Consider the following 129,011-nt stretch of genomic DNA (forward strand, 5'->3'; position numbering starts at 1 on the left):
TCCATCTTCACTTTCCACAATTCCAAATTGCTTTCGGAAAGTCCCTCGATATCCGACTTAGAACCCATGGTGCTCACTTCAAATTGTTCCAATTGCCCCACGGTGGGCGCCAATTGTTGTGAATTCGTCTTAAAATCACACCAATGAATAACTTGATGTGTGGAGCAATAGAACAGCAACCAATAATTAAGCGGAATAAGCAATAATAATAATAACCGATAAAAGATAAATGAGAAGAAAGAACACAATATTTGTTTACCCAGTTCGGTCCAATAATGACCTAGTCTGGGGGAGAGAGCAGCCCCTCCGTTCCACTATATCAAACGAGTAACTTTACAAAGAGTTCCAATTGAGTTACAAGAATTAATCCTAATTCTACCCAAATCCCGAATCTCTTCCCGTGGCCAAGAGACTCAATTTGATAAGTGTTTCCCAAGGTGTACCACAAAGATAGTTCTCCCACCCTAGAGTTATACCAAGAGAAAACTTTATTTCCTCTCTAAAACCCTAGCCCTTGTGTGGTGGCAAACCATAATCCTTGCCTCTACATTGTTGCTCCCTTTTTCTCTCAATTTTTCTATGAATAAAGCACTCCCTATTTATAGAAAAATAATATGCCAAAAAATTAGTAACAAATCTGTTTTAAAATAAAACAAATCCAAGTCAAAGTATCTTCCAAGAAAATATATTTTTTTCCCAAAAAATCTTCAAAACATCAAAGATGCAAAAAGATTCAACAAAGATTTTTCTGACTTCTTGTAACTGAGATTTCAAGGCATATCCAACATCTCCTATATAGAGCTTCATTTGGATGAACATTTACATATATACAGCAAAAAAAAACTTAAAACTTAAGAAGAAACACAAACAACAAAAAACAAAACTACTAATGTTTGCATTGCAGGTAACCAATATTACGCCTGATCTAGGTCCCGTGGTTCCGAAATTGTAGGTTGAGTAACAGTTGAATCAGTTGAATGTGTTGGAAGGAAGAGATTATGGATGCAGTTGAAAAAACAAAATGAAGTAACGAGTAAAAGGAATATGTTGAAGATATACCAATTCCATAGTTGTGGGAGGAGAATCCACAAAAGTGTCTCACATCCAACAACACCAGAAATGTGGAATATGATTCTAGTACTTGGCAAACTATAGTCAGCCATAGTTGCAACTGCATGGCAAAAAAGAGATGTCAAAAACAGGAAAAATGTTGGAGATGATTGTTGGAAAGGGTTGGTGTTTAAACCTTGATACTTAATTCCAATTGAACCTAACTCCAAGCTCATCAGAATTGTATATGCTTTATGTATACCCATTGTTTGTTGTGTTACACAATGTCTCAAAAATACTTTTGCAGTATATATAGGGATGGAAAGGTGCTTGGGATCTGGATGTGGGATCCGGATCACCTAATAGGCATTCTCGGCCATAAATTTATGATCGGACGGCTCACATTAATTCACTTTCATTTAATATTATTTTAACACAGTGTTTGATCTCATTCACTTGTTTTTTATCAGACGGCCTCAAACAGTTACTGCATTGACGCAATAGGTGGACCAGGTTGCTTTTCCCACAGTTTCCCACTATTTTTCAATCACAGCCATGCAATAATTTCAGATCGAACGATTCAGATTAAATATACAGTTAAATGATTTTATCCATTGATTCAGATCGGAGGGTTCTCACCGCAGTAGCAAATCCATTTCCGTAAAGGTGCAGGCTTGCCATGGCCTGTCCTCCAATTTTCATATTTATTTAATATCTATGTTAAATTAATACTAGGCAAGTTAAGTTAGATGATGAAAACCTTTTCTTGATAAAAAAGATGATGAAACCATTCCTCCAATTACACTAAAAATATTACATCAACGCCCTCAAAAGTGAGCCTCCAGTAAGTTTCCTCGTAGGACATATAAAAGACATGACGTTTTTGGGGCCAAAATACTTGTAAGCATAGATAACTGTGCTTTTTTTATAAGTATAGTAAAAGATGAAAACAATAAAATAAACACAATATCTAATCCTAATTAATACAATAAAAGATGTTATTCAAACACAAATATCAAACAAATATACAACATTTATATACTTTTTATTTTTTTTAATATTTTTTGTATGTTTTGAATTGCGTGCTGTGAGAGAAGAGAGAGAATGTATCATATTTTTGTCTACAAATTTATGTTGATATATCATTCCTCTTAATACAAATACTAAAGTAAAGAATTGTTAAGCATATGCACATGAGAATGAGTTCATCACCTGTTTGCTAATTTTTTAATGTTTGTGATCAACAAGAGAGTCATATGTGGTGCAGAAATAGTTCCAATCTAACAACCATCCAAATCAACACAGCACACAAGATTACAAATAAGAACAAGAAGATAAAAAAAAAAAAATACTCATTGTGTCAAATAATTGATTATCCTAAAATCTTAAGGTGTTAGGATAGAGTCATATCAATGGTTTTATATTATTTCTAACACGCTCCCTCATGCAAGATAATACATAGGTCCACCTACCATATGCTTAAATTCCACTTTTTAATTAAAAAGTGAGGGGAGCGGGGATCAAACTCTAGACCAGTTAGTTATAAAGGCTCTGATACCATGTCAAATAACCATTATCCCAAAACCTTAAGGTGTTATGATAGAGTTATGTTTGCTTCATGGTGATCAAAATTTCTCTTCTCATACCTTGTTTCGTCGATCCAAACGGTCAAAAGGAAGATCCAATTGTTGCACACTTTTGCCCTCCAAAATTTGGCCAAATCCAACAGATCTACAATCGCTATTTTACTATACCCATTGAGTAAAACGAGTTTTCTTTTCTCACTTTAATGAATGTTCTCCTCACCAAAATTCACTTTCATTACAACCCTAGTTTGACAAATTTCTACTTATGTGAGAAAAAGAATTGCAATAGCTAAATGATGATGTGTCATATCGGTCAGCCATAAGCGTTGCGTTTGAGGGTGTAATCCCCCAAGAAGTGTTAGAATGGCAGTTTCTGCGTCTTGCGAAGTACTAAATAAAGGACTACTCGAATCGGGGTTTTGAGCATAAAGATTCCACTGACCTGTAAAAAGTGGACCTAATCCTTGAGGGTGTGGCAATACACTTAAGAAATTATTCCATCGAACAGTTTCTCCTCTGGATCCTGGAATAGCAAGTAAGACATAATGAACTGACATATTTGAATCTTTCTTCACATATATTAGTGAGACATAATATATATGCTCATTGGGTCCGTCACCGGATGCTATTTATCATGTTCACTATATTCTATTATATCCTATTTTAATATATTTAAATAAACGAACATTATGCCGCTTCATTATATTCAATCTCATTTCATCATATATCATCAATTTAAATATAGCCTTATAGAGTTTTGTTGGATACTTATATCATGTACACAAAATTAATTCAAAATTTAAATTTATTTTAAAATAATTAATGTAAAAAACTAATATGTCATTAAATGATTGAAAGTTATTCCAGAGTCACCAAAATGAATAAAGAACTGCATACATGATGTGCATACGCAACTCATACAGGGTACTTTAATGTCTTTGTTTTATTAGGATGATGATGCAATAAAAGTACCTCTCTTGGTAATTTCTCTTTCTAAAGCTTCACAAATACAATCAGAACCTTATTTTTGAGCTTATGCAAATAGCTGATATAATTTTTATGTATTATTATAAGTTTGTCAAGGTAGTTTATGATAAAATATCTAATAAAAAATTTAATTTTTACTAGTGTGAACTTATAAAATAGCATAAAATCTAATTTATATTGCATAAGCTGTTTGCATAAACTCAAAAATAAGCTAATCCAAGAGCTGTCACTTTTTTTTACAAGCTTTGGAAGAAAAAGAAACATGATTGTTGAATTTCTGAAGTGAATTATATTTTATTGTCAAGTTTAAATCATTTTGATTCCATGAGAAAATAAAAGATCTTATGGTTTTGATTTAACACTGTTACTACGTGGAAATAGTAATTGTTGTTGGCTTGTCCAATTAAAAAAAAAAAAGCCAAAATTGAATAATGTTTTAAAATGTCAAATTTGCACTGCATAAATATTAACCGTTGGATCACAAATCTACTACGAATTTCAACTAATTAATGTAAAAAAGCAATTTGTTATAAAATCTCTCTCTTTTGCCGGAAGGGTAACTTTGGCGCAATCTTCTCTAACTAACATTCCTGGTTATGTGCTTCAATCAAGTAGAATCCCTGTCTCAGTTTGTGTCGAGGCAGAAAAAATTTGCCGAGATTTTATTTGGGGCTCTACAACAGATCATAGGAAAACTCATCTGATATCGTGGGAACAAATTTGTCGTCCTAAGGAGGAGGGGGGATTAGGTTTCAAGAATCTTCAATGGTTGAATTCGGCTTATATGATGAAATTGGCTTGGCAACTAATTACATGTCCAGACAAACTTTGGGTTAAGGTGATGCGTGCTAAATATTCTTGTGGTAACCTTATAATTCCTACGGTGAACAATAGATCCAATTCTACTTCTACTTGGAAAGCTATTGTTAATGTGTGGGAGGATGTCAGTAGCAACATAACTTGGTGTATTCAGAATGGTCACCATGTTCGTTTTTGGAAAGATGCTTGGATCCGGGATTGTGGCTTACTAAATCTTGCATCTAATGGTATCCCTGTTGGTCAAATGGAATTTGTTGTCTCTCATTATGCTGTGGATGGCAAATGGAATTGGGAAGTGCTCAATCAAATTCTCCCTCAAGAAATTTGTGAGAAACTTACGGTAATCAAGCCTCCATCTAATGGGAAATCAGATTTTCCTTGTTGGAACCTTACTACAGATGGTAATTTTTCTCTCAAATCAGCATACTCTCTCATGCATGGCAAGCATCATTGTTTTCCAACAAACCGAGAAATATTTCAACATATTTGGTCTTGGCAAGGCCCGAATAGGTATAAATCGTTCTTATGGAAAATAGCCCATGATAAAATTTTAACGAACGATGAAAGGTATCATAGAGGTATGACTAGAGACAACCTTTGTCCTAGATGTGGTGACTACCCTGAAACAATTATGCATGTATTAAGAGACTGTGAAGAAGCAAAAATATTCTGGAATGATCTCATATCCCAGGACGTTTGGAGCAAATTCTTTAGTCTTGGACTCTATCAATGGCTCAATTGGAACATCACAACTCCTAGTATTGGTACGACTCATGAGAATTGGGAAACTTTCTTTGGAGTTGCTGTTTATGAGCTTTGGAAAGATAGAAATAATCTGGTGTTTAATAGGAAGTCCTTGATTGGTAATCAACTTCTTCGAATGGTAACCAACCAAGTTAATTTCATTATATCAACCTCTAATTCTAATGTGGCGGATCAACCTCACCAATCGCGGCAAAGTATTAATGTTTCTTGGATACCTCCACCACAAGATCACTATAAGGTTAATATTGATGGCTCTCATAAAAAGTCTACAGGGATTTCTACATGTGGAGGCCTGATTAGAGATTCGCATGGCAAATTCATTCGTGGATTCTATAGTAGACTTGGATCTTGCTCAGCTGTGTGGGCAGAACTATGGGCCCTTCGTATTGGAATAAATATGTCAAGCCAGTTGAATATCAGAAACGTCAGTTTTGAAATGGATTCTTTGGCCGTGGTTAATATGGTTAATTCAGGCTCAACTCCAAATGCCTTCCTCCAACCTCTTCTACAAGAGGTAATCTCTCTTCTCCACCGCCCTGGATGGAGAACTTCAGTTCATCATGTGTATCGCGAGGCTAATCGATATGCTGACCTGTTAGCAAACCTCGGACACTCTTCTTTAGATTTTAATTGCAATTTTTTTGAGGTTTCTCCTTTTGCTTTGAAACTCGTTCTAGAAGATGATGTAAGAGGGGTTAGTTTACCTCGTTTAGTAGTTTAATTCCTTTTATTATCAAAAAAAAAAAAAACAACAACATGAAGGTGGTGGAGTTTATTTGGTGATGTTCCCTTCACCATGCACACCAGCAGCAACGGTAGTCACAATTTCCATTTCCATTTAATAACCTCGGCCGGAGCAATTCTCTCAAGTTTTATCCATTTAATTTAAGTTGTATTTGTTACCTGGATTGAGGCTTGAGGGTTGTGGTCAATTGGTTAGAGGAATGAAATGAAATCAGCTGAGTTGGCTTGGTGTTAATGTTACGGTAGTGATGAGACTCGGATGATTTACGGTCAAAAACATATGATCATATAGTTAAGAGATCTCGGTTGTTAGATTAAGATTGGAAGGTTCATATTCTAACTTCACCAATAAGATTTTAAAATACAACTTAAAATATGTTTCCTTCGAAGTTTCATCAAACGATCGAGATATCTGCAGTTGTGTGATAGTAGAGAAACCATCCTTGTGTGCTTTCATCTAAGATGAAGGGTTGGCTCTAATACCATAAGACAGGAGTAAAGAGAAATTATTTCTTTACTTTTTATTCATATAATCCAATTGTGCATATGTAAGCCACATAGAGAAATGCAAAGTAAGCAAATAATAGACAATTCCTATAATTGACTACAATTGTCGATATAGGGTTTGTAAGACTTTCCTTTTGTTGTTTCATGATTCTCTCATCTCTGGTTGCATATTTTATGGATCTAAACTCCAAATTTTGGATTTGTTATTGTTTTTTTTATTTGGAAAATGTTAAACAGAGACACTCTTTAAACACTTTAATTGGTAAGTTTTTGTGAATTGTGTATGGAAATATGTGAAGTCAACACATTGAAAATTGAAATATTTTACTTTTTGAATAAACTATTTCTCTAAATATAATGCTTAAAGAGTGTTCCCGGGACACTCATTAGCAATACCCTATTTATTTTATGTCTAACCGATTCAAACGCCCAACAACCCGCTTAAACCGCAAATCCGAACCCCTAAAAACCGTTTTTCATTTTTGACTTTACAGTTTAGACAAGGGGACAACTTTACCCCGAACCCGCCCACTGTCCACCACTAAGGCGGTGTCAGTACCAGGTTCTTACGGAGCATGTCCTTACTCATTACTCAATACTAATAACAATTAAACTTTCAAGTTAACCACCGGGACCTATAACCAATTTTCTTCTCTTCCCTTCCCCCTTCAATTCAATCTCTATTTTCTTTGTAAACTTTTCTTTGTAATCTTTTGTTCAATTACTTGAACAATGATATCAAGTCAAGGCAGGTCAACTTAGAGGGAACTGGCACTGGCGAAAAGGGTAAAGGAAGAAGATTACATTGATGAATTTCCCGATGATGTAAAATATTCCGACTTGATGGAAAATGATAGAAATAAGAAGCCAAAGTATGAATATGATGATAATTCAAACTGTAGTCTTGATCCTCATTGGGTGGAAGAAAAGGTTGATATAGTTGTAGCCACAATGTCGAGACATGACCAATCAAATCCATTCAGGCGTCTAAGTATTGTGGCAGCAAAGCCTCCATTTTTCTTCTTTGGAAATGTTTCAAACATAGCATATGAGTCAGACAAAAATGAGCCAGTTTCTTTACGGTATTGAACTTGAATTTGTGAATACTGAGTTCTTTTCGGCCTTGAATAGAATAGAAGGTTATATACACAATCTTCCTACAGAAAACAGGTTCCACATTCTTCCATAGCCACCTCTGACTATCGAGGATGCAATACCGCGGTCAAAGAAATGGTGGCCGCCTTTGGATTCAAGGAAGCAGTTGAACTGTAACTACTGTGAAACTAGTGGAATAACTCAACTTTGTGATAGACTAGGAAGGGTTCTCGCTGACTCTGGAGGAGTACTCACATCTCAACAGCAGAAAGACATACTTCGGTATTGTCGCGGTTTGAATCTTGTGTGGACTGGTAAATACAAACTGGGTCCAATAGAACCTGAACACTTGGAGCATATCTTAGGCTATCCTTTAAATCACACTTAATCTGCTGAATGCGATTTGACAGAAATACTTCAATTGCTAAAATACTGCTTCCAGCCAGATACATTAGGTTATCATCTTTTAGTCTTGAAGTCAATTTTCCTAATGGATTGACACTGTTGTCAACTTTTAGTGGAATTGGTGGGGCAGAAGTTGCCCTTCACTGCCTTGGCATTAAATTAAAATAAAAGTTCTTGTCTCAGTTGAGACTTCTGCAACTAAGAGGAAGATTCTCGAGAAGTGGTGGCACAGTTCTGGATAAACCGGGAGTTTGGTTCAGATTTAGACATTCAAACGCTGACTAGTAAAAAGTTTGAGAATCTAATCAGTAAACTTGGTGTTTTCCACCTGGTCATTTATCAGAATCCATGCTCTCAGCGGATTGCCAGGCCTCAGGGAATCAGAAGTGTCTCGGCTATAGAATTTCCAGTGTTTTGTGAATCTGTTCGTGTTTTGAAATGCGTAAGAGCTCTATGCGAAAGGAGGTGAGGCAAGTTGCTGTAAAATATGCGACTGCACATGAAATTTTCAGTGCAGGGAATTTGTAAGTGTCGTCTTTTTATTTTTCTTCACAAACAAACGTATGGTATCGTAAGAATTATATAGTGCAACACAGTAAGATTAAGAGTGAAAGTAAGATTTTTATTTGTTTTTAATGAGTTAAACTTAGTTTTTTCTTAAGCGAGGTTCCAATGAAAGTCAATTATCTGTAGAGTGACATGCAAGGTAAAATATTTCAAGGAAAATTACTACAAGTTGCCCACTAAAAAATAGAATAGTAGAACTTCTGATGATAAAGATTAAAGTCAACATTATAGCAATGTAACTTCTGATGGCTTAAATACTAAACATGGCCAAGCTTTTGCTTATCTCAATCTAATCACTGAAGCAGTTATATATATATATATATATATATATATATATATATATATATATATATATATATATATATATATATATATATTTGATTATATAGTGAACCAAGCTCTTTGCACAGAACAAAACATCTTCAAACTACCAATTATTTTCGGTTCATAACGGTAACCTAAACTATAGAAAATAATATCTTGAAAATACTATGCTATAAGACTAACTACAAAACCCATATGATGAATACAATCATAGCAAAAATTACAATTAACCACAATGCCTATACTTCATTCTCTCCATCTTGTGTTCTTCTTTTCTAAGCAATTAATCCCAAAATTAGATCCAAACTTTCATTGATCTCAGCTAGTAGTTCACCCGTGTTTTCCATTTCTTCCTATAATATTTAATTTAAATGAAAGATATTTAACAGAATGACATTAACGAAAATCAAAATAAATTTATTAATTTTATTAAAAACATACCAATAGTTTTTGCCAAGTTTTAAATTGCGGTCGCGGATGCGGTTGCGGTTGCAGTTGTTGCGAATGCGGTCATTGTGGTTACTGCACGCGCAATGTGGTTGTTGCGGCGTGAAATCATTTTGAAATTTCACAAGCTATATAAAATCAAACTACTATGTAACTACACTATTTATCCAAACAAAGAATTTTACAATTGATGGAATTTCAACACTTTATCCAAACACTGGAATTTAAAAATTCAAGGGAATTCAATTGAATCAATTGAATTGCCTAGTATTTAAAATCCCTTGAATTTCTAGAATCCCTCATCCAAACACACTCTAAAATCCCTTGCCTAGTGTTTGGATGGGGGAATTTTTTGAGGTAAATTAATGTTTTGAGGGAATTCAAATGATTTGAGGTGAATTCCATTGTTTGGATGAAAATTTGAAGAATTTTCAAAATGATGGAAATTTATGAAGTATTTTGTTCAAGTTAAATTTAGAGAATTTCAAAATGACACCTAAAACCAAAGAATTTGAAATTCCTTCTTCTCTATAAACTTTTAAAAATTACTAATTGATCGTAAAACCTAAAATTAGCCGAAAAACCTAAAATCGACGATAAACGCTAAATCGGCCGAAAATCTAAAAAATCGGCAGAAAAAACCTAAAATCGGTCAAAAGCCCAAAAATCGACTATAAACCCTAAAATCGGCAGAAAAACCTAAAATCGGCTAAAATTCCAAAAATCGACAATAAACCCTAAAATCGGCTGAAAAACCAAAAAATCGGCCGAAAAACCAAAAATCGACAGAAAACCCAAAAAATCGGCCGAAAACCTAAAATCGGCCAAAATCCAAAAAATCGACTATAAACCCTAAAATCGGCCAAAATTCCAAAAATTGACTATAAACCCTAAAATTGGCTGAAAAAACAAAAAATCGGCCGAAAACCCAAAAAATCGGCCGAAAACCTAAAATCGGCCGAAAACCTAAAATCGGCCAAAATCCAAAAAATCGACTATAAAACCTAAAATTGGCCGGCAACCCGAAAAATCGGCAGAAAAACCTAAAATCGGCAAAAATCCAAAAAATCGACCGTAAAACCTAAAATCGGCCGGCAACCCGAAAAATTGGCGGAAAAACCTAAAATCGGCAAAAAATCCAAAAATCAACTATAAACCCTAAAATCGGCGGAGAACCCCAAAAATTGGCCGAAAAACCAAAAATCGACCGAAAACCCAAAATCAGACAACATCCAAAAAATCATCCGAAGAATCTAAAATCGTCTCTAAACCCAAAAAACTCGGCCGAAAACCTAAAATCGACCCAAAATCCTGCAATCGACTATATCCAAACACTGGAATTTGAACACTTTATCCAAACACTGGAATTTGAAAATCAAGGGAATTCAATTGAATCAATTGAATTGCCTAGTATTTAAAATTCCTTGAATTTCTAGAATCCCTCATCCAAACACACTCTTATTGTACATTGTTTAATGCCTTGAAAACCAAGTTTGAACAAATAGAGCACAGACCTGCCATATCAGACTTAAACCCAAACCCATAATACCTTTCTTTAATCCTAAGGTCTTTTAAAAGCTACCGTATGTACCACTCTACCTATACATACATAGTTAGACACCTCCCTGCATCACTCTCACTCTCTTCTTTTCAATCTCACTCTCCTCTCTCTTTTTCTTTCTCTATCCCTTTCTCTATCTATTTCATATCTCACAAACAAGTATGAGTCTTAAAACTAAGAAATTTGAATCATCTTCTTCTTCTTCATCTGTTGGCAAAAAGAGAGCACTTTCTGATCTATACATGGGATGATTAATGTTTAGAAGTTGAAGATAGAAAAATTTAATTTTCCTCAAGAAAATATAGATAGGCAGTTAGATCTTAGGATATTTGACAACGAAGGTCCAGGTTTAATTGATGCCGTCGATTATCAAGTCTTGGAAGGTAATATTTTAAATTTTAATGTTTGTTGTTAATGAATAATATTTTTTTCTAAACAATTTTATTAATTTATTTTATTTGTAATGTGTAGTTAATGATCTCATAATACACGTGAAAGAGTTGCCCAAAGATACAAAGTTTCTATTTATCATAGATGCTTGTTTTGGAGCCAATTTCATGAAGTTGTTTAGTGAAAATGTTGTTATGATGCTTTCTTCAAAAGAAACAGAAGAATCCAAGGGTAGCATTTGGTATGGTTCGCATTCTACCAATGCTTTTTTGCACTGTGCTGTGAGAGATTCTGAGACAACATTACAAAGTTATTAGAGCTTATTAAGATTAAATTAAGAAATTTGGGTATTGATCAAACACCACGTGGGTTATGTAACAATGAGTAAGAAATTTTGGTTTTTCGGCCAATTTTTGGGGTTTTCCGCTGATTTTAGGGTTTATAATTGATTTTTGGATTTTTTGCCGATTTTAGGTTTTTCTGCCAATTTTTCGGGTTGCCGGCCGATTTTAGGTTTTACAGTCGATTTTTTGGATTTTTGCCGATTTTAGGTTTTTCTGCCAATTTTTCGGGTTGCTGGCCGATTTTAGGTTTTAATTTTATAGTCGATTTTCTGGATTTTGGCCGATTTTAGGTTTTTGGCCGATTTTTTGGGTTTTCGGTCGATTTTTTGTTTTTCGGCCAATTTTTTGGGTTTTCAGCCGATTTTAGGGTTTATAGTCAATTTTTGGAATTTTGGCCGATTTTAGGGTTTATAGTCGATTTTTTGGATTTTGGCCGATTTTAGGTTTTCGGCAAGAGTTGTTTCAGGTAGTGTGAGTCATCGTCCTTTGGGTCTTTGTGTGGGTCTTCATGATTGTCCTTTGGGTCTTGGTGATCACTAATTTGCACATTCCATCCTTCAGCTATGATATTATTTTGATGTTCCTTAGGCTGAGGAAGTTTTTCAAAATTACGCGATGAAACAATCCAATTTCAATTAAAAAAAAACAATAAAATAAATTATTATATTATACATATTCAACTAGTATGTTGTTAGTAATTTACCTGAAATAAGCTCATTTCTATCATTGTCGAGGCAACATCCATTTCTTCTTCATCTTTAGCCATTTCTCTGCAATGTAGAGTTTCATGGTGAATAAAGTATAGTTTCTTGGTGCTTTAACGAGAATAACAGAACATGAAATGAATAGAAACGGAGAATATATAATATAACTCCCACTCTTTTTTTAGTGGTTTTTTTTTAGATTGATTGAAATCGGGTTGGCCAGCACCAATCGGGTCGGCCCAAATATTTTCCATTTAGCTCGTGCATCATTTAAAACTTTAAATTTTTCTGCAGTTATGTTTAATAAATTATATGAATCTCTCTTACAAAAGTTTAATTTTTTTAAACAAGAGATTAATAGAAACGGAGAATATATAATATAACTCCAGCTCTTTTTTTAGTGGTTTTTTTTTAGATTGATTGAAATCGGGTTGGCCAGCACTAATCGGGTCGGCCCAAATATTTTTCATTCAGCTCGTGCATCATTTAAAACTTTAAATTTTTCTGCAGTTATGTTTAATACATTATATGAATCTCTCTTACAAAAGTTTAATTTTTTTAAACAAGAGATTAATTATTATATTATACATATTCAACTAGTATGTTGTTAGTAATTTACCTGAAATAAGCTCATTTCTATCATCGCCGAGGCAACATCCATTTCTTCTTCATCTTTAGCCATTTCTCTGCAATGTAGAGTTTCTTTGCGCTTTAACGAGAATAACAGACACTGAACATGAAATGAATAGAAAAACGGAGAATATATAATATAACTCCCGCTCTTTTTTTAGTGTTTTTTTTTTTAGATTGATTGAAATCGGGTTGGCCAGCACTAATCGGGTCGACCCAAATATTTTTCATTCAGCTCGTGCATCATTTAAAACTTTAAATTTTTCTGCAGTTATGTTTAATACATTATATGAAACTCTCTTACAAAAGTTTAATTTTTTTAAACAAGAGATTAATTATTATATTATACATATTCAACTAGTATGTTGGTAGTAATTTACCTGAAATAAGCTCATTTCTATCATCGCCGAGGCAACATCCATTTCTTCTTCATCTTTAGCCATTTCTCTGCAATGTAGAGTTTCTTGGCGCTTTAACGAGAATAACAGACACTGAACATGAAATGAATAGAAACGGAGAATATATAATATAACTCCCGCTCTTTTTTTAGTGGTTTTTTTTTTTAGATTGATTGAAATCGGGTTGGCCAGCACTAATCGGGTCGGCCCAAATATTTTTCATTCAGCTCGTGCATCATTTAAAACTTTAAATTTTTCTGCAGTTATGTTTAATACATTATATGAATCTCTCTTACAAAAGTTTAATTTTTGAAAACTAAGAGATTAATAGAAACGGAGAATATATAATATAACTCCCGCTCTTTTTTTAGTGGTTTTTTTTAGATTGATTGAAATCGGGTAGGCCAGCACTAATCGGGTCGGCCCAAATATTTTTCATTTAGCTCGTGCATCATTTAAAACTTTAAATTTTTCTGCAATTATGTTTAATACATTATATGAATCTCTCTTACAAAAGTTTAATTTTTTTAAAGAAGAGATTAATTATTATATTAAACATATTCAACTAGTATGTTGTTAGTAATTTACCAGAAATAAGCTCATTTCTATCATCGCCGAGGCAACATCCATTTCTTCTTCATCTTTAGCCATTTCTCTGCAATGTAGAGTTTCTTGGTGAATAAGGTATAGTTTCTTGGCGCTTTAACGAGAATAACAGACACTGAACATGAAATGAATAGAAACGGAGAATATATAATATAACTCCCGCTCTTTTTTTAGTGGTTTTTTTTTAGATTGATTGAAATCGGGTTGGCCAGCACTAATCGGGTCGGCCCAAATATTTTTCATTCAGCTCGTGCATCATTTAAAACTTTAAATTTTTCTGCAGTTATGTTTAATACATTATATGAATCTCTCTTACAAAAGTTTAATTTTTTTAAACAAGAGATTAATTATTATATTATACATATTCAACTAGTATGTTGTTAGTAATTTACCTGAAATAAGCTCATTTCTATCATCGTCAAGGCAACATCCATTTCTTCTTCATCTTTAGCCATTTCTCTGCAATGTAGAGTTTCTTGGCGCTTTAACGAGAATAACAGACATTGAACATGAAATGAATAGAAACGGAGAATATATAATATAACTCCCGCTCTTTTTTTAGTGGTTTTTTTTTAGATTGATTGAAATCGGGTTGGCCCAAATATTTCATTCAGCTCGTGCATCATTTAAAACTTTAAATTTTTCTGCAGTTATGTTTAATACATTATATGAATCTCTCTTACAAAAGTTTTATGAATTTTCACAAGTCATGAAGGATTGCAAGGATGAAGAAATTGTTCCAAGAGATGTCAAAGCAAGAGCCATAGAATTGGTTGAGGGCCATAAACATTTAACCTTGGGAATCAACAAGATGCCAAAGAAATATCAAATCACCATTCATCGAAAACGACTACAAGAAGCAGCAGCGTTTATCAGTCAAGTAAAAGTAGTGTTTAAAGATAACAATGAAAAATATTTTGAGTTTATACAAGTCATGATGGATTTCAAGAATAAAAAAACTGATACATTAGGTGTCTTTGAAATGGTGATTAAGGTGTTTAAAGGACATACCGATTTACTTTTGGAATTCAACAGTTTCATGCCAGCAGGATCTCTATTATCAAAACAAGCTTCCTTAGTTCCATTGTATCATGATCATAAACAAGTTCATCAATTAGTGATAAAAGATGCATTTCTCAATAAAGTCAAACTTGTGTTTCAAGATAACATGGAAATATATTTCAAGTTTTTACAAGTCATCAATGATCATAAGGCTCAAGGAATTGACATAAGAGGTGTAGTGGCAATAGTGAAAGAGCTGTTTAAAGGGCATAAAAATTTAATTTTGGGATTCAATGCCTTCTTGCCAAAGGAATATAAAATCAAACTTATTACATTTAAGCTTCATGGTCATAATAAGACTGGTTAGTAGTTTATGATTATTTAGTTTACTTCTTCATATGTTGATAATTTCTGCAGTTATTTACTATATGTTTGTTATCTACTCATTTTGCATGATATTGTCAGATAGATAATTATGTTTCAGAAATATATTTGATAATCATTGTCATTGTTATACTAGTAATAGACCCGTGCTATCGCACGGGTCGTAACGTTACGCGTATATTTTTTTAAGTTATACTTTGCTAAGTCAACTTTCAAAAAGTAATCAAAGTACATATTCATTAATAAATGAAGTAATATGATTAATTTAGTATATATGATTATTTGTCTCATGTATGATTTATTTAGTATATATATATATGATTATTATTTTGAGATTGTTATGAGTTCCATGAATCAGTAACATAATTTGTCTTATGTATGATTTATTTAGTACACATGATTATTATTTTGAGATTATTATGAGTTCCATAAATCAGTAGCATAATTTGTCTCATATATATGATGTATTTAATATATATGATTATTATTTTGAGATTGTCACGAGTTATATGAATTAGTAGCATAATTTATCTCATGCATGATTTATTTAGTATATATGATAGTTATTTTGAGATTGTTATGAATTTTATGAATGAGTAGTATAATTTGTCTCATGTATGATTTATTTAATATATATGATTGTTATTTTGAGATCGTTATGAGTTCTATGAATGAGTAGTATAATTTGTCTATGAATGAGTAGTATAATTTGTCTTGTGTATGATTTATTTAATATATATTATATCTATTTTGAAATTGTTATGAGTTCTATGAATCAGTAGTATAATTTGTCCCATGTAAGTTTTATTTAGTATATATGAAAATTATTTTGAGATTGTTATGAGTTCTACAAATGAGTGACATAATTTGTCTCATGTATGATTTTTTAGTATATATGATATTTTGAGATTGTTATGAGTTTTATGAATCAGTAGTATTATTTGTCCCATGTATGATTTTTTTAGTATATATAATAGTTATTTTGAGATTCTTATGAGTTTTATGAATCAGTAGCATAATTTGTCGTATATAATGGTTAATTTATTTTTTTTATGAACAACAACTTGTTCCTCGAATCATTTAAAATTTTCATGAGCAACAATTTGTTCCCCGTATATAATAGTTAATTAAAAATTTCATCAACAATAATATGTTCTTTGTATATAATAGTTAATAATTTTTTTTATCAACAACAACTTGTTGCCCGTATATTATAGTTAATTTAAGTTTTTCATCAGTAAATATCTTGTTCCCCTTTAATAGTTAATATACATTTTTCATCACCAACAATTTGTTCCCCGTATAAATTAGTATAGTATACTTTATATTGTGGTACGAAGGAAGTAATATCTAAAAAATTAGTATAATTAATTTTTTTTTGAGAAAAAAAAATAACTTGTTTTTATTAATTTTATTATTAAAAAATTATACTTTTGAAAGAGACTGAAAAAATTTGGTGTTAGAATTTGAATTTCACCATTTCATGAGAATGAAAAATATTAAAATTTGAAAGAGTCTTATGAGTTAGTTTAAGGCGTAGCAGCTGGAAAGTAGGGAAGTAGCAGGTAGTGAGAAGTTTTGCTTCCAACTTTGTCTAAAGTACTCCCTCCGGTCCTTATTATAAGGAACACTTTGAAAAAATCACACAGACCAATGAAGCACATTTAACATAGTTATTTTCATTTAATACTCTTATAAATTTTAATTTATTCCATGTATACCCTTATTTAATTACTCTTTATTCAACTAACTTACTTATTTTTAAATTCTCTCTCATAATAAATAAGGGCATAAGTGAAATTGAACATTTAAAACATTTGAAAATTGGTCAAAGTTTCTTATAAAAAGGACCAAATTTTTTGCCCTAAGTGTTCCTTATAAAAAGGACCAGAGGGAGTAGTCAGCTGCATTTAATGCATATCCCATAGGTGTAGTACTTAAAAGTCTATGACATAGCTATTAGAGTATGAGTGGTCTTTATTGTTAAGTTCCATTTTCCAAAGCTATATTATTTACTTTATTTATTTACTTATCTTTTTATAATTAATTTTAATTATAGTAGTATTTACTTTATTTACTTATATCGCACGAATCGTAACATTACGCCGATATTTTAGAAGCTACACTTTGCTATTTAAAACTGGAAAAAATGCTTTTTGAAGTTAAATTTATTCGATCTATATTACTATAAATCAACAACATGAATTGAGTATCTATACCTATATATAATGAGAATACAAAAAAATTGGTGTGTACTTTTCATAAAACCAACAATACATGTGTTTTTTTTTCTAGCACCAATAATCTTTTATTAACAAATTCACCATAACATAAGACATATTTTTTTTCTTTTTTTTAGCAGCAAAAATATTTTATTAACAAATTCATCATAACATAAGACATGTATTTTTTTACATAAAATTACATAATTGAAAATATGGATCACACTGACTTACTGCTAGTATATGATAGTTATTTTGAAATTATCATTTCTATGAATAAGTAACATAATTTGTTCCAAGTATGATTTATTTAATATATATGATAGTTTTTTTTGAAATTTTTGCGAGTTTTATGAATCAGTGACATAATTTGTCCCATGTATCATTTATTTAGTATATGTGGTAGATATTTTGGATTTGTCGTCAATTTTATGACGCAGTAGTATAATTTATCCCATATATGAATTGTTTAATATATATGATAATTATTTTGAAATTTTTGCCGATTCTATGAATAAGTAGCATTATTTGTCCCAAGTATGATTTATTTAGTACATGTGATAGTTATTTTGAAAATGTTGTCAATTCTATGTATAAATGTCATAATTTGTTTTATATATGATTTATTTAATATATATGATAGTTTTTTTTTGAAATTGTTGTGAGTTTTATGAATCAGTGACATAATTTGTCTCATGTATCCTTTATTTAATATATGTGGTAGATATTTTGGAATTGTTGTCAATTATATGACGCAGTAGTATAATCCTTATAGTGATACTTACTTTTTTAAACTGCAGCCTAATATTTTATCTCTCTAGTCTCGCCTCCTTACATGTTTGTTATTGTTATTCTTCTTATTATTTTTCTTCTTCTTTCAAATCTAACACTCTAGATCTGGATTTATAAAAAAAAATAAAAAAATCTCATATCTGGGCAAGCCATTTCTATCTTTTTGTTGTTGCACCTTTGCATCGAATCGACCCAGCTGCCACTAAATCACAAAGCATAGATTAAAAGAAATAACGAACAATAGTATAATTAAATATTTTGGAATTGATGTCAATTCTATGAAGCAGTAGTATAATTTTTCCCATGTATGACTTGTTTAATATATATATATATATATATATATATATATATATATATATGGGGTTTTCTAACTTAGACCCTAGTTAGGTCTAAGTTAGCAAGGTGCACCTTTTGAGTTGGACCAAAATACTCATTCTTTTAATTTTTGAAAGAATAGAGCAACAGGGGCATTTCTGTAATTTTACATAAAAAAAAAAATAATGACACGCGCCCCCACCTTCTTAAAAATTAATAGACGTGGATCCAGTGTCGCGCGCGTACGGAAGGACCATGGTTACAGACCGTTGATTTCCATCAGACAGCCAAGATGTGATCTCATTAAGGCTGTCTGATTGATCAGACAGCCCAGATCATCCTACCATCTTGTCTGCGCCACACTAGATTATAAGCTGGAGAGAGAAAATTTTACTTTTGAAAAAGGCAGCCACGTGTCAGCATATGAATGGGTCTGCGTGATTTTTTCCATTTTATGCTTTAAACTCGATTATTTCGTCGTAAATTAATTTTTTATTTTTTAATTTTTATACCAAAATTCATAATTTTTTTTTCTCTACAAATAGAGACTTGGTTTGTTTGATTTGGACACCGAAAAAAAAACGCAATTTTTCACTACTTTAAACTCGATTATTTCGTCGTAAATTAATTTTTTATTTTTTATTTTTTATACCAAAATTCATAATTTTTTTTTCTCTACAAATAGAGATTTGGTTCGTTCGATTTGGACACCGAAAAAAAAAAACGCAATTTTTCACTACCTTAAATGAGATAAAACGATAATTAAAAACTAATGTTTGCTTCTGAAACCATTTATCTGGTACAATGGTTTCAGAGAGTTGTAATCTGAAACCATTTTGCTGGTAGAATGGTTTCAGTAAGTTGATTATTAGTTATTTGCTTCTGAAACCATTTAGCTTGTAGAATGGTTGCACATAGTTGTATTCTGAAACCATTTTACTGGTAGAATGGTTTCAGTGAGTAATTTATTAATTGTGTTTGCTTCTGAAACCATTTATCTGGTACAATGGTTTCAGAGAGTTGTAATCTGAAACCATTTTGCTGGTAGAATGGTTTCAGTAAGTTGATTATTAGTTATTTGCTTCTGAAACCATTTAGCTTGTAGAATGGTTGCACATAGTTGTATTCTGAAACCATTTTACTGGTAGAATGGTTTCAGTGAGTAATTTATTAATTGTGTTTGCTTCTGAAACCATTTATCTGGTACAATGGTTTCAGAGAGTTGTAATCTGAAACCATTTTGCTGGTAGAATGGTTTCAGTAAGTTGATTATTAGTTATTTGCTTCTGAAACCATTTAGCTTGTAGAATGGTTGCACATAGTTGTACTCTGAAACCATTTTACTGGTAGAATGGTTTCAGTGAGTAATTTATTAATTGTGTTTGCTTCTGAAACCATTTATCTGGTACAATGGTTTCAGAGAGTTGTAATCTGAAACCATTTTCCTGGTAGGATGGTTTCAGTAAGTTGATTATTAGTTATTTGATGAGATTAAGGTAGTGAAAAATTGGGTTTTTTTTTTCTGTGTCCAAATCAAACGAACCAAGTCTCTATTTGTAGAGAAAAAAAAATTATGAATTTTGGTATAAAAAATAAAAAATAAAAAATTAATTTACGACGAAATAATCGAGTTTAAAGTAGTGAAAAATCGCGTTTTTTTTTCGGTGTCCAAATCAAACGAACCAAGTCTCTATTTGTAGAGAAAAAAAAATTATGAATTTTGGTATAAAAATTAAAAAATAAAAAATTAATTTACGACGAAATAATCGAGTTTAAAGTATTAAATGAAAAAAAATTAACGCAGCCAATGAAAGAGTGACACGTGGCCTGCCTTTTTAAAAAGGCTTCTCTCTCCGCGATTGGGCTTCAGCCACTCGCGCCTGTCGGCGCGTGTGGTACACGCGCTTTGGTTTTGGCAAATAACAGCGTGACACGTGTCCTGGGGGGGGGAAAAAGAAGTGGGGGCGCGCGTACTGTTGCATAAAATTACAGAAATGCCCCTGTTGCTCTATTCTTCCAAAAAATTAAAAAATGTGTATTTTTGTCCAACTCAAAAGGTGCACCTTGCTAATTTAGACCCAACTGGGTCTAAATTAGCAGCCCCCTATATATATATAGGGGTTTTCTAACTTAGACCCTAGTTAGGTCTAAGTTAGCAAGGTGCACCTTTTCAATTGGACCAAAATACCATTCTTTTAATTTTTGAAAGAATAGAGCAACAGGGGCATTTCTGTAATTTTACATAAAAAAAAATAATGACACGCGCCCCCACCTTCTTAAAAATTAATAGACGTGGATCCAGTGTCGCGCGCGTACGGAAGGACCATGGTTACAGACCGTTGATTTCCATCAGACAGCCAAGATGTGATCTCATTAAGGCTGTCTGATTGATCAGACAGCCCAGATCATCCTACCATCCTGTCTGCGCCACACTAGATTATAAGCTGGAGAGAGAAAATTTTACTTTTGAAAAAGGCAGCCACGTGTCAGCATATGACTGGGTCTGCCTGATTTTTTCCATTTTATGCTTTAAACTCGATTATTTCGTCGTAAATTAATTTTTTATTTTTTAATTTTTATACCAAAATTCATAATTTTTTTTTCTCTACAAATAGAGACTTGGTTTGTTTGATTTGGACACCGAAAAAAAAAACGCAATTTTTCACTACTTTAAACTCGATTATTTCGTCGTAAATTAATTTTTTTTTTTTTATTTTTTATACCAAAATTCATAATTTTTTTTTTCCTACAAATAGAGATTTGGTTCGTTCGATTTGGACACCGAAAAAAAAAACGCAATTTTTCACTACCTTAATCTCATTTTATTGTTTACTAAATACGTTACGTGTGTGTTCTAAACTCAACCAACCCACTGAAACCATTATACCAGGAAAATAGTAGATAATATTCTGGAACTTTTGGTATATTTTATGAAATTTTTGGAGACCTGAAACTATTTTTAGTTAATTAAATGAGATAAAACGATAATTAAAAACTAATGTTTGCTTCTGAAACGATTTATCTGGTACAATGGTTTCAGAGAGTTGTAATCTGAAACCATTTTGTTGGTAGAATGGTTTCAGTAAGTTGATTATTAGTTATTTGCTTCTGAAACCATTTAGCTTGTAGAATGGTTGCACATAGTTGTATTCTGAAACCATTTTACTGGTAGAATGGTTTCAGTGAGTAATTTATTAATTGTGTTTGCTTCTGAAACCATTTATCTGGTACAATGGTTTCAGAGAGTTGTAATCTGAAACCATTTTGCTGGTAGAATGGTTTCAGTAAGTAGATTATTAGTTATTTGCTTCTGAAACCATTTACCTTGTAGAATGGTTGCACATAGTTGTATTCTGAAACCATTTTACTGGTAGAATGGTTTCAGTGAGTAATTATTTAATTGTGTTTGCTTCTGAAACCATTTATCTGGTAGAATGGTTTCAGAGAGTTGTAAACTGAAACCATTTTGCTGGTAAAATGGTTTCAGTAAGTTGATTATTAGTTATTTGATGAGATTAAGGTAGTGAAAAATTGAGTTTTTTGTTTCTGTGTCCAAATCAAACGAACCAAGTCTCTATTTGAAGAGAAAAAAAAATTATGAATTTTGGTATAAAAAATAAAAAATAAAAAATTAATTTACGACGAAATAATCGAGTTTAAAGTAGTGAAAAATTGTGTTTTTTTTTCGGTGTCCAAATCAAACAAACCAAGTCTCTATTTGTAGAGAAAAAAAAATTATGAATTTTGGTATAAAAATTAAAAAATAAAAAATTAATTTACGACGAAATAATCGAGTTTAAAGTATAAAATGGAAAAAAATAGGCGAGCCACCAGGAAGTGACACGTGTCCCATGCAATGCAAAAAAATTTCTCACTCCCCCCGCGCGTGTGTTGCACGCGCCTGTTTTTTGTGGCTTACAGCTTGCCACGTGTCCTGGGGGTGGGAAAAGAAATGGGGTGCGTGTGAAATAGAGGAAAATTACAGAAGTGCCCCTTTTGCTTTATTGTTTCAAAAATTAAAAAAATGGATATTTTTGTCCAACTCAAAAGGTGCACCTTGCTAATTTAGACCCAACTGGGTCTAAATTAGCAGCCCCCATATATATATATATATATATGATAATTATTTTGAAATTTTTGTCAGTTCTATGAATAAGTAGCATTATTTGTCCCATGTATGATTTATTTAGTATATGTGATAGTTATTTTGAAATTGTTAGTTCTATGAAGAAGCATAATATGTCCGATGTAAGAAAGATATTTTAAAAATAGTCTTGTGATGGCCAAAATTAATCGAACAATCATAAAATTTTAGGGATCAAAACTGCTTTCAAGTTTTTTTTATTAATAAACCCTTTTTTTTTTTGCCAAACCCACTATTTAATGGAAATATTTTTTCATTTTAAGAAAAAAAAAATTAATTGAATTTAATTATATTTAATTATAATTTCAAGTCTTACAAACAAAATTATAGTTTCAAGTCCACACACATAACAAAAAATTAGGCTTATTTGGTGGTGGAATACGTAAACCACCCACCACTCTATGAAATCATTTTCTCTCTCTCCAAGAAATCATCTTACTTTTTTATTTTTTATAATGATAATAACAATTAAAACTTTTCCCAATCTTTTATTACAAATAAAAAAAAAATCATTCTTCTCTTGTGGTAGACCAATGAGGAATCTATTTTTTTCACTTTTAACTTCAAACACCCATTTAATAATTTTCCTTCTCTCTCTTAACAAACATTTCTTTGAGAAACTCTCTTCCTCTCCAACAAACCCTAGCCGCCGCCAACTTCCACCATTGCTCCGGCACTTCATGCTCCTTTTAGACAATACGCATATTTGAACTTCTCAAGTTATCTTCCTTCCACCGATTTTTTTTTTCTGATATATTTCTCCAACCGTCCACCTTTTCGTCTAGATCTCCACCACCATAGATAACCTTCAAAAAAATCATCATCATAAAAAGACTCTCATCGATATTCTCTACAAAACCCACAAAGTAAAAATCAAGATCGGACTACTTTTACCGGTGACCACCGTGCCGGAAATTGCATCCACCGTGCCGGAAAATGAAATCCTTCTATTTTGTAAATATCTTGTGAATACATGGTTGGTATAACCTTCATATATTTTTCACCAAATTCTCTCTTCTCCTTCATCAAACCCTAGCCGCCGCAACAACAAAATGGCAAGGAGATCTGTACGACATGAAAAATCTAAATCAGAGCAATTAAAAGAAAGAATCACATTTGGTTTGGATCTACGAAAATTCATTTGTTTGATATGTTTCTATTTGTAGATCAACAGAAGGTAGGTATGTATATGTTTATATTTTCTGGATCTAAAAAATAAACTGATAAAAGAATTCATTTTTTTCCTCTCTATTTATCATATTTTTGACACAAATAGAATTTTTTTTTTGGATCTGTGTATCAACACATTTTTTTTCGTTTTTGGATTTGTATGTATTATTTTTTGGATCTGATTGTATTTTTGTTGTTCTTTTCATGAAGAAGATGAAGTAGTAATTGTAATATTTTTTTCGTTTTTGGGTTTGTTTGTTTTTTTTTTTGGATCTGATTGTATTTTTGTTGTTTTATTCATGAAGAAAATGAAGTAAACAATTTTCTTTTACTACTGTTAGTATGATTGTCATGTTTGTTCTCATTTTTTTTCTTCTTTCGGTTGATTTCATTTTTTTCTGTTTCATCTATTGATTTGCTTTTTCATTTGACCTCCAAAATAGTGTAGTTGAAATTAAGAAAAAATAGATTAAAAGTTGATCTTATGAATATGAAAAGTATTTGTAATTATTTATAGATTAATACAATTATTTTGATGAAAAAGTAACATTATAAAAATGATGATTTTTCCATGTTTAGTATGAATATGTTTTCTTTTTATTTTATGTTTAAATCTGTTTTTTTTTATTTAGATAAGATTATATTTTGGATTTTTTGTTTTATTTTTATGAATGAGACCAATTTTTTAGTCTACCTAAAAAAAAATTGTTCTTTGTTTTATTTTGTAAAACATCACATTTATTTAGAATAAATGTAGAGACTATTTTTATGTGTTGAGAAAACATAGAACAAAGATTTTAACATAGAATAAAAATATGAAAAAATGAAGTTCAAAAAAGAATCGGAAGATAACAAAAATGAGTTTGATTTTCATACCTTCATACGTGAGTTTCATCTTCATATACTTATTCGGCTGTGATGAAGTTCAAGAAAAAAAATCATAAATCTTCATATACTTATTCGGCTGTGATGAAGTTCAAGAAAAAAAAATCATAAACTTGATATGATAGATAAAAAAAGAAGAATGAAGAAAAGTGAGTTTCATCTATATACCCGCGTTGTTGTTGTTGTTGTTGTTGTTGTTGGTGGTAGAGATGAGTAATTCTTGTTGTTGGATAGAGATGAATGTCTTATACTTTTTCTGCAAAACACAAAAAAATGGATATTAGTAAAATGGAGGATATCACAAAATATGAATAAGCAAAAGGAGGAGAGTGAAGAGTTAAATGTAGAAGAAAGAATAATGAGAAAGAAGTGGTATATCATCTTGTTTGATTTGAATTTTGAATTTCAAAGTTTGCCCCCAATTTTGACAGCTATTGACAACCTATATCATAAAGTATGTTGTCATAAAGTTGTACTATTTTTCAATTGATAAGTAACTAAAACAATTGATATGAAACTATGGCTCATCTTGGGCTCAACAAAAAGTGATTTTTCATCTCTTAATACACTCAAACTGGCTCAATTAGTGAGCCATATGGCTTGGTTACTTTTCATTCTGGTTCAGTTACAAATTTTTTTGACGGCAAATACCCTTAATTTGGACAGGTGTCAGATTCTTAAGTAAGGGCAATTTTGATTTTACCATTGTCATTAGTTTTCTTATATTGTAATAGATGATACAAAGGGAAAAGAGTGAAGAAGGTAGCAGAGAACGGTGAACTTCCTTGGGATGTCCTTGATATAATTTCGAAAACTCTAGATATCGATGACCACTTCGAATTTGCTTGTGTGTGCAAGAATTGGAGGGCATTTCATAAAATGTATTGGAGATCGGCATTCGAAGAACCACTAGTTGTTCATAAGTCTTCCTATGTTAATAAATCTTATTCCTTTACCAGCATATCTAACCAAAAAGATTATCAATCAAATATGATCAATTATTACTGGCACTTTGCTTATTCTGGATCTTCTAGTGGATATTTGATCATGACAGGGAACAATAATTCATTTATGCTAATCAATCCATTTACTAGAAGAAAGAAGGTAATCAATACCTCAACCTTTAAAGTAAAATTTTCTTATTTTGCCTACCATGTCTTACTTGCTTTTCGAAAAGGTTCCGATGAGGAATTTGTTTTACTGGCTTTATGTAAAAGTTCCAACAGTTTGCATGTCTATCAATCTCGAAATGTTGATTGGGTTACTTGTTCTGAAATGGGATATCCATGGACGACGATTGTTGACTTCGTTGTTTTGCATAACACTATATATGTTGTCACCGACAAAGGCAACATAGGGGTACTCAATTTAAATTCTGTAAATATAGAATTTATAGAAATGCAGAGTAGTATTCTCAGTTTAACTTCTTCGTCACGCCTAAGGTTGGTTAGTTGTGATGGACAACTTTTTGTGGTTCATACTAAACCCAAAGTAGTGTTTAATGTGTACAAGGTTGACTTCTCAACTATGAATTATGTCGAATTGGAAAATTTAGGTGACATTGCATTATTTTATGCTCCTGGCGGAAACTACTACGCATTAAGTAACCCAAACATATGGGGTTATGAAAGGAACTCAGTGTATTCCATCGATCATTCAACTCGAAAATGCACGGTGTATTTAGGGGATGATCACAAACTGCCAGAATACACTTATTATGATAATAGACTTCAAGCTCCTCCTCCTCCTAATGAAAGACCCTCCTTGTTGGACTGGTATTTTAGAGATCTACACTACGAGGTAGACTATGATCTCTAGTTTGTATGGTTTATTATGATCTTTGTGTTTGGATCTTCTTCCTTGCATTTCCTTTTTATTTGTCAATAATTGGAAAAGACTAAAAAACTTGTCGTTTATAATGTTAGTTCGATTGATTTTTATGAGGAACAATTTGTTGTGGATTTTGTGTGTTTATATATGCGCAATATATTTTCATGCCCTTTTGTCATACATAACATAATAACTCTACTTTGAACAAAGACAAATCATTAGTGCAAAAGGGGCTGAATTGCAATTACATTAAATAGATGACTAAGATTAAAAAAAACTACACATGTTTTAATAAAAAAAAAATAAAGTGATGTCATTTAGACCATTCTCATTCTTACAAGTAGGATGGGCAACTCAGTCCAATTTCTCAAAATGGGTAGATAAGAATTTGCCCTATTTATTAGGTTTAGTACGTTCTATTCTATCCTATTTTAATATTATTCAAATATAGAATTTATGGCTGAGTCCGCCCCTGCTGTCAAACAAATGTAGCATCTGCATCATATTGTAAACTAGCAATTTAGTTTAAAATTTCTATAGGGTTTAAACTTTAACGGTATAACCAATTGCTTCATAGTTTAATTATCTTAATTCTTTGAATAAATAATGTCATTCATGGTATAATTAAATATAATGCTATACTTGTTTAGACACTGGTTTATTAAGAAATTTTATATGACAAAAATGTTGGTCTTTCACCATGCACACCAGCAGCAACAGTAGTCACAATTTGCATTTCCATTTAATAACCTCGGCCGGAACGATTTTCTCAAGTTTTATCCATTTAATTTAAGTTGTATTTGTTACCTGGATTGAGGCTTGAGGGTTGTGGTCAATTGGTTAGAGGAATGAAATGAAATCAGCTGAGTTGGCTTGGTGTTAATGTTACGGTAGCGAGGAGACTCGGATGATTTCAGTAAACAACGTATGATCATATAGTTAAGAGATCTTGGTTGTTAGATTAAGATTAGAAGGTTCATATTCTAACTTCACCAATAAGATTTTAAAATACAACTTAAAATATGATTCCTTCGAAGTTTCATCAAACGATCGAGATATCTGCAGTTGTGTGATAGTAGAGAAACCATCCTTGTGTGCTTTCATCTAAGATGAAGGGTTGGCTCTAATACCATAAGATAGGAGTAAAGAGAAATTATTTCTTTACTTTTTATTCATATAATCCAAAATTGTGCATATGTAAGCCACATAGAGAAATGCAAAGTAAGCAAATAATAGACAATTCCTATAATTGACTACAATCTCTTAAATTGTAAGACACAATCATATATCACAATATTCCGTATTCCCTGTATATTCTAAGCACAACAATTCATTGATATAGTAATGGAATATGGCTGTGGCCTATGAACAAAATGTATTTATGCTACTACAACAAATGCACTAGATGAACCTGTAAAGTGATTAATCGATCCAAATAAGCCCTTTGCAGCGCCAAAGTGACTTATTCTGTACACACCATGAGTAACACCCTGTGGTATCCTCCATTCTATGGTTGCTTTACTCATAGGACTGAGTTTAAAACGCCTTGACCACTTAAACCGCAGACAGAAATCATCATCATCATAAGCAGGAACCCAAGTATCTTTTCCTTGGAGAAATTCCACCAGTGCAAAGGTGCCTTCAGTCATAAGGTCATTTCGAGGGCACGCAGACCAGAACGAAGCTGACACAATGTCACCACTCTTAAAGGCGGAGTTCTGAGGTACGTCAGAGTAAACATCGCCAAAATTTACTCCAAAAGGAGTTCCATCCACCACAACTGGTGGTAGCAAGCTTACTTGCTTATTGAGGAGATTAGGGGGTAGTGGGCCAGGTTTTACCGGTTGGCCGCTGATGAGAGCTTTTGCAAGCTTCTTAAACTCTTGAATGTATGCACTCAGTGTGTGTGGGCCGTATAGTGTAGAACCACCCTGAAAACAGGAAAATTGAAGTCGGAAAGAAAGTTACATAGAATAAATGCAGCAGAAATAGTAGCTCCAATGTTTATGTCTGGTACAACTGACCTCATATCTTTGCACATAGTATTCTTCATATGTAGTCGCGTACTGTGAATAAGCATTGCTCAATGATGTTATAACAATATGAACGTTTTCAAAATCTTTGTGACTGCTTAGTATCGTCTTCACTGCATCACGTAGTCGCCTTCCAGCCATTGTTGAGATTTCTGTCAGAATTCAAACAGTTACAAACACAAATGGATCACCAAAATAAATACATGGAACAAAATATGTCGTTTTACGAATACATACACAACACAACCATCAATTTACAAGGAAAATAACACTAACTATAAAATATATATGGAAAGAAGAAGAAAAAAAAGACAGCGACATTTTAAGAAAGACATTTAGAATGCTTTTAGTCTTAAAATATTTACATATTTTATATGTACAATATAAAAAGGAAGGAATATAATAATTAAGGTCCACTCAGGCTCTGAGCTGAACCAAGTAGCAGCATAACCTGGTCCATCATAATATTACGATTTTAAATTTAGTTTATTAAGCTAAAAAGACAAGGTTGCTGCCTTGTGACGTCGAGGTCACGAGTTCAAATCCTGTAAAAAGCCTCTCCGATTGCTGTGGCAAAACTACACTTATCAATGAATAGTTTTAATTCCTTAACCCACTTATGACAATCGTTAGGACATAGGAGAACCCTTGCAGTTTTTGTCATGGTTGATACAACAGTAGAAGATGTGAAGGATAGAGGTTCTAAAAGCAAATATATTACAGCAAATAAGAGATTAGGAGATGATCTGGTACCTCCTGGAATACAAAGTATAACAAACTGCCCAACTCGAAGGATCTGAATTGGAAGTATTGAAGGCTACAAAATTAACATGAATGAAGCAACCTTTAGAAATGTAAAAGATGTCGTTAATATTTATATTAGCATTGACTATATCTGCATGACTGAAAACAGATGCAGTAAAACTTCTACATGGAATTGCGGTTCGCAAAGAACATGATTAGGAGGAAAGTTAGAACACATTAGATCAATATCATGTGATTAAATAATAATAATAGATCAAAATTTAGAGAAGAAAACCTCAGTAACCTAGGGGCAATAAAATCATAACTTAGAGTAACTTACTGCCCACTCATATGGTACATTCATTTCACCAGTATCAAGCAAAATTGGCTTTGGGTGCTGACAATCTATTTGTTTCCTGGTTATTGTCTTAACTAGGTTGCGGACTAGCTTCCAGAAAGGATTTCCCTGGTGTACAATCAGAACAAATAATAAGCATAAACCATAACATATTTAGACTTTATTTGGACAAACAACTTAATTAAGCACTTATTACGTAAGTGTTTGACTCTTTGTGTATAAGTTATTTCTATAACAAGATAAAATAATGTTAAACTGTTTTCATAAGTTATCTTAGATAGTTTATAGAAGTAAGCTGAAAATAGCTTATGGACATGTCATAAGATGTTTTGATAAGCTCTCCTAATCAGTCTCACAAGTGGTTATGCAAGTAGATCAACTCAAATAAGTCAATCCAAATAAGCTCTTAAGACTACGAGTGATAAAAGATAATAGGCAAGCATATCGTATAAAACGTGGATTACCTTATTATCCCCTTGCTTAAAATCAAAAGATCCAGGTCCATCTGTTGTTCCGGCAGCAGATGCAAAACCCATTGCAGCAGGGCATGTCTTTACAACCTTGTCGGCTCCTTGATCAGAAATAGTTACCTCAAGTTTGGATAAATCTATATAGGTATGTCGAAAATCAACCTCCCCTTTAATCTCTTCATCTGCTGCATTGAAAAGATCCACTGCTTTTTTAAATTGTCTTTCCCCTATAATGCGAGTACTTTCAAATTCATCTGGATAACTGTTACACAAGTTATTGGACGCAGATTAGTAATTTCATAGGATTTTGCAACGTTTCCATGCACTTGTGGAACGGAAAACAATAAGATGCTAATAATTACCCAGGTCCTTGGCTATAGCATAATTCATTCCTCCCTCCACATGTACTGTGATTGAAGTGACAAGGTAATCCAGTGTCTAAACAAAAAGCTCCAAGAACATTTGGACTGACATCTCCAGAATTTGGTTGACAAAATGCAGCTACAAATCTAGGCTTGTCAACATTCCTAGGAGCACCTCTCACCCGTTTGGTAACACTTGAAGTTTTGGTTGTTGGTCGACCAGGAGGAGACTGGAAAGAGACAGCAAGTTCCAGTAATTCATGATCTGCATCAATGTATTTGTTATGAGAATATAAATACGATTAATTTGTTATTTTCAGATTTCCTCTCATACTAGTCACCTAGTTACAATAATTAATACAAAGCAAGGCATCATTAATTAATGTTTCTTTGTTGTTTTTTTTTTGACATCATTCATTAATGTTTAATCAGACTACTCAGTCAGTTATTTGGATTGACCTATTTGAGTTTATCTACTAGTATAAACACTTGTAAGATTGTTTGTGAGTTTATAAAAACAACTTATGACATTCCATAAGCTGTTTTCAACTTATTTCAACAACTCTCCAGGATAGCTTATGAAAATACTTACATGAAAACAGTTTGACTTTATTTTATCTTTTGTTATAAAAATGGTTTATACATAGGCACTTATATGGTACACTCTTATGTTATAATATAAACACTTAATTAAGTTGTTTATCCAATCATGTCCTTACTCTTGTATGCAGACGTAGTCAACTCGATATTAGGACTTTCAAGAGGAAAATATCGGTAATATTTGCATTGAATTTTCCTAACATTCATATACTGGGAAGGTGCAGTCCAGCCCATATTATCGAAGCACAAAAAAACATGCAATTTGCAAACGGACAGACATACCAAATGCAGCCAAGAGATATTGACCGATTTAATGATCAAAATACCACAATAGAAGTTTTTTTACATGATTTGAGGTGTGATTTAGGACACAGACAAATGCTGATCAAAATATGGATATGGCAAGCATCAAATTCTTCCTGTTTTCCAACTTCCAGATAAGAAAGGGAAAAAAGTCATGATCAGTAAAAACGAACAAAATAAAGTAGACTTGATTACTTACATTATATAATGTCCTTTTCTTCTTCAACCAAAATATTGAACAGAATGTTATATCTAATTTATATTCATTCATGGCTGGTTCATCTGCAAAACCATTTTAGGACACAGTTTTTACCGAATCAACTGCAGCAGCATCAAGGGTTTTAAAATGTGTGCACGTTCAAAATGACAGGTCTACCTAGAACTTAGAACAATAAATTTTGATGCTATTCAAGAAAGATATTATTTTATCTCTAAAATACGTATTGGAAAAGAAGCTAATGATTTCATCAATGGTTGCATTATACAGCAAAGTGTAAGTAACATACGATTATCACGAAGTCCGGGAATTATATTTGAGATTCTTTGGGGCGAGCCATCGTTTCCGAGTATATCAGAATCCATTCTTCCAGAATCTTTTCTCTCAAACCAATCTTCCATAAACCGTGAAGCCGCGCCTTTATTATCCCCACTGATTAACGAGTTTTTATGACCCATTGAAGTCGCGTGAGTAGCAAACCAATTGAAGCTTCCAACAGGTCCCCATTCATCATCGACAAACTTTAAAAGAGTCATTTCTTTATCAACATCATACTTGTACTTGCTTCTCTCTGAAGCAGGATTATTGAGATAAGCACTAGGACTGCGATTCACACCTGCGTCTAAGAGCTCTCCTGCAAGTTGAATAAAACATTCAAATGAATCAATAAATTATGACCATTTATGGAAACTGGGGAAAACCAAAGAAGTAATAGTTTTATATAATGATTTAGTATAAAAACAAAACAAGCGCAGAAATAGAGATTAATATTGAACTTTAACCAATCCCAACTAAACTTCTTGATGGAAAAAGTTCAATTGACCATAAATGCCGATTTAAGTTCTAGTGCATTTTGGTTCTATAACTTAAAAAGTGATAACTTCTGTTAATATTTGTCCGAAGATTAGATAGAATGATTAAAACATAGACTTTAGAGTTTAGAAAGTTTATGAATCACATTGCTAAGTTTATATTTTGAGGATCAAAGTGCACATGACATGTAGTTGGAGGGCGTAAGTTGGAATTTCCTCTAAATGAAACAAAATGCAAATGAGAGAACAACATGCACTATTGATTCGTATTCAGAATATTCAGAAAATGGTTCACAATAATAAAATCCCAAGGTGTATTTCTTTTTTAAAAACATTATAGTTGAACAACAGCCAACTTGTGCATTTGCAAGCAATCACTATGACAATACCATAAATGTGGTACTAGTCCAATCCCTTAATTCTAATAATAGAAAAAGAAACAAATATACACCTAATAATTACAAATTCACAGCTAATAATGCCATAAATGTGGTACTAGTCCAATCCCTTAATCATTTGGATTATAACCAGAGTCCAACACACTCTTCATTACTCAATGCACCTCACATCACATGTAATTCAATCCTCCTTTAGAATATCATTTATGCTTTGTATTATGTCCTTGCTCTTTTTTATGTGACTGAATTGATAATAACTATGGTCTACTACCAACAAAAGAAAGGCAGCCTATAGTACTTGTGCTTTACATCCTCATCTCTATAATAGTAATAACAACAAAGACAAAAACAACAACAATAAAAAAGAACTTAATGCAGACATCACATGTACTTAACCCCAAAAATGTAAAACCAACATTGATTGGCATAGTATGCATCATTTTCTGTCACTATGCAATAGTTTGCAAAACTCTGTCATTATAACTAAAGTGGCATATAAGCTACGTATGTTGGTTTGCATTTCTGCAACTGTGTACATTATTACAAAGGCTTAAGGTGGAAAGGAAGAAAAAAGAATGCTATTATTTTCTCCTTACCTTTATCAACAAATATTGATCCTGGACGGAGATTTTCATGAGCTTGAACAACGCTTTTCTCAATGCCATCAACGATTACATCAAAGGACTGACGCACAAATCCATACGATGTTATAATATACACAAAATATTGAAGATAACCCCCAGGACCAGAATGAGTGTGAGTTGCACTAATAACTACATTATTTTCGGTATATAGATCACCATATCTGTCAAACAAACAAAACGAAATCAGTTACAACTAGCAGAAATCAAAACAAAACTACCCACGTGATCAAGCAACCGCAATTTTTTTAACCAATGATAGTAACTCTACCTTGCTTTCAGCCTCTCAATTACTTTAATTGTCACAATTTGTGAAGCCATACAAGCATCAAGGTTCACAAACACAACCCTATTACCCTTCGACGCTGCAACAATAAAAGCACGAGATCGTAACCTGAAGTGAATACCAGATGCAAGCTGTTCTGTTTTAGCATACCCCATCAAATTAACATCAGCAGCAGGACCAGTAATATCATAGCTTCCAAGACCAACCAAGTAATCCGAACCGCAATACACAACATTAACATCACTCTTCAGTAGCAAAAAAAGTAATAAAACAGTCCAAATTCTCATTTTTCCACATACCCTCCAAACATTCAAATCACAAAAAGTATGAAACTCCATCACAAGCACTCCAAGTTTTCAAACCAAATAAAAACCACCAATTTTTCAATCTCAGCAAGTTCTTCTCATTTTCCTACACTAAACAAACCAACAACAACAAAATTAACCACAAGTGAAATCTAAGAACTATATATGCTATATGCATGATGAGAACTACATATTACAGTTACACAATGAATAAATCGCATAAAAAAACAATATTTAAGAATTAATAATGAATAAAAAGGGGAAAAGATTAGTTTTTTTGGGTACCCAGATAAGAAAAGTTGAGAAATTTACATGAAAATGAAGATGGGGTGGTGTTGAAGTGGAAGAAATGATGGAGTGGGTTTGAAGAGAAAAAGAGAGAGAGAGGATCCAATCTGAAAATGGGGGGTGAGAGTAGAGAAAAAGAGTTGGTGGAGAAGAAGTAGAGAAGCAATGGGAATTGCAAAGTGGGAAGAGCGTGCGTGAGATTTTGAAGCTTCCCAATTTGTTAGTGGTGTTGTCATTGCTCTTTGTTCCTCTCGTCAACTCAACCAAGATAAACAATTTAATAATTAGGGATGGGAAAAAAAAACTCAAACCCGAGATACCCACCCGATTTGACTGGGTTTGGATTTGGGTTCGGGTGACACCCGATAATATGGGTGTGGGTTTGGTATCAGTCAAACCCATACCCAAAACTCATACACCCACCCAAAATATTTTATAGGCTTAAATGCAGTTTTACCCCCCCTATTTTGAAAAATGCGGAATTTTACCCCCCCTATTTTAAAATGCGGAATTTTACCCCCCCTATTTTATAATTTGTTGGATTTTGCCCCCCACCAAAATTTTGCACAAAATCTGCTTCTGAGCCTCAAGTTCAAAGCTACGCACAGAACTCAATTTGGATCAATAATTCACCAAACTGGTACCGAAATGACCGCAATCGAGTTAGTTTTCCACAGAATCAAACTCCACTAAATTTGGAGTTACAGAGAGAGATTAATTACTGTTTTAGTGAAGGTCTGTTCAAATTAATTATTGTATGAAACTACTACTGGTATTCTCGTCATTCCTCTCACCCTGTAGCTCATTTTTTAATACTATTTACATGTATGGAAATCTAACGAAATTACCCTTGTTGGCATTTCAATTTCGTCGAATTTGGAGTTACGATGTGTTCGGTAGACGATGTTGAATTTGAAGATCACAAGTAGATTTCTGCATAATTAATAATTGGACAGACCTTCACTAAAACGGTAATTAATCTCTCTCTATAACTCCAAATTTAGTGGGGTTTGATTCTGTGGAAAGCTAACTCGATTACGGTCATTTCGGTAGCCATTTGGTGAATTATGGATCCAAATTGAGTTGTATGCGAAGCTTTGAAGTTGTGACTCGAAAGCAGATTTTTTGCAGAATTTTGGGGACATACCTTCACTAAAACGGTAATTAATCTCTCTTTGTAACTCCAAATTCAGTGGGGTTTGATTATACGGTCATTTCGGTAGCCGTTTGGTGAATTATGGATCCAAATTGAGTTGTATGCGAAGCTTTGAAGTTGTGACTCGAAAGCAAATTTTTTGCAGAATTTTGGGGGACATACCTTCACTAAAACGGTAATTAATCTTTCTTTGTAACTCCAAATTCAGTGGGGTTTGATTATGTGGAAAGATAACTCGATTACGGTCATTTCGGTATCCTTTTGGTAAATTATTGATCAAAATTGAGTTGTGTACGAAGCTTTAAAGTTGTGACTCGAAAGCAGAATTTTAGAGGGGGCAAAATCCAACAAATTATAAAACAGGGGGGGTAAAAGTCCGCGTTTTAAAACAGGGGGGTAAAATTACGATTTAATCAAAACAGGGGGGGCAAAACTGCATTTAAGCCTATTTTATAATTACTTAATTACCCCCATAATCTCCCTCAATTTCCTTTGAATACCTTAAATTTTAGTTATAATTTAATTTCTTGAAAGTCTATGTTGTAATTTCTTGAAAGTCTATGTTTGAATTTCCTTGGAAGACCTTAATTTTAGTTGTAATTTAATTCAAAGTCTATGTTGGAATTTAATTTCTTAAATTTGCAAATTATTTTCAAATGTGTTGCGGGTTTGAGTTTGGGTGAAAAAAAACCCGAACCCAATGGGTGTTGGCGTGAGTGTTGTTTTGCCACCCGAACAGCCTTTGAGTTTGGGTTTGGGTTTGGGTGATGATTTCGGGTGTAGGTTTGGTAAGTGTCAAACCCGCACTCATGGGCGCCCGTTGTCATCCCTATTAATAATATCATCTTATCTTTTTTATTTTATTTTATTTTTACTGTCAAAGTTTTCACTCATATTTAGCGCGACTAATTTTCATCCGAAACTTGTAGGTATTTTAGGGACTTGGATTCACTGTTGTCGTAAGCTCTAACAGTTTTGCCGCAGTTGTAAATCTCAGTCATCCATTTGTGTGATTCAACGGTTTTGATTAAATAATCTAGGTTTAAATAATTTTATACGGTATTAGATCTCGACCATTCATTTTTAATCGGATTGTCTAAATTAGTTACTGTGTTGAGACAATAATTGTATTATATCTGATCCCATATTTTACCATTGTAATCAAAATTTTCTTCATATGTAAAATTTAAAAGTCTAATTTAAATTTTTCTATCACTTCAATCCATTCATTATTGTTTAATTTAATAAACAAAGAAAATTATCTCTACAAAATAAATAATGGAGTATCACAAAACTAAACCCCACTAAAACATATACTATTATGTTATCCACGTTAGATCTATATGATTTGACTCGTATGGCAGAAATTAAAGTAATAAATAGTATGCTCTTTTGGCATTATTAAATAATAGGCAAAATTAACTAATTATAACATATTAGAATAGTGGTTAACGAAAGTCGGATTTAGTAGAGTGATAAGAGATTTGGATAGTACCTAGAGGTCGTGAGTTTGATAAAGTATGGAACAATGTTGGTGCTTGTATTGTTTATTTTGTTAGGAAAATCTTTTGTTAAAGATCTTTTGAAAATAAGAAGTGTTAATCAAACTTTTATCAGCACTCTTATTCTAATGTCGAAGATCCCATTAAAGTCCCTCAAAAAATAAAAGATTATTCCAAAAATTATTGTTAATATATTTATCTTTTGAGGAGTGCTACCAACACACTCTTTAACAAACACACTCTAACACACTCTCTTCTATTGGTTAAAATTTATATGGGTCTCATAAAAGTTATATGGGTCCACATTTTTTTATGGGACCCATGTGAATTTCAACCAATAAAAGAGAGTGTGTTGGAGTGTGTTTGTTAAAGAGTGTGTTGCTAGCATTATTCTTATCTTTTTTTCCCAAGTCTTATACATTTATCCTTAGGAAATAAGAGCGAAATATAGTTTCAAAAGATCATTGTTGCTAATATAAGCCCTTTTCCGGAGAAAATGAAAAGATTGTTCCTAACAACTATATATTAAACAAAACATCATTTGGTATAACATACTATATAAATGTTTGGCTATACCAAATGATGTTTTGCTCGTCGAAGGCACACTATGTACAATGTTATTGTTTAGCAAGCACTATTAATTAGAAAACTTATGATGATATAATGATATATATATATGTAGTTTACTACAAGCTAACGAAGTTCCTTAGTAGTAATATAACGTCTCTAACTCAATTAGATTTCTTAAAAGAGTTTTTGAGAAGAGAAGAGTGAAATGTTTTGAGAAAAATGAAGGAGATTATGGAAGAGATGATAGTTCTTCAATTTGAATGGAAAATTCTATTTTCTTTGTTATTAGTTAGGGTTGATATAACTTTACTTATAAGGGTAAGGTCACCAAGGCAATTGTCTTGATCTTCAAAAATATTTCATAAAAGATTTTATATTGTTTGCAAAGACTAATCCTTTGAATTGAGTAGGAGCATAAAGTGTGAGAAAACTTTCACTCAAGAGAATTTAACACTACACATTTCCATCTTAGACCTCTGAATATATTGAGTCATCCCTATTATGATTAAGAATCTTTCTATCATACGGAGAATGATTTTAGAGGATTTTTTTTGGTAAAAGAGGAGGCAAAAAACCTGAATTTTAGAGGATTTTGAGATATTATAAATGAAATGTCCAAATTTAAACTTAGATCTTTATTCTTTAGTATAAAATATGATATTTCTACTAAATTACAATGATCACTATTTTTGACACATAAAATAATATTTTTTTTTACTAAAAAAATAATGATATTTCTAAATAAATAAATGGGGTTTTATTTTTCTACCCATAAAAAAAAGAAAGAATAACCATTTGTTTTAGATCCCCGTTTTCAATCAAAACCCGTAGCAAAGAGCACACACTCTCTCAACTCAACGAAACCCGTAAACCCTCCTTCATTTTCCAATACTCCACTCTCCCCGTCGTCGCTGCTACCATGACGGAGCTCAAACTATCCGAAACCCGCAACCTAACACTGATATGAGACTTAATTTGGCATCACTACGAGGTATTAACATTAACCACTAATATGAGACTTTTGCATTGTAGTGTTGTTCAGGATCTATATGAAAGGAAAATGTTCTCAGATTGGATTTTGGGAATTGGTGATGGAAGTATCGGAGACATAGATGATGTTGACATTAACCTGCGTATTCCAGATGATATTCTGATACCAAGCTAGGATGATCCTACTGCCTCGATTGTTACTACAATATATCCATCTATAATTGATAATATGAAAGATCCTACATTTTTTCAGGATAGAGCCATATTGACTCCAAAAAATTCAATTGTTGACTTGATTAATGAGGACATGTTGTCATTGATAGACGATGAAGAGAAAGTATATTTGAGCTATGATTCTCCAGAAAATGATAACCATGGTTTCGACAGGCTGGATGATATAAACACTCCCGAATTTTTAATTACAATTACATGTTCTTTCCAAATCACAAGTTAAACTCGAAAGTTGGAGTTCCTATTATGTTATTGAGAAATATGGATCCAGCTCATGAATTTTGCAATGGAACTCGGTTGATTGTTACAAAGATGAGACAATTTATTGTAGAAGGAAAAATAATATCAGGAAGCAATATATGTGACAAAGATTTTATTCCCAGATTATCTTTAACATCATCTGACGTAAGAATCCCTTTCAAATTTCAACGTCGGCAGTTTCTTATCGTCGTTTCATTTGCCATGACTATTAACAAGAGTCGGGGTCAGTCACTGAAAAATGTTGGAGTGTATCTTCCGCAATCAGTATTTTCGCATGGTCAGTTATACGTTGTTGTCTCAAGAGTCACATCGAGAAATGGTTTGAAGATTTTAATCGTTGATGATGACGGCAACCTTACAAATACCACTTCAAATGTCGTTTATAAAGAAATTTTTCGTAATTTGTAGGATTGTTTGTACTTTCATATTTATGTAAGTTGATAAAAATAAATTAAACAATAAATATTTTCAATTTTTACGCGTATAAATTACTTTGTTTATTAGTCAAAATAGATATAATATTATTAATCTATAATTATTGACCCGTACGAATGCACGAGCATGGTGACTAGTTACTTATAAGGGTAAGATCACTAAGGCAATTGTCTTGGTCTTAAAAAATATTTCATAAAAGGTTTCATATTGTTTTTTTTATATAAATTGGGTATCCTCACTGAGGAGAATTTAACACTGCTGCATTTTCCACCTTAGACTTCTGAATATATTGAGTCGTTCCTATTTATAATTAAAAATCTCTTTGTGGTACAGAGAAAGATTTTAGAGGATTTTAAGAGATTATAAATATATTGTGTTTTATCTCTTTCTGCAATTCTTTCTCCTCCTCAACAATTCTCTCTCACTTTGAGATCTCTCTTTCACACCCGAGTTCATTGACATCTCTCTCTCTCTCTCTCTCTCTCTCTCTAATTCTTTCATATGGAACACTTGTTGGATATTTTGGCTATTTCAAAGTTTTAATTATACGTGTCTAATAATTTTAAGTGAGAAATATAAAATATAATTTTAATGGAATGTAACTTATTTATTTTCTACTATATTTATTTGATATTTGGATCTAAGTGACTTGGTCTTTTCACATGGGATTCCCTATATATATTTTATTGTAGCACTAATATCAAATGGTTACATGTTTTGCTTTAATATAGGGAATTAAGTATAGAATTAAACTTGCCACTTATTTTTTATTAACGGTTAGAAAAATCCTAATTAATAGGATTGATTATTTTACTTGCTTGCTTTTTTGACTTGGTGAATAATATATAAGGTCATGAGGTTTTAACGAGAGAGGTAGAAAACTATATATGTATACATTACATGCACTAGTATAATAGTGTTTTGAGCTTTAACAAATAAATTATATTTTCTATAAAGTATCTGAGTTACCAACCTTGTTAATATTCTCGTGTCTTGATAGCCTCGGTATGTTTATCACCGAGAAGAACCGGTTGTATTATGGGGGAGTTGCGCAATATATGCTTCAGTGATTACACGCCTCCGGTTAATTAGTTTCCAGCCATCCGCACCAACAATATAAGGAATTATGGCTGGAGATTACGAGAATGGCAACAAGGTTGATGTTGATGGTCGAAGAACTTGTTGGTGATTTTGCTCTCATATGTCTCTCGGATGAAGCGCTCAGAACCAACATTAGGAAGGAATACTATGAGCTTGGCTACTATAGGAACCTGATGGTTTCCATATTATTGCGTTATGTTTACCTATTAAGGGAATCAGTTTTGTATGATCTTAGAATGTGGGGTATGCCTTTGTTTGCTTGCTAGGAGCCAGCGCTGACTGTAGACTCATTTGACAAGTACATGTGCAGCCACTTTTGTAATATACTAGTTGGTATGATTCTTTCAATTTTTTGGTTCAATGTTAACAGTGACAAGTGATGGTTAGCATCTAAGAGTCAATTTTATGAGTATTTAGTTTGGAATTTGGAGCTAAATTGTTGAACATTTCAAATGATGCTAACACTTATTTAAAGAATTTAGAGGAATCTCAGTTGATGTGAATCAAAGCGAAAATCAAGTGTCATTTATGTTGTGTAAGATCATAAGGATGTGTGTAATAATAGTATAATTCTATTGTATGTATAATATGTTGAGAAAATTTTAGGAAGTTTAACTATCTTGAAGTTAAAACACTCTCGTAGATATGACTCATGAGTAGCTTCTTTTCTTGTTAGTATTATTAGTTATGCTTCATTCAAGTTTGAACACTAAGTGATGAATTTTCTAGTTCCTTGGCTGTAATTTTTTTTTAAGAGTTACAAAATTACTACTCTGCTTTTTTATTTTGATATGATGGTTGTGAAGTTTCAGTTTTAGGCTAAGATCATTGTTAGGTTCAAAGTTATAAGATTTTTGAATTTGTGTCAATAAACTTGTAGGTTCCAACTAAAGAAAGCTGACATTGCTTATATAAGACACATTTCTGCCAGGCTTCCCGAGGTTACATCTATTATCTATATCTTTCATTGAACTTAATGATTTTATTTTTAGTTGACTACAATAATCAAATTGCAGCCTGCAGGTATCTCTTTCTATCTTTCACTTGTGTAGTCCCCTTAATAGGATCCGGTATTAAAAAAATTAAACACTTTATTTGTTGTTTTGTATACTGTGAAATGAATGACTTTCAGGTGAAAAGGGAAGATTAAATCAAATAGTAGATAAAGATCTAATGGGAGAGTGACTTATTTAAATGGGAAGAAATTGTCCATGTTGCACTCATGTGTAGACATATTTTAGGTGACTTTGTTTATTATGTGGAATTGCATATGCCTCTAAGTACTAAGGCACCACATGTAGAGTTATGAATTTTGTGACAATCTGAGCTGGTAATTAAGGCTTTTTTCATGTATCAAAGATCAACTATTTTGAAATCAGTGGTGTCATTTATAAGCAAAGGATTGATTAAGTTTGTCATTTTGATACCTCTAGATATATTTGAGTTGTATTTTGAAGTTGGATTATTTTATAACCAATACTTGGTTAATATTGAAGTGCATGTCACTTATTTTATTTCTTATGAGCAGTTTGATTTTAGGATTAATGAAATTTGTTTGGTTTTTATTATCCAGATTCAGAAAAACTAGCACTCATTATCAGGTGACTCTTACCTTTTATTCTTATTTTCTTTTTTGTAGAGGATGAAATATTTTCCACCTTAGTTATTTTCCTTTTGGATAAAAGAATTGATATATCTAGTCTAAGTACCTTTGATTATAACTATATGCAGACATGAAAACAAATGAGTATATGCCAACAATGGTGGTGTTGACAAGACAAAAGTGGCCAACATTATTGTACGCAGAGAGGGATCAATGGTGCTTTTACTTCTACTTCATTTGAAAGATCAAGGATGTGAATTTTGACGTATCAATTTATATTTAGCTAGTTTTGTGATTTTTCCATCTCGTTGCTTATCAATGCTTAGCAATGTATTTAATGCTCTGTAATTCATATATTGATTAGTTTAAATGCAAATTGTATTTGGATTTGAAGATATCCATTGTATTATACAGTAGTAACTTGTAAAGATTTGAGTAGCATATTTTGTAACCAATATTTTTGTATGGTACACAATTTGAATGTCTTATGTGGTGTTTGATTCTAATCAATGAAAATTGTTGCCTCTTTTTTTTTTTGTATTCAAGTATAGCCTAATAAAAAATTGGATTTTTTTTTATTTTAAAAAAAGACCTTTAATGGCGTTTATTAAAGAAAGCGTTATTATAGGTAGGTGCGGGCGCTATTAAAGCAAGTATATTTGAAGACTATAACAGCGCTTTATGCACGGGCGCTATTAAATATATGACCTATAATAGCGTTTTTAAAATAAAGCGCTATTAAATCCGTTTCCCAGTAAGCCAAAAACAACATACGACAGCGGTTTTCTTAATAAGCGCTGTTAAATATGAACAAATGATAGCATTTTAAAGCGCTATTATAGGTACCAGACCTATAATAGTGGTATCAGTAATAGCGTTTTAAAGCGCTATTAAAAGTCAAAACAAGTGCTATTAAAGGCCCCTTTTTGTTGTAGTGGCTACTTGAGTAAAAATATATACTTGAGATTTATTTCTCTATTGTGAGAGTCTAATCACTTGAAAATTATTCAAGTAAGCTTGTGTGATAAATCCACAAATAAAGTCACATTTATCCAATGTGGGTGTCGTTTAGATAGTATCCTAAGTAGACTTGTATAACAAATTTATAATTGAATATGAGCCAATGATATAAATTTATAAGTAGATTTATTTTATTGATGAATAAGTTGTCGCTTAGTAGCCATCTAAGTAGACTTGTATAAACTTATTGTGAAAATCGAGTTTATTTTATAGACTCAAGAAAATATGAGATTATAATTGACTTTGAGACGTCTTAGTCAATATGTGTGAATTGATCGGATCCGTTGACTTAACCCCTGGGAAGAAAATTGATAGGAATTGACTATGCCACTGAAAAACGACAAGTGACGGGAACCCAACCTTTGTGATTGGAGATCCCATGAAGAAGGTTCATATGGGTAAAAACAAGTTACTTGTTAGTTATGTTAGCACTAAAATTGTTTTGTCCTTTCCTGTGTGTTATGATAATGGCTATGAGAAGTGCTAAATTAAAATTAATTTGACGGGTAAGCTTTAAAGGCTTTTAATGATTATCATAAGCCCTTATGGGTGGTGTATGGTTGTAGCATGCACTAGATGGAATCACCTATATGAGTTTCAAGTGGGGCCGCTTGCATGAGACTGTGGCGGGTCTCTAGAGCACTCATGAAAACCAGACACGCGCACGGCCTAAATGCGCAACACCGCGTAACACGAGAATTGTGGGGGTGTGATGTGGGTGGTAGACCTCTAACACACGCCAAGTGTCTTTGGTTCATATAGCTTGCTACACCAATTTCACTGTGTGTTAAGTCTATCATTCTAGCACTGGTTCATATAGCTTGCTACACCAGTTTGATGCATCACACTCAAAAGTGACTCAGACAATGTTTTTAAAAACAATTCTAATTTATTATTCTTTAATTTAAACCTTTGAAATATGTGGGGGATTGTTGGATATTTTGGCTATTTCAAAGTTTTAATTATACGTGTCTAATAATTTTAAGTGAGAAATATAAAATATAATTTTAATGGAATGTAACTTATTTATTTTCTACTATATTTATTTGATATTTGGATCTAAGTGACTTGGTCTTTTCACATGAGATTCCCTATATATATTTTATTGTAGCACTAATATCAAATGGTTACATGTTTTGCTTTAATATAGGGAATTAAGTATAGAATTAAACTTGCCACTTATTTTTTATTAACGGTTAGAAAAATCCTAATTAATAGGATTGATTATTTTACTTGCTTGCTTTTTTGACTTGGTGAATAATATATAAGGTCATGAGTTTTTAACGAGAGAGGTAGAAAACTATATATGTATACATTACATGCACTAGTATAATAGTGTTTTGAGCTTTAACAAATAAATTATATTTTCTATAAAGTGTCTGAGCTACCAACCTTGTTAATATTCTCGTGTCTTGATAGCCTCATTATGTTTATCACCGAGAAGAACCGGTTGTGTTGATGATGAGATGGGGAGAATCATAGAGAAAATAAGAGTTGATTGGTGAGATGAATGATTGATCAAAGAGAGAAGAGAAATAGAAATGTACTTTAAGTTTTTTTTTTTGAACCAAAGAAACTTACTGCATTTCATTAATTATCAAAAGTTCAATACATGAAGGAATAATCTCAAATCTATGAAAACTAGTCTAAGAATTGACCGCCCTAGTTAAAGTGTGAGCAACCGAATTCACTTGTCTCCTAATAAACTTAACTTCAAAGTTCACATAACAAGAATAATTTCATTAACGATTGAAATAAATTCTGAGTTCCCTCGCCGTTTGGTACGAATAGCATCAACCAACACTTGAGTGTCACTTTCAAATTGGACGCTTTCAAAACCTCTACTCTTAACTTCATTCATAGCTTGCAATAATGCTCATGCTTCACCCTCCTATGTTGATAAAGTCAGTTGCTTCCACTGCGTAATTTCAGCCATAAACTCACCAGAATTATTACGAAAACAAACACTCATCGCGGTCCTACCTGCACTGACAAAAAATGTTGCATCTACATTGCACTTTAACCAACTTATACGAGGCTTTTCCCATCGATTGATGCTGACAATTTACTTTCAGTTAAATAAATGAAATGCTTGGATTTAAATTCCAACTCCCCCTTTGTCAAAAAAAAAAATTCCAACTCCCTTATACTATAAAATATAACATCGAGTATTTTTTTTTTTTTTTTACAAATCTCCACTAATTAAGTTAAAATATGATCATCACGAGATAGGATTCTTTTCATTTCCAATTCTTTCCATTTTCTCCTTTATTATATAGTTTTGCAAAAATACGATGATCACTTTTTAAAAATATTTTTCTACCATAAAAAAAAAAGGAAAAAAAAAAAGAAAAGAATAACCATTTGTTTAGGTCCCCGTTTTCAATCAAAACCCGTAGCAGAGAGCACACACTCACTCTCTCTCAACAAAACCCCTAAACCCTAAAACCTCCTTCATCTCCAATACTCCACTCTCCCCGTCGCCGCTGCAACCATGACGGAGCTCAAACTATCCGAAACTCGCGACCTAACACGCATAGAGCGCGTCGGAGCTCACTCCCACATCCGCGGCCTCGGTCTCGACTCCTCCTTAGAGCCACGCGATGTCTCAGAAGGCATGGTCGGCCAAGTCTCCGCTCGTAAAGCCGCCGGCGTCATCCTCCAGATGATAAAAGACGGTAAAATCGCCGGCCGCGCTGTCCTCCTCGCCGGACAACCAGGAACCGGCAAAACCGCCATCGCCATGGGAATGGCAAAATCCCTAGGTCTCGAAACACCGTTCGCTATGATCGCCGGAAGTGAACTCTTCTCACTCGAGATGTCGAAGACCGAAGCATTAACACAAGCGTTTCGTAAAGCAATTGGTGTTCGGATTAAGGAAGAAACGGAGGTTATTGAAGGTGAAGTTGTTGAGGTTCAGATTGACCGTCCTGCTGTTTCTGGTGCGGCTGCGAAGACGGGGAAGTTGACACTGAAATCAACGGAGATGGAGACTGTTTATGATCTTGGTGCGAAGATGATTGAGGCTATTGGGAAGGAGAAGATTACGAGTGGTGATGTGATTGCTATTGATAAGGCTTCGGGGAAGATTACGAAGCTTGGTAGATCGTTTTCTAGGTCGAGGGATTTCGATGCTATGGGACCTCAGGTGAAGTTTGTGCAGTGTCCTGATGGAGAGTTGCAGAAGAGGAAGGAGGTTGTTCATTGTGTTACTCTTCATGAGATTGATGTTATTAATAGCAGGTTCTTAACCCTTTTTTTTGCATTTCATAATTCGTTGATTATTTCACTTGCTTAATTTGTTAATTAGCTTTATATTAAGGTAATGTTTGTTTTTAGTGTATATATGGAAGAGTTTAACATGATTTATGTAGTGCTGTTTGTATAAACACTTTAATGAAGTGTTTATGCAGATAACTAAAGTCAAACTGTTAGAATATAAGTTATAAGCTGTTTTCATAAGCTTATCTTGGAGAGCTTATGGAAATATGTTGAAATTGAAAACAACTTATGGACATGTCATAAGTTGTTTTTGCAAGTTATTGTGGAGAACTTATGGAAATATGTTGAAATTGAAAACTACTTAAACTACTTATGGACATGTCATAAGCTGTTTTCATAAGTTATTGTGGAGAACTTATGGAAACACGGTGAAATTGAAAACAACAACTTATGGACAATGTCGTAAGCTGCTTTCATAAGCTCTTTCAAACAGTTCCACCCGCAAGTGTTTATGGCAGTAGATTAGATAAACACAAATAAGTCAATCCAAATAGGTCAATAATATCTCTTAAATGAAAGTTATAGTTTGAGTAATTAACTATTAACTAGCAAGTAGTAGCTGGGACACAGTTGAATTTGGATTAGTTTCATCTGCTTAATTTTATTGCTTATGTGATGAGTTTATTGAATATAAAATAAGCAGATTGGTTAGTTAAACACACCTGAGAGATATTGCTGTGACCTCACTGATCCTTTTTCGTCGAGGTTGGGAGACGTGACTGCACTATTTTTGAGAGTCGTGTTTTAACAAAATTACAAAATACACAATGAGTCAATGACAGCTTTGATACATTACTGTTGTCAGTGTCGTGTTCTTTACAGTTAGTGATTTGATGAAGTGCCCTTTTTTTTCCTCCTAAATGTTAAATAATTTCAAACAGATATTAAGCTTTTTATCAAAATTTCCCACTCATTTGGTATTGCATTATTTAGCTGTTTACCTCCTTTTTCAGTGAAGGATGTTCACTTATAATTTGTTGGTTAGGCTTATAAATCACCTCTAACGTTGCTTCTTAGTTCTCTATCATCTAATTCTCTTTGTGTTTAATTTCAGAACACAGGGATTTCTGGCTCTTTTCACCGGTGATACAGGTGAAATTCGTGCGGAAGTCAGGGAACAAATTGACACGAAAGTGGCAGAATGGAAAGAAGAAGGAAAGGCAGAGATTGTGCCTGGTGTCCTTTTCATTGATGAGGTACACATGCTTGACATAGAGTGCTTTTCGTTCCTCAATCGAGCTCTGGAGAATGAAATGTCTCCCATTTTAGTTGTTGCTACCAACAGAGGCATTACAACTATTCGTGGCACAAATTACAAATCCCCACACGGGATTCCCATTGATCTACTTGATCGCCTACTCATCATCTCTACTCAACCTTATACTGAGGATGAAATTCGCAAGATTTTGGATATCAGGTGCCAAGAGGAAGACGTAGACATGAGTGAAGGCGCAAAGCATTTGTTAACCAAAATAGGTGTAGAAACATCCCTACGCTATGCCATTCATCTAATCACAGCAGCTTCTTTGGCATGCCAAAAGCGAAAGGCAAAGACAGTGGAATTAGATGATATAAATCGGGTTTACAATTTGTTTTTGGATGTCAAAAGATCGACACAGTACTTGATGGAATATCAAAGTCAATACATGTTCAGTGAAACAGGTGAAGTTGATGAAGAGGATGCCAATGCTATGGTCCCTTGAAATTCATGCGCATCAGTTTGAGACTTTGTAATTATCTGAGCTGACATATTAGTGTAAGTTGCAGCAATTTATTTTATGATTTGGTGGGTCATTGCAGTTGTCTTGTATTAGATATTTGAGCAGGAGCAGTTTTTCCAAGGTTGAATTTCAATATCTACGCGTTCAGGTGGAGGCTGCACTGTATTTTTGTTTCTGCTAAACTTTTCAATGATTTCTTTTTTATATTTTGTAATGTCATGTGTGCTCTATTATGCTCATTTTCTTGCACAAGTTATCGATAGATAGTACTAGTTCAAGAGTAATTTTTTAGTAGATTCTCTGCCAGATGTTCAAGTTATTAGTTGACATGTGCCTATTAAACGAAGGATGTGAGAAATGTTGGTCTTTTTTAAACAAAAATGATATTCTCACTCAGGTGAGGTGAGAATGGTGTATGGGAGAGAAAGGGAAAGAAAACTGAGAGAAAAACGACTTTAAATTTGAAAATGTCTTTACGTATGAAAAATAAAAACTTGATGAACCCTGGAGTTTTAATTGGGGCTTCCCACCAATCCCTGATTTTTATTTATTTGTGAGTTTGTGAACAGCTCATTGATATCCTTTGAGATTTACTTTTGCCACTTGCCACCCTATTGATTCTGGGGCGCGCCTTACGAAATTATCAAAATACCCTCGTCCGCTACTTAAGTAGCAAATTATACATTTCATGGTAGGAGGATGTTTTTTTCTCCAAAAATCTTCTAATTAAGTAGCGGACGTTATAAAATATGTTAGGGGGTGTTTTTTTTTTTCTTCTCAAATTTCACATTTTTATAATGTCCGCTACTTAAGTAGAGAACTAATTCCGCTATTAAGTAGAGAACTTGTAGGGTGTTTTATTCAAAATTTCTCATTTTATAACGTCCACTACTTAAGTAGAGAACTAATTCCGCTACTTAAGTAGAAAGCTAGTAAAAATCTTGAATTTTCATGTAGGGTGTTTTCGCTCAAAATTTTTCATTTTACAATGTTCGCTACTTAAGTAGCAGAAGGGTAAAAAGGGAAATGTGTAGGGCGCGTGAGTATTTGTGATGGCTTAACGCGTGTTTGCATTCATGGTCTTATGCCTCCATCATCTTGTGTTTAGATACTGGTATCAACAGAAGTGACTTGCAAGTAAACAGCTTATTTTTTCATTTGATTTGTTTGAAAACAATTTTATTTTTTCATTGCAGTATTCTTGTGCCAGCGTTTGTAAGCTTAAGAACTTTGTTTTGATACTGACCCGTTTTTCATTTACTCTTTTGCATCAGTCAAAAATGATGTTGATAATAAATTACTAGATTATGAGTTTGGAAGTTGACACATCTAATTAATGATTTCGATATTGTTGCAATTTGCAAAAACTTCTTCGCCAATGATGCCTCGAGTTTTCAACCTGATTGTAAATTCTTCATCTCAAAGTCTTATAAATAATGAATTCTGTATTTAAAAGGTGCTAATATATATACACAATTTACACAACATAAATCTGAAAATCATGTTGCCGGAAAATGACACATTTGGAAACCAAACAGGTTGGTATCAAAATAAAGTATATACCTAGACTAGGAATTAAAATGTTGAAGACAGAAAGGAACAATGCTCATTGTCATTCAATATCAGCCAATTTTTTCTGTGTTGCTGTCATCTGAGGGCCATATAACTGTCTCCATGAGTCGTTCCCTCATCAACTCCAAGTTTTCATCAGAGATTTCTTTATATATCTCAGCATGATCACATTTCTGCATATATAGAATAACATTGGTGAAGGTTAATGCATTCACAAATGATGTTACATGCCTTTGTATATATTCATATGAGAAGTTTGAGTTGCATTACCTTGACCCATTTACCATAAAGGTGAAGCCTAGTTAACATCACTCTTTCAGCAAGCTCTTGTTGTTCCTGTCAATGATCAAGTGAGGGATATTGCATAAATTAGTTGGTAAATCAATGATGAGGTAATAGAGTGGTGCATTGGGTAGAGAATAAATGAAGGGTGTTCTTAGGTGAAAAAGTTAGTTTCAATCTCTTATATAGCTGACCCTAAATATCTAGGATTATGGCTTCTTGCATGGTTTCCTAGGGAAGTGGATTTCCCGAGGTTACAGCACCCTGCCGTAATGAATTCTGGCTGTCCGATTGTAGATTTACGGTTGTGATTATTTTGCAATAAAAACTGTTAAAAATATAGACAGTCCGATCATAAATCAAGGGCTGAGATTGATTGCTGCGTGAAACTGTGTGATATATCTACTACAGTGAATCCAGGTCCGTTTCCTAGCTCCTGTGCCAGCCCTTTTGGTTCAAGTGGTGAGGTGTTTGATTTTTAGAGGTCTCAAATTTGAGTTTTGTGAATAGAAAAATAGTCGTTGAAAGAACTTTTTCCCTTTATATGACGAGGAATTCTAGTGTCACTCATTAAAAAAAGAGATGATGACATGGCTTCAATCTACTGAAGTGTGTTTAAGGAGTGTGTTAGAAAGTTTAACCGCAGCATTCCTTGAATATGAATCCACCAGACCTGACTCAAATTATCAGGTCTATCTGACTTTGAACGCGCATGCATGTAAAACTCAATTAAAGAGAAAATACACTTGAAACTTTTCAGCATAGTAATTTTCTTTACAAATCCATAATGACAATACCTTATTTTTTGGTGAATGTTCAATATATACACGGAATGATTAATAATAAGGGTAAGAATGAAAGAGTACCTTTCCGAGCAATCGGATAAAACGTTTGCCATCTGTTGGTTTGTTTTTTACAACAAAGCTGCCAACATAGAAGGAAACACAAATGACAGTTATCTAAATAATTTGCCTTATGAAATTATAAAACTCTACTATGAAACAAATATATGTTGTCAAAGTTTCAAAATATTTATTCATACAATAGATACTTCATTTCACTTACTGGTAGAACCATGTATATTTAGGTGGGTTCATCTCATACAGCTGCTGCATAACAGTCCTCACAGCCTTGTACGTGAAATAGTTGAGCATTTGCTGTTTACAAAGATGAGTCATGTTAGGAAATCCATATTCTAATTTAATACTCCCTTTGTTTGAAATGAAGGCGTGTCTGGTGTTTGACACGTGTTGGTATTTAACACCGACATGACACAAATGAATTTAACACAAATGAATCCGTGTCTATCTAGCCAACTGACTTGAATCTCACAGTTATTCCATTAAATATAAGGTTTAGAATTAGATTCCAACTTAACCTAATCACATTTTAAATAAGGACTCAAAGTATGAATCGTCTGATATTGACTTGACGGCCGAAAATCACTCACTACAATAATTTTTAAGTTTATCAAATCCAGATCATTAAAAGAATTAAGGTAATGCTTAAGGAAAAAGTTTGCAAGATAAAACAATAAATTAAAAAAATCAAATGTTCCAAGGTCCAAACATTAAGTCATGACTCATGAGGATATTATTGTTTTCAAAATCACAAATTCAACCACAAAAGTTTAGATTATGATACCGTTTTAACATCCTCAAAAGTGTCATCATACTGACCACCAAGCTCATTAACAATGGTAAATCTCCTACCATCACTCCTTTGCTTCTTACAACTTTTGCTAAACTTGACTCTCCATTCCTTTCCAGGATCAGTAAAAGAACTGCTCAACTCCATACTCTTACCGCCGCGCCTCATCGGATGCTTCTTCCCCATCAAATTCTTCCACAAAACAACATCTCCCACACCACTTTTGAGATTCACAGTAGTTGTTGGAAGTGCATCCACACACAAACATGGACCAGTGTGTGAATCCATCACAACAGATATTGCTCCTAGCATGTTTGTCTCTCACAAATCCAAACTATCAACAATAACAACAAGAAGAGTTCTTGAAAACGAACTCAAATGAAAAATATATCTAGAGAGAAATGAAACTTAATATAGATACTCAATAGAATATATAAGCAATTAAGGAAGTAGTTAATAAACGGTATGCAAAAAAATTGGAACTTTTAGTTGTTACAGTCAAAGACGGATGCAGAGTTTGTTTGAAGGTTGAAGAAGAGAAAGAGGAAGCAAATGTGTGTAAGGAAAAGTAAACAAAAGGAGAAGAAGGGTGTGAGATTTTTTGAAGGGTGTGTGTGGATGTTAACCAGACAAATTATTGAGGTCCAAAATTGTCCAACAGAAAATTAATAAATTAAATAGGAAGAAAATTTTTAAGGACTACGATGCCTGAGTTTCATGCGGTCGAAAAACGCTGCAGTCATGCCATCAATAGGATTCACGACGTCAGGTCTTGATCGGACGGTCAAGATGTTATCTATGAATAAAAAACTATCTTAAGATGTAAATCGTTTGATCTTAATTAGACAGTTCTGAATTGTTGGTTGCATGCACTCTGACTGCATTCAATTTAGTTCTGACTACTAAACATGAACATTTTTTCGAGAGGAGTGCTAGCAACACACTCTTTAACAAACACACTCTAACACACTCTCTTCTATTGGTTAAAATTTATATGGGTCCCATAAAAGTTATATGGGTCCACATTTTTTTATGGGACCCATGTGAATTTCAACCAATAAAAGAGAGTGTGTTGGAGTGTGTTTATTAAAGAGTGTGTTGCTAGCATTATTCTTTTTTCGATTAGATGTGTTCTGATGTCAGACGCACGTTTATACCAAGAGATATGATTGCATTGAATTATATCATTTGTCTGTGTCGTGTCCGGTATCCCTTTAAAAGATTCAAAATTGACATTGGCTTCTTGTTTAAGATTAAAATTGGTGAATTGTCAACCAAAGATACCATGTGGTTAGATGAGTTTGGTGAATGTAGGTAGCCATGTGGAGGTGAATCTTTGTCGCTATATATTATATTCAATGATTCCGTTTGTGTTTGTAACAAAACACATGTGTGAAGGTGAATGAAAACGGTCCCTTGCCAACCAAAGATACCATGTAGTTAGTTTTACGTGATGCAATTGAATGTAGCACAAATGTTGGACAATGTTCACATTCTTTAGGATTCTTATTTCCTACAGTTGGTTAACAGTTTATTCTGTTCTTGTTAGGCTGATGCGAAATATATAGCTTCGGTTATTTTTGTAAAAATAATTTTTAATTTTTTGTCAAGTTTTTTTTTTTTATAGTTTTTACTCCCTTGTTTTTATTATAAATAATAATATTTAGGTATATAGAATAACTTATATATTTGGTTTACATAATGAATCTAAGAAAATGATTTGTCTCTTATAATAAAGACCGGAGAGAATAATGTTTGTGTTCATTTGAGTGTCGCATCATAATTCATGTTGAGGAAGAAGACACCTCTCATGGTGGGGTTTTAATTACATATAGTTAGAGACAGATGCAGAAATTTTCAATAGTGAACGCATCATATATTTTTTTCAACTATTTAAGTTTGTGTCGGTAATTTTAATAGAAAGACCGCAAGGCTAAAATTTAGTAAAATTAATAAGTAATGTGTGCATTAGTGTGTATAATATATTCATCAACAATTATTCAAATGTTTTAATTAACTCTCTTTAAAACGAATTGCTCGAGAGAATTCAAGTTTAATTTATGGTAGAAACAATTATTTATCAGACTTTATTTAACATAGCACTATGTAAGGCAAGATAGTACCTCGATAACAATGCATGCCATGTTGTCTTCAAAAAAAAAAATGCATGCCATGGTAATTAGCCAAGAAAGAGAAGGGCATTGTAGTAAAATGAACATAGCACTATGTAAGGCAAAATTAACACTCATATAGAAAAGAAATTCAAAATTTGTGGTAATCAGTAACAAAATAAACAAGAGACGATTTTTTTTTAACGGCAAAATATATTATTAATCAAGTATCTGCACAAGACGGATATAGACTAGTGAAAAATGAACTATAAAATAGAGACGTCGTATATATGTGGAACATCGAAAATGACACTAAAATAGACACCATCGAGGTCCACCTTCTAATCTCATAATCAGAAAGACACCCAACAAGTTTCAGCCTACCAAAGAAGACACCAACCCGGTCCAGAAAGTTGTCATTAGACATTAACTCTTGATCTCGAATCAAAAGCGATCGGCCATAGAGAAACTAATGTGTAGGTCTCAAGAGACCGGTAGCATAATCCAACAAGGTAATATATAAAGTAGGGGGCAAGATTTTCAAACCATTAAATCTTGATTGATGCTAAAGTCATAATTACAAGTCAATCAACACAAAAATTGTATTCTCTCAAGACATGTTGAAATTGAAACGTCCAAGCATGATTCTTGTGATTTTGAATACGATTCATCACATGAGCACAAGGGTGGATATTAGGAACCCCTTGGTCGATGAGATCGATAGCAACTTTGGAAGTAAATTCACAAATAACTTCAGTGTATCTTTTTGACCAAACCAAACTAAGACCATGAACAATGACTAATAATTCAGCTCTAAAATTGGTGGGAATGTCACAAACCCAAGTAACCATAAAACCATCCACCAATATTGTTACGAATGATGCCACCACAATTTGATTTGAGTGAAACAAACGCCAACTCGACCATGAGGATATTAACTACATTATTCAAAGATTTGTTTTCTAATTAAAGACAAGTCAAAGGAACATAAGCTTTTTGCTTGTGGATTTGGATTAGCGTGTGAAAACACTGAGATTAGGAACGTTGTGAGAATGAATTTGAACGAGTTTAAAATAAGTGAGATGAACATGACGTATGTTTCACAAAAGTTCATTCGAGACTCGCTGCAAATAAATGTAGTCCTCAGAATGGTAACTAAATTGAATTATGAATACAAAAATATTAAATCACTAATTTTCATGCAGTATGATTGTATTTACTTACAAGTAGTTAAATTTTAATAAATAATTTTACCTTTTAAAAAGTAAAAAATAAAATTTAAATAAGAAATTAATTAATTTTTAACCCGCTTTATTTATAATTTTTTTGAGTAAAAAGAATTTGAAATTTTGATTAAAGTAAAAAATAGTGGATAACTGATAAGTTAGCTTATAGCGGATGAGCTTATGGGCCTGTTTGTTTCAGCTTTAAAAAAATGGATTTTTTCTTTGTATTTTTGAAAATAGATTTATAAAACCGTTTTTCAAAATATTACAAGTTTTTTTATATTCGTTTTTTCTAAATTGAAACACTAATTTTGATATCATATAACATAAGTTAAAATCACAATTTTTTGAAAAAGTTGTATTTCAAAATTTATGAAAATCTATTTGAAATAGCTTCAAAATTAAATGATTTTTCGAAATTTTGATATCCAAAAAAAGTTCCATTAAAATGATCAAATACCTAAAGTAACATTTTAAGAATAGCTATTCAAACCAAATTTTCATTTAAAACTTTTATAAAAAATTTCTTTGTAAATTTTTTTTACTAAAAATTATTTAACACTACAAGAATCTATTTTGAAAAAATCTATAACAAATAGGCCCTATAGAGGATAACTTATAATCTAGCTTTTAGCTTATAGCGAATAAGTTTAGGTGATTGAATTTGTAGTGTTTGGTAAAATTAATGGCTGAACTAGCTTATATGTATGAATGACAAAAAATATATGTTTTATTAATTTTTTTTTTTTTTCAAGTAAGATGATAGAGTAAAATTGAAAGAAAAAATGATATGCTATAAGCTTATGAGCTACTTAAAATAGCGTTTGAAAAATAAACTATAAACCAGCAAAATAAGGTATAAACTTTTTTTAAAAACTGTTACCAAACAGAACTTTTAGTTTTAGCTTATAACTAATTTATTGAACGAGAGCCTAAAACAAAATAAGTTGAAATTTGATGAATGAGATAAAAAGAACTTGTTCTGTCCACAAATCCTTGAATTGCTAGTGTTTGTCATTTAGTCTGTTAAAAAAAATTGTTGTGTTTTTGCGTATTGTAATTGATTCTTTCATTCATTCATTCATTCATTCATTCACAGTCTCAGTGTCTCACACACCCTCTCCATATTCGAATCGATATTGAACAGCACCACTTATTATTTATCTGAGAATCAACACTGCAAAATCGAAGGCAGAACCATACAAATCAGCATCTATTTTGAAGAAAGGTAGATAATATATTCTGTTGCATTATCTATTCGAATATATTCCTCTTTTTTCTTTTGTGTGTATTGTTGTTGATGCTCTTCATCAATTTTTCTTCAATGAATCTCTGCTTATGTATGCTCTTCATTGAATAGTTTGATTTTACTAGTAGTAGTAGAAATCATTGTTAAATTGTTAGGAATTTTTCAAATCATAAGTTGTTTTGATAAGCTCTCTAGGATGGCTTATGAAAACAACGTATAGATTATACGAAAACAGTTTTACTTTATTTTATCTTTGTGTTATAGAAACAACTTATTTTATATGATAAGTGATTATGCTATAAGCTGCAAAATAATTTATTTATCCAAACAAGGCCCATATGTTGATGATTCAATTGTAATTTGCATCCAATGATTTCATATAATATGTATTCTCTGTAAAGACATTTGAATCTCTTGCTCATTCATTAACATACCTCTTCCCAGCGAACGATGATTGATTCTACGGTTTCCTTAAACCCTCCCAACAACCTCCACACAAAAGTTCCACTAAAAAATTTCCAGTCCCCAGCAGCATTTACTTCTACAACCAAAATCACTTTCAGACCACACAAATTCCGAAGCGCAACGATTCGGGCTACAACAATGCAAAATGAAAATGAACAACAACCTTCTTTTGGAGACACTCTCCTCAACAACACTCGCAAACGCCAAGTTATTGATGCTGCCACAACTTCCCTCTCTAATTGCCTCTCTGAAACTAACCTGCATTTGACAGTTCCTGCTCTCAAATCGAAATCCCGGGGAAAAGTAAGTATACAATATTTCAATCATTGTTTAATTTTATTTATTTTTTACTATTATGTACTCAGGATTCATTAGTAGTTTAATGTAATGTTGTTAGGTTCGAGATATTTATGATAGCGAGGATTATCTTGTTTTAGTAACCACTGATCGCCAAAGTGCCTTCGATAGGGTTCTTGCTTCCATTCCTTTCAAAGGCCAGGTTTGATATTCTTCCTTGTTCTGTATATTTACTAGAAAAGGGGTTTGTAGGGAAATGATGATGTTCCAAATCGTTTGCATAATTGACTGCCACGGAAAACCAACTAGATCATATATGAAACTGTAGGAGTAACTGCCCACTATTCTGTCATTTGGGTTTCTTCAATTCTATTGTCTTCTATTTAAATCGGTGTTCTATCATTGATTCATAATTCAATACTATTGCGTTCGAATTAAATTTGTGTTTTATTTATCACCAAAAAAAAATAAATTGTTTTTTATGAAATCCCTTGTCGAAATTATTTCTACCTGGCGGAGTAATGGTTACTAAGCAATGCTGCATTCAATTATCTGATTGTTGCAGGTTCTTAATGAAACAAGTCTGTGGTGGTTTGAGAGAACTAAGCACATAGTTTCTAACGCAGTTGTGTCGGCTCCAGATAAAAATGTTACAATAGCAAAGAAATGTTCAGTTTTCCCTGTTGAGTTTGTTGGTGAGTTATTTGTTGATACAAAGTTGTTATTTGCCTGTTCAATGTTTGGTTGGTGCTGATTTTTTTTCTATGGTTAAATTTTGTTCTGAGCTGATTGTCTATAGTTCATGACGTCATTTTATGTTATAAATTATAATATCATATCATCTGAATACTACAGTGTGTTGATTTTTTTTCTTATAATTATTTTATAAGTGGAAGATGAGGATTCTAGCCACCATCTATTGACAAATATGTTGCTGGTTTGCAGCTAGAGGGTTTGTCACTGGAAGTACCGATACATCTTTATGGACAGTCTACAATAAAGGCATTCGTAACTACTGTGGAAATGTCATACCAGATGGTGAGATTTCTAATTCTTCTCAAATTCTTAACTTTCTTTTTCTTCCCTGTGTAATAGGGTATTAACATATGACAGGGATGGTTAAAAATCAAAAGTTGCCTAAAAATATACTCACTCCAACTACCAAGGCTGCAGATCATGATGTTCCTGTCACTCCGGATGAGGTACGATGCCTAGTTTTGTCATTTTCTGCTTGTTATTGTGCTATGAATGCATTAAAGCTTGATTTGCAATTAAAATGAACGAAGACTGAAAATGTTGGATTTGGATAGACGATAGAAGAGTAGGAAGCCATTTAGTCTAGTTGATATATCCCAACTTAAAATGTATTGATAAATTTATAGATAGGGAACCATATCTCTTTTAATATTCTCTTGTATTATGTATTAGTTTCCTGCTCTTCTTTCTAATAAAGGGATCGTTGTGCTAAATCATCCATTCCTTTTTCCATCAGATTAGTTTATTTTACAGTTTTTATGTCATTTTATATATTGAAAAATGTCACCAAGATCAGTGATTCTAGACCTGCTCCGCTGCTCGTAAGAAATAATGAGCACTGTTATTATCAGAACATTCATGCAATATAGCTTCTTTAAGTTAGTGAGGTGTAAAACCGGACTTCCGAAATCGGATAATCTTTCATAACATTTTTTCTCCCAAAGTTTTACTTCTCTGTTGCATTTCCCATGCAGATTATTGAAAATGGACTGATGAATCGTGCTGATTATGTAGAAGCGAGTGAAAAAGCATTAAGGCTGTTTGAATACGGACAGGTAATAAGCTTATTTGACTAGGACATATCTAAAATGCATTTCCCTTGGCCTTTATTACATAGTTGACTATACCATTTGATTTTTTTTTTTTTGAAACAAAACTTTACCATTTGATTGACTATGCAGCAAGTGGCATTGGAACATGGACTTATATTGGTAGATACTAAGTATGAATTTGGGAAGGCAAATGATGGATCAATTCTGTTGATTGATGAGGTCAAATGCTATCTTTGATACATATTGAATTCTCACATTCACTCAAATATTATTAAATGTATAAATTTGATAAATTTTCTTTGCTGCCAACTCCAGGTTCATACTCCTGATTCAAGTAGATATTGGATTGCCGATTCTTACTTGGAGCGCATTCAAAATGGTCTTGAGCCTGAAAATGTTGATAAGGTGTTTTACGTGCATCTTTGTTTACATATGAGTGAACTGTCAATTTAGTCTTTGAATGTAATCGAGCGCAGTCATTATGGTCCTCGAATGTAACAAAATTATAAAAACATGGTTGAAATGCTCTTTCCTTAGTAAGTTATGTTTGGTTCTCGAACGTGTCTTTCATTAGTTTGTTTGATCTTCAAATGTCTTCTATTAGTCAGTTTAGTGCATTATATTCTAACAAAAGGCACACCCAGGGATGTTTTTTGTAATTTCAATACATTCAAGGATTATAATGACACTGCTACACACATTTATAGACCAAAATGACGATTTAATCCTCCATAGAATGAATGTTACAAGCGTAGAGTTTTTTCCTTCTATTAATGTTATGTTTCTTTAGGAGTTCTTGAGGCTGTGGTTCAAAAGTCACTGCAACCCTTATGAAGACGAGGTAATTTACATCTTCTATTGCTAGTTGATCAGCCTGTAGGTTTAAATTATGCATCAAATCACATGGGTTGCTTTTGTTTAGGTCCTTCCTGATGCTCCTGAAGATCTCGTTTGTGAATTGGCTTGGCGGTATGTCTACTACTCTCTCTTTTGCATTTTCTGTCGGAAAAGAGAAAATCTTCTCTATCTTTTTCCGGCACATCTTGTTGTCACATAAGGCGATAAAATAAATAGTTACATCACGCGAAGAAATATTCTGACCTGGTGTTTGCTTGTAGCATTAAAATGGAGCAAATGTGCTATCAATGGTGCAAAAATGTTTCTACTAATTAGCAATCTTCATTATGCAATGATCAACATAATTTTGACATCCTACTTTCATTACATGTCTGCTTAAATCTATGTTCTGGAACCAATTTGTAGTTGATTTTTTACTGTTCAATTTTTTCCTTTGTTCATTTAAATGAGAATCATACTATTTTTCTTAACAGGTACATTTTCTTATACGAGACTATAACAAAATCAAAGTTTGAGATACAATTGACCGAGGTAATCCATATACCAATTTTTTTAAAATTTATATTATCTAATGTAATTCATTCTATTATTCTATTATAACTGTATTTCATTTTCAAAAAAACACTTTATTTCTTCTTGCAGGAGCCAATACATGACCGAATATCTCGAAATGTTGCATCTGCTCTAGCATCCTTAAAGTAGCCCACACAGGAAGTGTGTTTGGATTCACGGTGAGAATGACAAAATCATGTTGAGCTACCGCGGCATAAGCTACACTTTAGAGCTTCAAGAATCACAGTGATATCGTGATTTATCAAATTTTAACAGTATGATTCTGAAATTTCAACAAATGGGATTTCAACAAAATAAATGGGAAGGATTCTGAAACTTTACTTGAAAGTATACATTCCCTATTGGGTGTCTTAAATGCAACAATGAGTCACCTTAACAGTGATTTCACTCTGCATTTGTTGGTGAAGCCCTTGAATGGTGTTGCAGGAGTTTCAAACCAAGGGATATGAATGTAATTTGAAAATTTAACTTATAAAAACACCCTTTTGGATGTACTTGTTTGAACTTATCTACTTGTTTTTTTAAGCAAAGAGAAATATATTAAATAAAAAACAGAGAAGTACAAAAAACTGGGGGATTTGAACTTATCTACTTACATAAGAGTTTTGTGAGACTATTTGCCAAAACTTATAAAAACAGCTTATGACATTTTCTCTTGGTCTTTACTATGGCTAAATATTACACCACACATTGTTGTGAGCCAATTGCATATTCAAAACTAAATTGTTGACTCCGATTAGATAAACTAAAAAAAATGAGTTGGTAGTTAGACAGCTAAGAGCTAACAGTAACATACATTATTTAATTGCTATTATTACAGATAATAATTATCACTAATTAGATCACACATGATCAACAACTTGTTCTTGTAAAAATTAACAATGACCAAGGTACTAAAAAATTATTAAACAATGACCAAGAGGAAAACTCAAGTCTATGTGTTCAAAGTTTGAATTTTAAGCCTTTTCCTCATCAATCATCTCACTCACAATATTAGCAAATTGAAATCAAAGAAACAACAAAATGTGGGATGGGTTACTTTCCTGCGCTCGTGAAAACTTGCTTCCTCTAGCTCGTGAACATTTGCTTCCAATAGCCCTTGATCATTTGCTTCCAATACTAAAGGAAGCAGCCAACATGATTAGGGGTGTCCCTACAGATATTGCAGAAATGAAAAATGAACTTCAAAACATTGAAGACTTCATCCATCAAGCAGATAAAACGGCTGATGCTGAAGGAGACAACACAAGTCATGGAATCAGAGCAAAGATCAAGAAACTAATAGAAGCGACTTTTCGCATACAAGATGTCATTGATGAATATATCATCCGTGAGGAGCAACGACTTTCAGATCCTGGATGTGCTGCTGGTGACAACTATGTCAAAACTAAGATTCTCCGTCTCCAAATAGCTCATAAAATTCAGAACATCAAATCCCGAATTAATGAAATAAAAGATACAAGTTCTGAAAAGGATCATGAAGGATCAAGCAGTTCTGCAACAAACCTGAATGCCACATCATTGCAGAACCTTCGGAAGGCTCCTTTTTACATGGATGAAGCCGATGTTGTAGGCTTTGAAGAGCCAAAAGACATATTGATTGATTGGTTGGTAGAAGGAAGAGCAGCGCGAACAGTTGTCTCCGTGGTAGCAATGGGAGGGCAGGGAAAAACCACTCTAGCCAAGAAAGTTTTTGACAACAACAAGGTCATTAAACACTTTGATTGTCATGTATGGATCACAGTGTCTCAATCATACGATCTAGAAAAATTGTTGAGGGACATTTTGCAGAATATTTACAAACAACAGGAAGGTGATACTCCTCAAAGTATACATCAAATGGATCGAGACTCATTAGTTGATGAAGTGAGAAAAAACTTGCAACAAAAAAGGTACGTTGTCATGTTTGATGATGTATGGAGCATACTTTTTTGGGATGAAATTGACCTTGCTATGATTGATAACAAAAATGGTTCTAAGATATTAATCACAACAAGGAACATGAATGTTGCAAATGCTTGTAAGAAATCTTCTTTTGTTGAAGTTCATGAACTGAAACCTTTAACTAAAGAAAAATCTTTGGAATTGTTCAATAAGAAGGCATTCTATGACTTGGACGGATGTTGTCCGGAAAATCTTACTCATATATCTTCTGAAATTGTTGAAAAATGCATTGGATTACCACTAGCAATTGTAATCGTCGGTGGTCTTTTATCTTGCAAAGATAAAGAAACATTTGAATGGTATAATTTTAGTGAAAATATAAATCCTGAGTTAAAGGAAGATTCCAACATAAAAAATATTTTAGGTCTTAGTTACCATAATTTGCCTTACTACCTCAAGTCATGTTTGTTGTATTTTGGATTATATCCTGAAGATTGTGTAGTTTCTTCGAAGACATTGACTCGACAATGGATGGCTGAAGGGTTCGTGAAAGAGGATAGGGGAAAAACTTTGGAAGAAGTCGCAGAAGGATATTTAACAGAGTTAATTCGTAGAAGTTTGGTGCAATTAGTTTCAATCAGTATTGATGGAAGAAGGAGAAGTTGTCGTGTTCATGATCTAGTCCATGCAATGATCCTTGAAAAATGTGAGGATTTAAGTTTTTGTAAGAATATTTGTGAGGACAGACAATCATCTTTAACTGGAATTGTTCGACGCCTATCAATAGCAACCAATTCCGACAATTTAATAGAAAGTGTTGAAAAGCCACAGGTTCGGTCATTGCTTTGTTACGCATCTAAACCATTACCTGAATCCTTTGTAAGGAGAATCCCTACAAAATTCAGGCGGTTGAAGGTGCTGGTTTTGGGTGATGATGGATTGCTTGACGTTCCTAAAGACTTGGGAAGTTTGAGCTACTTGAAGTTTTTTATGTTCGGTGGGGTGTTTCGAGGAAGAAAATTCTCACTTCCAATATCCATTGTTATGCTCGAGAACCTAGAGACCTTGGATTTAACAGATACAAAATTCAATGTTATGCCAAAGGAGATTTGCAAGCTTAGAAAGCTACACCATTTTATAGGCATCAAAATGTCATTGATTCAATTGAAAGATGGTATCGGAGATATGACATCCCTTCAGACGCTACGTGATGTTTATTTAGATGAAAAAGAAGATGAAAATGATAATAGAGTAGTAGAGCTAATCCAAGAGCTAGGAAAGCTAAAACAGCTAAGGGAATTAGCCTTGCTCCGTGTTAGGGCTAAATATATGAGTGCTATATCTTCTTCAATCAACAATATGCGAAAAATGGAGAAACTGCGAATTGAAGGAGCTGGAGAGAACATAGTCATGCATTTGAGTTCACCCCCACCTATGCTTCGGAATCTTAAGCTTAACGGGGATTTAAAGAAGACTCCGGAGTGGATTTCAAAACTTCACAATCTAGCTAAGCTGAAAGTGATGCTTGTGTATTCCAAGCAAACGGTTGAGGTAATGAAATTACTCAAAAGTATGCCAAATTTGTTGTCCCTCAATATTTCCAACGGTGATTATGAAAGCAAATTCGAAACGTTACATTTTCAAGATGGATGGTTTAAGAATTTGAAGGAACTATATGTTGGATATTTTGTTAACTTAAGTTACATCCTTATTGATGAAGGTGCATTGGGTTCTCTAAAAAAGCTAAATAAGCTTCAACACCTAAATAAGCTTGAATTTCTCCATATTTTTGGTATGGGTGACAAATTTATGCAGAGCATTGCTCTCGATGGAGGAAAAGATCATTGGATTTTCAAGCAAGTACCCCATGTAAAAATTTCTGAAGGACACTATCCAGCATCCCCAGCAAAAAAGTGGTATGCTTTTACTTTAATTTGCTTACAACTTGAAAAAAGAATTTGGGGTAATATTTAGTGTTTAGTCATCAAAATACAAGTATTATGTAATTTTTAGGCTTAAGTTTTGGTTAGAGTGTACGTTGGTTGGATTGAGTTGTTTTAGCTAAATATGTTACCCGACTCGATCAAAATTAAGTGGGTTGGGTTAGATGTAAATCCGTATTTTTAATGTTAAATCCGAAATCGACTCAATTCGGCAGTGAGTAGGTTGAGTTGGTTTGGGTCAACGGATCATTAAATATTTTTTTAAAACAATTCGCAAAAAGATATATAAATTTAGTTTTACATAAGGGATATTTCATTCCAATGCTTTTATTAATTCATGTGTAAATAAAAAATTGAACTTAATTTTTGAAATGGAATCCTTATTTTATTGTTGTTTTATATTGATTATTATTTGGTGTGAACTGCAGAGGTGATGGCCGGCCATCAGTGGATGGAGATTCATATTTCTCCAAGTTATATCAGTGGCATTTTGTTCATGCATGTTTGGCACTTCCCTTCCTCAATAAAAAAATGATGTGCTGTATTAAGCTTTATAAGGATGAGTTAGGTCAAATACTTAATTCTAAGAATACTTACTCTGTTTATTTATTCGAGAAAATTGAGTTGTTTGTGGTATGTTGTAAGAGCTTTCATATGATTGATTGTAAGACACTATTACATTAATATGTTGTGAGAGATTGCTTGGACATATAAAAAAGATTGCTTGGACATATAAGTTCTGATCCTTCAGTGATTGTCAGGCGTGTATTTTTTTTCCTTCAGTTGGTGTGTTTGCTTCTTTTTTTTTTAGGTAAATTGAGATCACCTGCGTGCAATTGTAGAGATTTATCTCTCGAGTCTTGTGTTGTGGAATCGAAATGGGTAACAAATTTTCCCTTAAGAATTTTGACATTATTGCGTTTCATTTTGGCTATTGTTTTTACTGACGTCATCATTTCGTTTGCAAGATTAACGCTAGAAATTAATTTTGATAACGGAAAAAAAAAATTACCATAAAAAAAATATAGGGATTATTATTAACTATAGGGCAAAATGTATGGATTAAAAACATATTTAATCCATAAAAATAGAGAATTCAAAAATGTGATTAAGCCAACTAGTGGCTAAAAATTCCACCAGATGAATAAGTGAATAGGTAATGTTCTACCAACCAAGTTTAGCTCACAACATACTATTAGAAAATTTTATATGTCTTATTGTATATGGAGTATCTAATAATAGTTTTCATTAACCTCTTTTTTTCTCTGAAAAGATTTCACTAGCCTCTTTGAAAGAGTAAGTAAAAGAATATTTTATAATTGTTCATTTTTTTTATAAGCAAAAATTTATTATAAGGGAGTAAAAGGGGTACTCAAACCCTTACAACAAAGAGCACTAAATTAAGTGCTTAGAATACAAGACATAGAATTTAAACACCAAAAAGGAAAATGAGTACAAGTCCTACGCCCATACCGACTAATGAACCACAACCAAAAGTGAAGTTTGATTGTCTCCAATAACGACGAAACATCCGGTATATTGCCCTTAAAAATTACTTTGTTGCGAAGATTCCAAATATTCCAAGTGGTTGCCAACCATACCAAGTACCGAACACGACCTTTGTCTTTCATTTTGAACAAATCACCAAATAAAGAAAATGATCTCTACCTTCGACTCCGGTTTGTAAAGATGTCCCTAATCAAGATAAAATTTTGTTCCATACTCCCTTACTAAAAGGACATGAAAAAAAAAGTTTTTTGTCCTCAGCTTGTTGAAAACAAAAGACGCATGATAATTCATGATGATTAGTCAAATTACCGCAGTGATGAAAAGTTGTTCTTGTTGGTAATCTGTTTAATAATAACCTTCAACCGAAAACATTTACTTTCAAAGGAACATCCGTTTTTCAAAACCGCTGAATGGCCTCGAGCACATGAGCATCTTGAAGCTCTACCAGCCGCAGGTCTAATAAATATGTGTAATAGAGTTTAACTGTGAACAATCCATTCGAATCCACTGGATTTTAAGTTCTTTATGCAGACATTATAAAATAAATAAATAAAAAGTTCTTAACGTAGAAACCATCCTCACTCAAAATTTTTGTTAAAAAAATATAAATAAATTATAAATTAATAATATAAATGTGGCCCTTGGGATGACTCTACTACAAATTTACATTTTTAACCGTTTAATATTAAATCAACGTCCGGAATTATACACAATTAGTTTTATTTTATTAGTAATATGTAACTCGAACCATCCAATTGCTAACTAACGTATCATAAATAAGAAATTTTATTGTAACAATTTTTAATTTTTATTAATATGTAATTCAAACCATCCAATTGTGAACTCAGTACACATTTCTTACTTGGATATGTACTTGTACACTCAGTGAAGTGGAAATATTAGAATTTTCTACTTCAACACCATACCAGTACATATTCAAATAAGATGTGTACTAGAATGTTCACCAATATAAATATGAAGGTTTAATTGCAGTTTTGGTCCCCTATTTTTCCTATTTTGCAGAATTGGTCCCCTATTTTAAAATTCGACAGTTTTGTCTCCCTAGCATATATTTTGTCTAAAATATTGTGATACAATTTGTTTTAAATTAACTTTATGAAATACATCACATTGCCAATTTATAGTTAAAATTATGATAAGGGAATCAAAACTGTCAAATTTTAAAAAAGGGAGACAAATTTTGCAATGCGATCAAAATAGGAAACCAAAACTGCAATTAAGACAAATATAAAAGTTTCATAAACATGGTCGCACCAATAATATATGTAAAACTGTTTTACACAATCATCCAATAAAAACTTATTAATATAACATGTCATACAACTAATTTTAAAATATCTATATAGTTTAGCAAAATACAAATGCTAATTAGATCTCGGTATAAAATTATTTTATCGTGTCAATGTAAATGTTGATGCATCTATTTTTTTCTCTCTAAGTATAAATATGTAAATAAAAAAAATAAATATAATAAAGTGGGTACGAAGTACGAACTGTGGGAGAGGTAACCACGGCGCGGCAACCGCGACAGAGCACATCGTTGTGAGCGTTAGCAGAATCTTGTGCTACGAATCACTCTCCAATCCATCTTCGTTCAAACTTCAATTTTTATTCTACAATGCTTTACAGAGGGTAACCCTATTTTCTCCCTTTCCTTTCTTTTTTCTCTCTTCACTTTTCTGTTTCCCCTAATCCAAATTGGGGCTTTTTTGTTGTATTTTGCTTTCGATTCAAATCTTTAGGGTTTAATTCATTATCTCATCTAATTACGTGTTTTAATTCTCTTTTTCTGTTATAGTTTAGATTCTTTTATGCAATTCCAACTATTTTCAAACCTATTTTTAATCAAAAGTGGAAAAAGAATATTAAAAATATCATTTTCGTGTTAATTAGAGTGTCTAGTGATAAGTAGTGATTTACTTAAGTATTACTATGTCAATAAAGATTTATAATTGATGCATAGAAACAAGTGTAACAGGTCATCTTTTTTAATATTATGATGACAAGATTTGGAATTTTGTAAGTTTAATTTTGGTTGTTGCATTCAGAACACTACACTTCCTGAGCAAGTCTTAGTTTTTGTATTAACATTGTCATGGTTCTTTATGTTGTCTTTCTGGGTTTGTAAGGAGGGACACATTTGTTGTCAATAATCTGTGCCGGATAAGTTCTTGATATAGGTCCATATGTCAAGTCAGGGTCCACTTAGAGGGTAAGAGGGAGAGTTAGTTAGTTACACGGAGAGAGAGATAGAGGAAAGTTGAGTCTATTATATAAACGGGAGAAGAGAATATCTATGCATCTGGGAGAATCATTGTGTTAGATATGGATGGAGAGCATTTTTGTTCTCTGAAGGATTAGAAATGACAACATCTGAGAGGGAGAGAAAGTTGGGTAGCTCTTAGAAATTATGGGTTGGGCCTAACTCAATCCTACAACACCGTATTGTCAGGTGAGGATTGCTTCTACTTATTAGCCCATGTTCAAGCTATCTCACATCCGATGTGGATGTGGGACTCTTAACACACCCCCTCACGCCCTACACTATTGGGCTTGGTGCGTGAATATAAATGGTCGGTGGTCTGATAGCTGAAACCTTATAGCAGGTGGCCCAACGGATCTTGGAAGAGGCTTTGATACCATCTTAGAAATTATGGGTTGGGCCTAACTCAACCCTACAACACCGGCTTGTAAGGTGATAATTGACTATACTTATAAGCCCATGTTCAAACCATCTCACAAGTGATGTGAGACTCTTAACAGTAGCACCTATTGTAGAAAAGATTGTGGAAATTTGGCTTAGGCAGTTTGGGCATGTAGAGAGAAGACCTTTAGATTCTGCAAACAGAGTACCTAGGTGGAGGGTAGTCAAATCATTAGTGGCAGTGAAAGACCTAAAAAACCTATAAGAGAAACTATTAAAAAAGATCTTGAAATTAATGAGTTGCATAGGGATATGATAGAACACTATGGCGTCATTTGATCCATGTAGCTGACCCCACTTAGTGGGATAATGCTTGGATGTTGTTGAAGGGGCTTTGCTCTAGGCAGCGGTAGGAATACTCATTTTTCTGAAATATCTTCATTTCAGAATTGTTGTTCTCTGAAGGATCTTAGCTCGGGGTTGGGGCAGTAGGCATACTCATTCCTATGTAATCACTTCATTTCAGAAATAATACACGTTTTCATTTTATTACTGAACTGTTTTTGTTCCTTTAATTTCTGCTGCTACTTTCAGGGTTCTATCAGTGCCCGTTTTCTTTCGAATTTCTGTTTCTAGAGAATAGTCGTTTAGTAAGGAATTACGATGCATTTCATTCTCCATTGTTTAAATTTAAAGCTTATTGGTTTTATGAAAGTGAAAAATCCCATTTTAAATGAGGAGGATCTAGGGAAGAATATAACTTTTTTGGATGGTAAATTATGCAGAGTTGAGTGATTAAGCAGATTAGGACAAGCCTCTAAGAAAGGGACATTTACCATGCATACATCTTCTCAAAACTTGACTTGGTCATATAGCTAACCATGTTTGGTAAATGAAAGTGTTGTAAAGACATGAAAAACGATGCAAAGTTGGTGTTATAATTTTATTTTCCATTTTAAAAATGCATGTTCAACACTGTTGTCAATTCATGATTAAGCCAGTTACATTAAACTGCTGCAAACCTACCACTGTAAGCTACTTAGAAAAAATCATTTAGGATAACAGTGATTCGATGTATAAAACATTTTGTATGCATCCAAATGTAAGTTATGCCATATGCTTAAACAAACTATGTTGCATTGGGCACATTTGGGTCGGTTTTTAGTTTAAGTATTGAGATTTTTGAAAAACAAAACTAGTTCAGTTTTAAGTTTCAGTTTTTGCGGTATATCAAAACCAACACTAGTTTTCAGCTGCCAACCTTATAATTTCCTAGGTGCTGCCACTTTTGTTAGGCGTCCTCTACCACTGCCACTGCTCATGACACACCACTGTCACTGACTCTGGACACACGCCACTGCTGTTTGCATCGCTTGGCACCTTCCGTTGCCATTCCGTGGCACCCTCTAGCGCTATCACCAACGCCGAACACCTTCCAGTGCAGTTGCTGCTACTCGTCATTCCTCTGACACTGCCATCAGCCCCCCTCTGTCGTCATTGTCTGGCACCCTCCATTGTCTTCACTGCTATGTAACCCTCTGCTCTGTCGCCGTCATAGAAAGACTAGAATTTTTTTTTTTTTTTTTTTTGAAAACTTATAAAGCATGCATTTGAAATACTTTTTGTTTTCAAAATGCATTTGAAAACCTAAAACTTACAACCATCAGTTGGGACCATAGTTTGAGACTTACTTGGACAATAACGTGCTTATGAAGTTGTGTTTTCCTAAGTTTCGTAATGGATTTTAGTTGTTTGTGACTATGGGATATGTGTTCTTTGCTGCTTTATGATATTTATTTACTTAAATGAATAGAACCGTTAGATTGCTTCATCCTCGCTGCGGGCCAAATATCTAGTCTAACTCTAAATAGAAGTTGGTAGGAGCATATTCATATGTGGAAGTTAAAGGATGTGCTCAGTTGATTACTTTTTGAGTTGCATCTATGGGTATAATGGAAAGAGTTTTTGTTGACTAATGCTTCATATTTAATGGAAATGAATACGTTATAATTATATAGTAAGTTTTTCTTAACTTTGGTGTTAATCTTTGTCTGTTGATGCTTTCGATATTGTTATGTAGGATGCTTAATGAATTGATCGAGTTTATCTTCTAATTTAGATTGGATATGTATTGCATAATAACAGGTGCCATTAGAATAAAATTAGACCTAAATTTGAGTGTAACTGTTATGATCCATGTTGAGATTGAATTAAATGAGAGGTTACTTGTGTACTTTGCACTTCTATATGCTATTTAGTTTTTTATAAGAGCAATGTTTTATACTGTTTTTAGTGCAATATAATTTGATTTCATTGTCTTTTTAGAAGAATCTTTTTCTCGTCTTTTTTTTTTTTACTCATTTTTTGCTCAAAAGCGGTATGCTAATGTAACAAATGTTTATTCTCACTGATTTATTGCGTACTTCTTTATTTTTTTAGTAGGTGCATAGCTAAATCCTTGAACTTTTATTATCTCCATAGATTAGTTTTTATTCTGTATTTCTGTTTGAAGATAGGAGGTTTTAGTGGTCCTTTTGTAATAATTGCTAATTTTAGTTGTTTGACTTCTTTATTTCCCCTCTCTGCTAAGTTTAATCGTTGTTGTCTGTTTATCTAATTGTTGATCAAATTACAGAATGGAGGATAACATAATTGATGTACTGATATCCATCGTTACTACTTTGGAGGCATCTAATTGTTTGTCTTGTGACATGTCTTAACATATTTCTCCAGTGTGAATGACCGAAGAAAAAATAACTTGTGTCTTTATTCTCGTCCATTATCCAAACTGACAATGGTCATATCATATGTTAACATTGCTTTTGATGTTTCAATTTTGTCGTCATTCTAGTTTCAATCTTCTTTTGCTATTAGATTTAATTGTGTACCGCATTCAGAAGGACTCTTTGTATACATATACTTACATCTAATTGTCTGTATTTCAAATTTCAAACCTGAATATTTTTGGGATAGGATTCTTTTCCTGTCTCGGTTGTATGAATTCTAATTATTTTATCATAGATGTCTAGACTCTTGAGTAGATTGTAATGATTACTGAAATTTTTAAAATCAAACTTAGATTGCTTCAATATACAATGTTTGTTGACTATAATGATAATCTTATTGACTTCAATTTTGGTTATTAATGAAATTTCAGTAAATTTGCTGATGGTGGTGATGGACGGGAAATGGCATCAAAACGTCAGCGGACCGTTGATGCAGGATCTTCATTCTATGGTTCCCCAGGTTCCAGTTATATGTACAATCCATCTCCATATGGATATGTCAGCCAACCTCCCCCTCCTCCGCCGTTCCCTGTTGTTCGGCTGCGTGGACTTCCATTTGATTGCACTGAAGCTGATGTGGCTGAGTTTTTCCATGGTCTAGACATAGTTGATGTTCTTTTTGTTCACAAAGGTGGCAAGTTTTCTGGAGAAGGCTTCTGTGTTTTGGGGTATCCTCTTCAAGTCGACTTTGCTCTTCAAAGAAACAGGCAGAACATAGGTAGAAGATACGTTGAAGTTTTCAGAAGTAAGAGGCAGGAATACTACAAGGCAATTGCAAATGAGGTTTCAGATGCTCGTGGTGGTTCACCTCGTCGAAGTGCTCCCCGAGCTAAATCATATGATGAAGGGAAAGATTCAGCTGAGCACACAGGGGTGTTGCGACTGAGGGGATTACCTTTTTCTGCTAATAAGGATGACATAATGGAGTTCTTCAAGGATTTTGTGCTATCGGAGGATTCTATTCATATTGTAATGAATTCAGAGGGTAGACCTTCTGGGGAGGCTTATGTGGAATTTGAAAATGCTAAAGATTCAAAAGCAGCCATGGCAAAGGATAGAATGACACTTGGGAGTCGCTATATAGAACTATTCCCCTCGTCACTTGGTGATATGGAAGATGCAATTACAAGAGGACGGTGATTGCTTGGTGGGTTCTCTCATTTGCTCTTTCATATTTATAACTGTTAGGTTGATCTTATAATTGTGACGATTTTGCATGAGGAGATATTTTATCACTGTATTTGTTTTAGGATCAATATGCGCTTTTTAAAGTGTGCTGATAATTAGTGTGAAGAACAAGATTGAATTATATGGAACTTTTTTTTGGTCGGTCGTCCAGTACCAAGTCTCTTTCCCTCCCTGCGAAATCAGGCACAACGTAAAATTGTTTAGATCTTGTTTTTAGGTGAATGTTTGTTGATAAGGCAAATGCGGTAAATGTGGATTGCATAATCTGGGGCATTCACTCTCAATCAAGGGCTAGGAATATATTAGGGAGTTTCTTCCCCCTCCCACCTATGACTCTTAAAAACCGTGTTCATCCGGATTTACTCATTCCAATGGGAAAAACATTGTTTTGTCTGGATTTATCCATCTAGACACGAGAAAAACAGTTCTAGATATAGTAATCCGGAGGGGTGTGATTTTTAAGAAATCTTTCGCGGATAAATGCATCAATAAACCATGTGTTAAATCTTTTGATGTTGTGATCAATCATTAATCACTTCATAACATGATTAGCTATTCTAGTGAGTAATTAGTTCTCTTTTTCTTTTTGGTTAATTAGTTGAACGTAGAATTAATTATATTGAAATTTAAACCAAAAGGTAGACTCTCCTAGGATTAATTATATGTAGTAAGTTGTAACTTCCTCAAGAGCAGCAGATTCAACTCTGATGTTTTTAGTTGTCTCTAAGAATTGCATCATTTTAAAAAACAACCTTCCCTTCATTATATAAATCATCATTTTTAGATCAATATGCTTGTCAATCTCAACTGTTATTTCTCACAGTAAACTTCTCAGTATCATCCTAGTTTTACCATAGGTACAATAAGGGGGGGTCTACTTAATTTGCAATGTCATCTACTGTTCAGTTAAATGCCTTTGAATTTGAATGCCTATGAACCTTGTTGCATAATTACTCGTATCCCTAATTCACAGTATAAAGTGTCATTTCAATTACATTATAGTTTAGTTGACTAACCTATGAACTTGTTTGGTCCAATAGAGATGTTAGGCAAACACAATTTTTTACTACTAGCATTTGCTAACATTTAGTAAATTTGACATTTTTTTTTTCTTGATAAAATCTAAAATATTCTTTGCACATAACTACATTTTTGAATCTGTGAAATTAGTTTCTTTTGTTTATAATAGATTTTTTTTTTTTCTTTTTCGGAAAACTCAGTATCCGGCCCTTTTTTATTTATAATAGTGTGTCTGAAGAATGTGTTTTGTTTTCAAATGACTCATTTTAGGAAAATACAATTTAAATTGGCTGCTGTTTTAAATTTTCTTCACCCAAAACTTATATTTTAAAAAAATTAGTATATTTTGTCAAAAAATAATAATTAGTATACTCCTATTTTATTTTTTTTGGTACTAAAAATTAGTACTGTATACTCTACTATGCAATTATGAGAATAGTTAGCCCATAATGCTAAATAAAGATGATTTTATAAAACTATTACACTCATACCAAATTTATTTAAGTGCTAAAAGATTTGAACTCTTTAAACAAGTGATTATGCATTTGATTTTTGAGTCTTGTATAGAAAATAATATTTTAAGGTTATTAAGAACTAACGGAGTAATATTTTAAGGGTCATATTAACATGTGCCTTAACGGCACATATTAACATTCTTCATATATTAAAAGTTAATGTGAATATGTTAAAACTATTACTATTGTTTTATTGTAATAATTATGAGTTTCACAAATAATATTGTTTTATATAAGTTGCAATTAGCCTTTGGATCTTTTTTTTTCTAATTATTCTAAAGTGTGACTAACACTCTTTTTAAATTTTTTATTTTCTTTCACTACGTTTTCATTATTCTAAAGGGCTGAGAAAGTTTTATCAACAAAAAAAAAAAAAGGGCGGAGAAAGTACAATGGAATATTTTATTTGTGTATATTTTTTTCTTTCTAGTAGAGTGATAATAACACATCACTGTTTTTTTCGATAGGCCATACTAACTCATTTGTTATCATTGTAGGGACAACCCCCTCGGATTCTTCCAAGGTTCAAATAAAAAAGTGAAAGGACACAAATTTTATAATTGCTTGTTCTATCATGTCTTTTGTTTTCATACGGCAGTTTTTAATTTTTTCGTTCTAGCTAGTACATTGTTTTGCACAGATACAGAACATTAGTAAATAATACTAGAAAACTTGTGTACATTCATGGTTTACACATGATGGAATCTGGTTTGTTATTGGGATGGTGTCCAGTGATAATTCGTGTGAATTAACAAGAATTAATTAATAGTTGTAGAAATAAAATGTAAGTACTTGTCACAATTAAGTTATTTCTATTGTCATGTGATTCTCATATGGATAGGTGTTACATGGTTTCTTCGCAACTCCACAGAACATTTATAAGTATAATAACCATCAATCATCAAATCAGTTATACTAAAATGGCTCAGGTAAGCCACTAGGTTTGGTCTAACGGTGAGGAGTTTGGGTAGTACGTTATAGGTCATGAGTTCGATTCTCAGCTCATTGTAAACAAAAAAAAAAGTTCACGTACATTGAACTACAAAATCAACAAGAAAAATGTAATCCAAAAAATCAACAATCTCTCGTAAAAAGAAGTATGTAGTACTACAAAATCATAAGTGCATCGTGAATTTGTGCACAAGATATTTAAATGTTGATAATCTAATAGTGATAATAATAATAAAATATTTCAGAGTTTGTCGTGTTTGTGTTGAGGGAAACCTCGCTGCAAGATGGGTTAGATTTGTCGCAAGACGGACAAGAAGTATTGTTGCATTCTGATGGTGAATGAATGAATGAACTCAACGTGTTGAATAAATTGCATATTTTGATGGTCAATTTTATTGGATACACATGCATGCATGGAAAAAAGCATCTCATGGTTAAATTGCATACATGAATTTCATGCAATAGACAATAGTGTGAGTTTGTGATTGACTCTATTAATGATATTATTGATAGTAATTCCAAATCGGTTGATTTTGAAGGAGCAATTCCAAAATTTACGTATGGATGAGGGTACGGAAATCTCTAATCATCTTAGTACTTTGAATAATATTATTTACGAGCTGGAATCTATTAAAGTTGAGATTAATGATGAAGATAAAACGTTAAGGCTGATTTTGTCCCTTCCAGCTTCTGATGTTCATCTCAAACCTGTTTTGATGTATGAGAAGGAAAGTTTGAAGTTGGAAGAAGTTGCAACTAAAATTAATTATGAAGAAAGGAGGATAAAAAAGATGAAAGCACTTCATTAAAATCGATGTTGCTAACTAGAAGTGAGGCTAACGGTAAGAAGAAGATTCATGCAATGAATCTGGCATGCTAGAAGTGTAGAAAGTCTTGAACATGTTAAGAGAGATTGTTCAGGTGGAGCAGTATCTGAAAATGACTCTGAGGCAAGTGCTAGCAACGTCTCCCTTATTTAGGGAGATGATGATGATCTTATCTAAAAGATAAAGTGCGTCCTTATGATATTTCTGATATACACACGAACATTGACTGACATTTATGTGAGATGTATCGATGGCTGAAGACCTTCCTAAAAGCAATTATGAGAGTTGCACAATAACCTTTCAACAAGGTTTCAACGTGAAGAAATTCTTGGAATGGTCCAAATCCAAGTGAAGTGTATTCTTTTTAGTGGGGTATGATTGTCGGTATAGACAATGAAAGCGGAAGATTAAACTCTTACAATCAAGCTAGAGATTGTTGAGGTTGATTGTCAAGCCACACATTGTCCGGTATCTTAAATAAAGAATTAATGAGGTTAAAAATTTGCTATTAGAGAAGTCTTAAATTGCTTAGTGTGGTGAAGCAAGTGGAAGAACAAGACTATATATTAGATCTTAGTTCTTTATTTTTATATGCATCAGTCAATAACATTTTAAACTTATATCTGACTTAGTTTAAATATTTGTTTTATGAAAGTGTGGTTGTATTGAAATATTAGGGTGAGAGTGAGAGAGCCTATATATTATAAAAAAAATTACATAGTAATAATTCTCTTGTCGGTTTAGATGACAGTTGTAATCTTTTATTTGATTTTAGAATTTCCACATTCTTAGTTCCTCCCACTTGTCTGCATACTCCATGTTTCAGCACCTTGTATAATCCTGATTGTATCAGCACATTCTTGACTTGTACTTTCCACAAGCCAAATGTGATTCTTCTATCAAACTTCTCTATATCAAATTTCATAGTGCTTGAATAAGACATAGCAGTTGCACACGAACTATAAACTGTGCATCATGTAGGTTTCTAGGAAAGAGAGGTGAGTCACAACAGACACGCTTAAATATCAAGTCTTTCCTTAGCCAGAACTTTTCTAAACATAACACTTTCACAATATCACACTTCTTTTTCTGACGTAGAAGATCAGACAATGTTGCAACCACAAAGCATACTAAACATTTGTTTTTATATATATTATTAAAAAAATTATGGTCAAATAGCGACACTTAAAAGTAGATTATGTGAATAATGCACATGGTCAAATAGCGACACTTAAAAAGAAATAGAAAGGACCAAATTATTTTCATATCCAGAAGTCAAGAATCAATCCTCTAACCCTTTGCTTAACTGACCAAAAATCTTACTAACTCATTTATTTATTGTTGGTTATGTTAATTTTTACTCCATTAATTAATTTACCTTCTCTAAAAGTAAACCAAATATAAATTGTCCTTGCTTGTTTATTCTCCAATTATCGATCGTTGCAAACCTATATAGTTGCCAATAGCTGCTCACATCAAACTCTTTAGACCTGCATTTATCCAAATAATAATCCAAATTATGCAATTCCAACTTCAAAAAATTCTTTGGTGGTAAATGTGTAAATGAAAATTGTTTATTGTATCACATGAATGAATATGTGTGTAAAACGGAGCAATGGAATATCCATGCAGGTGGTAGAAAACACCTTCCTAGGATCCTATGAGAAAATAATAGAAAAACAACTATATAGGAGTTTGATTCTGATAAGGTAAAGCTATGATTTAGGGATAAATGACAAAACAATGGGACTATAAGACAAACACTCTGTGACTCTTATTTTTCAACCCTTTAAATTAAATAAATATTAACCAGACAAACATATCAATTAGTGGCTACACAAATTAAACTATTATGAAGAATCAATGAAAAAGTAAAAATCTTAAACTATAGTACATGTTAATATTTCCTCGGGCAATGGATATCTTATCCTCCAATGTAGTACAACAATTTACAATTATATGTGACCAAATAACAAGACTTTGATGTGCAATTTATCATTTAAATATAGTTAGTGCTCATCCATTTACATTCTAAGTAAATAAAGTAAAAAATTATTTATACATCATTCTATTGAAAATTGCGGACAATTTTTTAACACGTACGACGTAACTTTTCATGTTTTGATCAATGTAAAAAAAAAAAAAATACAAATGAAATAGCTTAACAACATGTTTGGAAATGTAATGTAGCACCTTGGTACTCAAAGTGTAGTAGATAACACACGCAGAAAATCATGTTTTCAAACACACGCAAGGCATGTATGGCTTTGTGTTTAATTATTGCTAATATTTGTGAATAAAAAATATTTTTGTGGTGACATTAATATTTTAAAAATATTTAAAGTCCTAAAGATTTCATCAATTAAAAATGAATATTCCTAATTAAATATATAGCATCGAAATTTAAAAGGTTAAATAAATTTTTAGTCGTTCAAAAATTATCAAATTCTATTTTTAGTTTCTATAAAAAAATCGTATATTTTAGTCCCTAAAAAATTATTATGCACGCAATCTTATTATAAGAAGTTGCTAAAAGCAAAACTCAAAATTTGATTTTTTTTTTTAAGTCAAAAAATTTTCGTTACTTGTATTTTTATCTCTCTTGAAATATAAAAAATTCATATTGAATTTTTCTCATTTTAAAAAATTGAAAATTTTTGTAAAAATCTCTTTATAGTACTAAACATGTCTGAAAAAAAAATTATTCCAAAATTTAAAGTTTAAGAATAATTAAACAATTTTTAAAATTTTTAAAAAATAACATGAACTAAAACTTAACGCATAAAATTTTATAGGGATGAAACATGTAACCCTTTTTTATAGGAATAAAAATTATAATTTTAGTCCACATGAACATAGCTTCATTGTTAGGGACATTGCAAATTATTGTAAGAATTGAGGTTCAAATTCAGGTACTTCCACTTATTCATCTTAAAAGATAATTTTTTTTCCACTACTTGATATCCCACATTTATTTTGAAGGTAAGGTATAAGGTAAATTCTCAATACATTATATTATATGTTTCTAAGTAAAAAGTGACATTTTTTTAAGGCCAAACGAAAAATTACCTTAAATTAAAACTAGAAGGAAAAGTTGGACAAAAAAAAAAAAAACTAGAAAGAAAAGAAGATTTTGAATGGTTTAATCCAACTCTTAATAATGCTTTTAGTACTTATAAAAATCCTAGAAAATTTGAAGTAATCATAAATCATACATGAATAAAGTTCAATAGGGTCCCCAATATTTGAATGAATTTCTCTCCCTCTCTCTTTAATTCCTAAGGGCAGCTCTGCCCGCTGCCCGTAATAATAAACCTTAAAATAACCCTAAAAAAGTGCTCACAAAAGTGTAATAAATCACTACCCTCCTCCAAATCATACTCATTTTCATTTCCCCTAAAGTATTAAAATTGAGTCTATAAAACCCACCACTTCACTTATTTATTCTCTTCTCATATGCTACTAACTCTCAACAATCCCTTTCATGATTTTGTTTTCAAAGTGTTATTGTCATCATCATTACCAATTATAAACTTAGGTTTATTTAATTATAATTTGTAGCACACCTCTTCAAAACCTCAAATGGGTGCTCAAAAACCACATACATAAATTTACTGTCTTTTTTAAGAAACCTGTCTAGGAGATTCCTTATTTTGTGCCTATTATGTGTTTGATATAAGTTCCAAGTGAAAAAAAAAAATCATCATTACTAAAAAAACTTCTCTACCAAACAAGTCCTTCCCTTATAACTTGAGTCAAAATTGATTATTCCAAAAAGCACTCTCCAATTGGTTAAGTTGGTGTCATACAAGTGTGGTTGGTTCTTTACCCTGCTTCTCTTCTTAGTAAAAGTTTCAATCTTGTTGCAGCTTTTGTTAATGTTAGTTTATACAATTATACTACAAACCTTTACTAAGTTCTTTTATAACCAAAACCAAATCTTTCCCTCTTTGTTGTCTCAAAAAAATGGCCCCTTCTGGAAGAACAACAGCAACAACAACAAACAAAACCTTAAGGACCACAAAAACTACTACAACAACAACTAGAAGAACAAGAACAAGACAACCAAGAAGAACAAACAGCAAGAAGAACAAAAAACAAGAGATGATTACAAATGTTTTGCCTTCTAGTTGTTTGTCAAAAAACTCATCAAGGGAAGAAGAGAAGATGGAAATTTCTGAGGTAATTGATGTTTCTAACAGTAATAGTCCATGTTCAACACCAAAAGGTCAGAAATTTAGGATACCAGAGATTTCAACATGTCCTCCAGCACCAAAGAAACAAAGGGTAGTTTCAAATTGTTCTTTAAGAAGGTCACCACTTTCATTCTTTGTACCTCCTGATTTGGACCACTTTTTCTTGGTGACAACATTTCCAGATGTTTCAGTTTGATTTTTGTGTGTTTGTGTTAATAGCAAGATACATATAAAATAAGCTCATGACAATCACACTTTAGAAGATGGACTTTTGAAGTGGTTTTCATAGGAAATGAGAGGCATATATGCTTTAAGAACTTTTTTTATTAGATTTTGGTTTCTTGATGTTAGGAAACAGTTACTTAGTTATATGTTTGTATCAACTGCCAGTTTGACAAAATCACAGTAACACCGTAATTTTGTCTGAAGCTCCAAAGTGTAGCTTATGTCAAGATTATAGTGGTTCGTCGTGATTGTGACATACTCGGCATGAATCCAAACATAAACTTAGCTAGCTTTCCCCTTTGTTTAGTTTAAGCTAATTTTAGCTTTGTAACAACTTGTAGTTGTAGAGTTTGTTAGTTACTGAATTTAGATGGAGTGGTTCTCCAACTAATTTTAGTATTTTACATTTTTAAGCTTAGTTTTTTTTGTCTTTGTTTTTATCTCTTATAGAAGATATGTACTGACCTTTATATTTAAGTGTGATGAGTGGAAATGTAAATGGGTTTGGTTTGAGGTTTTGTGAATGTTTCAAGCTTGAAACTCTACAAAGCTTAATTAAGTTGTTAGTTAATCACCTTGAGATAAAGCAAAGACATATACTTCCCTTTTGTATGCTAAAATCTGTTTTATTTTTCTCTTTTTCAACTTATACACTACTTGTACTAGTGATGGTTGTGATAATTAATTTTAATTTTGAAGGCTTAGGTTTATTTTGTTTCTATGGTACATTGAATGCTGCAATTAGTTATGTAAAGATTAGACAGTATGCCCATACTCAGCATCAGAAAAATTTATTTCAGAAGCAGTACTATGTACCCTGCTGCTGCTGTCCCATGTATTATGCAAAATGGTGTGACAAATTCCAATTAAAAGCTTAAAATCTTCAATTTGATGTGATTAGAGAATGGTGTGAGTGAGTGTCAATATTGTGTGTGATACTGATAGGGTTGTAACAAGTAGGTTTGAGAGTCCACAAAAAAAAAGTAGGTTTGAGATTTTTTGGAGGGAAAAATATGAACCAATTGAAAATGGGTTTGATATGATTAGGGAATGGTGTAAGCATCAAAGCATCAATATTGTGTGACATGTAGAGTTGTAGTGAATAGGTTTGATTGGGGTTTTTTTTTTTTGACTCAAGGTTTGATTGAGTTTTTGGAAGGGAGAAAATCTGAACCAGTTAAATATAATTTGATTTTTAATTTGATTTTTGCAATATTTTATTATAAAATCTAAAAAAATAAAAATTAAGTGATGAATAACATGTTGGTTTGTTTTGATTCAATCGGGTTGTCATTTTTAAAATTTAAGAAATTTATTTTATTTTTTTTTGAAGCAATTAAGAAATTTATTTTTATAAAATCTAAAAAATAACATTTTATTTTCTAACAATTAGCCCGTTTGGATTCAGTTTATTTTTGAGCTTATGAAAATAACTTATGCAAAAAATAAAGTTTTATGTTAACTTATAAGTTTTCAATGACGAAAATTGTATTTTTATAAGTTATTTTCTCATAAATTACATTGAAAAGTTTATAATAATGCATAAAAACTTAATTATTTGAATAAGTTATTTTGCATAAGCTAAAAAATAAACCAATTCAAACGGGCACAATATAGGATTTTGTTTTTTTGTTTCAAAGAGCCCACCACCACTTATCATCCACATCAACGGTAAGACAAACATTAACCGTCAAAGCAGTATACTCTTTGACTTCCTCCTCCTCCCAAGTTAAAAGTCTCTTACGCCATTTGCGCCAACCGCCCACACCCCTATCCCACCCTAACCTAGTCAGCTTCACCGCGAAGCATCTTTAACTAAAGAAAACTCAAACAACTTGTTAAATCTATTCTTAAAATAACTACCATCCAACCACTTGTTTTCCCAAAACATCATATGTCTCCCACTTTACTAATTATCATCAAATTAGGGATGTGCACGGACCCGCGATCCGACTTAAAATTGACATAACCGCCAACACATGAAGCATCTGGTCGAGTGCGGGTTGAGTCTCGAGTCAACGGTTGTGAAAAAATAATCATGAGCAACAGTTGCATTCGAGCGGATGTGAATCTCTAAAAAATACAATTTTTATCGATTTGACAATTTTTAGTCCGAAGCCAAACTGAACCCAACCAATATTGAGTCCTACATGAAAGCACTTCCCTACTTCAACACACACACCCCAACTCCTTTAGTGGCACTGTTAATTGGTAACTAGATTGTGATCATAAATTTGATTAAAGTATATGTGTATCTCTTTTACTAGTATTCAAACCTTGGTTTGACATATTGTGAGTGAGTCTATCCCCTTGTATTAAACTCAATTTTAGTTGATAAACAACATTTGTTAAAAGAGGTAATTAAAAAAAAAATTGCAATACTTCGATGGATAATTAGTGCATGACACTAACCTTTACATACCCTACACTTACCTAAAAATACAAGGATATAATTAAGTGTTTGATTTTTAATTTGTAGTGGTAGGGCTAAAACCCGACTAATCATAATACTGTGGCACTATTGTTTGTCTACAACATTTGATTAAATTAGGTTGAACAAATATAGTTTCTTCAACAACAAAAAAAAAGTGTCTATAGTCAAACTTAGGGTCCACCATATATGGCTTAACGCGAAATGGTTTAATGCTACCATTGTTTTTGGATGAATACCAAAATTGGCATAGTGTTATCAAAGTCATCTCACAAAAGAACACTTGCATTTTTGCACAACCAAACAAGGTCTTGTTGTTTTGCTCAACATAATATATGTATTAGAGGAACAACCTCAATTCAACCGATTCAAGTGGTCAATAAGTTCTCCCTAAAACGAATCGTTCTGAAAAATTTGTTGATCCCATTTTCTTTTTCATCTTTTTTTGACATAGTTGACCTCCTTTTCTTAAAAAAGTTCATATACTCCCACTACGGTGTGACTGCATGGTTTAGATCCTCTCCGGTAGTAGAATAATGTTGTTACAATCGCAGTCATTGAATTTAGTCTATTATATACAAGCAATAATATTAATCGGTGGATGAACAACAGAAATTAGTGCAATGTCATTCTATTATTCAAACCTTTACTCATATAATACAAACGTTTAGATTAATACTACTATAATTCAGTTTATTAGTGTGTTTGGTTTAAATGAAAAAAAGAGAAAGACAAGAAAATTATAGAAATCAATAAATGAATTTGGACTCAAGTTCATTTATTTCAAATTCATTTATTGATTTCTATAATTTTCTTTCCATCAAACCAAACAACCACATTATTAACCGCAACCTAAAATATGATACACATGACATGGTCACATGAACCTTTATTTTTTTGAAGCAAATATTACGGTCACATGAGGTTTTTTTTTTTTTGAAGCAGGTCACATGAGGCTTGACGAACGGAATAATGAAATAATATTCTTCAACAAAGGGGTATGGTGTGGTTAGTGAATAGTGGCTACAAATATTATGGTAGTGTTTTGGATTTGGGCTTGATGACAATTAACAAGTGGATGATGTAGCAAAGACATAGTGACATAGATGTTTTGAAGACAGTTTTAACCTTTTGTGGTTCAAGTGTGAACATAAAGACTTGAAGGGTGAATTTGGTATTTTAATTATTAAGATAGAGATAAGAGAGATTATTAAGGTGGTGAAATGATATTGTCAGATTTTTTTGTTCTGAGTGTGTCTGATCTCACACCAGCATCTCAAAGAGAATCCAATGAAGGAACTCTCGTGCGGGTCTGTCACTGTCACGTTTGAGAATCTCAAGAAATTTTTCATCATTTTTTTATACACTTACTTTTGACACTTTAATTTCTTGCTTCATATGATGGCTCATAGTATTAGTTTGCACTTTGCAGAGAAATTATAGTAATACTGTAATTCTACACGTACGGGTGACATTTACAATTTTTATTAGAGTAATTAGTCAAATTTGGCTTTCAAAATTGTAAAAATTGTTAAATACTTCTTTAAATTTTTTGAAATACAAATTATCATTTATATTTGCTTATTTCATCTATGGTGATGATGTGAACATGACATTTATATATCAATGACATTTATCAACGTGACTCAATGTTATATGGATTTAATTGATCAAAATATACGTCACAGAGGGTATTGACTGAAATTTGCAATCACTAGAGATAGAGTTATTAAAATGGGCTAGCTTGAATGGGCCGGTCCGCCTAGCCCGATTTTTTTCGGGCTCGGACCTTGAAAATTCTAGCCCGAATTATTTCCGGACTTTTTAGTTTGGTCCGACAAAGCCCGATTAAAATATGGGCTATCCCAAACGGGCCGCGGGTGGTTCGCAAGCCCGAAAAAAATAAAAATAAAAATAAATAATTTGTTTTGGATTATTTGAACTTAGTTTGTAATATAAATTATAAAACACCGTCCGCTACTTAAGTAGCAGATGAGTAAAAATAGGGCACCCAAGAAACTCGTAGGTAGCGGATGAGTAAAAATAGAATGCGCGAGAAACTCGTACGTAGCGGATGAATAAAAATAGGGCGCGCGAGAAACTCATACGTAGCGAATGAATAAAAATAGGGCGCGCGAGAAAGTCGTAGGTAGCGGATGAGTAAAAATATGACGGGCGAGAAACTCGTAAGTAGCGGATGCGTAAAAATAGGGCGCGAGAAACTCGTAGGTAGTGGATGAATAAAAATAGGGCTCACGAGAATTATTAATCCTATTTATATGGTTGAGTTTGAGCAATAGAAGTAAAAAATAAATAAAAAACCGGCCCAAAAGCCCGAACCCGTACCGGGATCGGACACTAATTTTGTAGCCCGTTTTTTATCCAAGTTTTTTAGTCCGGCCCAACGAAACCCAAAGCCCGACCGGGTCGGCCCGAAATTGGTCGGGCAGCCCGTTTTGACAGCTCTAACTAGAGAGAGAGGGAGGAGGGGGGGGGGGGGCGGAGGGGATGGAATAGTTGCACCAATAACAATCTTGTAAAATATTTAAATAATTGAGAGAGAGAAAGAGAGTATGAGGGAAAAATAGAACAATTGAATTGCACCGGCAGCAGCAACAACAATAACAATCTTATAAATATTTACATCAGTCCCTAATTTGTACAACTTAAAAGCAAATACATCTTAAATCTTAAATTTTTTTAAAGTATAGACAAATTCCCCCCTCAACTAAAGTGAGTTAGAAGGGTTCCACAAAATCTGGATAATGATCCTAATTATGCTAAAGAAAATCATTTGCACCTCGTAGTTACCCATAATTAATTAAGGTGGTGGGTATTGTTGCAAATGATCCTTCATAAATCACTTACTTCAACAACAACATTTGTTTTTTGACGTTTTAATTCAACAACAACATTAATTCAAATGTATTAGTAAAAATTGTATAAAAAAAATGTATTAGTAAAAAAAAAACATGAATTCAAATGTAAATTTTGTTCAGAATAAGAGAAAAGGAAAATATGGAAACAACATTGATTTTACAATCAAGTCGATCATCAAAATATAATTAGTGTGAAGACAATATCTTAACAACAACCTTAACCTTAATTCACATGTAAGATATTGTTCTCTCTTTCTCTCTTAATTGGTGTGAATTTAGTGTAAAATCAGTATTTTATGTCAAATTCGAACTAATCCAACTCGGTGATGAGCATGTTGGTTTGGTTAGATAGGTCATTAAATTCAATTTTAAAAAAAATCTCCAAAACTATATATAGTTAAATGACATTCTATTTTATGAAAATTTTAAAATTTAAATTCTTCTATTTGCAATGTAAAACTTCAAGGATAATATCAAAATTATAAACGTAACAATTTTTTTTTAAACGGGTTGGGTTCTTAATCATGGGTTTGGAATCATAAATTTATTATCCGAACCAAACCACTTCGACTTTGAACGAGTTGATTCAAATTAGACCGAATATGAACGAGTTCAGGTTAAATGTGAATTCTGAATTGTGTTGATTTAAGTCACCACATTGAAATAAGACTTAATTGCACATTTGATCCCTTATCTTTATTTTAGGTTTCAAATTGGTCCATTTTGGTTTATTTAAAAAAATTGACGGGAATGACTAACTTATTAAACGGAAGAAAAGATAAGGGACCAATTTGAAACTTTTAAAAAATAAGGGACAGTTTTTTGACTACGCCGTTAGATGTGGACACGTAGCAAACAGAAAATACACTACAAGAATTTTGACTTATAGCAACGGCCAATGTCCGTAGGTAAAAGTCACATCAAAACCAAATCAAATATTCATTTTAGTGGTGAAGTCAACAGTAACGGTGAAGTCCATTTTAGTTCTATAGATCGAGTTACGAATTCAACAGTAACGGTGAAGTCCATTTTAGTGGTGACGCTGACGGCGAAGTCCGATTTCAACATAGAAGGTGACAGTGAAGTCTGATTTCAACAAATCCCGTCGAGTTCACGCCCAAATACCTTCGATTTTAACGGTTAAAACTTATACAAAGGGACTAACTTATTAAACGGAAGAAAAAATAAGGACCAATCAGGGGTGTCTCCGGGTTTTAGGAGGTCCTGTGCAAAATATAAAAGTGGCTCCTTAATATAAAAAAATTATTATTTTTTTAAAAAAAAAAAACTATTGATTTAAATTGCGTATAATATAAAAAATCATTTTTATTCTTGTAAACATATAGATTATCAATATTAAACCAATTACATCGAATCAAATGGGATAAGCAATACAAAATAATTATCTTTGTATATAACGTCAAAAATGAACCCTCCTAATCTAAGTTTAAATTTTATGGAAAGATTAAAATGGACTAAATACTATATTTACGAGTATAGATAACTAATCTATTGATACTCATATGATATTATATGAACATTAACAATATATAACTATTAGTTTAGGGCCTAAAAATTAATCTATTAATATACATCTGATATTTTATAGATATAAATAATATATAAGTAATATTATAGGACCTAAAATTTTGAGCTGAGACCCTCAAAATTTTGAGGCCGGATGTCGTCGCACACCTTGCACATGTGTGCAAGCCGCCACTGGGACCAATTTGAAACTTTTAAAAAATAAGAGACCAACTTAAAACCTAAAATAAAGATAAGGGACCAAATGTACAATTACCCAAACCTTATAAACATTACTACGTAAAATTGCATTGCCACTCTATTGAATAATTATCATATTGTATAAATATTATAGAATATATACATGAGCTAATACATTGAACTCGCACCGAATAAACTACATTTTTCAGTCTTATATATAAGTGAAAAAATTAGGTTCATTTCAATAAGTATCATATGTAGTCTATGTTAAGACAAAATACATATTAGTTATTAAATAAATTAAAAAACAAATTTTTATTTATATATAAAACAAGAGTTTTTTTTTTCACCATCAGTATATGGTCCACTGAATCACTTAATTTGGTTCGGGGATCAACTCTATAACATCAAGTGGTTCTAACCCCTTCAAATCGCATAACCATTTCAAAATGAGTTTAATGAGTATATGTATAAAGGCCTTCGCCAAATAGAAGTTTTTTAGTATAAAGTTAATTAGAGGTAGCAGTTCTAAAGGTAAGGTACCTCATGAAGTTTTTTATGCATATGATATGATGATGAGAGAACGAAAACATAAAGGGAAGGATAATTCATCAGTAGCTAAAGCATCTACGTACCTTTGATTCTTTGAATATTTCCAATCTTTGAACAATTTGGAATATATAAGGCCAGATAGAATATGTGAAGGACGGTTTCCACTCATTAGAAGGCCTTAGTTGTTCGATATCCTATCAGTTTTCACACGGCTGTGGTCCCTTATTTGTTGGGCATCATCATACTCCTTCCGTCTCAAAATAAAAAGTTGTATTATTTGAACAACTATTTTTTAACAAATTTTTAGACATTTAAAAATATAAGACGATGTTTATATGGGCTTGTTGCCCTCTTTATGTAACAAAAAAATAAAATAAAAAATATAAGACGATGTAGATAATAACTTTTGCATGAAAGAGTTGTCGACTTAATTGTGCCAAATGGTTATCAAAATATCATTTCTCCAAAATAAATGACATCGTTTGACGATATGTAATATTTATATAATCTATTTTGACTATATTTTCTATTAATATATAAATGCAAATATTAATACGGCGTAATGGCTTAAAGGAATGGATTATGCCGGCGCCAATATTGAATCTTTGATTCTTGTCCCAAAGCCCTGGCTTCATCATTGAGATGAAACTCTAGCACTCCTGGCCATCCTCCAAGTACCTAGTTTTTAAATGGACCAAAATTCATTTTCCAAGTTAGAAAACCCACATGGTTTTTTCTAATTAACCCTCACATAAATGGAGGGTAAGTGCCCTATGCTGATATGACACCAATTAAATTCAGCCATATGTGTTAAAGTCAAACACAAATAATTTTTTACCAAAAATAATTTTGACTACTTTAATTTTTAAATAATTATATTTTAGGTAATTACTTTTTACTAATTATATTTTAGCTTACACATATTCTTATCATTTACTAAAAAAAATACTTTTTGAAAATATTATTCATCTTTTCTTACGCATTCATCTTTTCTTTTTTTCGTAAGATCAAATTTTTTCGCCGGCGCTTCGCTTGTCGCCGCTGCTTCACTTGTCGTCGTCGCTGCTTCACTTGTGATCCTTGAAGATCGCCGCTTCCTTAGGCTCCGGAATCACTTCTCCATCATCGGTCTCTTCATAATTGTCTTTCAGAATTTTGTTTCGGCTACGTTTGTTCCAGAATCGGTTCATCTAGATAACATTGATTTTATTTTTTATTCTCTTGTATGTTTTAATCACTATTTGTCAATTTAACAATTCAAATAGCAATTACAAATCCCTCAAGGAATTAAATCGAAGCGACGACGACAAGTGAAGCGGCGGCGACAAGCGAAGCACCGACGAAAAGATGAATACGTAAGAAAAGATGAATATGATTTGTGAAAAGTATTTTTTTAGTAAATGATAAGAATATGTGTAACCTAAAATATAATTAATGAAAATTAGTAACTTAAAGTATAATTATTTGAAAATTAAAGTAGTCAAAATTATATTTTGGTAAAAATTTATTTTTGTTTGACTTGGACACATATATGGCTGAATTTGATTGGTCATATCAGCATAGGGCATATACCCTCAATTTATGTGAGGGTAGAGAAGTAACCACCTTAATTAATACCAAAAAAAAAAAGTTGAAGTATTAATAACAACAGAAATTTGAGAAAAAAATTTGGTCACTTAAATTTAACACTCATCTCTGGCACTTAAGAACGCAATAAGAGACATATTTCACGATTTTCTGTTCTTAAATTTCAGTCGTTATTTCTTATTCTATTATTTAAATGATTTAGTCGCAAATAACATGATAAATGTATTCTAGTGCACAATAGTACACCCAAACATTTATGGTGTATTGCATTATCCCCTTTTGAAGTTCGAACTAAGATCTATTCCCCTTTTTTGGGTGGGATTTAGGATTGAGAAACACATTCTAAATATCTTCGCTAGTTAGAAATTGTGTAAGGGAAGGATTCAAATTTTCTATTGTGAGTTCTTGAGGTAACATATGTGAGGGATTGTGAGATAAAACAAGAAAAATCAAAATATTTTTATTTATAATTTAAAATATTGAACTTGATTTTAAACTACCATAGCTGGTGGTCTAGTCCATTGTTGTGTTTGGGCCTTGTATGATTTTACTTTGATTGTATCTCTCTGACTCTCTTGTATTCTTGTATTTTTTGTCTACCTTGGTACGCCTTGTGCTGGGGAGGCTGTTAGTGTTAATATATATCATTTTGGCTTCTTCAAAAAAAAAAAATATTGAACTTGATTGAATCTGAACCATTTAATTTTATCTTGAGCAGACGACTACTAATATCCTAAAGAAGTCTAACTGTCGGGAATTCAGACACACCGCTCAATTCGATTAAACCAAATAATCAAAATAAATTCATACAAGTCATTGTTAAGCATTAGTCCATCTAAATGATTAGAAATTTTGATCATCTAGAGAATTATCAACTTCTATAGAATTCTTTGTCAGTCGTTGGAGGGTTAAAATTTCGACCAATATATGGATGCAAACATAAGGATCCAAGTTGGTAATATAATTCCCATATCAAAAGAATGGTATAATCATCGATGTTATAATCTTTTGAATATACAACCTTTTTGCATTTAAATAAAATTATTAAAGGAAAAAAGGAAAGAAAAAAAAAGAAGAAGACATGAAGAATCAATCGTGTACATTTATAATATATTTTAGACCAAGATAAAGGATCACCAGAAAGATTGTGCCAACTTTTATCTAAACTTTTTCTTCGGAAATTATGCCTACTATAGAAGCAAAATTTTGTGCATAATAGGATAGGAAAACAACACTTACTATCTACTATCTATCAAGAAAGAAAGAAAATGCTGATAGCTAGCCATGGAACTTTAGACTGGAGCAGCATTAAATTTAGAGCTAAACTTTTATTGATTCTTAAAGCATCATAGAAGAATCTCACCAATTTTCATAAACCCCACCCAAAATGCAATGCTCATCTTTAGCACAAGCTTTAAATGTTTATACATTAATTAATAATTAATCTCAAAATCATGTATACATATATTTTAATATTTTATTTTGTAAAAATTGTTCTGATCAATCGGATTTTGAATTGAATTTTTAAAATAGAATCAAATCGCATACATATATTTTAGGAAAAATACATCCAGAGGTCCTTTAAGTATTACGTTTGTAAGATATAAGTCCTTTAAAAATTTTAAGTAACAAATATTTCTATCGCGCCGGTGTCAACTGATTTGTTTTCCTCGGGTCTGTTTTGTTTCTTGTTTCTTGGCGGGTTGGGCATTGCCGCCTTGTGGTCGTGGTTTCTAATCTTTGGTGTTTTGGTTGCTGTCGTGTGTGGTTTGTTCTCTGGGTATCTGATTCTCTGATTGTTTTTAAATCTGTTGAGATTTGCAGGATTCTTTAGTTCTGATTGACCTCTACCGCCCCGGTGGCGACTAATTTTCCATGGGACATGTCTATTTCTTAGGTGCTTGGTGGTGATTGTTTCGACATTGCGCCCTCGTGATGGTGCCTTTGTTGCTTTGTTGGGTGTTGGAGAGTTTTGGAGTGTTTGGAGTATTTCGACATTGCGCCCTCGTGATGGTGCCCTCGTAATTTCTGTTTTACCGGTCTTTGTTCGTCTTTGCATAGATCTGACTAATAATATATTTACCGTTCAAAAAATTATATGTCTTTTAAGTTTTATGTTTGTAACAGATATATCCTTTAAATTTTTTAAGTTACAAAAATATGTTATTTTTGTAATTTTTTGTAATTTGTACCATCTAAATCCTCTTAAAACGAATTGTTCAAAAGAACTCGAGATTAATTTTTAATAAAAAAAAATATATTTATCCCGAACTCTAAATTACGAATAAAAAGTTGACCCATCACATATTCCTACCTCAAACTTTGCTAACATGTTCGCGAATTATGATAAAACATGATTCCGAGAATTTAAAACTTTACAAAGCTAATTTGTCTTATATAGCTGATAATACAAATCAACTTAGTACTGATCGAACAAATCTCTCCTTTTAGTTTTGGAAGCATTAAATCCAATCAACTTAGTATATGCAATGCATCAATTAACTTTTCTTCTTTTATGATTGAGAGAACAAATAAAAATGAAACTTTCACGAGAATTCATATATGAATTTAAAGAGATCAAAATAAGTGCCATGCATATACCGTTCAAAATAAAAAAGTGCCATGTATATACTTTGAAAATGATAAACCATATATGCTTATGTATTTCTAAAGCAAAGCAAGTTTGGTCGGTAGATTCATGTTCCCTACTTATTTAGAAAAGAAGGCTTTAGTACTTTAGACAATAGCATATCATATACTGAAGCATTGCAACAAGATTAACCTACTCAATGTAATTAGTAGTCACAATGAAATAATGTCTATCATATACTCCCTTCGATATATATATATATATATATATATATATATATATATATATATATATATATATATATATATATATATATATATATATATATATATATATATATATATATATATATAAAAAGAAACATTTCACTTTTTAGATTCATTGTAAACTTTATGTATTTAGACTACATTATTGTCTAGATAGATCAATTCTATAATGAATCTAAAAAGTTAAATGTTTTTTATATATAGGACCGGAGAAAGTATTATTAGGACCTTTTTATTTTAAATGAAGAATAAGTTAAGATAAAACCTCTAAAACTATATAATGTCGATTGTAACAATTCTTTAAAAAATTAAAAGAAAAAAAAAATCAAATTTTTCAAAAATCTCTAAAACTCCCAAACTTGAAATTCAACATTTTTTTTTTATGTGATTTTTTTACAACCTAGTTATGTTCATTGGTTAAGTAGCAAACCACCTCTGAAGGTGTTCACGGCCGTCCTGAAATTTTGGGTGTCCCATTTGTTTTATAAGTCATATAAAATATATAACGTGAAAGAAAATTTAAAGATTATACTCTCAATTGTTAAAATCTTTCTAATAACTTTTAATTCTTAAAATTTAGTTTAATAATTATTTTATTTATTTTAACACACGGACGCACACACGCACACACGATTGTACGCACATAAACGCACACTAAGGCTATGTTTGGATTGATGGAATGAGATGAAATGGAAGAGTATAAGATTGTATGTGCAAGTATGTATGTATGTATGTATGTATGTTTTTTTGATATGTACTTCTGCACTTTTCTTCAAGTTCTTCGTTCTCCTTTTATAGCCGATGAAGGAAGGTTACCGTTGGAGATTTGATTAGGAGCATTGTCTCTTCATTGTTTTTGATTGCCAAGACTTCATACAGTTGCGATGCTTTCCATATACATTTTCCTTGTTTGATGTTCATAATGGAATAATTCTTCGTGCATTGATTGCCTTAGATCTTCTTCCAACATCTCTTTGTTGATCGTTGATTTCATATATGTAATTAAGTTGAAGCTTGATTAGATCTTTGATTTTTTCCTTCAATATCTGAGATTGAGATTCTTGTAGTTGATTATGTTGAACTTCTGCTCAGAGTTTGTAAGCCAGTGCTAGTAACAGATACCAGAACTTCACTCGTCCAGAGTCTTCACCTAGTCTAGAATCTAGAGTCTTGATGTTCAAAGTCCCTACAAATAAGAGTTCAAAATCTTCTTGTGTTTCTCGACATAATCATTTTTTCATTACTTGTTTTCTACACACTTGATAAAACGGTTAGTGCATAAAATTGTTCTCAAATGCTTTGTTATCCTCAAAACTCTCGAGATTATAGTTGCAGAACCAACCTTGTTCCAACAATCCCCCATTTTTAATGATGACAAACACATGTATTTTGATGACCAATTTTAAGTTCTTACAAAAAAATAGTATAGTCAATCAGAGTGAGCTTTGTAAGCTCCCCCCGAGAATGTTATCCATAAAATTTTCGTTTGGCTTAAAAACAGAGTTAGGTTTGAAATCTCCCCCGAGTTTTAGGCCTTCAATTTTTTTTTTATATATCCGGTCATCATACTTAAGTAAAAATAAACAGGGGTAGAGATAATTTGACAAACGGAACATAATTTTAGGGAAATATTTGACATTTCTAAAATTTTATGGGGTATTTGACGTTTTTTGCAATTTCATAGGGGTGTTTGGCAAATTTATACCAAGTAATTTGCCTCAAGTGGTTAATGAGTTTCTCTTAGAACAAATCGTTCGAAAGAACTCAATATCAATTTTTAATAAGAACAATTATTTTTTATAATTTATTTACCTCGCTAACAAATTCTAAATTACAAGAGACCTTCTTCCTTTAAAAACTAGAAGATTAATAAAAAAAAAATTACTTAGTGAAGCTGGACTATTTTGACTAAATCAAATTTAATTTTTCAAAATCTATCTCGACTCGACATACTCCTACATCAAACCTGAGAATGGATCCTATCCATTTGAAAACAAATTGAGGAAATAATGTGTGTCCTTAGACCATTAGATCAAAAACATGTGACAATATTTTAATTATAAAATAATAAAGAAAAGTTGATCAATGACTAAGATGTAAAAATTGAGGAAAATTGAAGGGAAAAAAATTGAGATATCCTTTCTCCTCAAACCTTGTTAACATGTTCCGTTTGTCTTATACTCTAAGATGTAAAAGTTGATTTACAAAGCTAATTTGTCTTATACTCTTATAAATCAACTATACTAACTTAGTACCGATCAGGGACGGAGGCACGTATATGACTATGGGGGCACATGCCTACACAAATGTCTTGGGAATTCTTTGATACTATAGTATATGTTGTTATATAATAGAAAGTTGTTAGGAATCAGGATCAGAGAGGCACATAATTGAGATAGTAGAGAGGCACATCCATCACACACAACAAAACGTGATCACATCCCACGTATATTAAAATAATGAAAATTTTAACTAGTGCTCAAGATTTGTTAAGGAGACTAAAAATGAAAATGGTGAGGTTAGCTCAGTTGTAGAGATCTCTCATGTATTATGCCAAGCTAAAGTTTAAACTCGAAGGCTCTACTTATTCATTTTTAAGGTAAAATTTTTAGTCATTAAGCTACTAAACAAAAAATAAATAAAAAGTTATGTTAAATTTGTATAGTCAATATTTTTAAAATATATGTAAAATAATTTGTATTATTAGTCAGTTAGCATGTCATTTAAAATAAATTAAAAGAATTTGTTATTACAACAAACAATAATTAACAAATTCACTCATTTGTAAAGTTGCAACATATAAAAAACTCACTCTCACACTAAATATTATCAATAATGAGTTGCAAAATCAATGGTTAAATAATTATTTAATTACTTATGAAAAAATCATTCGATATTTCCAAAATACATCAAGTTGTAGGAAACATTTGTGATGTATGGTGAACACTTCGGTACACATATTATGTGGATATGTACCTGGACAGGTTGAAGTTGATGATTGTGATTGGTCTACAAATAGTATTTAATATAGAAAAATCAATAAACACTATTTATAAACCAATAAGAATCATCCACCTCAGCAAATGTACCGGTACATATCCACATAATATGTGTACCGAATAATTCACCTATATATAATGCTACAAAGTTATATATGTAGTGCCCCCACAGTTGAAAATTTCTGGCTCCGTCACTGCTACCGATCGAACAAATCCCCTCCTTTTAGTTTTGGAAGCATTAAATCCAATCATCAGGATACATCATATATAGTATATGCCATGCATCAATTAACGTTTCTTTTTTTGTGATTGAGAATAATTAAAAAAAAAATCAAAACTTTAGTTTGTATTTTGAAAACTCTCGTATTAAGTTTAATAGGAGACAAGTAAATGAGGCCGCTCATGCTCTTGCGAGTGTAATCACATCTTTAGCTAGCTCTAATATTTTCATTGATGTACCAACATATATTAACCATATTATTATGAATGAATGAAATGATATAAGCATCTTTGAGTAAAAAAAAATATTTAAAAAATGAAACTTTCACAAGAATTCATATATGAATTTAAAGGGGGTCAAAATAAGTGCCATGCATATACTTTGAAAATGATAAACCGTATATGCTTATGCATTTCTAAAGCAAAGCAAGTTTGGTCAGTAGATTCATGTTCCCTACTAATTTAGAAAAGAAGGCTTTAGTACTTTAGACAAGAGCATCATATGCTCAAGAATTGCACCAAGATTCACACACATAGATTAATTTATAATTTTTTTTTTCTTTTCATAGATAATACGTATATAACTAGACTTTCAACATCTATTCTAATTATACCTAAAAAAAATCCATATGTGCACCGTAGGAATATAGAATTTATCTTTTCATGCTCAACATATAAGAATGAAAAAGAAGTAAATTGAAAAGGATTTATATAAACAAATTTTTTTCATAGGTTTTTTTTTCATTTTAGGTAATCTTGTTTGAGACATGTCGAATATTAAATATGGGTGTTTCTCCCATATAAATATTTGAATATCATTTCGTTACACTGTAGAGTTTAATTAACATCTTCTATGATACCAATGATCTTACGTTGTAAGCTGAGATTATTACTTTTTTTTGAAGAAACTAAATATAAGCTGAGATTATTAACATAGAGGATGTTAATTCAAAAAATAATAACATTGAGAATGAAAAACATTGTATATATTATTATGTGGATATTTAACTCATATCCACTAAAAATTTAATAAAAAATAAATTCATCCTTAACGAATCACATCACAGCTACATCAGTTGTTTGTGTAACATTGTTATTTTCTGTTAAAAGAATAACACACTAGGGAAATCATACATTAGCGATTGTCAACATAATAGATTGCAAATTAATAAAATAAAATTATAAGCTCTTTCACCTTAACAATACACACGTTTCTTTCTGTTTTTCTTCAATAAAGACGATTATACTTTCTTCTGCTTTGGTTAAAAACTCTATGAATTTGGTTCAATATTCATGATGCATATTTTGTGGGTGGGGGTGAGGTGCTTTAAATTTTTTCCAATTTTTTGGTCAAAGGGAGGTTTGTTACACTTTTACGCTATTAATTAATCCAAAGTTCTATTATTAATGGGCCTGGATCATGTTATCAAGGGCCCAAATACTAAATTAGATACGAACAATATGAATATCCAACGACAGAATATACGGTCGTTTACACGAAACAATGATAAAAATAAAACAAGAAAAAAAGAAAAAAAAAAGATTGACAGAATGAGTGAATTTTTTTTTTTTAAAAACTGCAAGTTACTTAGTTAGTATCAGTTTGTTGTGTAGTCGGCGAACAACTTTTTTCTCATTTTTTTGCAATTTTCAGACTCGCTACTTAACCTACGAGATATTTTGTACCAATTAGATGTTTTGTACAAAAAAAAAAGGACATATGGTATATGCCAGTAGCCGGGACATATTATTCGGTGTGCGTTCTAATAAGATATTTAAATTAAAATGTTATTTAAAGATTTTTAGTAGAAATAGAGTGGCGATGCCAATCATCGGGATTGAATTTAAGCGGTTAATAAACTTCAAATTCCAATTAAATGATTGATCAAGAGTACCTAAGTTCAAACCCTGTCTAAAACAATTCCAAGATGTATGTTGTACTTGCATAAATCAAACTCCAGATTATTGGTCCTCTTGCCCACCTTAAACGGCACCTCTATTCCAATACGCATCTAAATTATTCCCAATACTAATCTATCAATGTACTCAATTCTTTCTTTTATTTCAATACATGTTCAATATTGAAACTACAAACCATTGCAAGTTTTTCTCTTATTATGGTCAAATTATTGTCAAACAAAAAGGAAATAGGTTGAAACACAAAGACCACAAGTAACAGTGTACAAAATGCAAGTTACTCAACTAGAGAATAATCTACCTCATATCGTAAATGTCTAAAATACCAATCACGCATGAAGGGAGATCTTCCGGGAGAAGCATGAGTTGGAAGTGTAATATATTTTTGCAATTCTTTTATCATCCCAAGAATGCACACTGCATTGTATGGTGGATGAAGTACTCATGACATACACACATAGAGAGTTTCTCTCATATCCCCATCTATTTGGGTTGTTCAATGCATAACAGTTTCTGCAATGACCATAAAATAATGTAATGTCGCCCAAAGTTTCCAGTTTGACATAATTCTTAGTTGAGAAGTCTATCTTGTACACATTTGGTAATGTTTTGTCATGCGTAAAATCAACCACTAAAAGTTGCTTGTCACAACAAACCAACCAACTATTGGGTGAGGCCATTGTTGCATTAGGAATACTCTTCAGATTTAGAAATGTAATATTTGCAGAATTCAAGTTGATTAAGCCTATGTTGGCCTTGTTAGTGAGAACATATATTTTATTATGAAAAACCACAAAGTCGAGAACTCTCCTTGATTTTCCATTGTCGAATAAGTAACCCAACCACAATTTCGAGATTCATACACATTCAAACTCCCACAAGATAAAATATTGCTTGATACCACCAAAACAAATTCCTCATAACATTTTCCAAAAGCAAGCAAGGCATGGTTGAGAATACCAAGAGACGTAACTTCAAAGGAAGAGACATTGATTACCTTATTTATTCTTGTAAAAGGATTGATTAAGACAAATGAATTATTGTCCCCCACCATAATAAAATATCCGCTAGAAGATGTAACATAGTTAGCGTAGATGAAGCACTTCTTCATCTTCAAGCAATAAACTTTTTTGTCAGATATACTAGTAAGCGTAAATGAATATTTATAGCTTAACAGTTTTAGCATATGATGATATTAGAAGTAATGGTTCTTGGGAGGTCAAGAAATTTCTCCAATAAATTTTGTGAAAAGCCCTCCAATTCTTGCACACACCAGCAAACTGAAATAGAGGTCATCAAAATCTAGTCTTTTGGAAATGATATCAAGCACATCCCAAGGAAGTTCACAATTTTCTTTTACCCTCTTCACCTTTTTGCCTATGTATCACCACAACAATGACAGTATTAGGTGATTTCTGAATATATGCTTTAGATTGACTTCTAAAAACTAAAAACATAAGATGCTTTATTGTCTATCAGATAATATCATGAAAATGAGGAGATAACGCTGTTCAACAATGTAGCATGTGTTTGGTATCACGGTGGATACGCTGTGATTCTGGCGTAACCACCGTGATACCAAACACATGCGTAGAGTGTCACAACTACATATAACTAGATAAAGAGTGAACAATCAATTAATTATCTCTAAACTTAAACAAAGATTTGAACAATTTAAACTACTAACCAGTCCTTTGAGGAAGCATGATTTGATATTCCTTTGGCAATAAGGTGTTGAATCCCAAAATTAAATCCGAATGTCCTTTAAACAACCTCTCAACTTTTGCTTTGATAACTCTTATACTAATTCTTGTTCCACTCCTCAAATTCAAATCTTTTACGATTTTTAAAAACTCATCATACTTTTTCCTATTAGATTGAAAGGCAACTTCTACTTCCTTAATATACCTCAATGCATCACTGCGGTTTCGGGAGATCTTCATCTTCATTCAGAAAATTACCATTATTCAGTTTAACTAATTGCAATTCAAATACAAAATTAAAAAAATAGAATAGGAAAGAGCAAACCGTTTAGAAGAATGTGAAGAACCCTAATTCAGAAGAGTGTGTTTTGTTGAGCAAATTGTGTTGTTATATATAGATTGAGAATTGAGATTAAGTTAAATACGTGTAATCCAAGATTTTTTGAGACTCTTCGATGGTTACCGTTTTCGCCATCGTTGTTTTATTTTCTCTGTCTTTCGTGAGCACTACGCAGTGCCGTCGTCGTCGTTCTCTGGCGTGCCACAGGGTCACTGTCCCTTTCGCTGCCATCATTCTCCTCCTCTCGCTTCCTGCTGCTCCTCCTCTCGCTTTCCATGATATGTGTTGCGTCCACTTCACTTTTTTGCTCATCATTCCACATTTCCACTTTTACCTTTTTCTTGTCTTTTGTCTTTAATAAATTGCTCTTATTTTTTCCAATTACACAAGGATAATTTTGTCATTTTAAAAATTAAAGACATTTCTTTGTTTTTTTTTTTTTTTTTTGCTTAAATGCAGTGATGTACACTCGCTTCGTAAGCAGTGAGGGGGGTATTTTGGGATACTGGAGGTGCTCGCGTTTGCCAGGGGGCGCGAAAAGTAAAATTCTAAAATAGTAACTTTGATTTGCTCAATTTAAAAAAAAAATAGTTTGGCCTGACCTGAACCTTTAGAGACTATGTCATAGGTTGTTATAGGGCGGTCTGACTTATTCCCAACACTTATCGGTAAGAAGGGACAAAGGATAACCATACTTCTATTTATTTTTATTTATAAAAAAACTAAATAAACAAATTATTATTGATAGATCATGTTTGCAATATCTTTTTGTATATGGGCTACAATACAATCTCTCCATTTAATTTTTTAATTTTTTTTTAATTGTTACACATGCACCATTAAACATCAGGGAGAAAAAGAAAATTATAATAAAATAGGATATTGAATTAAATGGTAGATAGTGACGGTTGAGAAAAATTGTAAAAAATTCGATAGAGAGAATCCATTATCGGGTGAAACCATACATTAACGTTTATCAACATAATGGATTACATATTAGTAAAATTAAAAATTATTTACTCGTGTGGTAGGATCCAATCAATAGCCTTGTTGTGAATCCCTTTCGCATTTGTCTCTCCTTTCATCGGGAAATTTTACTCACAATTAATTCCAACAAAAAATTTGTTTGCAAAGTTGGTTTCTAGTTATTCAATTCTTTCTTTTATCTAAATACTTGTTCACTATATTGAAACTACAAGTCATCGTAAAGGAAATAGGTCGAAACAAAAAGAACACATGTAACACAGTGTACAATATGCAAATTATTCAATTAGAGAATAATCTACCTCATATTGTATATTTCTAAATAACCAATCAAGCACTAACCCATTTATATTACCTTATTTTTGAGCTTATGAAAACAACTTATGCAATTTTTATGTATTATTATAAGTTTGTCAATGTAGTTTATGATAAAACAGCTTATAAAAATACAATTTTCACTAGTGTGAACTTTATAAAATAACATAAAACTTAATTTATATTGCATAAGCTGTTTGATAAGCTTAAAAATAAGTTAATTCAAACGGGCCCTAAGTGATACCTTCTACGAGAAGAAAGTTTAATGTATTATTGCAATTGTTTATCATCCCAAGAATACATAGTACATTCTTTGGTTTGGGTGGGTGTAGGACCGGCGACATAAACAGAGTTGCTCCGATAATCCCACGTATATGGATTGCTCAATGCATAACACTTGCGGTACACAACATAAAATAATGCAATGTCACCTAAAATTTCCAATTTGTCATAAGGAAAATGATTAATTTGGGACGGAGGGAGTACATTATTACCCGTCAAATTGTGATCAAAATAGTTTTTTTTTTTTCTTTTAACGTTTGGAATTTATTTCTTTCATGAATTTATAGTTGTTGTTTTCTTATACTCAAGTTTTTTTTTAATTATAATTTTTTTTCACAATCAGTATCCAGCCTAATTCAATTTGACCGGTCAGTTATGGCCTTTGATCATTTTTGGATTTCTCCATATACTACAAGTAAAAATGAAAACATAAAGCTCTTGACAAAAAAAAAATGAAAACACAAAACTAAACAAAGTAACAAACAAACAATTATGATATGCATCTAAACTATTCCAAATAATAATCGATCAATGTATTCAATTATTTCTTTTATCTCAATACTTGCCCATTATTGAAACTACAAATCATCATAAATTTTTCTTTATCTTGTCAAATAATAAACATAAAGGAAATAGGTCGAAACACAAAGACCACACGTAACACGGTGTACAATATGCAAATTACTCAACTAAAGAATAATCTACCTCATATTTTATATGTCTAAATAACCAATCATGTATATAAGGACGTTTTCTGCCAGAAGCCTGAGCCGGAAGTGTAATGCATTTTTTCAAATTTTTATCATCCCAAGAATACATAATACATTCTTGGTTGTTTCCAAAACCGGTGACATAGATAGAGTTGCTCTGATATCCCCATCTATTCGGGTTGCTCAATGCATAACAGCTTTTGCACTCAACATAGAATAATGCAATGTCACCCAAAGTTTCAAGTTTGACATAATTCATAGTTGAGAAGTCTATCTTGTACACATCCGGTAATGTTTTGCTATTCGAAAAATCAACCACTAAAAGTTGCTCCTCACAACAAACCAACCAACGAAGGCGTCCGAAAATTCTTGCATTAGGAGTACTCTTCAGTTTTAGAAATTTAATATTTGCAAAATTCAAGTTGAGTACCCCTATGTTGCCCATGTTAGTGAGAACATATATTTTATTATGAAAAACCACAAAGTCGACAACCGTCCCTTGATTTTTCGTTGTCGAATAAGTAACCCAACCACAATTTCGAGATTGATAGACATTCAAACTTCTAAAGCATAAAACCACCAAGACAAATTCCTCAGAACATTTGCCAAAAGCAAGCAAGGCATGATTGGTGGTATAATCAGGCTTAACTTCAAATTTATTGATTATCTTATTTATTCTTGTAAATGGGTTGATTAAGAGAAATGAATTATTGGGCCCCTCCATGATAAAATATCCGCTAGAAGACGCAACATAGCGAGAGTTAAAGAGGAAGCACTTCTTCATCTTCAAGCAATAAACTTTTTGGTCAGATATGCTACTAAGCGTAAACGAAAAATTATAACGAGCATCATATGAATTTTCTAGAAGTAATGGTTCTTGGGAGGTCAAGAAATTTCTCCAATAAATTTTGTGAAAAGCCATCCAATTCTTGCACACGCCAGCAAAGTTAAAGAGGTCGTCAAAATCTAGTCTTTTAGCAATGATATTAAGCACATCCCAAGGAAGTACACCATTTTCTTCTACCTTCTTCACATTTCTCCCTATGTATCACAACAATAACAATGTTAGGTGATTTCTAAAAATATGCTTTTTATTTACTTCTAAAACATAAGATATTTTATTGTCTATAAGATAATATCATGAAAAATGAGAACATAAAGAAATATTTATTACCCCATTTTCCTAAAACAAAAGTCCAAGACCAGCATAAAATACAAATAATGTATTATCTGTTAAAGTTCAGAGAGAAACATAAAGTGACGGCTAGGGTTTCAATAATATTATAATAGCATTACTTCACAAAATAAGGATTACAAGACAATTTATAATAATTCCTAACGGACTACTATACTACTAACACATAAAGCCCAATACTCAAAGCCCTAATAATATTATTATCTAACACTTCCCCTCAAACTCACGATGCATTATCAGATAATCATCGAGAGTTTGTCAAACAAAAAACGAAAATCAAACTACTCTAACTAAATATTTTATTTCTAATACTACCCCTCAAGCTAAAGCGTACTAAGCTTTGAGCTTGTTACAAATCAACCCGAAAATAAACTAAATTAACTAATAGCTTCAAATTCAACTTCAGATTTCAGACTTCGAATTGTGAGTATTCCTTCACCGGATTCAATGTGAGTATTCCCTCACCGGATTCAATGTGAGTATTCCCTCACCGGATTCAATGTGAGTATTCCTTCACCGGATTCAATGTGAGTATTCCCTCACCGGATTCAAATTTCAAATTGTGAGTATTCCCTCACCGGATTCAATGTGAGTATTCCCTCACCGGATTCAATGTGAGTATTCCCTCACCGGATTCAAATTTCACAGGATTCAATGTGAGTATTCCCTCACCGGATTCAAATTTCAAATTGTGAGTATTCCCTCACCGGATTCAATGTGAGTATTCCCTCACCGGATTCAATGTGAGTATTCCCTCACCGGATTCAGATTGTGAGTATTCCCTCACCAGACAGATTGCAAGCTTTCGCTCACCAAACAGACAGATTGTGAGTACTATATTAACTCACCAGACAGATTCAAACAAAATCCGACATAACAAAATAAACCAAACTGCAATAGAACCATACTGAACCGATAAAAAAAAAACCAATCGAAGCTAGACCGAGTCAAAACAAACTGACACAAATTAAAAATATCAAACTTAACCAGATCAAAGAGACAAATGACCGAATAAATCATGTCAAAGTGGTAACTTGCACCAGCCTATCAAAATTTTCCACAACCAATATCATAGTTCAAATAAGAAATTTCAATTTACTTGAAACTCATACCCGACAACTCTGACTAAGAAACATTACCGAACAAAACATATAGAGATGCAGTTGAACAAATCGAACAGAACGACAATCAACCAATTCGGACGACTAGCAAACATGTTCTCAAACTATTGAGAACTCAAAGCGGAAGCAACCAATGATTCAAGGTGGATCGAAACTAGCTCTCGATACCATGTTTGATTATCAACTTATCATCCATCTTTTTCTTTAATGTGAATAGTTCATTCTTCCCATTTTTGTGATCATGGGCAATGGAGCTCAGATACTTGATACGACACGGATACGATATGATACGGTGATACGGAAAAAATTTAAAATCTAAGATATGATACATCCAAGATACTTTAATAAAAAATAAATTTAAAATTAAATATATAGATGTAAAATATATAAACATAACTAATGAAACATTCACATTACTAAAATCATCAAAACAAGAGAATCAAATATGTTGAGTATTATCCAAAAAGAACAGCATCATTAATATCCCAGAAAAAACCTCATTAGTGTTAATCTTAAAAGAACATCTTTAGTACTGTCCAACAAAGACAAAGAGATGAGATAAAAATGAGTAAGAGATGAGATGAAGCTGTGTGGGTAGAGTAAAGAAGATTAGAAGAAACAGAGGTGTGAATAAGATAAGAAACAGAGGATTTGGAGAGAAGAGAAAAAATAGAGCAATGACAGACAGAACGAGAGTGTTGATGTTAGCCTTGAAAACAATGACCAGAAAGTGTGGTTGCTGCTGCCTGTGGCACATGGGGCGCCAGTTGTGGGGTATGAGGCGCAGACGGAGCCATGGCTACTGCCTGTAGCGCATGGTGCGCCAGTTCCTGCGCCTGGGGTGCAACTGGCTGCTATATATTGCTGTCCTGTTTTTCTGCAGCCGCCACAGGGGAGAGAAAGTGATATTTTGAAGGGTTTTTCATCATCATTGAGGCTAGATTTTAGGAGGGTTTCTCTTAGGGTTTATCTAGGATTGGTAATCATTTTCTTTCACCTTGTAATCATTATCATTGAAATATGTTGATCACGAGAAGAGATTTGGGAAAAGAGTAGAAATAGGAAAACTCTATTTCTTGTAACTCTTTGTATTTTGAATCTTTGTAATCAAGAACAAGTTTGATAGTGGAACGGAGAGCTACTATCTCCCGCAGAGTAGATTGTTATAACCAAACTAGGTAAACAATTTATTCCTGTCATTTATCGCTCTATTGTTTTCACTTTGTGTTTGATTGCTTATTCCATAAGTTATTTGGTTGCTTATTCGTTTGCTCCACACACTATAAGTTTTTATTGGTGTGGTTTTATTAGAATTCACAGCAGAGAGCATGTAGCAAGTATTGGATACTCACCAGATATCACGATTCACGCTGCAAATAGCTGCGTAGCAAATGTGTTCGATATTTTTTTATTAAAAAATAAAAATAATTTAATTGCAGGATATTTCCCCAATAGGTATCAACGAGGATTGAACATGTATCGGTATTGGATAATGTGTCTGACATGATATTTGGTCAATTCTTAGTTACTTGTTTTTTAAAATAAACAAGGTGGTGTTTAGATAAACAACTTAATTGAGCGGTAATAACATAAACTCTTACTAAACATAACAAAGAAAGAGTCATCAATTTAAATATGTGCCTACATATAACTAGATAACTAATAATAAAATATGAATGCAATGAATAATGAAAAACTACTAACCAGTCCTACGAGGAAGTGTGATTTGATATTCCTTTGGCAATAAGGTGTTGAATCCCAAAATTAAATCCGGATTCCCTTCAAACAACTTCTTCACTCTTGTAGCAATTTTTCTTTTTCCACCCTTCCTCAAATTCAAATCTATTATGATTTTTAAAAACTCATCATACTTTTTCCTATCATATTGATGAAAGGTAAATTCTACTGCCTTAACATACGCCAATGCATTATCACAGTTCTGGGAGATCTTCGTCTTCATTCTGAAGAACACAAATTCAGAAGATAGACACACGGCAAGAAGGAAGGAAAGCTCGTGTGTTTTTTTTTTTTTTTGAGCAAATTGTTTTGTTATGTTGTGTTATATATAGATTGAGAATCAAAGCTTAGGTAGGGTTGGATATTCGCTAGCCGGAGATTTGATATGAAAGATTGAGACCGAAAGATTCACTACTACTATTTTGCTTTATAATAGCGCCTATTTTTAAAAAAAGATCTTCGCAAAAAAAAAAAAAATCTTCGTATGCAAAAAAAAGAATCTTCGTATTTCACTTATTTATTGGTTTGATTTTTTTCCTAAACAAGTTGTTGGATTTTATTTTTTTTGAAACATGAACAAGTTGTTGGATATATACAAATTGATTGTAAAAAAAAAAAAAACAACTAAATTAATCAGATATATATAAGCGTATACATATTAATTTTTTGTAATAATATATTAAATTTATTGGAAAGAGAAAGTGTGTGCAAAAAAAAACAATAATTTGTTGGTGGATTAAAATTAGGGGTATAATAGGAAGATAAGTGCAAAAATACACTTTCTTAATTTGGTGTTTGTACCGGGCCATGGACCAGGGTGTGATTTGTTAAGGCCCAATACGAAAAAGCCCAATGGGAGCATCTAAAGGAGAAGTGTGAAAACAACCATGAAAAACACATGATAAGCGTGATCCACCATGACTTGGAAAGGAAGGAAGAAACTTGGAGAAGAAGGAAGAAGCTTGGAGAAGAAGGAAGAAGCTTGGAGAAGAAGGAAAGTAACCGCCCACTACCCATGAATTCCTCTCCAAGCAAGGCGGTTATCAAGCAACAAGAGGGAGATGTTTTGCCTATAAATAGGATCTTCTTCAAGAGAAGAAGGAAAAAACTTTTTCACTGATTCTACATAGACTCACTCTCATCATGAGAAACCACCATATTTTCATTCTTGTAAAGAGATTCAATTTCTTCTCCGACATACTTGTATCAGTTATCAATCTTGAATAATACAAACCCCTATGTTCTGATCGAATTCTGACTTATTAAACTCCCAGGGTTGTTGGGATTGAACTGAGTGTAATCACACCATTTAATCAATAATACAAACCCCCTTGTTTTTTACCAGAACATTTTGGCGCCCACCGTGGGGCTGCGGTAAAATTATTGTTTCCCAGCCTACCACTCTCTTTTTGAATAAACACGGTGATATTGCTTTGCCGTCATACCAACCTTTCCATTTGAGTTCTGACGATGTCACCGCCGTCGTTGGTTCGTTTGGGAAGTCATAGTTGATTCAACAAATTCTTGTCCTCATGCTGTTCTCTGGAAGCCATCATAGAGATAAAGAAAGACGCCCACAGCGGTAATCGATTGACTCGTTTTTCTGTTAAAAGCTAAGTTTTCTCAACTGTGTACTCTTGATTTCATGGAATCCTCTCAATAATTTTCGGTACCTGTTAATATAATATAACCCCTTTTGCCACGGTAATTGTCTGTGCTTATATTCTATTTAATTTAATTTAATTTGATTTGATTTATATATTTTCAATTGATGACCTTAGTATAATTCATGAGTATAATTCATGAGTGGAAATCGATGAGTATAACTTAAATCTAACAGACTAACACAATTATGAAGCCTTTAACAATTTTCCGTCATGGTATATTTTATTGATTTGATTTGTGCTAATTGGCTACAACGGAGCATAGCACTGTGTCTTGTTGCTTCAAAATAAACTATCAACATGTAACTGCCCTTTGTTTTGTCGCTATAATGTTTGTGTACTGGCGTACTTGTTCGTTGATGACTAACTCACTTTAATTTGGTTCATCATCTATTGTTTCTATTTTACTTTGTTTCTTTTATGTTTGGTTTCATGAATCTAAACTCGCCGTCTCGCCAAATTGTTGTCGTCGTCCAATATCGCCATTCTGCTACCAATTGCCTGATGGCGCAACTTCGCTTATCGATTGTTTCAAACGTGGACATCGTCGCCGTCAAAATCATGTAACTGTTTTGTGGAAACTGGAGCAAATTTTGGAACTATGGCGATTTAAGGATGAATACGATGCAATGTAGACCACAACGTGAGAGGTAAAGAGACGTGAGGAGGACAAGTACAATGGTAAACGATTCAAGTTATAAAGCGAACATATACAGATCATCTGCCGGCTTGAACGACCATAATCCAGGTGCCTTCAATCCTTTACTTTCTGTTTTCGACAACTTACAACTATTTTGACGGATATTTGGATTTGTTTTATCTCATTTTAGTATTTTTATCAAAGGAATGATGATAACTTAGAATACCCATTGCTATTGAGCATATAATGATCCATTACTTTAGATTAATATTCATCTATTTATTATTTGTATAATAATGTGCTTACTGTTATTATTATTAATGTCTATTGAGTGTTCTCACTCTTTCAAAATGTCCCAAAATAAGTTTCATGCTCAGGTGCTGCATTTTGTATTTGATGAGATATAAATTTCACCACAAATCTGCGCAATCAAGCCTTACACACACATACAACCAAGTTAAGCATCAGCATTGTCTGTACTTTTCTTATATGGTCAAAATAAACATCAACACCCTTTCAAGCGGCGATCTTAAAACACAAGCAGTTGGTCATTGTTGCCACTCGGCGAGAAAGAAGCCGCCAACTAATATTTCAGGTTGAAGCATATTCCGCGATAACTACCGCAATGGAGCTCAGTCTCGCCACGTCAAAACATAATTGCTTTTCTTACTAGGCGAGGAGCGCCGCGACAAACCGCCCATGGCGGTATCATTTTCGTTTATTTTATTTTTCATATATTATTATCGTTGAACCTCTAATGTATCAAAGCTTATTTGCAGTAATCATAATTAAGCTACGGACTCTGAACAAAAAATTATTCAAGATCAACTCATATGAAAGCTCTGAACCAAATGTAAGGTTGAAAGGCCTTGGCGTTACCTGTAAGTCTTACGAGTTGGGTACGTCAGAAAAAGAAAATAAAACAAGGTTGCAAGACCTTGGCGTTACCTGTAAGTCTTACGAGTTGGGTACGTCAGAAAAAGAAAAATTAAACAAGGTTGCAAGGCCTTGGCGTTACCTGTAAGTCTTACGAGTTGGGTACGTCAGAAAAAGAAAAATTAAACAAGGTTGCAAGGCCTTGGCGTTACCTGTAAGTCTTACGAGTTGGGTACGTCAGAAAAAGAAAAATAAAACAAGGTTGAAAGGCTTTGGCGTTACCTGTAAGTCTTACGAGTTGGGTACGTCAGAAAAAGAAAAATAAAACAAGGTTGAAAGGCCTTGGCGTTACCTGTAAGTCTTACGAGTTGGGTACGTCAGAAAAAGAAAAATAAAACAAGGTTGAAAGGCCTTGGCGTTACCTGTAAGTCTTACGAGTTGGGTACGTCAGAAAAAGAAAAATAAAACAAGGTTGAAATGCCTTGGCGTTACCTGTAAGTCTTACGAGTTGGGTACGTCAGAAAAAGAAAATAAAACAAGGTTGCAAGACCTTGGCGTTACCTGTAAGTCTTACGAGTTGGGTACGTCAGAAAAAGAAAAATTAAACAAGGTTGCAAGGCCTTGGCGTTACCTGTAAGTCTTACGAGTTGGGTACGTCAGAAAAAGAAAAATTAAACAAGGTTGCAATGCCTTGGCGTTACCTGTAAGTCTTACGAGTTGGGTACGTCAGAAAAAGAAAAATTAAACAAGGTTGCAAGGCCTTGGCGTTACCTGTAAGTCTTACGAGTTGGGTACGTCAGAAAAAGAAAAATTAAACAAGGTTGCAAGACCTTGGCGTTACCTGTAAGTCTTACGAGTTGGGTACGTCAGAAAAAGAAAAATTAAACAAGGTTGAAAGGCCTTGGCGTTACCTGTAAGTCTTACGAGTTGGGTACGTCAGAAAAAGAAAAATTAAACAAGGTTGCAAGGCTTTGGCGTTACCTGTAAGTCTTACGAGTTGGGTACGTCAGAAAAAGAAAAATAAAACAAGGTTGAAAGGCCTTGGCGTCACCTGTAAGTCTTACGAGTTGGGGGCGTCAGAAAAAGCAAAATAAAACAAGGTTGAAAGGCCTTGCCGTCACCCGTAAGTCTTACGAGTTGGGGGCGTCAGAAAAAGCAAAATAAAACAAGGTTGAAAGGCCTTGGCGTTACCTGTAAATCTTACGAGTAGGGGGCGTCAGAAAAAGACAAGTTGAAATGCTTTGGCGCTACCTGTAAATCTTACGAGTAGGGGGTGTCAGGAAAAGATACAGCGAAGAAAGGCGAGATTATTGACGCCGCCAGAAAAAGCTTATACATAACCAAAGCAAGGCGATTCATCACAACGCCAAATCATTTGCAACCGCCAAAAGGCAACAGGTATAAAGTCATTCATAAATGATATATAATTATATTTAAAGTGCTAAAGACATTGCAGGTGCAAAGTTAAAAATTTCAAAGGCGAGATTATTTTCAACACCAAACACAAAGTACAGTGGAAGGGCGACTCCGAGCAGCGCCAATTCTTTCTAAATCTCCAAAGAAACAATAGTTACAAAATAAGGCGTGCAAGCCTGACAGTACGAAAATCAACTACAACGAGACAGATTACGCTAGACTACTTACAATCTTCAAATATAGAATGTCAAAAGAAAATAAGAAACTCATGTTGAATAGAAGAAGCAGAAGTACAGACCAACAAAGTTACTATCCTCAAAGTTTCAATTTGATTTCAAGAAGACAAGGAGGGACGAATCGCGAGAGATGAAGAGGCGAGATTGGTGACAACGCTAGCTTGAAAATGCAAATACAATGAAAAAAAGAGGAAGGGCGACTCGCCAACTTGCTCAAAGTCGCCAAGAAACAATGACAACAATATTCAAAGCCACAAATGGCGTACATCAAGATATTCAAAAGTCATAGAAGGGCGTACAAATTAGCTAAGAAATATCAACAACAAAAGGAAGGACAAGGCGACAAGCAAACAAAGAGTATGAGTCAGCAACAAATAGGCGACATAGAACCACGCCGAGACATAATAATTGCCAAGTGACTTCATTCAAAAGCACTTCGCCTTCTTGAAGCCTCGTGCTTGGGGGGCTGTGTACCGGGCCATGGACCAGGGTGTGATTTGTTAAGGCCCAATACGAAAAAGCCCAATGGGAGCATCTAAAGGAGAAGTGTGAAAACAACCATGAAAAACACATGATAAGCGTGATCCACCATGACTTGGAAAGGAAGGAAGAAACTTGGAGAAGAAGGAAGAAGCTTGGAGAAGAAGGAAAGTAACCGCCCACTACCCATGAATTCCTCTCCAAGCAAGGCGGTTATCAAGCAACAAGAGGGAGATGTTTTGCCTATAAATAGGATCTTCTTCAAGAGAAGAAGGAAAAAACTTTTTCACTGATTCTACATAGACTCACTCTCATCATGAGAAACCACCATATTTTCATTCTTGTAAAGAGATTCAATTTCTTCTCCGACATACTTGTATCAGTTATCAATCTTGAATAATACAAACCCCTATGTTCTGATCGAATTCTGACTTATTAAACTCCCAGGGTTGTTGGGATTGAACTGAGTGTAATCACACCATTTAATCAATAATACAAACCCCCTTGTTTTTTACCAGAACAGTGTTATTATTTTAAATGGACACTTCAAAAAACGGAAGGAGTAATAAAGAATTAATAACTTTTTTTATGGAGTTACTATTTTAATGCAGTTTAACCCCCATTGTTTTGAAAAATGCGGAATTTTACCCCCTATTTTAAAATAAGGAATTTTACCCCCCCTATTTTATAATTTGTTGGATTTTTCCCCCCACCAAAATTATGCACAAAATCTGCTTCTGAGCCTCAAGTTCAAAGCTTCACACAAAACTCAATTTGGATCAATAATACACAAAACGGATACCAAAACGACCATAATCGAGTTAGCTTTCCACATAATCAAACCCCACTAAATTTGGAGTTATAGAGGGAGATTAATTATCATTTTAGTGAAGGTCTATCCAATTACTAATTCTGCAGAAATCTACTTGTGACCTTCAAATTCAACATCGTCTACCGAACGCATCGTAACTCTAAATTCGACGAAATTGAAATGCCAACAAGGTTAATTTCGATATCTTTCCATACATGTAAATAGTATTCAAAAATGAGCTACAGGGTGAGAGGCATGACGAAAATACCAGTAGTAGTTTCATACGATAATTAATTTGAACATACCTTCACTAAAACGGTAATTAATCTCTCTCTGTAACTCCAAATTTAGTGGAGTTTGATTATGTGGAAAACTAACTCAATTGCGGTCATTTAGGTACCTGTTTGGTAAATTATTGATCCAAAATGATCATTTACCCCCCGGCAAAATAAGGAAATTTTCGTTTACCCCCTGCACATATTTTTTTTCTGTTTACCCGCCTGCAAAAAATAGATTCCCTCATTTCTCCCCCTGGGTGTACAGCAGGACAAGTGACTGTGCAAACCTGATGACGTGGCTTGTACATTTGGAAAAAATCATTTATATTTATTTTTTAAATTCCACGTCATATAATTTTTTAAAAAAAAATAAAAACTAATTTGTTTCCTACAAAATAAAAAAAAAATCTTGTTTTTTTCCCCAAAATTTTAAAAAATATTTCCTACGAAAAAAAAATATATTCATACAAATGAATTTAAAAAAATTTCCAAAAAAAAAAAATTAATTCCTCCCAAAATTAAAAAAAAAAATAGAATTTTCTTATTTTGCTCCCAAAATAAAGATTTACTCCGAAATAAAAATTTTAAATATTTATTTTCAAATTATTTTTAATTAAAAAAAACATAATCTTTATTTTTTAAAAATAAAACTTTATTTTTTGTTATTCTCTTTGAATTAAAAAAAAATAGTAAACGAAGTTTTATTCGTGTTTTCCTCTTCTATCAAAATCATTTTCCATAGAACTAGAAAAATAGAACGAAGCAGAAGAAAATAATGAAGTAGAAGACGATTTCGGCGATTGAAGAAGACGACTACGAATACGATCACGACGGTGGAAGCAAACGATTCCAGCGAAGATTCTGTTTTTTTTTTTTAATTCAAAAGGATTTGAAAATAAATCTTTATTTTGGGAGTAAAATAAGAAAATTATTTTTTTTATTTATTTTAGGAAAAAAATACTCAATAATTTTGTACGAAAAAAAAAAGTTATTTGTAGGAAAATTTTGTAGGAATTTTTTTATTTTGAAAAAAAAAAAAAAAATCATTTTTTTAATTTTGTAGGAAAAAAAATTTAAATTTTTTTTTTGAAAAAAATATTATCTGACGTGGAATTTAAAAATAAATATAAATGATTTTTTTCCATGTGTACAAGTCCTGCTGTACATCCAGGGGGGGCGAAATGAGGGAACGTCAATGCAGTAGTGTCCCAAGTATAGGTGTCAACCATGTCAAGTTCCCGAAAATTCTGCATGTAGGCGACGTTGGCATAGGTTTTGGCCTTGCTGGAGAATATGGTTGTTCCAACCAAGAACAACAAGTATATCCGGATGGCGTAGTCTCTGTACATATTCATGTTGAACTCATCTTCATCACTTTTACTTTTAGCTTGACGTGCAGCTCTCGGGTGGCTCTCAAGGAGGCGCTTTAAGCAGGTAAACCGTGCATGGGCCCCTTTGGTTGATGTAATTTCACGGTCTGCGTCGACAGGATTTGACCCAAGGTCACCATCATGTCAACAACATCAGATTTGGTCGCGATCTTGTGGTTGTCCAAGAGGCGTCCCTCAGTGGAGAGATGCAGAAGACAGTGCACATGTAACTGGTGTTGGCAAGGCCCCACTATCTTGTGGCCTTAATGGCTCTCTCCCACCAAGCCTCGTGAGTTGGAACACTCAATCGGTACTACTTATTTCCATTGCTGACCATTAGAACCAAATAATGATAAAAAAAAATCATAATCAAACAAGTAATAATCAAATAATTAAGTAACTTATAAGCAATAATTTTGTAACTTGCATATCTCTCACATATACATATGGAAATATGGTCCTCGTACCCAGTAAGTACAGACTTATCTGACTGATGGACTTCCTAGAAATACGTCAGGCACTGACACACCCTCAAATGGATTCTTGAAAGGATCACACTGACCTTAAGCTCGCCCCTCCTATGTCTAAGCCTCAAACATATCTACATCCTCTTGAGCCTCAAACATGTCTCCAAATGCTCAAGGTCACGTTGATAGTGAACCACCTTTTTTCTCCTAGAAGAGGCGATGGCGGATTCTCTCTTCTTTCTCACACTGTTCACTGGGTTTTTTAATTTATCCATGACTACACAATAAAAATACACATGTTCAACAAACATGCATAACAACTATAAACAACGGAATGGACAAAAAATATTTCAAACATCAGAATCAAAGTGGTTCCCGGGTTACCTAGCGAACAACTTCAGAAGTGATTCACTACTTAACCAGTGAACATAACCAATTCGTAAAAAAAAATACAAAATTGTAGATTTGAGAAAATGTGCACTAATAACCTTTTAATTTTTGGTTTTGCTCTTCACTTGTTATGGGATTTTGACCACAAATGTGCAGAAAAAAAAAAGGGTTGATTTTCGAGTTTGGGAGCTTTGGAGGTTTTTTGAAATAATTTGATTTTTTTAAAAAACAATTGTTGAAATAGGGGGAATCGTGTAATATTGGACATGTTCCCATTTTAAAATGCGAACTAATTCAAAGGGCGTTTGCAATTGCAGGTTTAGTAGCGAACATTTTTTTTTCTTTCCAAAACTACGGGGTTATTATATCTAGGGGGAATGGCGGTGCAAACAATGGAATTGAGTTAAAAATTCACTACTTAAGTTGCGAATTAAGTTCGCTACCCAAGTATTATGTAACTTAGCAGGGTGCATGCATGAGATCCGGTGGTGGCGGAAAAAGATATTCCCATAAATAAAAGGCAAAATAACATTTTTAGTCCCTTAACTTAATTTCAGGTAATGATTTAGTCTTTTATCTTCTTTTTTACCTCATCTTTGTCATTTTTGTCCTTCATCCATTTTTGTATATGATTTTACAAGTTTGAAATCTATTATTTTCTTTTGCGGCACGAGATATATTTATGATTGATAGCGAACAAAAAAATAAAACTATAAATTTGTAGATTAAAATTGATATCCAAACATGAAAAAAAGACTAAAATATTATAAAAGATAAATGACTTAAATGAAATTAAGTTAATGGAATTTATCACCAAAAAAAATAAATTAACTTAATGGAATAAAAATGTAATTTTGCTTAAATAAAATACAAATTTGACCTAAAAGGAGATTTTTTTTATCCAAACTAGTTTATTCGATATTTAAGTTTGTTATTATATTATGGTAGAAAATTTATTTAGAATAAAATATTTAAAAATTTGTTATATAATATTGTTAAAATATAAGTGAAACTATTGTGCTATTTTTTGTAAAAACTTATTAAATGAATAGATTTGGTTATAATTATCAATGACAAATTATCCAATTTTGTATGTATCTGTGATAGATAACAGTCCCGTGTATATTTTTTAATTACAAATTAGAAATTTGATTAGGAATATGTAACATAATTTAATAAATTAGAACATCGACGCGTGCATCACGGATCTTCTTTTTTTTTTATAAATTAAGAACATCTAGATATCACGGTAGAGATATACATGATTATATCTTTCCCCATCCTCCACGTATAGCTCATATTATTATTAAAAAAAAAACATATACATAAACTGGGGGGACATAAACCTAACCGAGTGAGTCCACGCAAAACGCGTAGGACAAAAAGAGATACCAACTTCTAGTCCTAAAAATAGAAGTCAAAAAGATGTAATGATAAAATAAAATATGATAATTGCAATAATGAAAGATATATGAAAAAAGTTGAGTAACATTAAACGATAGTTCAACAATAATTTTGGATAAATATTCATACAAAGGAAATTATGGTATATTACAGAAGACTTCCTTATAGACTACATTGGAAGTCTTAGTCCTATATTCACCTCCACCGTCGATGATTAATGATGGTACTTAATTGTCGTATGAAATCTTTCCTATGAAAACTGATGATGCTTAACACTTTGTAGACATAATTTTAAATTTTTAATCATAACTTGTCTACTTGTCATAGTGGTTGAAATGTTGTATTGCAATGAAAGGTTTTGGGTTCAAATTTTAGTCAAGGCAAAATTGTATTTTTTTTTTTTAATAAAAAATGCAATATAAAAGTGGAGGGAATCCACTTGGGGTTGGTCGAGTGGTGTTGGCTTGGGCCCTTAGAGTATGCTCCTCTCAAGGTCTCAGATTCGATTCCCACTGGTGCCAATTTCAGTGGGCTAAGTCCATACAGAGCAAAAAAAACTCTGGCTTTAAATGGGGTTCCCGCAAGTGGACGGTGGGATTGGTCCTCTTGGATTATTCGGTCCTAAAACCGGATACAAGTTTTCAAAAAAAAAAAAAGTGAAGGGAAAACAAATTAGGTGAGTTTAATTGTGTATACAAGCTTATATTATTATTATTATAAGAGATAAGAGATTTGATTTGATTGTAATTAACTTTATTGTATTATTATTAATAGTTAATACTTAATAGTATATTGTTTATTTTATTTTTTTATAAAAAATATTGTTTATGTTTTTATTTCTATATTCCTAATTTGTTGCATATTCATCTTTTTTTTTTTTATAATTTTTTATTGACTATTTTATTTTCCTTTTTCTTTTTATTCACCTTTTTCTTTTAATAGATTATTGAGTTGATGTTATTAATTTTTTGTTGTTATTTTTATGAGTATATTGTTGCTATTTTTATTATGAGTATAGACTATTCTGTTTTGTTCCAATCTATATTCCGTTTTGTTTTTATTTTTCAGTAAAATTACAATGAAGGATATAAAACTTGCGACGTGGTTAAAATTAATAAGGATAAATAATAAGTTTATGATAATTGATTTTAATATATTAGTAGTTTTGGGTCTGCACATATCTTCTCACTATTGAGGCTTTTGCTCCACCAACCAAGTGTTAAAACTTTTAAGTTTCTGGGCAAATAAGGTGAAGCTCGAAAACAAATTTCAAGCATATGTTTTTCTGCATTTTATTTGTTCATTCATTGGCTGACACATTTATTGTTAAGCACATTTTGCAATTACATTTTGGGCTGTTGTTTTTCTGCCACTGTTTTTGTTATTTGAAGTTAATTAAGATTTTAGTCGTAATTTATGAAAATTTTAGTATAAATGTATAAGTGGATGATGATGCTTTGCAATTGTTTGATATAATGCCCCAAAGAAACTGTGTTGGGTATCTACAGAATCATGTGGTTGGTGATGCCAACCAACTGTTTGACATAATGCCTCAAAGGTTTACAATATATGTGTTACTGATTTTTTGTGGTAATAATCATGATTTTGAGACTTTTATCTAATTGTAATTGATCTTTTCTGTGTAAAATTGTTTGTAAGATATGACTCATCTGAAAGGAGTCATTCATGCCTTTTGACTTCTTTATTGTTTTTCTTAACAATTCAAACGTTTTTGTCACTAGGGTATTGCTGTGAGAAGCATAAAGTGTATCATTACACAACCTTATTCATGTTTCAATTTACTATGTTTCTAGATTTTATCGTTGTTTTCGTTTGTTCAAATTTGAAAATACTTGGCTAGATTGACTTGTGGTCTTTATTTTCCATCTGAATTTTAACCCAACTCGTTATCTTTCTTTAACATTTTTATAAATATATGAGGAGCGATCAAATTACTCTAGGAGTAATTAAGAGTTACTCCCTCTGAGTAGAGTTACTCCGGTTAACTCTATACATATTGAATTTCTCCAATCTAACTGTTGATTAACATCATCTTATACTAATGATCAAGCACACAAAATATTATATAAATTCAAATTTTGTATCTGTGCAGTGTTACAGTCAGCATGTATAGTTTGAGGTTTTATCTTAACTTATTCTTCATTTAAAACAGAAAGGTCCTAATTCCTAATAATATATGATAACACTTTCTTTCATTAATTCATTGTAATTACATCTGAGTGGGTGAATTTTGAATGCCTCGTGTGTTGCTTACATATACTCCAACTTTAATTTAACTTTTAAGATGTTTAAGGAAATTTAATAGTGGAAAACATGTATGGTAAAAGAATGATATCAACTTTTCAAGTTTTTATTGACAAAAGTTTTGGACAATGTAGTGCTTATTGATTTTTTTTTTTTATATTTGTCTACTCAATTTGTAATTCTTCCTTATTTTATCTGTGTGATATTGATGTTATGGATTTTTGTTGACCTGGCATGTAGTGTTTTACATTTATCAACTTTGTTCGGCTTAGGAGTTTTCTGATTTGACCTTCCTAATTCTTGATAGACAAAAAGCCAAATGGCACATTCAATGAGCTTGATCTCTGTAGGCCTCGGATTCGGCCAAATTCCTAAAACTAAAGTCGGTGTGTGTGGAAGGTTTAATCCAAGATCTACAGCACGGCTTCGAATTCGGGCTGTGCAAGAAAATGGTGGACAACGGAGACTAATAGACATTATTAGACTCGTGCCTGACCTCTCAAAGAATTACTTTCGAAGACCTTCTCGCAGGACTTTGTTTGGTGGAATCTCCTTGTTGGGTGGATTTTATGTTGCGCAAACAATTTCACTGTCTTTTGGAGCTCTAGGAGTCAATGATGTTATTGCTGCAGTGGTGTGTGTTCTTCTTACTGAGTATGTGACTAAGTTCTATTACAGCCGGCCAAAAGTTACTTTCCCTGTTGCTCTTCTCAACAACTTTAAAATGGGCTTCACCTACGGACTTTTCATTGATGCCTTTAAGCTTGCCAGTTAATCCTCTTAATATCTATGTGCAACTTTTCAAGATTCCTTCCCTCCAAAATTGGTTTGGTTGTGTTTGAACGCCAAGCTTGTACATGCTAAAATTGTTAATCCATATTTGGTCTTGTTGTACTTCACCACCAAGCTTGTACATGTTAGAAATGGCTCTAGAACTATCATCTGATTTGTTGTATATCAGCTGGAATGCTTGCAGTTTATAAATCATATCAATTATTTTTCCTTTATATGTCTTCTATTTCCATTTCTAGTAATTTGTTTAGCTGATGTGATCCTTTCACCATTCTTCTGTACCTATTATGTTCTAAAATTTTGCACCTCTTAACATTTGTGTCACAAAGTTGTAGTTATGAGCTCATGATCACATTTGAGAGGTTCCCGATTGATATCACTGAAGAAATGGTTTCTCGGGTGGTGGACAAGACCTGGAATTACTGTGCATCTTCTAGTTGATGCTTTATGCTCACGACATGCCCTGATTCATCCAAGGAGAATGCTAGCAATACACTTATGATGAATTCATTTTTAAAAAGGCTAATGCATTTGTCAAGGTAAGTTGATCTCTTCTTAAACGTTAACATCCACTAAATCTATTATTATATTAAAATCCTCTTAAGTATTGCTAAACATTTTCTTAAACCCTAATGCCCACTTAAGTACAATTACTGCCCACTAACCCTTATTAACCCTTATTAATGCTCAGCCCTTCCCCAATTGATTGTCAATTACACAATCAACTGAGCTGATTTTGATTTGGGCATATAACAAATTTCTTTTTGTTTAACATTGGTATTTGTTAAGAAATCTTACATCGGTTGGAGATGACCAGAACGTGTGTTTATAAGTGAAGGCAATCCTCACTTTACAAGCCGGTTTTGTAGAGATGAGTTAGGCCCAATACCCAATTCTAAGATGGTATCAGAGCCTCTCTAAGATCCGTTGGGCCACCCGTTATTGGGTCACCCACCATTTATATCCACGCACCAAGCCCTATAGTGTTGGGCGTGTGAGGGTGTGTTAAGAAATCCCACATCGGATGTGAGATGGCTTGTGTAAGGGTTTATAAGTAAGAGGCAATCCTCACCATACAAGCCGGTTTTGTAAGGATGAGTTAGGCCCAAAACTCAATTCTAAGAGTATCATACGTGGGCCGGATTGGGTTGGGTTTGGCCAAAACCAAAACTCAAACCACATATGGTACTCCGGGTTGGGTTTAGTAAAATAACCACCTGTTATAACATTGGGCCGGGTTGGGTAAATCCACTAATTTCCGGGTTGGATTGGGTTGGGTTGTGAGTTACCCAAATTATTTTTCTATTTTTTTTATATTAAATATCTAAATGTTGAATCATAATATTTTTTCATAAAAAATAACTCAATCAATATATTTTCTTGAAAAATAGGGTAATTTTTTTTCACTATAAAAAATAATCACCCATTTTTTTGTGTAAATCTACTAATTTACGGGTTGGATAGCGTGTTATCCAAATGATTTTTTTGCTTTTTTTAATATCAAATTACTAAACCATGAATCACTATATTTGTTTATGAAAATTATTCAATTTTTTAAAATTTTAAAAAAATAATGCGAAAAATTATTATATTTGTTCATAAAAATTATTCAATCTTTTTATATTTTCGTAAAAAATAGTATAACTTATTTTCAATATAAAAATATTTAATAATCAAATGAAAAAATCTTTAGTATTTTCATAAAAAAATTTCAAAAAACATAGCACTAGTGGGTTAGTGGGTTTTTTGGGTTGGGTCCGGTTTTACCCGAAACCCGATTTTTTTAATGGGTTTTTCATTTTTGAAATCCATATTCACCCACTTGCCCGACCCAACCCACTTTTTTGGGTTGGATTGGGTGGGTTTGACCGGGTCGACCGGGTTTGCCCAACCCATGTACACCCCTAAATCATTACTACATCTTTACTGTGCTTACTGTTCTTTATCCTTTTTGGACCTGTGTACATAGTTTTTGCCTTAGAGTGGACGTTTGATTAGTCAATCAGTTTTCACATTTGAGAATAGATTTCGGGTTAACAATTACATGCTTGGAGTTGGAATTTACTCCTGTTTGTGGTCGTCACCTATGTTACTAATCCTTTATGTATAATGTGATCATAAAAATTGACAGTGATAACTAATATTAATATACTATATCTGTTTGCAATGATTTGACGTTAACTTGATGTTAATTGTGATGTCCATGCCTAAGCCATGCCTCAGTTTCATTAATTTTCTTCTTAGCTATTGAATTAGTTTCAAAGAATTGGACACTAATTTTGTTGTTATTCTTTTCGACTTCGTAGCAGTGGATGTGCGAATGGGAGATGGGGACATCGTGGCAGTGCTACAGCAGCAGGTCGGTCGGTGAGTGCTGCAGGGAGGCCAGTATTCTGCTGTGGAAGTAGCGGAGTAAAGCACTTAGTGTACGATTATGCAATTGTCAACAAACTTTGAAGGTCATGAAAGCCATGTAAGAGTTTATATGGTTATGCAAAGTTTATACGGTTAAACATGCTTTCATACATGTAAGAGTATACTATTATTGTGCCTCAAGTGATGATAATAAACCTCAAATGTGGCACCAAAAAAACAAACTGCCGGGTACTTCATAAACACTCAAATCCCTTTACTTTCAAAACCATATGCATTTTTTCTTCTTTTGAGAAATATATTAAAAAATTCCAAGAGATAAATCTAAAACTTAATAACGATATATTTCTTGAGCAGGACTAAATAAAAGTTAAGGTTTTTATTAAAACAACTACTCTCCATTTTTTAACCTTTTCACTGAATAATTAACGGGTCAAGCAAATGCTTGGTTAATTGTTTGGTTTTGCAGAATATTAAAGATGTATGAAACCGTCAATTAGAGGAGAGCTTTACTGCTAGTGCTAATAAAATTGGCTTCTTTGCAGCATAGAGTCAATGGTTAAAAAGTTTGAGATACCTTGAATTGAATCATAGATTAAAAACACCACTACTTATAGTAACATAGTGGATCTCAAGAAATATGTGCATAGTGTCATGTGAATCAATATATTTCTTTGTGCCTTTCATTTTTGTTTATTGTTTATTTGACAATGTACTACATTACATAAACCTTTTAAAGTTGTTTGTTGAAGAATATCAAGATGGATTCCACTGTTTAGTTTTTTGAAAAAAATAATATAAATGCCTTTAGGAAGTAGAGAAAAACCTGTTTCACCAAGTTCCCTGCCCTTGGTTCATTGTCACTGAGTTAGATACAACTTTGAAAGATTTTGGAGTCTGTGTTCTAAATACTATGAGTGTATATCAATGATGCTCAAAGGAAAAATATGGTTGTTTGTTAGTGGGGTGAAGTATGTGTTAGTACTAATTGGTCCTCTTTGCTTTTCACATTGTAGGTAAACTTAAATTTTAAAACATGAAGTGATGGCTGGTGTAGTAAATTAGTGATCTAAATGTTTTGAATTTTGGATTATCTTTATCTTTCTTTTAGTTTATAAAATTTTGTTGTTTTTGTTTTGTAGGTTGTTGTAATATCAGAAATTCTGGATTTTTTATTTCAAATGGAATAATAGGATTGAATTGTGGCGTATGTTGCATTGTTGAGGGTAGAATTTTCGGATGACAAACTTGATTCTCTCCTTAGTATTCCACACCTTTGAATAAAGATGATGATAATAGCTCAAATTTTAGCTCATTCTTTATGAAAGACTGAAAACAATTGGAAGGGCAAGACACATCAACAATTCCAACTATGAATTAGTATGAATTATTGACACTCAAACTAGAGTATTTTTTTTTTTTACGGAACATATGTAGACACATTAACAATCCGTCAAACAACTGCAGTCACCCAAAAGGATTATTATTATAATTATTATTTAACAAACAAAAATGGATTTCATTAATATAAACAAGTCCTGCACAGCATAAGGAGTGCCAAACAGAACATCAAGCGATTACAACAGGAAAAACATTGGTCAGCCAATGCCCAGACAAACAAAAGAGTCCGACCACTAAATATGATAATTCAGACCGAGATTTACATTATAGACTTTCATCCACCAGAGTGAATGAACTTTGACTTTATTTGGCATCTGATGGACTGTCAATTCTTTTGCCTTAAAGATTCTACTATTCCGTTCATGTCATATCACCCAAATGCTACACAACCACAATAGCTGCAAAAAAGAACGGCGAGCCCGAGGGCCTCCTGCAGAGTGCATAAACCGAACAAAATAGTCCCAAAAGGATTATTATTACTAATGAGAAAAAATAGATGGAGGTGCAAAATGTTAGTAAGTTTGTTTCATCCTCCCATTTTCATAAAAAATGGTAACATGATAAATCTCACTAAGTACTACAATTTTCACCGAGTTAGTATTTTTTTTTTATAAAGGGGAAATAAAAGACAACAACACAAACTAATGAGGACGCTGCCTCAAGACACCCGTTGCATCCGCAACCAGCACATGCGCTATTTGCGGAGGCGGAGAAGTCCATAACTTAATATTAACATCTGACTGAGCACCATATTTAGCTAACCAATCAGCACATTCATTCCCTTCTCTAAGAGTATGAGAGAAAGATAAAGACCAATTACGCGTCCGGAGGATACGAATCTGACCAAGAACAATTGCGTGAGGGTGAAAATTATTGTCATCTTCAAGGATGAGATCAATAGCTGACTTAGTATCATTATAAAGTGAAATAAGTTTTATGGTATTTTTATACAAGAATTTTATGGTACTTAATTAAGACAATAATTATTTTTTCATGGCAGCAAAATTTGATAGAGATTTTTCATGACTTATAATATGTATTTTGAAATTCAAAATTCTATTGATTTTAATGGATTTATAGAGTGGGTTTTGGAATTTTTCGTTGAAAATACACATACAATCTCGCTAAAAGCCTCACTAAAAATCTATGTATAAGTATGATATTTTCAGCAACGGTAAACTGACTAATCTTTGTTGCAAAATTTATGCGACACATGTCGTGAATTATTTCTTCTCGACCAATTTTTTTCATTATATTATAAAATAAAAAAGGAAAATACTAATGAATATCCTAAAGACATAAGTTAAGAAAACCAATATAATAATATTCTCTTGAAAAATGTATGTATTCAATTTTTTAATGTTTAAAAAATGTTCATTCCAATAAAAGGGTCGTACACTTTTGATATATTCTTTTTTGACATACACTTTTGATATTTTAACAAACTTGTTATTTGTTAACATGGTCTATATAAAAAATATTAAAATTATGAGTTTAATTGTTGTGCACCGTCGGTGTAATTTTTTTTTACACATATATCCAATGACGTGTTGCCACATCATTTAATGAATGTGACACATCATGTGTTTTTAATTACCATACATGACGTGTCAGTATATTATTGGACGCATGTGCAAAATAACTTTACACCGACGGTGCATATAAATTAAATTCTAAAATTATTATACGCGTCATTCTAACTCAGGGTTGGTTCCAACTATTTGCATTTAGAGGCCTAGTGAGAATATTAAATATTAAAAATGAATTTCTAATATAAAAATGCACAAAAATAAAAAAAAATTATCCTCAATTTATATTACAAATAACATTAATAATAGTAAAAATAATCATCTTTGTGACTAACATAAAAAAGTTTGACAAACAAGTCAACCTTTATCATATGTCTTTAAGTGATATACCTATAAAACGATTAAAATATACATATTTATGAACCCTTCACAATAGAACAATCACTTTTAGGTTTTTATAACTTTAAATCTCTCATTTTAAAATCAAGAGAATTGACACGATTCTTCATTTTGTACTCTCATTTACTAATACTATCGACCTCCAAACGAGATTAAATTGAAGGTGAAAATAAAAATAATTTTTTTAAAAAAAAAATGCGCATATAACTGTCAAAATTTAAATTATTATACTTTAAATATGATATTTTTACTTTTGAATTTTTTAATATGTGTCTTTAGAACAACATTAGGCTAGCAATACCCAATTACTCCATTCATCCCAATATATAAGAGTTACTTTGACTAAATGTACTATTTATTCATCTTGTTATGATCGTATTTTTCTAATAACATATAAATGTAAACATTAATTTATGAGATCTTGTTTGATTTGTTACGATAAATATTTTTAAAATATTAAGTTTTTAAAATTTTTATAAATAGACAATAAAGGATATTAGCAATTAAAGCTGTGTACGTGGTGTGGTCAACTAGTTCTTATATTTTGGAGTATAAATCATAAATGAATGAAAAAAATGAGAGGGAAGTATAAGCAAGACGGGACAGGTGGATATGTTGCTGTCGACGCTGGTACGATGTGGTCCCCACGTGGAAGCCACGCGTTCCGTCGATTTCAGCTGGTCACGTGGGCCACAATTGTTTCTTTTGTTTGGTTCCAATAGAAATGGCCCCCTGATAACCTCACCTAACCCCACCATTCTTCACACATTTCCTCCCGGTACACGTGTCCAAGTGTTAAAACTTGTTGAATCCACAGGTAGGTGATGTCATCATTACCTTAGTAATTATTAGATATAATATACTTATACATTAAAATTTGATAGATATACCATAGAATTTCCTAATTAAATGAAATAATGCAAACCTTAAAGTATCTTCTATAGTACTGAAATCATGCTGGACGTCAAAAATATGATGTAAGCGAATTTTGTATGAAAAAAAATAAAGGAAAATGTTAAATAGTGCACCTGGTTCACCAGTTAAATATATAAATAAATAAATTTTTTCTTGAAACTCGTGCATTCAATGCATTGCAAGTGTAAAAAGTTATTTTTATCAACATTAACTTTATGTTTTACTTTTAATTTTGATATGTTTAACAAGTGTACCGGATGCCCTTTTTAACATGACCCAAAAATAAATTAGGATGAATTAGCACGTCTAGTATTTTTGTTATAATTTGGAAAGGATGGTTTCTATTTTTAATCTAATCTAAAATAGGAAACATTTTAGAATTCATCTATTTTTTTAAGTCAAATATATTAAAATCGATTACCACCAAAGTTCCTAAATTATCCTTATTATTTTTAATCACGTTACAAGTTTTATATCATTCGTTATGACTTCACTAAAAAAAATTTAAAAATATATATAGAAAGACTATAAGATAAATAAATAAAAAAACATATATATAAAGAATATAAGTTTTTTTTTTAAAAAAAATTGGTATCCGGCCTTAGGACCGACTAATCCAAGGGGACCAATCCCACCGCCCACTTGCAGGGGCCTCATTTAAAGCAGAGTTTTTTTGCTCTGTATGGACTTAGCCCACCAAAATTGGCACCAGTGGGAATCGAACCTGAAACCTTGAGAGGAGCATACTCCAAAGGCTCAAGCCATCATCACTCGACCAACCCCAAGTGGGTTAGAAAGAATATAAGTTAAATAAAAAAAAAGTGAATATGCTTAAAAATAAGAATAAAACAAATCATAGATAGAAACAAAATAAAACGATCTACACGCATATAAGTTGCAACAAATGAGATGAATACGATCGACTCAACAATCTCAATAAAATTTTATAAAAAAATATAAATAGAATATAAGAAAAAATACAATAAAAAAAATTTATATGCTTAAAAATAAGAATAAAATAGATCGTAGGAATATAAAAATAAGAATAAAATAGTCAATTCTACAAAACAAAAACAAAAAGTCAATGAAAACAATTATAAAAAAATGTGAATACGAATAAAAATAGGAATATAAAAATAGAAATATAAACAATATTCTCATAAAAAACAACATTTTTCATAAAAAGAAAAACATAAACAATATACTACTTACTATTAATAATATGATAATAAAATATAGTTAAAATCTTATAAAATAAAATAAAGTTAATTACTATGAAGTTTACTAAACTATTCTTAATATTCCTAATCAAATTTTTAATTTTTATTAAAAAATATACACGGGACAATTATTTATGATGGATACATTAAAAATTGAATAATTTGTCATTGATAATTATAATCAAATTTATTCATTTAATAATTTTTTAAAAAAATAGCACAATAATTTCACTTATATTTTAACAATATTATATAGTAACAATTTTTTAAATATTTTATTCTACATACATTTTCTACCATAATATAATGACAAACTTAAATATCGAATAAAATTCAATGAATCGTGTGAGTGCACAGGTCTTTAAACTAGTTTACAATAAAGCTAATAAGCAAGATTGTCATAATCGGATCGGTCATCGAACCGGTGAGCTTACCGGTTCAAGGTTCAATTGGTCGGACTGAGGTTAAATTGGGTCGGACTGTTTTTAATTAAATATATTTTTTATTTATTTTATAAATAAAAATATATATTAATTACTCAATATTCCCTAATTTCACACATTAAAAAGATAAAATGTCATAACTTCAATATAAAATAAAAACTTTAGTAAATTAGAAATAGATTTCTAATTCAAACCAAATTAAAAATTACATAATAAACTAAGTTCTAAAAAATATTCATTGACTATTAAAATTAGAAACATATACCCCTGCGATCGGGAGGGGGATGAAACCACTTGATGCTAGAACTGACCCCAAAACCAGATTAAACTGGTGGTGAAAAACAAAAATTAAATAAATTAGAATCATATAAAACATATAATATAACATTTATTGACTATTAAAATTAGATACAAAATATCAAAACTATTAACAAAAAGAAAGAAGTAAAATATCAAAAGGGAAATAGAAATATAAAAAAGTGAGGCTAAAAAAAATATTTTAACAAAGGTTCACTTCTTAATGTAACAAAGGATCGTTTTTTCTATAAAAAATAGTATGACGTTTATATGTATGATGTTTGTCTAATACGGAGAGATTGCATTTGCACTACACTATTAGTCGCACATTGCTAGTTTCACAAAAATTTGGGAGGTAGCTTCATTATAAATAAATTGGGTAAGATGTTGAAATGTACAAAGCAAAGTGTTTTCAAATGCTTGTGGGTCAAGTGTTCTGTCATTTAATAATGAAATGAATGTTTCTCAATGCAAGTATAATAGTAAAAAAAATATATAAAAAGAAGTTCGGTTTTTACTGGTTTTGCGATTCAATGTTCGGTTCTGTCCATTTTTTTTTAAAAAAAATTCCTAAACCACTAAACCACACCGGTCGGTTCGCCGGTTTGACCCGGTTCCTCGCCGCTTCGACCGGTTTTTTACTAGTTCGTTTTCTGCCTGTTTTTCAGGCCAAACCGAACCGTATTCATGGCCGGTTCCCTGTCCTTCTGATCCGGTTTTGACAACCTTGCTAATAAGGATTAACATGAGACCTCATGCATACTTCCTAAATTTATTCGATCAAATTTAGTGTATTTTTTTTGTTATATAAAATAACAATAAAGGGAAAAGGAAAAAAAAATACTAGAAATTCACTCCCTTATAAACTCTACACCCCAAAATCATTTCTGAGTGACCTAACCAGTTCTTTAGGATGAGTAGAAACATTCACCAACGGTGAGTCAGAGCTAGCACATAATTTAGCCAACATATCCGCACATACATTTCTCTCACGAAGTGTATGTGTAAGAATCACCTCTCAATCATTAGCTAGCAATTTTCAGATAAAAAAAAAAACTCATTTGCAAAACGATAATGTGCTATGACCCATTCTTTAATTAAATTAATAGAGAGTAATGAATCTGAGCAACAAAGCACCTCACGGAAACCACGTTTCCGACACAGCTTCAAGCTATACCAAAGTCGTCATGTTCAATTTCTTATTATTTAGCAGATCAAATGCACCTTATATTTAGGAGATCAACTTATACCAAAGTTTTTTTTATAATAGAGACGAGATAGTGTCTAATTTCAAACTCTTTTTTTTTTTCATCTATGAACTATATTGTACTTTTTAGACAATATAATTTTTTCTAATTTTTTTTTGCTAAATATCAGTGTGATTTTTTTACATTTACAAAGATATTAAATTTGGAAGTAACATTATTTCTGTGTAAAACAAAGTAACATTTTTTCATTAATTTTACTCATTAGTCATTACTTACTTTTTTTTTTTTTTTTTTTTTTTTTTGGTCAGGTAGCCTAGTGGCTTGAAATTCCACCTTTAAAGATGGATAAGTGGAGTGTCCAGGGTTCGAACCCTGGCTCCTGGCTCCTGCATATAAAATGCTGATGTCCCAACCAATTGAGCT

At 32.4% G+C, this 129,011-nt stretch overlaps 11 protein-coding genes, 2 long non-coding RNA genes and 1 pseudogene across 18 annotated transcripts; 9 read left to right on the top strand and 5 right to left on the bottom strand.

Annotated features, from left to right (window-relative positions):
* The first annotated feature begins 14,638 nt into the window (after positions 1-14,638).
* On the top strand, positions 14,639-26,693 carry LOC123915141. The gene is made up of 2 exons (XM_045966290.1): positions 14,639-15,278; positions 25,589-26,693. Exons 1-2 carry the CDS (start codon positions 14,639-14,641, stop codon positions 26,659-26,661), a joined length of 1,713 nt encoding a protein of 570 aa, XP_045822246.1. The 3' UTR covers positions 26,662-26,693.
* LOC123913533 lies at positions 23,210-25,358 on the bottom strand. Of its 2 annotated transcripts, none has more exons than XR_006811641.1 (3): positions 25,012-25,358; positions 24,835-24,871; positions 23,210-23,853 (listed from the first exon to the last, which is right to left on the bottom strand). It is a non-coding gene; the product is annotated as an uncharacterized LOC123913533 (long non-coding RNA). The 2 variants fall into 2 exon arrangements; XR_006811642.1 differs by having other exon boundaries at positions 24,835-24,922.
* A 1,213-nt stretch (positions 26,694-27,906) lies between the features above and the next one.
* Positions 27,907-34,760, bottom strand: LOC123913534 (neutral ceramidase 1-like). 2 transcript variants are annotated; one of them, XM_045964307.1, is made up of 11 exons: positions 34,515-34,746; positions 33,883-34,313; positions 33,567-33,775; positions 32,050-32,394; positions 31,587-31,673; positions 30,641-30,905; positions 30,273-30,540; positions 29,791-29,916; positions 29,460-29,523; positions 28,698-28,858; positions 27,907-28,604 (listed from the first exon to the last, which is right to left on the bottom strand). In XM_045964307.1, exons 2-11 carry the CDS (start codon positions 34,233-34,235, stop codon positions 28,053-28,055), a joined length of 2,430 nt encoding a protein of 809 aa, XP_045820263.1. In that variant the 5' UTR covers positions 34,236-34,313; positions 34,515-34,746; the 3' UTR covers positions 27,907-28,052. The 2 variants fall into 2 exon arrangements, with proteins under 2 accessions (XP_045820263.1, XP_045820262.1); XM_045964306.1 differs by lacking the exon at positions 31,587-31,673 and having other exon boundaries at positions 34,515-34,760.
* Positions 34,761-38,730: 3,970 nt separating this feature from the next.
* Positions 38,731-39,608, top strand: LOC123913591 (annotated as a pseudogene).
* Positions 39,609-41,745: 2,137 nt separating this feature from the next.
* LOC123916495 lies at positions 41,746-42,634 on the top strand. The gene is made up of 3 exons (XR_006812158.1): positions 41,746-41,977; positions 42,310-42,337; positions 42,468-42,634. It is a non-coding gene; the product is annotated as an uncharacterized LOC123916495 (long non-coding RNA).
* Positions 42,635-45,712: 3,078 nt separating this feature from the next.
* LOC123916956 (ruvB-like 2) lies at positions 45,713-48,601 on the top strand. Its single transcript, XM_045968546.1, has 2 exons — positions 45,713-46,602; positions 47,696-48,601. Exons 1-2 carry the CDS (start codon positions 45,854-45,856, stop codon positions 48,342-48,344), a joined length of 1,398 nt encoding a protein of 465 aa, XP_045824502.1. The 5' UTR covers positions 45,713-45,853; the 3' UTR covers positions 48,345-48,601.
* A 1,188-nt stretch (positions 48,602-49,789) lies between these two features.
* LOC123916474 (chaperonin-like RbcX protein 2, chloroplastic) lies at positions 49,790-52,583 on the bottom strand. Its single transcript, XM_045967938.1, has 5 exons — positions 51,861-52,583; positions 51,282-51,373; positions 51,083-51,140; positions 50,205-50,270; positions 49,790-50,107 (listed from the first exon to the last, which is right to left on the bottom strand). The coding sequence occupies exons 1-5, from the start codon at positions 52,176-52,178 to the stop codon at positions 49,985-49,987; spliced, it is 657 nt and encodes a 218-aa protein (XP_045823894.1). The 5' UTR covers positions 52,179-52,583; the 3' UTR covers positions 49,790-49,984.
* A 3,460-nt stretch (positions 52,584-56,043) lies between these two features.
* On the top strand, positions 56,044-60,947 carry LOC123913958 (phosphoribosylaminoimidazole-succinocarboxamide synthase, chloroplastic-like). The gene is made up of 13 exons (XM_045964900.1): positions 56,044-56,431; positions 56,897-57,220; positions 57,315-57,416; positions 57,780-57,909; positions 58,160-58,252; positions 58,328-58,416; positions 58,945-59,025; positions 59,152-59,241; positions 59,338-59,427; positions 59,813-59,863; positions 59,945-59,991; positions 60,354-60,411; positions 60,523-60,947. Exons 2-13 carry the CDS (start codon positions 56,903-56,905, stop codon positions 60,580-60,582), a joined length of 1,209 nt encoding a protein of 402 aa, XP_045820856.1. The 5' UTR covers positions 56,044-56,431; positions 56,897-56,902; the 3' UTR covers positions 60,583-60,947.
* A 484-nt stretch (positions 60,948-61,431) lies between these two features.
* LOC123913959 (disease resistance protein RPM1-like) lies at positions 61,432-65,205 on the top strand. Its single transcript, XM_045964902.1, has 2 exons — positions 61,432-64,253; positions 64,711-65,205. The coding sequence occupies exons 1-2, from the start codon at positions 61,477-61,479 to the stop codon at positions 64,712-64,714; spliced, it is 2,781 nt and encodes a 926-aa protein (XP_045820858.1). The 5' UTR covers positions 61,432-61,476; the 3' UTR covers positions 64,715-65,205.
* Positions 65,206-67,225: 2,020 nt separating this feature from the next.
* Positions 67,226-72,578, top strand: LOC123913960 (heterogeneous nuclear ribonucleoprotein F). Its single transcript, XM_045964903.1, has 2 exons — positions 67,226-67,442; positions 71,612-72,578. Exons 1-2 carry the CDS (start codon positions 67,429-67,431, stop codon positions 72,378-72,380), a joined length of 783 nt encoding a protein of 260 aa, XP_045820859.1. The 5' UTR covers positions 67,226-67,428; the 3' UTR covers positions 72,381-72,578.
* Positions 72,579-79,381: 6,803 nt separating this feature from the next.
* On the top strand, positions 79,382-80,782 carry LOC123918466 (cyclin-dependent protein kinase inhibitor SMR13). The gene has a single exon (XM_045970528.1). It carries the CDS (start codon positions 79,708-79,710, stop codon positions 80,131-80,133), a length of 426 nt encoding a protein of 141 aa, XP_045826484.1. The 5' UTR covers positions 79,382-79,707; the 3' UTR covers positions 80,134-80,782.
* A 17,620-nt stretch (positions 80,783-98,402) lies between these two features.
* LOC123916766 (paired amphipathic helix protein Sin3-like 5) lies at positions 98,403-99,678 on the bottom strand. 2 transcript variants are annotated; one of them, XM_045968296.1, is made up of 3 exons: positions 99,494-99,678; positions 99,015-99,270; positions 98,403-98,704 (listed from the first exon to the last, which is right to left on the bottom strand). In XM_045968296.1, exons 1-3 carry the CDS (start codon positions 99,602-99,604, stop codon positions 98,547-98,549), a joined length of 525 nt encoding a protein of 174 aa, XP_045824252.1. In that variant the 5' UTR covers positions 99,605-99,678; the 3' UTR covers positions 98,403-98,546. The 2 variants fall into 2 exon arrangements, with proteins under 2 accessions (XP_045824252.1, XP_045824253.1); XM_045968297.1 differs by having other exon boundaries at positions 99,356-99,678.
* Positions 99,679-101,632: 1,954 nt separating this feature from the next.
* On the bottom strand, positions 101,633-105,937 carry LOC123915142. The gene is made up of 2 exons (XM_045966291.1): positions 105,682-105,937; positions 101,633-102,702 (listed from the first exon to the last, which is right to left on the bottom strand). The coding sequence occupies exons 1-2, from the start codon at positions 105,935-105,937 to the stop codon at positions 101,633-101,635; spliced, it is 1,326 nt and encodes a 441-aa protein (XP_045822247.1).
* Positions 105,938-116,909: 10,972 nt separating this feature from the next.
* LOC123918816 (uncharacterized protein ycf20) lies at positions 116,910-119,018 on the top strand. Of its 3 annotated transcripts, none has more exons than XM_045970965.1 (2): positions 116,910-116,995; positions 118,319-119,018. In XM_045970965.1, exon 2 carries the CDS (start codon positions 118,331-118,333, stop codon positions 118,784-118,786), a length of 456 nt encoding a protein of 151 aa, XP_045826921.1. In that variant the 5' UTR covers positions 116,910-116,995; positions 118,319-118,330; the 3' UTR covers positions 118,787-119,018. The 3 variants fall into 3 exon arrangements, with proteins under 3 accessions (XP_045826921.1, XP_045826922.1, XP_045826923.1); XM_045970966.1 differs by lacking the exon at positions 116,910-116,995 and adding an exon at positions 117,041-117,336; XM_045970967.1 differs by lacking the exon at positions 116,910-116,995 and adding an exon at positions 117,041-117,304.
* Positions 119,019-129,011: the final 9,993 nt, after the last annotated feature.

This window comes from Trifolium pratense, linkage group LG3 (genome assembly GCF_020283565.1).
Source record: "Trifolium pratense cultivar HEN17-A07 linkage group LG3, ARS_RC_1.1, whole genome shotgun sequence".
Lineage (NCBI taxonomy): Eukaryota > Viridiplantae > Streptophyta > Magnoliopsida > Fabales > Fabaceae > Trifolium > Trifolium pratense.

What these genes read in the sequence shown, in the direction of transcription:
- LOC123916956 (XM_045968546.1), top strand. Translation starts at nt 45,854, where the DNA reads ATGACGGAGCTCAAACTATCCGAAACTCGCGACCTAACACGCATAGAG. An exon ending in ATTGATGTTATTAATAGCAG is followed by an intron (nt 46,603 to 47,695) that starts GTTCTTAACCCT and finishes GTTTAATTTCAG; the next exon opens with AACACAGGGATTTCTGGCTC.
- LOC123913959 (XM_045964902.1), top strand. Translation starts at nt 61,477, where the DNA reads ATGTGGGATGGGTTACTTTCCTGCGCTCGTGAAAACTTGCTTCCTCTA.
- LOC123916766 (XM_045968296.1), bottom strand. Translation starts at nt 99,604, where the DNA reads ATGATGGCAGCGAAAGGGACAGTGACCCTGTGGCACGCCAGAGAACGA. An exon ending in AAACAACGATGGCGAAAACG is followed by an intron (nt 99,271 to 99,493) that starts GTAACCATCGAA and finishes TTCTGAATGAAG; the next exon opens with ATGAAGATCTCCCGAAACCG. An exon ending in CATGCTTCCTCAAAGGACTG is followed by an intron (nt 98,705 to 99,014) that starts GTTAGTAGTTTA and finishes GGTGATACATAG; the next exon opens with GCAAAAAGGTGAAGAGGGTA.
- LOC123918816 (XM_045970965.1), top strand. Translation starts at nt 118,331, where the DNA reads ATGGCACATTCAATGAGCTTGATCTCTGTAGGCCTCGGATTCGGCCAA.
- LOC123918466 (XM_045970528.1), top strand. Translation starts at nt 79,708, where the DNA reads ATGGCCCCTTCTGGAAGAACAACAGCAACAACAACAAACAAAACCTTA.
- LOC123913958 (XM_045964900.1), top strand. Translation starts at nt 56,903, where the DNA reads ATGATTGATTCTACGGTTTCCTTAAACCCTCCCAACAACCTCCACACA. An exon ending in TTTCCCTGTTGAGTTTGTTG is followed by an intron (nt 57,910 to 58,159) that starts GTGAGTTATTTG and finishes GCTGGTTTGCAG; the next exon opens with CTAGAGGGTTTGTCACTGGA. An exon ending in TGGAAATGTCATACCAGATG is followed by an intron (nt 58,253 to 58,327) that starts GTGAGATTTCTA and finishes AACATATGACAG; the next exon opens with GGATGGTTAAAAATCAAAAG.
- LOC123915141 (XM_045966290.1), top strand. Translation starts at nt 14,639, where the DNA reads ATGAAGGATTGCAAGGATGAAGAAATTGTTCCAAGAGATGTCAAAGCA. An exon ending in TATTACATTTAAGCTTCATG is followed by an intron (nt 15,279 to 25,588) that starts GTCATAATAAGA and finishes GATGATACAAAG; the next exon opens with GGAAAAGAGTGAAGAAGGTA.
- LOC123913534 (XM_045964307.1), bottom strand. Translation starts at nt 34,235, where the DNA reads ATGGAGTTTCATACTTTTTGTGATTTGAATGTTTGGAGGGTATGTGGA. An exon ending in TTAAGCAAGGGGATAATAAG is followed by an intron (nt 29,917 to 30,272) that starts GTAATCCACGTT and finishes ATTGTACACCAG; the next exon opens with GGAAATCCTTTCTGGAAGCT. An exon ending in TATACTTTGTATTCCAGGAG is followed by an intron (nt 28,859 to 29,459) that starts GTACCAGATCAT and finishes GAATTCTGACAG; the next exon opens with AAATCTCAACAATGGCTGGA.
- LOC123916474 (XM_045967938.1), bottom strand. Translation starts at nt 52,178, where the DNA reads ATGCTAGGAGCAATATCTGTTGTGATGGATTCACACACTGGTCCATGT. An exon ending in TTATCCGATTGCTCGGAAAG is followed by an intron (nt 50,271 to 51,082) that starts GTACTCTTTCAT and finishes GATCATTGACAG; the next exon opens with GAACAACAAGAGCTTGCTGA. An exon ending in TTTATGGTAAATGGGTCAAG is followed by an intron (nt 50,108 to 50,204) that starts GTAATGCAACTC and finishes CTATATATGCAG; the next exon opens with AAATGTGATCATGCTGAGAT.
- LOC123915142 (XM_045966291.1), bottom strand. Translation starts at nt 105,937, where the DNA reads ATGAAGACGAAGATCTCCCAGAACTGTGATAATGCATTGGCGTATGTT. An exon ending in CACACTTCCTCGTAGGACTG is followed by an intron (nt 102,703 to 105,681) that starts GTTAGTAGTTTT and finishes TGTGATACATAG; the next exon opens with GGAGAAATGTGAAGAAGGTA.